The sequence below is a fragment of the Sturnus vulgaris genome, chromosome 5 (genome assembly GCF_052056855.1).
Source record: "Sturnus vulgaris isolate bStuVul1 chromosome 5, bStuVul1.hap1, whole genome shotgun sequence".
Taxonomy (NCBI): Eukaryota; Metazoa; Chordata; class Aves; order Passeriformes; family Sturnidae; genus Sturnus; species Sturnus vulgaris.
The window spans coordinates 15,916,215-16,060,393 of NC_142247.1; the positions used below are offsets into that span (position 1 = coordinate 15,916,215).

General features: G+C 37.4%; 4 protein-coding genes and 1 long non-coding RNA gene across 15 annotated transcripts; 3 read left to right on the forward strand and 2 right to left on the reverse strand.

Moving 5' to 3' along the window:
- Positions 1-711: 711 nt before the first annotated feature.
- Positions 712-40,991, reverse strand: ZFC3H1 (zinc finger C3H1-type containing). Of its 6 annotated transcripts, none has more exons than XM_014879515.2 (35): positions 40,388-40,991; positions 35,612-36,031; positions 32,481-32,539; positions 32,019-32,214; positions 31,623-31,861; positions 29,911-30,034; positions 29,503-29,600; positions 28,352-28,555; positions 27,553-27,717; positions 25,825-25,962; positions 25,322-25,440; positions 24,853-24,999; positions 23,762-23,936; positions 23,469-23,600; positions 22,243-22,791; positions 22,054-22,163; positions 20,689-20,820; positions 19,741-19,862; positions 19,100-19,201; positions 18,631-18,747; positions 17,565-17,748; positions 15,656-15,842; positions 15,049-15,240; positions 12,950-13,187; positions 11,694-11,799; positions 11,405-11,603; positions 10,411-10,505; positions 9,399-9,509; positions 7,042-7,146; positions 6,783-6,948; positions 6,010-6,110; positions 4,782-4,883; positions 4,147-4,186; positions 1,685-1,747; positions 712-1,559 (listed from the first exon to the last, which is right to left on the reverse strand). In XM_014879515.2, the coding sequence occupies exons 1-35, from the start codon at positions 40,974-40,976 to the stop codon at positions 1,422-1,424; spliced, it is 5,964 nt and encodes a 1,987-aa protein (XP_014735001.2). In that variant the 5' UTR covers positions 40,977-40,991; the 3' UTR covers positions 712-1,421. The 6 variants fall into 6 exon arrangements, with proteins under 6 accessions (XP_014735001.2, XP_014734991.2, XP_014734982.2 ...); XM_014879505.2 differs by having other exon boundaries at positions 32,019-32,217; XM_014879496.2 differs by having other exon boundaries at positions 32,481-32,545.
- A 9,969-nt stretch (positions 40,992-50,960) lies between these two features.
- On the forward strand, positions 50,961-71,683 carry TMEM19 (transmembrane protein 19). Of its 5 annotated transcripts, XM_014879438.2 has the most exons (8): positions 50,961-51,219; positions 57,789-57,833; positions 60,950-61,100; positions 63,807-63,920; positions 65,335-65,472; positions 65,778-66,032; positions 67,090-67,299; positions 69,912-71,683. In XM_014879438.2, the coding sequence occupies exons 3-8, from the start codon at positions 60,971-60,973 to the stop codon at positions 70,073-70,075; spliced, it is 1,011 nt and encodes a 336-aa protein (XP_014734924.1). In that variant the 5' UTR covers positions 50,961-51,219; positions 57,789-57,833; positions 60,950-60,970; the 3' UTR covers positions 70,076-71,683. The 5 variants fall into 5 exon arrangements, with proteins under 5 accessions (XP_014734924.1, XP_014734933.1, XP_014734916.2 ...); XM_014879447.2 differs by lacking the exons at positions 50,961-51,219; positions 57,789-57,833 and adding an exon at positions 60,645-60,697; XM_014879430.2 differs by lacking the exons at positions 50,961-51,219; positions 57,789-57,833 and having other exon boundaries at positions 60,782-61,100.
- LOC148223571 (uncharacterized) lies at positions 55,914-60,547 on the reverse strand. The gene is made up of 2 exons (XR_015803782.1): positions 58,866-60,547; positions 55,914-56,203 (listed from the first exon to the last, which is right to left on the reverse strand). It is a non-coding gene; the product is annotated as an uncharacterized LOC148223571 (long non-coding RNA).
- A 10,658-nt stretch (positions 71,684-82,341) lies between the features above and the next one.
- Positions 82,342-95,220, forward strand: RAB21 (RAB21, member RAS oncogene family). Its single transcript, XM_014879416.2, has 7 exons — positions 82,342-82,716; positions 89,296-89,355; positions 89,543-89,650; positions 91,251-91,314; positions 92,054-92,108; positions 92,535-92,623; positions 93,541-95,220. Exons 1-7 carry the CDS (start codon positions 82,570-82,572, stop codon positions 93,678-93,680), a joined length of 663 nt encoding a protein of 220 aa, XP_014734902.1. The 5' UTR covers positions 82,342-82,569; the 3' UTR covers positions 93,681-95,220.
- Positions 95,221-106,865: 11,645 nt separating this feature from the next.
- On the forward strand, positions 106,866-139,862 carry TBC1D15 (TBC1 domain family member 15). Of its 2 annotated transcripts, none has more exons than XM_014879382.2 (17): positions 106,866-106,955; positions 115,394-115,492; positions 115,734-115,808; positions 116,539-116,677; positions 118,449-118,659; positions 122,511-122,610; positions 123,665-123,862; positions 125,358-125,486; positions 126,958-127,061; positions 127,334-127,428; positions 128,691-128,807; positions 131,577-131,677; positions 132,379-132,478; positions 132,809-132,906; positions 136,989-137,105; positions 137,744-137,830; positions 138,497-139,862. In XM_014879382.2, exons 1-17 carry the CDS (start codon positions 106,932-106,934, stop codon positions 138,701-138,703), a joined length of 2,001 nt encoding a protein of 666 aa, XP_014734868.1. In that variant the 5' UTR covers positions 106,866-106,931; the 3' UTR covers positions 138,704-139,862. The 2 variants fall into 2 exon arrangements, with proteins under 2 accessions (XP_014734868.1, XP_088021071.1); XM_088164945.1 differs by lacking the exon at positions 106,866-106,955 and adding an exon at positions 107,830-107,868.
- The last annotated feature ends 4,317 nt before the right edge of the window (positions 139,863-144,179 follow it).

A 144,179-nucleotide genomic window follows, 5' to 3' on the forward strand; every position in this document is an offset into this window, starting at 1 on the left:
AAATCAGGATACCACCCTACTCCAGTAAAGAATGGGTTTAAGTCAGTTTTCCAATATTGATTGTGTAGTCTGCAGGAAAACTTGTCCATTAAAGTGAGTACCTAAAGTTTTATATTTAAGCATGAATTCTAAAACGAAGTATGAGTTGTTTAAAAGGACTTAAGGGGCAGAAATTTAAGAGAGCTGCTTCATGTTTAGCTTCAGATAAAGTAAGGGGTTTGAAAGTTACTGAAAACAATGTCACAAACTACTTAGCCTCACTCTCTACCATAGAGATGACTCATTTACTGGCATTTACATCTTAATGAAACACCTATGCAACATGTACTACAGCCACTTTTTGATATGACTTGGCACATATTTAATCTCCCTCTACAATGTACATGTAGCAACTTGGGAAAGTGGGCCTCATTTCAATTAGGGCAAAAAGGACAATATAAAATGCATTTTCCTTTACTGAAGTAGTATTATTGATAACAATAGTTGTTAAAGGAGAAACAACTGTGTACCTGAGGCAAGGGGATGAAAAAAAACCCAAGGGGATAGTTATTCTATAATCACAATAGGCAGCTCAACCACATTTGTGTATCTCTTGATCAAAATAACAAAAGACAACAGATTTTTTTTTAAAGGTCAGCTTGTATTGAAGGTATCTCTGTAAAAACACCTGTAATAGTGCAAAGTAGTACCAAAACAAAACAGATAAATATCTTTCTTTAAACTGTTAAACTTTATTATAAATTAAAATTTCTTTACAAAAAATTGCACATAATTGACCACTCTTAGGTTCTGATGCACTGGCATTTGCAAAAGTTTCTTTAATCTTCAAGTTTAATAGTCTCTGCCATGAGTCCAATGCAGAAAAGGGCAGTAAGCAACCCTCTTAGAGCCTTCAAGTGCAAGAAGCATACTTGTGGCCACGGCAGTTACACTTTCCTTAAGAGCGGCTGCTTTTGTTTTAAATCCTGTAATGAAAAAGTCTCAAAAAAGGTTTAAAAAAGGAAAAACCCAAAATGGACTAGTTGCTTTTTACTGTAAACACAGCCCAGTAAATTAATCCCAAACACATATCTCTCAGGCATCAGCGAGAGTGTCAAGTGAATCAGGAACAGCAAAACAAAGAAAACAGTAAATAAAAAGAAAACATAAAAAAATAAAGTCTGTCATTTTGATTAACTATACTTACGTAGATGACGTTATGAGAATCTGGCAGGGCCCAGAAGCAAGGCCAGACAGGGAGTTCATGTTTCCAGAGGAAGGTCATGTTAATTGTTTCCAGGTTCAAGGAAAGCAGACTGGAGACTTGATATGCTCAGCAATACTCATCTGCCTTACATAGATCTTAGGGCATGGATCAGCCTGAAGAATCATTCAACTGATTTTGGCATTTTATAGGACTTATGGCTGACCATACCCAGCGTTCAGTGATTCTTGTTTTCTGTTCTGTAAGTGTTTAAATTTAAAAGCTCATCTAGGCTGACTCCAACCTCTTGGCACTTGGAAACTAGTTTTCTCAGGTTATCAGTTTTACCTCCTCCTGATGCTTCAAACAAGAGTTGCTGAAAGAGATGGGGAAGCAGATATAAGATTTAGCCAGAGCCTGAGCATCACCACATCTATGGATATGGGATATGCAGAGAATTTATATGAAACCTCAAACTTAATCATAAGGAGAAAACATTACATCTTTCCACAGTGTTGCACATAGAGGTAACTTCTGAAGGGCTCTCTGATATAAATGATGGACCTGTAAAATAAAGGCAAGTATTAAGTGTCAGCAGAATTTCATGAACTCAAAATGAATTATCTGAAGCACAAAAATCTCTTGCAATAATTTAAAAAATAGTTTTGAAATCAAGCATTAAATTGATACTAAAAGCAAAGGCAAGTTTATGTCTGACCTTAATTCTGACCCTTGTATGAACATGATTAGTTACATGAGGACCTGCTATTTTTCTTCACAAGATTCTTGCCTCATTCATTGCACAGGATGGAACACATTCAGGGAATGAAGCAGCTTACTGAGTATTTCTTTCACCACTCAATATGTAGTCTCAAGTCTTGTTTATTGCATATCATCACAATCCTGCAATGAAAATAACTGTTTCATGGGCTTTTTTCCTTCAGCATCTATCTATGCCTTAACAATCAGTATGAGTCTTTGCCACTCTCAAAAAAAAAAAGGTTTTATCATTTTATGGTTCAAAATAGAGGACCAAAATATTTAATACTAGTACTTACTCAAGTGTCCTTCAACTACTGGTATCTTAAGTCCTAACTTCAATCAGAATCACTAGGGGAGGTATTTGGTGGCATTTTAAATACTTGTACCCATTTTCATATTCTTTTAACAAACCTTTACATGACCTCTGAAGGAAATAAATGACAGGTTCTCCAGGAACAGGAAATCCAGAATCTGAATCACAATTCAACTTTAAACCAATATCCTACTTGTTTACTAGAAAATCCAGTTATCTGGAACAATCACTGATTTGTGTAAACAGTTTTAAGTGCTCACTACATCCCAGACCAAAACCCTGACAAAAGCCCAACTGCACTGTATGTGACTACTTAAATGATTTTACCACATACCATATAATTAGTGAGGTGGTTGCAGAAGAAAACCACAAGATTTCTTCTGGGTGTAATCCAGCTACAACGTTTCACATACGCCTTGATTTTAATTGGCTCGTTTTCTTTAAGGGCCCTCTTTTTTATGCATTTGACATACAGTTTTCTAGCCAAATACAGTTCTTTTCAGTCACCAGCCTTACTATAGGCAGTGTCTTAAGATGTAGTCCATCTAATACAATGACTGAAGCAGGGATCTGTGACTAATTACAGATTACACCAAACCATCAACACAGAGACAGAATTAAGGTTGAATAGGCAATCCAGCCTTTGATATCTCCTGACTTTAAGCTATTTCATCTAACAAACCAAGTTTTTCTGCTCAGGGGGTGTTCTTTTTAAACATTCTAGGAGACCATAAAAAAAGGAAAGAAAACATTTCATATGTGAGTCTAACAACAGCCATGCTACCCTTTATGGATCAGTTAAGGCTTTAATACTGATTCAGAAGCCTGCTGACAAAAAAGAAGGATGCTAAAAGTAAGTCACTACAAGATGACAGAAAATCAGATATAGCAGAGAAGTAGCTCAAATACCACAAGCAAGTGATGAGTCACAAATCCAGGGCCTCATGACAGCCCCCATCCTCAAATACACAGCATCTTTTCACAGGTGGATGAGTATTTTGAAGGTGACAGCAACAATATCAGGAAGATCATTCTGCTTGAAAAGTGATGTAGTTGCTGTGCCAAAAAACCTCTTCTGTGTTTGTAAATAGAATGATATTTCCCTATCCTAAGTACTAATAAGAAAGCCTATTATTTTTGGAAAAAAGGAACTGGGGTATCTTGTGTGGTGAGGAACTAAGGAAACTCTTTCCATACACTAGTTTGGCAGACCCACCCTTCCAACTACTTCACAGAGTCAAAGAGTAATTTCAGTTGGAAGGGACCTTATAGATCATCTAGATAACAAAACCCATGTCATGGGCAGAGACATCTTGCACTAAACTAGACCAGGCTCCTCAAAACCCCACTCAGTCTGGCCTAGAAACCTCATCCCTGGAAGCAATCCACAACTTCTCAGGGCAACCTGTTTGTGTCTCACCACCTCACAGGGAAGTTGTTTTTCCTAATATCCAATCTAAACCTCTGCTCAGTTTGAAGCTCTTCCCTCTTGTCCTAGCATGACATGTTCTTGCAAAAAGTTTATCTCCAGCTCTCTTGTCCACTTCTAAAGATAGTCATTAGCATCTTCCAGCATGAGTCTTGCTTCCCTCTTCTAGAACTTCAAATACTACAATCTCCTCCAGGTAAAAAAAAATTAAATGGGAGAAGAATACAGCCTTCCCAATATGGGAAAGCTACACAGAAAGAGCATGCACTCATTATAACCTCAACTGTCAAAAACATTTCTCACACTTGAGGCACATGTTTTGGTGTTTATAATAAAGAACATTTCAACTAACTAGAAATCTTGGATATACAAGATTACCACTGCTTTGGATAAAGCCAAAGTATGAGAAGTTTTATAGAATTTCATAATTATTCATTTTAGTACACTGCGTTGACTTACTTCTCTTTGTCCCTTTAGAAAGCATTCGGCAGCAATGGCTCTGAGGAAAAGAAATATATAAAAACATTTATTCTTGAATTATTTTAAATGCCATTAATGGCATAATACTGACTGTGGAATGGAATTACTAATTCCTTGAGAAGAAACTAACTTCCAATGAGGTTAATCTATTGTGAAAATATAAAAACAGCCATTTTTTAAAAACAACCTTACATGAGCAAGACATTTCAGTGGTTCCCCATTATGAACAAACACTGAAGAAAAAGATCAGTTCAGCATCACTGGATAATGGAGAATACTGCTATTGTGATATATAAAGGGGAGGGGTAGAGAGGGGGAGACAGAAGTCAATAGTTGAATTTAAAAAGGCAACTTGTAAACACATCATTCATATTTATCTGCATAATATCAATTCACTTAAGTTTTCCCAAGAGGGAAATTTCATTTCTTATTTTAAAGAAGTGACAGTACCTCTGTCTGCTATAATGAACAGTTACTCTCTAAATAATAAGCTAATGAAAGAGAAGCTTCCAGTGCAAGCCCAATTGGAAGGACATTTCAGATTTACCTTTGTGAAGTAAACCTTACAAACAAAAGCAATAGCTATGAAAACAGATGTATGACTGTTGCATTACATTTTCCAGATGGCCAGGCATGTTGGGATATTATATGTAAACATCTTGGCTTGTAGTTTCAGAATCTGAACGTTGCTCTCCTCCCAGTATCGCAGAAGCAGTCTGTAAAAGGCATTCATGAGAAAGGAACACTGCTCTAATCGCTTGGAACAGTAAAGCTATCCAAAGATACAAACACATAACACAAAATATATCTAATCTGAGTCAAGAGCTGCATGTAAGAAAAAGCCCAAGCCACCATATACAACATTGATTTGATCATGCTCTCAGAACAAAACAAGTAAAGATACACTTTCAGAGAATAACTAAGAAGTGTGAAATCAGAGAGAAAACATGGTCTTGGTGTATTACAAGATTACAAGTGGATTCACTTTTAGCATACACAAGGTAATTGCATATTTGAAAAGTTAGTTTTCAAATTAGTTTTATAGTATTGGAGCTAGGGAACTGTTCAGTCAGTTCTCACCCATTTCATGCAGTATCAACATGGTCTAAGGGAGCAGCAAGTTCGGTCTAGACCAAATCACAACTTGGTTTAAAATGAAGCCATTCAACTTCATGTGCCAAAGGCAGGGGTGTCACACTGTCCCCATGCCCACAACCACACATGAGGCTTGCTTTGAGTTCTTTGGGGGTCACTGTTGATGATGAGCAGTGTTTCGGGACTTTTTAGTATTATTCAATTATTCATGCTTTCAGTGCACCTGAACACAGTAAAATATGGACACTAATCCTGGCAGAGCACATTTTGAAATACTGTTTCAGTAAGAGCCAGTGCAACATTTACATTAACTGACTGTTTGCCATCAGATTTCCTTTAAATTATGATTTTTCATTGCTAAATAAATGTTAAGTTAAGCCACTGTTATAGACTGATATATCCATTTTTCTCTCTTCTGGAAACTATGCTTGTAATAGATCATCAAGTAACAAAAAGATTTTAATATATATCTGACGTTTCTCTACCCACTTGAAATTTTGACCATTTGTAGTCATCACATACAATGCAGAATTAACTTCTGTATAATTATAACCTGTCTGTAGCTAGAACAGAACATTGCCAAATCTAAGATGGAGATGATGTCAGAAGTAACAATACGCCTTGAGCAACATGCATTAATAGAGGAACAGTTTTACTTCTGCAGTAGAAAGTAAATCATGCATATCTTGCACAAAAAACAATAGTCATGTTAACTGCCTTGACTTAATTAAATGTATTTTTACATACCTCAGTGCAAGTCCAGGATTAGTAGGCATGGTAGAACAAAACCGTTCCAAGGTTTTGGAATGCTGAGATTTTGGAATGCAGCTCAAATAAAAAAGAATTACCTGTAGAATTCGAATTATAAACATTAATCCACTCTATAGGCATTATTTTGCTAAGAATAATGGTATGACAAACTATGAACACTATGACTAACATGAGTTGCCACCTTCAAACCTTATCCCTCAAGGGTACAGAAATCAATTTGTATAACATGAATTTAGTGTCAAATTGCTAGCACCATCTATTTTAGTCCTATCTAGCCTGCATTTGGTACATAAAGATAAATGCACTGCTTGTTAGCAAAATGGAATCCAAGATTTCTATAAGCTTTATTCTATCTGTAAAAGTGCTCAATCTTTTTCTCCTACTTTATTTCTTCTGTTTCTCAACCATTATCATTTCTATGATCAAATCTGTTTCCATCTGCCAGTGGTACAGGTCGGCAGCTCTTGTGTAATCATATCTTCCTTCCCTTACCTATTTTCTCTAGAAAAAAAAAAACATTTTTCATTACCATGCTGTAAAGTCTCTCTTTGCATTACAGGACCTTTATTTGCAAAGGTCACTGCTAATACTCTTCTGCTCAAAAGACTACTATATTCAGACACCTCCTTCTTTTTCTAGCTTTCAGTGTTCATACACTGGTGCTATACTCAAACAAATAGATTATAGATACCTGCTAACAGGTCATCAGCCTCTTTGTTAACTGAAACTGTCCACAGACACGTTTTTACCTTATTATGAAACTCATAATTGGTCCAATAATCAGCAGTACTAAATGGAATTGGGTATCGTGTGGGGACTGTCACCAGACATCTATTCACTAGATCAGTAAAAAGCTTGAATTCTTGAACTTTGTTGGTGGATTCAACAACTTTGCTATTGAGAAAAACAAGGTAACTGGAAGAAAAAAAAAGAAAAGAAAAAAAGATGGTTCTGGTAGCGTTCACTTAATAGTTAAGATTAATTAACTTTCTTCCCTTAGTAACTTACTCCAACCAAATGCTCTGAACAGTTTCCTGCTGCATCACTGCCCCCAGAGCTGCTTCATAAGCATCCAGTGCTTCACCAACACTTGCGTGAAGAGACTGGCACAAACTGTTTATATAAAAAGAAAAACTGTTGTATGTCATAAACAATACGTGTAATTTCAGATTAAGAGTAAGACAGTTAAGAATTTCCCATTCTCAGATCCAGTAAAAAAACAGTATTTTCAATTTAACAGTATCATGGACTAATTTATCACTCATTTTATAAGAATGGGTTAAGTCTCAAAAGCAGGTTATAAGGAATAATAACCATGAAGTTTGAAATGCAATCCTTAGTTTGTAATATTTATGTCTTCTACTCTTGTAAAGTACCCTTTACTAATCCTTCTAATAGAAATGCTCCAATTGCTACAGAATGGAGACAAGTCTTCAGTTTCCATTTGGAAAGCTTCAGAACAATACATTTTGCAGTCCAATTAAAGCCACTTGAGAAATAGTATCAGTCTCTAGCAACACAGTTAGTATTTTGAAACAAACATTACCAGGATCTGGTGTAGAAACATACTGATTGTGTCAGAGGAAGAAAAATCCTAACAAGAGGGGTCAAAACTCCCCCCCCTTCATTTTGTTTAACAGCTTCACAAAGAAACATACAGTTAGACCAACACACAAGACCTCACCAGAGACAGGAGCAGACACATTCTCAGACCAAGACACAATGAAAACTCCATATTTCATGTAACAATGAAGAAAAGACTTTCAGTAAGTAACGAGGGGGGGAATCTAACAACCTCATTAAGGAGGAGTATACAGAAACATAAAAAGTAAGATAGGGTTGACCTTGGTACCTTGCTACAGAAATCTCTTGACTAAAGTCACATAATCAGTGGCTGATTCTACTCCTGCTTTCCCCAGGAATTCTAAATCACCCATTTGCTACTCTTTCTAAAATAGTGCGCATATACATTTGTGTGCAAAGACACACTTGCATGCACACACAAATGATCTTTCCAAGTAAAACACTGTTACAAGACCTTTTAAGGCTTCACTGATTTCAATCTATTTTCAGCTGGTAAAAGTGATCTTTTATGTTTTTTGTCCTCCATACCTGAAGAAAGGAAATATACATACGTAGGCCCAGGTACCTAGACACTTACTGCAGCAAAACTCAAACAGAAAAACACTCAATTATTAGCTCTGAAAGTAATTTAGGTACTTATTTCAAGAACACTTACTTTCCCTCTTAGAAGCAGGTGCTAAAATACAGGAGAATCTGAGCTTAAGTCAGGGTACCTTATGACTAAATAGTGACCTCAAGTGTCTTAGTAACAATACTTCTACTGTGTAAGTGACAAACCCAATGCGTAGCTTGTCAAGAGGTATTTTGTTAAAAAAAAAAAAAAAACTTAAAGGTATTTAAGTTGGTAGTAACAGACAATGCAAAAAAAAAAAAACAACCAAAACCAAAGATCATCTTGATATAAGGTTTAGATCAAATTTTCTTGAAAACCATACATTTTACCTGTAAGTTGTCCACCAATTAAAAACAATAAGCAACAGTGTTGAAGAAGTTCTGAGGAGTCCTCACTCAGTATGTGAAGCAGTATCATCCTTGCCCTTTTACTTATCTGAAAAGCCAAATAGCTACTTGTGAAGACTGACAAACCCAGACTATGAAATGGTAAACTTCTTAAACAGTCTAAGCCAGCACCTCAGTAACCACAGTTAGCTAGTGTAAGTTACAGGCAGCTAATAATGTGGTGTCTGGCAGTCCTGTATACTGATGCTATCAAAAGGAATGATGGTAGAAAAAACAAAAAAAAAAGATTGCGTCTACATGACAAAAACATGTTCCTTTACAACCTCTTGCAGAGGAATAGGTCACCCTCTTGCATTACTTTGCTGTGAAGCTTCTCCATGAACAGCTGAAACAATGAGTCAAGGAACTGGGGAGACCAGGACTAAACAGAATGGAAACTTCTGTAAAGTAAAACTATTGTAAAATAAAAAGAGGACAACTGAAAGCCAAGAGAAAGAAAAACACTACTAGTAGCAGCAACCTAAAACAGAAGTAAAACAAACAAAAAAATAATTTACAGATGAACACACCTATTACCATTCCTATAGGTCAGAATTTCTGAAAGATTTCTCAAGTGGAAAATTTAAGTTGACGTGCAACTTAATTTCAAAAATTATCTCCATTGTGCAGCAGGCCAGCAGGTTCTCTAAGGACTGGCCAATATTTTATTCAGAGAATCCAAAGTGATACACCCTTAGGCAAGTAATGAATACTGTGCTTTTGAAAATACAATTTACTCAGACACAATAGCTGTTTCTCAGAAATTCCTGGGAAAATCTCACCAGTAGATCTGCCACAGATAAGGGATTTGCTGGTTAACAACATCATCTGTAAGATGTTCTTTATAGAGAGGAGATGTAAATTCAATTGGCATTGGAAAATTCAAGAGATATCTACAAGAGAAAAAAGTAGTAAACAAGAATAGAATTCTACATGGAAGAATCCTATATAAGTGTAACTTACATGTACTCAGTTACAAAGTCCAGTTCATGAAAAATACTAATGTGCTCTTCCTAGATTTCAGTTTTACTCTACTCAGACAAAATCTGTACAGAAAGCATTACACAGAAATGTAGAAGTAATAAATATAGATGGCATTTACCCTCTCATTATGTACAAAGTTAAATGTTGACTCTCCCCTTCCTTCATAAAATATATCAAGTACATAAACAAACGTAAGCAAGAATAAAATCTAACACCTAACTTAGAGATAAAAACATTTCAAAAGCTCATCTGAATGAGCTTTAGCATGGAAGCCTTTTGCTTAGAAGATCTTCAGAGGCATCTGTTTTGACCATAGGGAAACTTGCAGATTTCAAAACTTCTGTCTTTCAACTAGGTGCTAAAATTCAAGGGGAAAATCATCAGGCTATATATGAAATCTGTATCTTTTCATCAAAAATAATCTAATTAATAACATGCTGGACCTCTTGATGGAGGTCTTTTTCAAGTCCCTAAATAGTGTCTTTTAGATATGCAATTTTAGGCTCCTAGCTTCAGGGGGAAAGAATAAACAAAACCTAATTTGGCATATATATGATTGATTTTCATTGCCCAAATCCAGACATTCGATTTGCTTGCTGCTTTATTTTGAGATGCTTATGGCTTTATAAATTAGTGTCTATGCAAATAAAAGTGTAAACGTTATACCAAATGATCATTCACTAAAGTTTTGGCAAAACATGCCACGCTAAAACAAAGAGTTTAAATTATCACTTAATCACAGATCATCATGCGATTCAAGAAAATGCCAATATTGCCAAAATTTAAATTAAAAAATTATTCTAAACATACCTTAAGAGATCCATGGGACCATGCTGTTGGCATGTATTCTCAAAGAAAGCTGCCACGAAATCTTGTAACAGTGGAAGAATACTGCTCGACTTTTCCTGTTTTGTTGTTTGAGGGGGTTTTTTTTAAATGAAAAAAATTAAAATCAAATGTCAACCTGAATGTGATGCCTTAAGTTTTAGCTTTTGTATTTTCCAGATTCTGAGCTGCATTAGTATATAACTCTGAACTTCATATAAAGCATTAGCAAGTTATCATCACAGTTTGGTTTGACAAAACAATCCTTTTCCAGTCTGAGAACCAAGGACACCATTGCAGCTTTGGACCCAAAAAGTATAAACAACAGTGAACTGAGGAGAGCAATCTGGGAGGATAAGACTTCATAACATGAAGCTGTAATTGGACAATTAACCCCCAAATCAAAATTTATAGAAGTGTGAAAACTCATGACTCGGGAATCTACCTTGGCTGGAGCCATGGTCAGGCTCTTGTACTGCCCAGGGTGCATCCTGTGAAGGCCTTTTTAATAAATACCTACTTTATTCCTTTAACACTGTCCAGCCTCTGTTCTAGGGCAGCCTCTCAAGGCATCAGTGGTAAGGCTAATTTAAGCAAAATAAATAAGTGGTGAGTCTATCTCTGCAATGCTTTGTCTTCATTCTCTCACAAATGAAGTTTAAATGGGGCAGTGAGCAGTAGAAAGAAGCTGAAAAAATATTACAGGTGCACTTTTCCTTTCTGTTATTCTTGCTTAAGGATATTATTTAACAATTAATTAGAACAACCCAAATTGCAAATCTGTGATTTTATGTAATTGCTAAGATTATCATGTCACTTGTCTTGCCAATTATCCTTTTCCTATTTATAGGAAGGTGTACTAGAACATTACAAAATATCACTATGTTGAATCAATTTAATAGGATTTTTAAACAACACACTAACCCCAAACTTTGCAGAGCTAGCCAACCAGCAAAGAAGTTTTCAAGTGAAATATTACCTGTGAAACAAGAAATTTACACAATTGATAAAAAATTTCTGCATTCTGAGGATTCTTCTCAAAAGCTCCAATCCACACATTGTGGGCGTTTTGGCTCTGCTCCATCTGCAAATACAAGGTGGCCAAACTCTCCAAGAGCTGACAGTTGTTAGGGCAGAGCTCCAATAAAGATCTACAAAGTTCTGCAGCAGACTCCCACCTTAAAGAAAAGTAAAGGTTAAGTTTAACAAAAAAGAAAGGAAAAGAAAGAGTCAAGTACTCCAGTTAAGAATGTCTTGAAACAACTTACCTTTCAAGAAGTTTCAGCAAAGCTATCATGTTTCTATAGAGAGGAAAGCATATAGCTATTCTTTTGTCAGCCTGAAGGCTTTCATCAGTACATGTTTTGACTGCATCTTCAAAACAAAAGTAAAAAACGAATCCTTTACACCTCAGTGTCAAAGTTATGTGAAGCCTTAGCATAATAATATGTCTCCTTGAATATAAGGAAAATACATAAGCATGGATAAGGTATTTCTGAGAGTGCTGTTATTGCAAATTATTAGATATAGATGAACGTCTTTGGAAAAGCTCTCTTTACTTATCACCACAATACAAAGACAAATCTTTCCGTTTCATCTCTTACTCATTTTAAAAACAGGAAACAACCTACCAATGAAACAAAGCAATGTTACAGACTGAAGCATATCCCTGGATTTTAAATCATATTCCAGGATTTTCAGCGTAGCTGCTGAAAGCTATTGAAGCAAAAACTAATATAGGATCTTTTTCTCCTCAGCATAATAAAATGTCATCCAACAATGAACACCCCATTGCCATAGATAGACAGCCTTCACTTACACTGCTGGGCTACTCCATTGACCCTTGAGTATTTCAACACTGCATTACCATCAGTAGCACAGATATTCTCAGTGGCAATTCAATACTGCTGCTGGCTAACCAGTAAATACTGACATTTGTAAATACTATATAACAGCATTTGTCTGCTACTATGAAGTCTACCTCTGGCAGCACCACCATAAGCTAAAAACTCAATTTCTTCTAATATCTTAATTTTACATTTTAAAATATTTATTCAATTTACTTTAACTGTGAATTAAGATAAACACATGCATTGTTCTGCCTCTTTTAAGGAAATACACTAATATTCCAGGAAAGTAACTTTCCAATAAACATATTCTAATGAGGGGTGAAAGGGTAAGAAAGAATGACAGCTGAAGCTTGGCTTTATGCTTGCCTAAGCCCAGAAAAACTAGCAATATCATATAATCACAAGCCACCGACTGATCTTTCTCTGAACTATCATATTCTACCAAGATGAAACTGTGGGTTGAAACCACAGATGAAAAACTCAGTGTGCTGGTTAAGTACCCGAGAACATGGATTTTCCTCACTATTCTGTTAAAAAAAAAATGCAATATTCACTGGATTAATTCAATAGCTTAACATAGTCATCAGCACTGCCTTGAAATTCCAAAGTTGAATAATACTCCTTGAATTACCACATGTGATGAATGTATTAAGTATCTACCACCATAATCTTACCTTCAAACATAGCTAAAAGTGTATCAGGATCAGTCTTCACATCTTGAACTGTCTGCCATGGTATTAAAAATGGCTCTTTGTGCACAATCCTTGAAGGACTGACATTAGCTGGGTCATAGAACTTAACTGGGAGATCACCAAATTCAAGCAGATGTATGTAAGCCAGCCAAGCCAAGCAGCGGTCACTTGCAGTAAGGTGTTCTGATATTACCTTTTCATTTGCTGATTTTAAAGCATTCTGTAAAGGTTAAAAGAAATATATTACATTTCAACCACAAAGTCTTTAAGACTTAAGAACAGGAAAAGAGAACAGGAAGAATAGGTTTTAATATTCTCAAAACCTTTCCAGAGAGAAGAACTAATTCTTAAATGCAAATCAGGATCATATTCAGCTTATGTGAATACATCACTATTCAAATTATGCACAATTTCTAGTAAAAAGTTCAGAAAAACTGCAGAAGATTGTTATTGCAAAAAGTGAAGAGAATGACACTTTGAAAACATCTATCTCCCAACATGTGTTTGCTCCATTTTCCTGCTTAATTCTCCTATTACTTCCAGTTCCATAGAAGTAACACAGTAGCTCTAGATACAACTCATCTACAACCTAGATTCAGCTTACTATATCCTACTAGGTTTTGTTTGTTTGGCTTGGGGTTTGTATTTATTAAATTCTAGTTTTAAAACTACTAAGTTCTAATCTACTGAAAGGGCCACAATCTCTAGGTATGTTTTTAAAAATGTTTTGGAAACCTTACTGAGAACAAGGATACTATTCCGAATTTTTCTACTACTCATATTCAAAGACAGAATAGTCCAGTTAAATTAGCAGATCACAAATAAAATTAGAGCATGCAATTAAATAAAGTCTAAATACAAATTCCTTCTAGAACACAACAGAATCTCATGACTAGTTATGTGCCAACATTTTTCTGGACAAACGCAGTATGATCAAAGAATGCATTTTTCAAGAGAATAAATATACTTGCAAATTTATGCAAAATTCAGCAGGACACATGCCCTGAAATTGGGGAAAATTGATGTTTCAAAAGCATTTCCCTTATTCACTCCACAAAATACTATTAAAAATTGCTTTTAAGTTTTCCAATACACACCGCTATTTACTCTGAAGCAGCAGTTACTCTGAAATATGATTAAATAATCTCTTGCCAAGCCATTCTTTTGAACTACACATTTCAGATTAATTTGCAAAGAAAAAGTTTGGCTTTGTGAGGACAATTTGCAGAAAGGTAAGGATAACCAACCAGTGCTATTCTCCCTGGATTCTCTCATTGGATTTCCATCTTGATTTGACACAAACAGTTTTTTCTCCCTGCTCATTTTATTCATTTGGAGTTAGATTTCGCATGTTATTTGGAGAAAGCCAGCACAGCTTTGTGCTTTCCCATTCCAACTGGTGCCAGACAAAAGCCAGACTCCAGCAAGCAACAGGTGGCACCTGCTGGCAGGAATGAAACAACCTGCAACTGAAAGGACGGAGCTCTCACTTTGGGAGAGAGAGTTACGTCCATTTCTCACCCTCAGCCAACACTTTTATCATCTACACAACAGTTAACAGCCACTGAAATTACATCTACAGTCACAGCTCTGGCCTGAGGTAACTCAGTGACTTCGGAGTTTGATAGAAACAACAAAATCTAATTTAACAGTCTCCAGGTTTGAGAGCAGGGCAATACTAGAGAACTAGTTAGATAACTACGTGTTCGTTCCAAGAACTACTGGTTTGATGATTCCTGTAGTAATTTTGAATACCTGAGGCAATACTCACAGGCCTTTCACTGCAAAAACCTGATCTATGGTTTACAAGAAACCAAACAATAAAATATCTAGATTACTATGTCTCCAAATAATTCCCAGGGAGGCTATTAGCTACACAAACAGGAAAGGTAGGCAACAAAACCCCCAAATATATATCCAGCTTTTACAATGGCATCATGGCTCAAAGCAAAAGCCTCTGTTTGTTGAAGAAATTCTCCTAAAGGAAGGCACAGTTCCACTAAAGTTCAAACTACCACAGCCACACACATTAAAAAGGTGAAGCTATGAAAACACTCCTGGGGTGGTAACTTGGAAGTTACCTGCAGCAGAGTAAGAGCATTCTGATGTCTTCCTGTAAACAGGCTTAAATGAACCCTGTAGAGGAGAGTCTCCAGCAGCTGAAAGGACACAAGATTCGGGTTTTCTCCTCCTCCTGTCACTTCCATTAGGAACTGTAGCATCCTCCCACATACATAGTCTTTTCCATCAAAGGAATTCTCCAAATTCAAAAACTGGATAAATAAATAATAGTAACAACAATCACAATACAAGAAAAGCTTCTAGGTTAGTTTAAAAATCACACAGATCACAAACTTCAAATGTTTGCTATCTTATGAGCTGTTTCCCTCCAAATCACACCAAATTTTAATATTAAACCTCAAAAGATACCACTTTTAATAATTACAAGAACACCCAAATTTTGCAATCAATGTAACATATTGACTTTAAATAACTTTTACTACCTGAGGAAAACTAATGATTTCTACAAATTACCAGCAAAAACTTGAATAGTTTCATTTTCAACTTTTGAGTTTTCAAAATGCTACAGTGCTTTTCATTTGACACTTGCCCTGTCACACATGCTGACTTTATACAATAGAAAACACACACTTACAGGAACATATATACTTTGAAATTTTTACTTACTGTCCACCAGATTTGGTAAGAGGGAGCATATTCCACTGCTGTTTCACACATTTCCTGTATTTCCTCCTTGGTTCCTCTTTTTGAGAAAAGTCTGAGGTAATGACACCAAATTTCAGGATTTTCTTTGTTGTTCTCAAGGGCTCGAGCCAAAACATTTAAAGTAGAATCTAAACACTCAGATGATGAGCTGTAAAAATAAAATATTGAAAAAAGCACTCACATTGATTATGTTGGTATTATGACTTACACAGTATCAAATATGAAAATAGATGCCATCTTTTTTTACACATCCTTTACTACTAAGGTTTCAAAGCTTCAGTAAGTTTTCAACTTTCACAGGTTATCTGAACAGTAAGATACAGTTATCATAGTGCACAGAAATAAGTTTTCTATGAAGACTTCCAATTCAAACAAAAGCATCCAAATTAATTGAAAATGGGAAAGATTGATCTATCAGCAAAGTTCTCAAGCTGCAAGGATATAAAGGCATTTACATCATACAGGTTTAAGAACTTAAGTAGATATTTTAAAGGTGTACTAAAGCGAGTTATATTTTTGTTAAATATTTAATTTATTTTCTGCAGTCATTAAATAAGCTTTTATTTCAGCATATCATACAGGTTCTGTATCTAAGACATTAAAAAAAAAAGAAATTTTCTTCTTTGAAATAACAAATTGTGAGATGATACCCACCAAGTAATATAAGAGTAGCTGAAATAACTGACTATATTGCAAACCACAGAGCCGAGCTTTAATTCATAAATATATCTTCCATAAAACCACAGAATGCTTCTGAGGTCCCACTTATTCTGAAAATATCTTCAGAAATTATTTTTGCATGGACATTTATGAGAAGAAATACACAAGTCTCAAAAACAATTATCACAGTTAACCATGCATAAGTCTGAAGCTTTCCCAAGCCCACTACTTTCACCTACTACAGCAATCAAATTTCACAGGAGTACTGAGAAAGGGGGAATGGGAGAGGTGGCTGTTTTAAGAAAAGGATTCATATCTTCCACTAGGTCTTCTCCCTTTTTTTGGTTGTTCCCCAAGGACACTTATATTTAGAAGGCAAGCTCTTCTCATGCTGCCACTTGCTGGTAATACTTTGATTATTGGCCTTTCCAGTTCTACCCCTTCTCTTGTTCACGCACTGACAACAGTCAAATTTATTTTTTCCTGTATTTTCCATTATCCACAGTTTAAACAAGGCTTTTAAAGTAAAGCTGCTCCTCTTCATTCCCCTTACTTCCTGCTACAGTTGCTCAAACTGTACCTCACTATTTAAATTGAAGTCATAATGGATGAAACCATCATGACAGAATTCCCCTTGAAATGATCTGATTGCCAACAGAAACAGAGTACCCTGCAGCATAATTTTAAGGAAGAGAAGCTAGAGAAACTTAAGAAATCAAAGTTTAAAAAAATCAGAAAATAAGAAACCAAGTACTCAATTGGATGACTTCTACAGGGATAAAAATCAACTAGCAGAACTGTACTTATAAGAAAGCTGGCTTCATGAAAGTAATTTCAAACATTATTCCAACCATTCACTCTGTAGAGGAGAATGACTTGAGTTCATTGGTATACTTTTACTGCTGAAGTACAACATTCCACTGTAATCTTACACAGAGCACTTTTCAAACATGAACAATTCCTCCTCCCACACTACCTTCCATCAACTTCCGTTCTGAATCAGAATCTACCCAAAGCTAAGCCCCCATTGTAATTAATTACTCATACCGTACTAAATACAGTAGGAAACATAATTTAACCTATTTTTTAACCTGCTTTAAAGTAATGCATTATCTGTGGCACTGCAGAATAAAGTTCTTTAACATCATACAGGAACTTGACCATAGCAGCAAGGGCATATGTAGCAAGGTATCAAATGTAGCAGACATACCCTTCATTTTGATTCAAGTATTTATATGCAAGCTTAATCCAAAGCTGTACATCACAGGGGTTTTCTTGGACGCTTGCTTCCAAGTTGGAAATGTCATCAGTCTCACTTGTGAAATACCGGACATCATCTGGAGTCACCACAGTATCAAGCACTGGAACTCTTTTTTTATGTTCTGCGGGATGGGCTGTAAATAGCATACAAATTTTTTTTTAAAGAAAATTTCCTTTTTAAGACAATAGTGACCTGAAATTCTCACAAGTGGTGTCATTTATATATTTCAAGCATATCCATTGATCAGAACTAAATAGCATTATCTCAGTACCCTTCAAACTATATTGCCTGTGGAGAACTGATTATATTTCAAACATGAAGGAATGAAAGAATTAGCAGTAAAGGCTGCCTTGATCAACAGACACCAACTAAGGTAGTTCATCAGGCAACATTAGGAACTAGACGTATTTGACAAAAAAGTTTCTCAATTCTGAGTCTCAAAAAATCCTTTTTAGAGATTTGCTAACAAATCCTAAAGCTCCTGCTTGCCAGAGTCACAAGTGAAATGCTGTCAGGTTACTGATGCTCTAGCAGCTTCCAAGTCTCAAATGCTGCTTAGCCACAGCTTTTTTCAACTCCTGACCTCACAGCAAATACTAACTCTGTACAAACTTAAGGTAACTGAACAATGATGTTTTACTATTTAAAGTTCAAGAAGGTGGAAGCAGGGCTGTTGAAGGAAAATAATTTTTTTTAAAATCCTAATGGTGTATGGGCAAGCCTGAAACATTCTAGGGAAACAGTTCCTTATGCTCCTTTTAAGAATAGGTAATCAGAAATTCCACCCTAATTTCCAGTAACATTAAAGAAAAAACTCTGATAGAATTACAAGTGTAGGTCAACCATTAGCCAAAAATTTAAGCAAAATAAAGTTTGCATACAGGAAGTATAAAGTAAAAAAAATTATTAAAAGCACTAGTTTTCTCAAGAAGCACTTTAAAAATCAAGTGTTAGAAAGAGGTGGGTGAGTTTTCTCCTCCAGTATTTATTAAAGGATGCCACACATCCAGATTACCATATCTAATAGGTCCAACAAACTGTTCCTCTTCACTGCTGCTACTATCTAACAGAGGTTTTCTCCAGTACTTTGGCCTCCATTTCCTTTTCTCTTTCCAAGTTGTATGGGGAGGTGCTGTAAACAAACCAAGTAGTAAAAATTATTTAACTTTTCTGTATTCAAGAGTAAAATATTTTTCCTAATAAAGATTTTAGATAAAAAGACTGAGTTCAACAGAAGTGTATACATTTCAATACTACTTATTTAAAATTTATTGTGCTTAAGCACATAAATAAATTCTACAAATGGAACTCCAAAACTATTGTATTATTGCCTTAAACGCCATTGACTTTATTTTACCATAATCAGAATTTATAATGCTGAGATAAATGATATAAAATACATCCTTGGTTTACAAAATCATCGAAGTATTTATATAACTCTCAAAAGTTTATACATACTGTATTTAATCTACTAAGTTACTTACTGTGACTTTTACTCTCATTGACGTTGCTGGCCAGAAGAACAGCCATCTGATCCACTGACATACGATCTCTGTTTATACCAAAAAGTTTTTCAACATATTTTTCTGAAACAAGAATATGTGCAGCTTAGGTAAGCATATAGATTAAAATAGTTCAGTAACTTAATAGCAATTTAACACAATCTATGGTAAATTTATGAAATATGACTGCTTTAAGAGGTATGGCAATTTAACACACTAGCACAACTAAATGAAAAAGAAGGAAGTTCTCTTTGGCAACTTGCCTATATGGCAAAGGCATTGTTATAAAATTTCAGCTTCACTGAAGCAGGTCAGTCCAGTAGTTACAGCAAGAACAGAGGAAGGAGAGAGGTAAAGATTCCATGCTCACTGCTCCCCTACACCCTGAATTCCAGCAATACTTTTTTTGAGTGAAATGTTCCTCAGATCAGTGACTGTTTTCTTTAAGACACCAAGATAAATACCCATTACAAAGGGTTGAAATGGACAGCCAAAGAAACTTCATATAGCTGTGTCTTACATACTGCTTCACATCCAAGGCCTTGCACCTAGAGCCTTTAATGAAACCCATTCCCTTCAGAAATTAATTTTCAGATAAAAGAGAACAAAAGACTCATAATAACCTGTGGCAGCGCTGATTTCCTCATCAGTGCTTTTTTCTGAACAGCCAATCAGTTCTAAATTGTAAGACAGAATATCCTGAAAGAGCTGCTTACGGCTAAGAGTGCAATCTTTCATGTGTTGCCTAAAACAAATAAACAAGCAATTAATACATTTATCATAGCAACAAAATATTAAGGAAGTTTTACTGCATGCTCAAGTGAAGCAAAAAGAAAACAGTGCCCACAGAAATACTATTGTTTGCTTTGAAATTTGGTTAAATATATCTGGGCTTTTTCTAAACTTAAGTCTACATCACAGTATTTAGAACTTTACAGTTCAAATAAGGTAATTATAAGAATTAGATATCACTTTGTATCTTAAAGAGTCAAACAATGGTCTGATGACAACAGCTAAAAGCTGATCCAGAATAAAGTTCACTCCTGTTTTACCAGTAGTTAGGTTTCCATATTGACTTCATTCCTAATCAATTCATATCCACTTTGAAGTATACTCCACAACATTGGTAAACAAATTATTTTTTAATACAATTTAACACCAGCCTTTAAACAAACAAACTTAGCCAGTACTTTTCCAGGAAACTAGAATTATACTATACAATATTACTATTTTTTTACTTAATCATTTATTGGGTATACATTTTTCATAGAAGTGTGCTTAACAGCATCAACTACTATGTGAGGTTCTACAATGAGTTGAAGTCATATGTAACCAGTTCCATTTGTATGACTAGAAAAATGTGAAGTATTCTCAATCAGGCCATTCTATTTTTCTAAATCTACATCTAAAGAGCCTCTCCTTTTTTCATGACTTAGACAAAAGGGGATTTTCTTCCAACAAAATATCTGTAATAAAGCATTAAAAATAACCTTGTCTAGAACTTGTGCATAGGATCACATATCCAGATCCTTCAAAGAAAAGAAAACCATACTTATTTCAGGCCAACTTACCACTGACAGTCATCATCATTACACGTGCCTGTTAAATCAAAGCGGCAGAAACACTGTTTTGGCTCAATCATATTGCTATACGTTATTGAACTGAGGTACAGCTTTTCCTTGGTACGAAAATAAGGACTAAACCTAAAATGGAACAGCAAGTTATTGTCAAAGTACACAAGGCAAGACATCAGTTTTCTAAAAAAAGTAATTAAAAATCATGCTCTGTATTAAATCTCATTATTACCAAAGCCCTGCTACTAATCAAAAGCATCATTAACCTACAGGGTAAGGCCAAGGTAAAAAACAAGAGATTTTACTCTTGGAAAACAAAGGAATACTTCTCAACCTAATTAAGTTTTTCTCTAGCATTCTCTTCTCCTTTAGGTGCAGAACTTCATTAATATGAAAACAGGCCGTGTAGTTAGAACCCAGTATGGAAAACAAACTACTGAAAATGCATTCCAGTAATTTATAGAAAATCTCAGGCTCTAGTCAGCATTAACCAATATCAAGTAGAAGTGTAAAAAGAGCTGTTAAAGATTAACTTGAAGAAGCAGCGGAAAAAAAAAATGTATCAGCCTTAGAATGAATAAACAAACAAAACCAGTCTTAGTATAGCAGACTAACACTTGTTTTAAATCTTTAGCTGAAGTTTGACTACATCAGTTTTGGTATTTCTAGCTCCTTCAGGAATTGATGTCATAACCTACAAGTTAAAATAAATACCCCTGTAAATATGGCATCCTCCATCTTCTACTACTTAAGACCATAGCAATAAAAAACCTGAATCATATGGTAAGATACAACTTTTCCAGTTTAAATTCCAGACTTTTGTTTTCTAAAATTTGATGTGTACGAACCAAGTTCTCTTTAGTCCAAAGACAGATGTGCCAAATTGATTACACTTGCAGATGTTACTGTCAAGTCAAGATGAATCACTGTGATTATGCCTCTTTCCATGGAGGAAGAATCCAAAAATAGATGATTGAGAATTTTGACTCAGATAATGTAAATCCTAGCCAAGCTGAAACACTGCATAATTGAAAAATGCTTCTTGGATTTACATTGCTTCATACTAGATATAAAAATCCTGTTTTCAACCACTTAACCACTTTTTTAGTTTAGTTGTATCAAACAACATGCAATACAAGGTAAAAGCAGCATATTGCACAAAACCACGGGACATGTGCATAGCAGAAAAAAAATACTGAGTAAAATCATTAGATTCCCTGAACCTGACAATATTATTTAGGGATAGTCAAGTTTCTCACTAGGACTTGTCTTTCTGTATATGCCTGGGTATCACAGAAGAGAACTGAAGAACCTTTGAACAAGAACACAAGTCTAAGTAAAGAGTTGCTACAGTCTTCATACCTGTAGGATTTAAATAATAGAAGAGGACTACGATAGGGTCCAAATGGAAATGGTTTCAGTTCAGCTTGTTTACTTTGTGATGCACAAACATCCATGTCCACTGAAATTTCCTAGGAAACAGACAGATATACAACAGTTGGGATACCATCTAGTAAAGACAAGCTTCACGTTTAGTTGTAAAACATTTACCTGACCACACAAGAGATCTTCCTTAGGCACAGTAAAGGCAGTACTTTTCATTAGTAGTTCTTTCAAGCTGTCAGCTTTAGCATGAAGTTTTTTCAGTTCATCAATATTCAATCCAAGGAACAGCTCAGGCTCCTCTGAAGTCTTTTTAGAAAGTTTGTTTATAGTTTCTTGTTTTGGAGTGTCCATGTGTTTAAGATTTGGCTTAGTAAAAGAATTTGATTCTCTGAAAGACCTCCTTCGTTCTCTGTTCGAATTAGATGAAACTTCATCATCAAAATAATTTTCTTCACTGTCCAAAGTCAATTTGTCCTGTGTGAGATCATGAAGTGATGGCTGAGGTAAAGCAAATTCAGATTCCTCTTCTACATGAGGTGTAGTATTTGATTGTTCCTTGGTTTGAAGTGCGCGGGCCTCCTTCAACTTCTGAATCTTCAGAGCATATTCATACTCCAGTTGCTGCAGTCGTTTTTTCTCTAGTGCAATCAATTCTGCTGAAGGCTTTTTTGGACTTGAGGCAGGGGAGGTCTCCAATTTCAACATTTTGCTTGGCTGAAAAGAAAAATATTCTCTTTATTTCTATTTTCTCATCTACTGATCTCTCAACATAGGAGGGAAAAGCATAGGAAAAATATTTAATTCAGAGTTTATAAAAAATATATTTTAAACTCTTGCCCAAAATTTCAACAAACAGCAGAAAAACAACAAACGTTTGCCACAAATTAGGTGGCATACTCGCAGCTTTTGAGATCAAAATTATCCTACATGTTCATCTTCAAGAGAAGTTCTGGCCCCAATTAAAAGTTGAGCTATAAAACAAGTACACACAATGACATTGGGAGTAGGAGCACTAAAATTTAGAAAAGTATTTTAGCCTTGTTTTGGTATATTTTGCTTTTCAAAACAGATCCCCTCCTGCAGCAACTTAGTTTGATAGTTTAACAAAGTCATTGGTGCCTACAGACAGTATTTTCTTCTTTCACAGCCATATGGCTCCTCTTATTACTTATGAACACCATTCCTCTATTATAGAAACGTAGGTTTTGAAGAGTTTTCTTCCTCAAATCATTAATGTCTTTTTTTTTTTTTAATTCTCAAAAATGAACAAAACCAATAGGAATACTCCCTGCCTTGTTTCAGAAACGTTTGCCTGAAATTCCATTTGAACTTTGTTAATCAAAATTGATACTCTTCTCCAAGTAGTTTGGTTTAAAAGCATGCTGACTTACACCAAGATGATCTTGCTCTAGCTTTCGTTTCCCAATTTCCTTACTTGCTACTGCTTTTGCTCGAGCAAGTTCTTCTCCGTATTTTAATGCTAGAGCTTTTTTTACTGTAACTCGTTGTTGAACTTTATGTATCTGAAAAAATAAAATTTAAATAAAAATAAACATTAAATAATACAGCAGGTTCAAATTTACAGATATAAGTAATTCAAAGAAAGCCTACAGCCTCCAAAACTCAGGAAACCCATTTAAAGATTTCCAGCTCTAGGAAAGAAACATTTCAGAGTGCCAGTTACATGTTCCTGAAGCCTCTTGAGAAACGCCTTGTTAGCATTCAAGATCTTCTCTGTTGCTTGTAGCTGTTCAGCCAGTTTGTTAATTTTATTTTCAGCAATTCGAACATTCTCTCTCTTCTTGGCCTGTTGTTGCAATAAATTTTTCAAGACAGACTCATCCTTCATCAACAGCATTCTGAAACAGAACAGGAATGTACAGTTTTTCCAAAGATAAGTCGCTTAGAGCTGCTGCTGCTCCAAAACCACAGTTACTTAAGAACACAATGCTTCTCACACTTACAAAGAGACTATAAATTAAGCCTCTCCAGATAGTCCTAACTTCTTAAGACAGTAAATACTGTCAATATATACAGCATGTTTCAGCATCCCATGTTCAGCATTTAAGTATAATGCAGATGAAAACATCCTAGTTACAAACACAGGGGAAGTTAAGCAAATGCTCTAAGACATTAATTAATTAAGACAATGACAATCAAAACACAAACCTTCTTGCCTTCAGTTAAGGAACAATCTAGTTCCATCTTAGGGCACATAAACACACTACCATATTACAAGCCAAAATATTATGGCACAACAATAGAGAAGACAAATTACAAAAAGCTATGCATCAAAGAAAGATAAGCACTTAGGTAGATGGGTGTGGATAAAGAGAGGAGGGAAGACTGTTCTTCAGTTGATGACTGACCACAAACCAGTCTGGTCACAAGACCATACAGAAATAATCAAATGGCAAAAGAAGCTGAGAAGAGGATGCAAAATACTTCCAACCATAACTTGAAATTAGGGTGAGAAACATGGAAGAGGCATGCCACAAGAGAAAAGCCACAGTAGGTGGCACAAATCATATTCTAGTCACTGAACATGAACAGCTGAAAACATTTAGTATGACAAATCACACTTAAAATTTATCAAACACCACATTGATGCTACAACACAATTCCTTTTGCACAGCAATAGAAATTAAAGGCTGAATAGTTCAAGACAACAGGAAAAAAATCATTTGTTGTTCTTTAAATGCTACACATTTAAAAATATTTACTCTTTTCATCCTGTTAAGCAAAAGGTAGGACTTATGACAGTGAAATGCATACCTGTTTTTCTTCAGCTTTGCTTCTGCTTCTGTAACTTGTTTGGTCACTACTGCTATTCTCCCAAGTCCATCAACTTCACCATCAGAATTTGCAGGGGACGAATTGTTCTTCACTGGATCAGACTTAATTAAGCGCTGTTTCTCACGACTGAAATGTTAAAAACAAAGATGCTCAGTACCTTCAACATTCATTTTCATGTGTACTCCCAAGTTTTCACATCTTTGAAAAGAGTAGCAGGACAAGATCTCAAGTTAGAAGTACTGTCCACAACTGCAATCAGTTACTCTAAGTCAGTTCAAATCCAAGGATTTTAGACCTCTATGTTGTCTTACCAAAAATGCATGGGAGGGGGAAGCCTGAAAGTAATGGCAAGCTTTTTAAACTCAGATCTTCCTTCAAGTTACAAAAGTAGACCAGTAAAGGGCTACAAATAAAACACATTTTACATTAACAGTTAAACTAAGGTTACCTGGCAATCTCTTCTTTTAGAAGTCTGTATTCTATTTTCTTATCTTCTGGCAGAGCCTCTGGAGTTCTCATTGGATCATTCTCTTTTTCTGATTTTGGAGGGGCTTTGATTTTTGATGCCTATTACAATTAGATTCAAGTCAGTACCAGTCACACTAGTTTAAAATACAGCTATCAAGTAGTATTTACAAGAGGAATTTCAGCACTAACTTAAAGCTGTTCAAGGCAACTAAGACCTTTTAAGCCACTACTTTTTTGCTTCACGATGCATTGAATTTTAGTTGAAAAAAATCAAATCAAATTATATTTTAAGTTCTATCTTCAGGATGCCATCTTCAACAAAAAAAATTTATTACCTTTTGCAATCCAAATTACAATGTAGCTGTCTAGACAGGAATAATGTACTCACTCTTACCCCTTTCTGATGCAATTCAGTATTTCTTGACCAATTTTTCCGTATATAAAAAAAATCATTAAAATTATTAAAGTTTTGACAGCATTTACCTCAACATTTCTCCTTGCTTCTTTTATCATAGATTCTAGTCCTCCAAATACACTGCTAGTTGAATTAGAGGGCTCTCCATCAGACTCACTGTCATCTGAGTCATTTAATGTAACCACAACAGACTTGTGTTTTGGGAGCTGGGGTGAAAATGTAAAAAGTTTTACATTAAGAAGACAAAGTTAGAGGCACAGGTGTAACAGATGACATACATACAAGAAGAGAAAAAGAAGGTTAACTCCTTTTGTTATCACACACCAATCTCACGTTGTAAGAAAAAAACCAAGCATTTGTACATCTCTACAAGACAGTAATATTACATATAGTCTCGACACTGTACATGAAAGGTTACAACCTTTCATGTTTTGAATCTACTCCCATGTATCTGGACCATTTATTGGTCCATGGTCATAGCATACAAATCTCAAACATCTAGCACCTACTCTTGATTAATTACTTGAAATGCAATTAAAATTATCATTTGTCATTTGCAAGGAATTTTTTTAAGTAACTGAGATGTATCAGTCAATCAAATCTGCATTAGAATTGGTGTGGCAGACATACCAAAACTCCCTCATCTTTCTGTTACACAGTCACAATGTCTCTAGTCCCACAGTTGTATTTAGCTGATCTTACTGCTCAGGCAGTTTAATTGGTAGAGCACCAACAGAATGCAATGAATAGATGAAATCATGATTAATCATCTTTTGCCAACACAAATTTAAAAAGCACACTGAAGATTAGGTGACTGCCAATTCCAGCACAAAGAAAAATGCAGAAACAAAGAAAAAGCAGACAATCTAGATTAACCTCAAATGCTCTGGAGTTACATCTTGGAAAAAAAGCAACTTATTTCACATTTCCAGGACTGCTCTTCTGAACTCCCATTGTAGATCTGGACAACTCTACTGTCTATATATATGTTATATATTACCCTTTATCTCAGAAGAGAACCTTGTCAAGGCTCTAAGTGTCTTTTCAAGCATTAACCCCACTAAGAAAACACCATTTTTTAAAATGAAAAATACCCAAGTTTCAATAATCAACTGATTTTGATACTCTGGGCAATTCTCAAGATATGGGTTGTATCTACTACTTCTGAATGTACTCCAGCTGCATCATTTTTTCACCACAATAGGATAGGCAGGTGAAATTCCAGTTTATGTTGGTGGAAGGCACTGGTCCTCTCCTTAAAAATACTCTCTTCCAGACGCACTCAGACATGCTAACTCTGACATACACATTATTCACTGAAAAAACTCAACTCCTCCTAGTAGGAAAATTACTTTTTCCTCCACAAAAAATACTTTTCTAACCAATTTAGCATGTTAAGTTCAGCAATGGGACTGATGCTCCAGACACATCTTTAAAGGAACGGAGACACCAACCGGCCAGGTGCAGGAGGAAGAGCAAGAGTGCCTCAGTTTTGGCAATGGTGTCTGTACTAGTCTGGATAAGAAAATAATTGAACTATATTTACAATCTCTTAGTTCACTGTATGCTGCCATATATTGATGCTCTCTTCAGCTATAAACTCTTGCTTCAGTGTCAAATTCTTTCTATAAGAGCACACGGACTGTCAAAGTGATTAATAATTCAAATGCTTAACTTAAGTTTCACTCTTCTGTGCTGCATCACTAGAAAACTTAAGTCTAAGTCTGCTCTTCACTTAAACTGAGCTCAGTTTCAACTCATAGTCTTATTAATAGGAAGCACCAGTATTTCCTTACTGTGATCACTGCTCGTGGAAGCCTTGGTACTCTAACAAACTTTGTATTTTGCACCCGTGGCTGAGACACGGTATTAATACTGACAGCAGACAGATTACTTCTTGGCACAGGCTGCAAGTTGTCTGGAACAGGAGGGGAAGGTGGACCACTGTTACTTGATGTTTCCTAAAAAATAGAATGAAAATATGGTCTTAAAAATACACACCATACATAGCTATTTTAAAAAGCAACAGCATAAATGAGACTTTCATACATATCTTGGAACTTGAAAATGTGATTCAGGTAGACTATTGAAATGTATTAGACAAATGTTGCATTTCTGCATTAATATCAAAAAGGCACGCAAGAGCAGGCCAGTTATTCACAGGTCAACTGCAAAAGACCATTTAAGTAAGGTCAAAACCAATATATTCTTTCAAAACCTCAAGCTTAGCTTCTTATTCCAACAGAAACCCTCAAAACAACAACAAAAAAACTAGTTAACCTCTTACAACTCCTTTTCCTAGAAAGCTGAAACAAAGTTACTTGTCTTTCTTACTGAAAGTTCAAAAACAAACATTTTCTGGCAGCAAACTCCCATTCCTTTGACTTACTCCATTTTCAGTACCTTGAAGTTTCATAGTTATTTCAGAAATAACAGGAAAGGTGCAATTTACAATTCCAGAGTGGCTCTTGTTGATTTTTTAAGTCTCCAGAAATGCAACACAAAACCCCTGTAAGTCTCACTTTTAGCAAGTTGCATTGAAATTTTGGTCAAGATTGCCATCTAGAGGCTTACATTCAAAAAGCAATACAGTACCTCAGCTCTGAAAGCACGCTTGTTAGCTAGAGACTTGAGTAATTCTTCTCTTAAGAGCATCTCCTCCTCCTCTTCCTCATCAGCAAACGGAGGTTTTGGTGGCTGTTCAGGCTCTTCAGGGGGAAGAGGGGGAAGAGGTGGAGGTGGCTCAAGAGAAACACGAGGAATACCCTCCATGTAAAGATGGCTCAAAGACTGTACAGGCTGAGAAAAAGAAGTAAAACAAAGAATTGAAATGTGAAAATTACTACTCCTTCATGATTACCTAGCAGAGATTGAGACCTAGATTATTCCATGGTTTAAAATAACAAACTGTGTCAGTTTAATTAATATTCAAACTACATTTACATGCCTGCCAAAGGCTGTCACTGAACAGTTATTTATTTCTCACAGATGTTAATGGAAGCAATTAAGTTAGATTTGGATAGTGGAAGCTGTGGAGACATACCAACTAAATCTAAATGAGAATCTAAACCAGAGGTAGTCTAGTCAGAGAAATACAGTTGACCAGCAGCCTTTAAACAGTTTTATGAAACTGTCTTAACTAACAAAATTACAATTTCCCTTCGTCAAAAGTTCAGAAGCTGTCATGAGAGAAGATAGTACCTTTCTATTACTTTTCTGAGTAACAATCATTCAGTGAAAAAAATTGGTAGTGAAAAAAACTCCACATTAATTCAATTTCCATGTAGACTATTAGGTGAGAAGACAGAAAACACTGTCAAAAGACACAAACTTTGAATGACTGATAAGCTATATATCTTGACTTTTACTTCTCTAGGTAACAAGTCAGACATCAAGCCTATCTACCTATATATGTGGCCTAGAGATGAGAGGCAAAGTTGCCCTGTGCTGACAATTCCAATTCATTCTTTTTCCTGATGTGCTTCAGACAATTCTTTTCTGTATGAAAAAACACAGCTCTAACAATGAAGAGAATTTCAATTCAAAATGGAAAACCTCTGTCAACCAACAATTGCATCAGTCAAGAGACAGCTAAAGTAAAGAGTTTTTAAAAAGTAACCACAAGTCTAACAGGTATTTCAAAGGAATCATTAAACAGACTATAGTACCAAAACCAGAATCTAAATTTAATACTAGCTTCAGCATTAGAAATCAGATACAAAATTAGACTTATCATGGTTACTTACTGGAATTGGAGGAGGTAGTGGCAAGGAAATTGGTGGTACTGGAGGTGGAAAATATCCTACTGGACACTCAAAGAAAGGAGGCTGCACTGGGGAAGAAGCTGTAATTTAAATACTGAATGTAAGATATTTGACAGGTATTTGTTAACAACTCATGCTTTACGCTGCAACTGATTCAATGTGGCAGAAAGAGACAAATGTTTTTATGATTCACTAATTTCAAAGGTAACACCAGACACAGCACAGTGCCTTTTTTTTACATGTATGTATATTTTTAAAAAGAATAGTTACATTTTCTTTTTCTGTTTTAAATAAAAAAGACTTGCCTTTCTTTCTAGAACAGTGGCTTATTTCCTACATTTTACCTATTTTTACCAATCACCACATAAGAAAACCATAACTAAGTCTTACCTGGTGAGTTAGTTTCACTGTCCGTATCCATAGCAACTTCATCGTAATTATCATACTGATATATACCTCCTGCACTCTCTGTAGACGGCTTATCCAAAGACCATCTCAAGTCTGTATCTGATGACTGAACACACAAAGAAGTATTTTATTTAGCTGGTCTTACATCGTTATTTCATAGTAAACCACTAAGAAATAAATTTTGGAAGAAGTGCCTTAGAATTTTTACTTCTAATTTTGAGTTATAAATGCAATTTACTTCTCTTGTACAAGAAGAAACTCAATATTACCTTTTAATCAAACCCACTGCAGGTAGCAACTAGACAAATGGACAGGCAGTTTTAAAGCTGTATCTCTTCCAGGATGATGGGGTGGGTATGTTACAATACATGGAAACAATTTTTAAATACCTTTTAGGTCACTATATACTGGGCAAATGGGCATGGTTATGTATTTCTGAAAGACTGCAAGTGAATTAAATGCTTTATTATTACTGGTAAACTGCCACGGCAACTACCAAGAACGCTTGAACTACCTTTGCTAGAAACAACTCTCAGGTGAAGAATCTTTTTTCTGTCCCAGAAGGAGCCATAAGCCATGCTGAGACAAACCTGGAGACTGTCAACTCATAAATCAGATTGTTTAAAGAGCTCCTAACAGTGTATGGATGCCAATCAATGTTCAGGACTGAAAATATGTGGAACACCCAAGTATGACTTCTCAGACTCCTTAACTTGTATCTTTCAGAGGCATACGAAGACATTTTGGTAGCTTCTAGAATATTTACTATTTACAGTCAAACATTTTTAGTCTCCATTTTCCACTCAGTATTAACTATAAATATTATTAACTATATATAATTAACTATAAATATGATTCTTCTACAACATGACCTGAAATAGGGAGCCTCAATTCCCTTAGATGCTGTTTCTTCTTACAGCATTAGTAGCTGCAAACACTTGAAGCACCCAGCTGCAGTGGCTCTATTGCTTCCAAGCTGAAAGAATTAATGCTATAGAAAGAGTCATTTTCTTCTGTAGTGTACCAGTGTTTTAGAGACAGGCTTTAGTTACTCAAGCGCCTTTTGCTAATCTCAGTATAAGAGAACAAGAACAGCCCACAAGGATAGCATGTACTGCAGTAACTCTATTACTTCATCAATTTGACACTAGGTGAGGTTAAACTAATTATCTTTTGTCTGGCTGTATCTTATATCTCAACAAAATAGATTAGGTACTACATTGAAAAAATACTACAAAGCAACCAAGCCCTCCAATGACATTTTGAAAGAAGCAAGCCACTGAAGCTGTATATACAGAAAAAGTTTGAAAATGTGGAGAAGAAAACCTTGAAATCCAAAAGAAGAAAGCCAAAGAAGTTTCACTGATTGGTTAGTGTTAAATTACAGGCTGCTCTTTGATCACAGTGTTCAAAATGTCTTTTGGAGAAAAATGCTTTACCATTGACTTGCAAATGTAGGACTCATACAAAACTGATTTTGCACATCAAGAGGAATGCTTGTCTAAGAATGGGATTAAAACACTGTAAACACTGAAGTATATTGAGCTTTTCTTGCATTGCTATATTTTGATTATCCTAGGGGTGAGGAAAGGGCAGAGAAGAACAGAGGAATTCAGAGGATGGTGACACAAACCAGATGAGGCAAGACAGAAATCATTCATGAATCCTAAATGTAATGCCAGAACACCACGTACGAAATTTGTTACCCTGCTTCTTGATCTCCTCTTTCCTCCAACTAGCTTCATAAATCGATTGTACTGCTCTTCTTGATTTGAGAGGTCTCTAATTTTTCTTATTTCTTCTTCTCTCTTTCTTCTCTCCTCCTCTTCTTCTTGCTTCCTCTGGTCTTCCTCTTTCTGCCTCCTGTCTAGGTCCTTTTGCTGCTGAATCTTCTTTGATGTCTTTGTCTGTTGTTTCCTCAAAGTTTGCTTCCCTTTAAATAAAGAAAGTATGCGATTAACTCCATCTTATCTAATTGGTTCCATCTATTCTTCAAGAGCTTTGAGTAAATGTGAAAGAGTTTAGAATGACTAAAAGCTCATTATATGCTCACATAACTTTTTTTTTTCCAGTAACATCAAACTTATTACCTGTAGTACTAGGTTTTTTGGTTGAATGTGCTTTTGTACTGGCTTTGATTTTCTGTGTTACACTTTTCGTTTTTGTTAATTTTTCCTTGCTTTCCTTCATCACCTGTTGTTCTTTTTGCTGCCATTTTTTACTAGCAGACTGAAGCGCAAGAAGTCTAAGTTGCAATTCAGACATCTCTTCCTCATCATCAAGCAGCTTCTTGAGAAAAAAACAGAAGAAAGGACAAGACACAAAGTCAAGAAATGTAGATTTCAAAAGACCTTGTAAAGAAAAAGTTGTTATATTTTCTCCAATATTTTTACTAAAAAGAAAGCTCAAATTCCTACTTTACTGGTAAGTGTCATTTATAAAAAAATTGACAGTTCCATTGACATTACCAGAATGTTTCTGGACTGCCATTTGAAAAAAGTCAGTGTATTGTAATGCAATATAGCCTCATCTATGGAGAAATGTTTTCTTACCTTTTCAGATGCAACATCTGAACTGCTAACCTTTCGCACTGATGTTTGCTCTTTGTCTTCTGTACCTTCCAAGAGAAAAAATACCGCATTTTTGAACAAGCTGTTTCTCATGAGACAGAGCTATATTAAAATGATACATGAATTTTAATCTATACAATCACATTTCATCAGTATCACTGATACACAACGTGAAACAATAGCAGGGATACATGCAACATCACATGAACAAACATTAATATACATTTAGCATATCTGATAAAACCATCATGACTACCTAAGCCTAAAGCAAGGCTTGTCATTTCTTAGTAACTCTGTCTTATTGTTATATGCACTTTCTCAAGAAACAAAGCAAAACAGATTTGTAGACAAGGGGAGAAGGCAGCTTCTTGTCATGTGTTTTATACTACCATCCAATATCAGATGCTGTCCTGAGCATCTCATATTTCACTGGCAGCTATTTTGAGTAACTGGCCATTCTTTTGCAGAAGTAAATATAAACTCCCAAAGCTGCAGTAAGAACATACTTGCTCCAATTCACACCAAAGGAAAACAGAAAAAAGTTCTCATGGAAATTAATAGTACTGTTTTCCCACTTAACATTTAGATGTTAAAATATTAATTTCTTAGACTTCACAAAATATAGCCAATTCTCATAATGTAGATATAGACACATATTAACATATTATATTTTAAACATGGTACGCATATTGCTGTACATATTGCAGTATTATATAATTACAGCAAATAATTAGTCATATAATTGGCTGCCAAAAATTACTAGATATTTTTTATATAACCATACATTTATATGTTTATATGCATCAGACAAAGGAAGGAAACATTTAGAGAAGCTTGGAGCTGTTTTGCTATATTAGCCTTTCTTCAAAGAAAGATTCCTTCTCACAATTCAAACTGGTGGAAAATAAATTCAGATTCTGTACAACTGTAACTCTTCTTTAGCATGTCATAAAAATTACATCCAGAAAGGCACTGTTTCAAGTACACCAAGACCTTATATGTAAACAAAAATTAAACTTAAAAAATTAAGGTCTTCCTCCTTGCACACACATGGATTTTTTTTTAAATGCACATAATAAAAAAAGAAGAGTAATATCTAATACCCATATGAACGATAGAAAAAAATTCCAAAAAGTTAGTACACTATGTAAAGTTCCTAACCATCCAGTTCGCAGGATGAAAAGAGGAAGTCAGATGGTACAGTAGGGGTTTTTTGATGCAGGCATATGAAGGCATATTCTATTCAAGTACAAATACTCTTTCAAACCAGAAGGGGACAACATGAAGACAACAAGCTAATGCACAACATGGGAAGTAAAGTAGGGAATACTGTCAAGCCTGTCAGAGCAGCTGAGCCACAGAGAATTAATTTGAGAGACTGAAATTTTCCCGAGTTTTAAGACAAGCTCCTCAACTTTTACAGGTCTGCAAAAACATCCAGTATACCATTTAAAAACAAATAAAATGGGAAAATCAAATTCTGCTGATTTCCCAATACATGCAGTATGTATTGTGAAAGTAAGGGGATTAATGTAGTTTATAGTCACTTAACACACATGAATCTGTAATAACTCCAATTAACTGAATTTTTCTTTGGGAGCTTGCCTTACATTGAATAAATGTTTATGACATACATAATCTGTCTGCTTTCAGATCATTTATATCATAGATCTGAGTATCATGCAAAAATAAAATACTCTTAATATGCATATTATGGCATCTATTTTTCACTATCATATGAACTGTATTATCAACTTCAGTGCTTTTAAGTTTGGAAGCTGGACTTTTTAAACTACTTTGCTTTTTAAAAAACTGCTTTACTCCTGTCCTGCTATGTTCTCTTCCCATAGACTACTAGTTTTTCTTTTATCACCAAAACTTATTTGTTTTCTTCACGTCTGTCAATAAAACCTGTATGACCTCTTAAAGAACACAAAAAAACTATATTATTAATGGGAAACGCACAAGGGTGAGAAATTAGAATGAGGTGGTTTAACTACTAATTATCAGTTTTTTTCTTTTGTCTTCTTTACAAGATCTGTCTTGTTCTGAAGTCACACATAAATCATTCTGACTTTCAGTGCTCTAGTCCTATCTTTCTTCATATTCCTGCCAATTACTCACCTGCATTCTGATTCAATCCATTAACTACTTTGTCTCTTCCCACTCAAATTGACAGTTTACACACACTGGCAAATTAGGGAACATCAGATGACAAGTGATAACCTCAAGCACCACCCTCAACCACAGCAATCACTTACTAGAGCGACAAGAAGCCTTGGAGTAGGAAGCTTAAGTCAGCTGCCTTGTTTTGCTGCAGACTTAGAACTAAGTTCAAGTGCTTTTCCCACAGGCCAGGTGGACATGATCACTTGCTTTCAGAAACTGGCTAATGCATCTCAGCAATTGCCCTCTCTAGTCAGCAGTCCTGAACTATCTTTGACAAGACACTTATTATACCCTTCCGCTGAATTTCATCTACAAGTTCTTTCCATTTCTGGCCTATGATTTCTTGACTATTCGTGAATATTAACAATGATCAAAATAATACCCGTGAAAATATCTTACGGTGTTAATAATGCCAAGGTCCAAGGTTTGAACCCTGTACGAGACATTAACTTTTAAGAGTTAGACTTGATGATCCTTGTGAGTGCCTTCCAACTCAGAGTATTCCATTATCCTGATCTTACACTTAAGAAAGATGAAATGCAGAAAAAGCGGTCTCCAAATGTTCTCTTTGCAGCTAAAAAACCCCCACATTTTGCTTCTGCAGAACAAGTCAAAAGCAGAAGTAAAACTTCCGGTAAAAAGTCAATGATTTCTGCTGTGAACAGCAACTAAAACACTCAAGTCTTGTCCTCACGCTTTCTGCCAAACAGTCTAAGAAAACACATTATTTAAAATATAAATCCAAAGCAAAAACACGCTTCCAAACATGTTCATCTAACTCAAGAAATTACAAAACACAGGAGTTAAGTACATTAAATCTTTAACTTGGAACATTTAACATTTTTATTACAGTAACGTTTTCCCCAACACCTAATAAATACAATAAATAATCGCAAGCAAATAGAACTTCACAAGCTAAGATAAGTTTACAAGTATTTCTTTACCTTGGCCAGATTCTGTCACTTCAGATTTTTGTGAGGACTGCTTTGTTCCTTCTTTGCCTTTTTTCAATCTGCTCCTCTCAGCTGGAGTAGGCAGTTTTTGTCTGAGAGGTTTCAGTTCAAATGCCTGAAAGCCCATAACTGGGTTTTTCTCCTCAGGAGGTACTTCTTTTATAGTGTCCGTTTTAATACTGTCATTTTCTACCGTTTTTTGGTCCTCAGTGTCCACTGTCTTTTCATCATCTTGTTTCTCATTTTCTTCCCTGTTGGTCAAAGCCAGTCTTTCATCTTTATTAATGTGTTCAAGTTCCAATTGTATCTGCTTATACTTCAAGAGCAGATCCTCAAAACTTTCTTCCACAGAGCTTTCATTTTTAGAAGAGTAGTTCTGCTTTCTAGATGGGGACCTTCCAAAAGTTTTAGCTGAATTACTGGTCAAGAAATTTAAGACAAGAACTTGCATAATCTTGAAACAGTGCAATATTACCACTGAAGACCGAATTAAGACAAACATAACTTATGACCATTCTCATATACTAGGCTTGTTTGAAAAATATCCTTAATAAATACAAGCAGCAGCAAAAGCTGTAGCCATTATTACATATTGACAAACATTTTCTCAAATCAACAATTTCAAATATCCTACTTATGACAAGAAGGTCATGAGTTGCTGAGAAGTCTCATCTCTTACTCACACCATTCACCTGGAAACAAGAGCTATAACGCTGAGATGGTTCTGTATCATGGAAAGTCAGACTTCCAGAGTTCATAACTCCAGTACTGCCTCCTCATCTGACATTCTGAAAGAGGTTAAATTCTTTCTCACTCATTTCAGCCTTTCATAAAATGCCACATCTAGCCAATATTAAGTCTGGCCACAGCACAACTACACACTGCAGTAAATGCAGTTCAGCAAATGAGGAACGGCACAGAAGAATCAATGAACAACTAAAGGAAACAAAAAAAAGTAACAAAGATTGCAATCAAAACATTCAGAAATGCTGAAGACAACTGGGAATTACCAAATACTCAGAAAAGGTTGCTTATGAATGTCCAAGGGAAGCAGTGGAAATATTCTTAGGCACCTCTATCCAGAACAAAAGTTGTCACTATTAGTTTCAACTCTTCTTATCTTAACCTGACCCTTGAAACGATCCTGTAAAATAATCATGCTCAAGGTGAAATCTTTCAGGATACCAAGTCAGGTTTCACTCATTTGACTCACAGTATCCACCTCACTGTGATAACAGCTGAGTCACACATCCAGTTATACAAAGTGTTTTTTCAACCAAATCATCTCTTAAAACAATAAACAAAGTAAAACCAAAAGTTAAAATATAGGTATCCTCTGAATGCAGACATACTGAATCCAGAGGAAAACATATTTGTCTTCTGCTCACAGCAAGCATCAACTACTTGGATGTTTTGCTATATTAAGTTCTAACATTAGTATGAATAATCTCAATATGTATCCTGCAAAAACTACTTCCATAACACCAGGAAATGTTTTGCTATACAGTGCTTTCTCAAGTGTCAGCACAAAAAGCAGAAACTAGCAAAGATAAACTACATAAAACCCAAAAAGCAATCAAACAGTCTACAAATATGCTGAAAACATGACAAGCTGAATGCAGTGTGACACCAAATTATTCAACAAGCATATTTGCAAAATTCCCTTCCAACACATTTCTACTTCCAAAGAGCCAGCTATGTTCGTAATTTCATAAGTCACAGGGAACTCTGAAGCTAACTGACTTATCATTATTTAAAGAAGTAAGTCTAACTGCTATTTGCTATTAGAATACTTCAATAGCTTCTGAAGTCACCTGGAGATGGATAACAAGACAGTTTTGAGATGCTTTTGTGCTCAAGATAATACAATCCCTAGAAGCTACCACAATGGAGTTAACAGAAATTCTGTGGTTCACATTTGCACACTTTTTTTTAATGTGGTTCTACATATAGAATGCAAGACTCCATGAAGTGTTGTGAAAGGCAGACATGCATGTACGTACTAAAACAACTGTGCTTCAACCAACTCAAGAGAAACTTCATCCAAGAACCAAAAAGAAGACACTGGGAGTTAGAAATGAAGAAAAAATGTATGCCGTGAAGAGTTCAGAATTCAATGGAAACAAAGTCCTATAATGGTTCTGTATTTCAGACTCAAATTCCACAATTCTCTATGCAAGAATTCCTGGGGAATTACTATAGAACAGCTTCACATTACAGTTGCCAAGAACTGAAAGAGGAAAGCCTATAAAAAGCTAACCCCCTCAAAAAACCAAATAGAATTATTTAAGTGTTCCACCATGTCTTTTAATCCACTTACATATATATTCCTACAAAACATGGTGCAAAACACAAGTACCAAGGATAGTCAAGTAAACAATCTCTGTCTTACCAGACTGTCATGGTTTATCCCTGGTCAGCAACTTATTACCCCGAACTATCACTCCTCCCTCCCATGGTGGGATGGAGAAAGAACTAAGAAAAAGGTAATGTGGGTTGAGGGAAACTGGGTTGAAAAAAGAACAGTTTAATAATGGAAATCAAGTAAAATAGTAATAATAGTGAAAAGGGAGATAACAAAAACAGAGAGTAGAATAATGCCCAAGGAAGGAAGGTGATAACAATACAATTGCTCACTACCCACTGAGAGATGCCCAGCCCAGCCCCAAGCAGCACTCAGTGGCTCTCAGCCAACTCCCCACAGCTGATACACTGGGCACGTCATTCTGTGGCATGCAGCACCACTTTGGCCAAGTTTGGGTCTCAGTTGTGCACACTACCAGCTTCTTGTGCACCTCCTCACTAGCAGAGCACGGGATGCTGGAAGTCCATGACTTATTGTAGGAACTTCTCAACAACAACTAAAACATCAGTGTGTTATCAACACTATTCTCAAACTAAATCCAAAACACAGCACTGTACCGGCTACTAAGGAAGAAGCCAAAATCAGGACCTAAAACACTTAAAAGATTTTATTTTCCAGGGGAACATCAAATACCATTCCATGCCACAAATCAATCTCCTTGTACCAGTTGATATGAAAGTCTCCTCTGAAGTTACATGCCAATGAACTGCACCGGTACTGCACACTAATGTTAACAACATAGAGGTACCTTATCATTTCTCTAATATTGACTGTATTAGGCGGCAAGGATGCAAAATGACCAGAAAATAACTCATAATGGGGGAAAATCATAGACCTTCCTTAACTATATGATCCATAAATAACTGAATGTTCACTTATTAAAGAGCAAGAGTAATAGAACATTCTCCATCTACCATGTTTCAACAGATGAGTGAATCTTAAGTGCCAGGAATAAAAACACTTTCAACATCCCAATTTTCTACTTTTGGTTTCAAAATTGAATTATTTGTTTCTGAATACTCTTTTAATTAAAAGGGAGAAGGAGACTGCATCTGCCTCATTAAGAAACACTGCAAGGTCTGTTTAGGACAATCTCTACATCTGCCCTGCAGATTACTCACACAGAAAGTAACCACTTTCAGGTACTCAGAACAACACTGCAAAGTAATAGACTCGAAAACTATTTTCAGCATTAGAATTGTTTTACTGTGAAACCCTGGGCAAATTACATCTTCACTTGCTGCCTCTCAAGATAAAACCCTTGAATGAAGGGCTCCAATGAAGCCTTCAATAATGCTTTAACTTTACTGTATATGAATAAACAAAAGCACCTCTGTTGCTAATTTATATATTCCATCCACATTTAAACAAATAAAAAATATTAATGACATAAATAATAATCCTGTATCAAAAACAAGATCCAAAAGTTCCAAGAAATCAACGTGCACAGTCTAGCAAAAACATATCCTTTGACTATTGATACAAAGGACAACAAAACTGTAAAATTCTGGAGAATAGGATTTAACCACCATCTCTCTTGCTCAGGGATTTTTACACTCATCTACATTTTCAGTTAGGCAACAATGCAGTTACACCAAGTAACCAAGCTGCCCCAAGCTACACTCAGCATCAATTTTATGTTACTCCCTATGGCAAACAAGAAAAATTAGGGAAGCTTTTCCTACCACTTTCACAATTTCTGCTCCTAAAAGGACGAAATATCAGAACTCTTGTAACGAGTCACCTAAACAACCCTTAAGAGCAATCTGTGGCGAACATCCTGCAAGAAATGGTGGGTATGGCTTTCATCTGAATGCCCACATAAACTCTAATTTGTGTGTGCAGACCTACTCCAGCTTAACTATAACTGACTAAAGCTAAACCTATGTGTAATAGCCTCTGAAGGAATGAAAGTGAAAATGAAAAAAACAGTAGATCATTCATTGCCCAATACAGTAAATTAACGAGCTTAGCGTTTAAGCTTTACAATTGTGACACTAATTACACATATTAAAACTGCCGCACCAAAGACTGACCCCACTTCACCATATTCGCACTTGGGGCTAGAAAAGCAGCCGCCCGGAATCCAACCGACAAAAGCTTCCTTTCAGGCTATGCTTTTCCTTTTTCGCTACACCCGACGGATCAGCCAAGCCTCAAGCCAGGTCACAGCAGTAATCCGACTTCCCAGCAGCCTCTCCTTAAGCAGGGCCGGCTGTCCCGGCCAACCCCCAGGATTAGCTTGGGAGCCTCCCTGTCCGTTACCGCTACAGGAATCCCACTGCCAGAGGCAGGGAAACGTGTCCCTTCCCAGAGCTTTCGGCCACGTAGCGCAGCACAGCCACACCCAGGCCCACCGCAGCAGCACGGGCCGCCCGTCCCCGCTCACGTCTCAAGGATACATTTTCGAGGCGAGGGCTCCCTCCAGCCCTGGCTGCTACTGAACCCGGCGCCACCTCCGCCCCCGGGCGGCCTCCCCGGAGGGTTGCCTGGCCGATCGCTGCAGCCTCGGCTCCGGCCCCAGCGCCCACCGCCCCGGTAGGGCCGGCCTCGGAAGCGAAACCGGTCCAGGGCGTTGTGGCTGCGCTCCCAGAAGGAGAGCCGGGGACCCGTGTCGGAGTGCGAGCCCGGCGGCATCCGCGGCGCCGGCGGGTGGGAGCGGAACGAGTCCTTAGGCCGATACCCGCCGTGGCCGTGCACGTGTCCCGTGTCGGGCGGGGGCTGGTGCCGCGAGCGCGGGAAGGGCCGCCCGGGGGAGGACATGGAGCCGCTCCCGTGGAGCCCGGGGGGCGGCCGGCGCCTCGAGTACGGCCTGCTACTGCTGCTGCTGCTACTGCTGCTACCGAAGCCGCCGGCAGGCCCGGAGCCGCCGCCACAGGGCCCAAAACCGTTGTTGTCATCGTCGCTGATCTCGCCATCCTCCAACTCCCCTTCCTCCTTCGGGGAAAGCCCGCTGGGGTCGGGCGCAGCCGCCGCCTCCGCGGCCGCCATGGGCCCACGACAACGGTCTCGGCGCGCCCTGCGCCCCCTCCACCGGCCCGCGCGGACTCTCGCGAGACCACGCCCCGTGCCTCCTGTAAAGGAGACGACGGATCCGCGATGCGTAAGAAAAGAAAAGGCGCATGGCAACGCCCCTAATGCGGGGTGTGCTGGGTAATGTAGTTTTCCTCTCAGGGCGATGCCGCGCCAAATACGGCCGGGGAAAGCCGGCCCCTCAGCCTATCAGGCGGCGGCGGCCGGCAGCGGGCACCAATGGGCGCGTGGCCCTCCATGTTGGTCCAGGGACTGGGGGAGGAAGCCGCCATCTTATCGAAGGGCATAGCGCTTTGTGGGTAGGGGGCAGTGAGGTGGTGGCGGGTTGCCTTGCCTTGCCTTGCCTTGCCTTGCCTTGCCCTGCCCTGCCCTGCCCTGCCCTGCCGTCCGTCGCGGGACGATCAGTGCCCGGTCCTTTTAGCGCCGTCCAGGCTGCGGGGGCTTGGACCTCCTGGGTGCTCGTTGTAGGTGCTGGCTACCATTTCTCTGTTGGTGGGGCCCGTGCCCTGCTGCGCTCCCCCAACAGTACGAAGGCTGCTAAAAAAGGAGTGGGTGTTCAGGCATTAACCCGTAGAACCTTCCTAGTAGCTAAACTAACGTTAAAGTCTTTAAGAAGGAGATTTCTGCAAAGCTTTCCAGACTTGAAATTGCCTAGAAGTTTATATTGGCCCTAATGCCTTCAGTGATATAAGTGACAAGTGAGTTTCAGAGAGTATAAATCAACTGCATAAATGAAATAGAGGAATAGAGAATTAAGAATCAAGAAATGCTTTGACTAAAAGGGGGACTGGCAAAACTGTATTGTTTGCTATAATTTACGGTGTTTACAAGAACAGGAGCAGAGCAAGGCTACCAGGTGGGGTCAAGGGCTAGAATGCGCTAACAGCATGCAAGGACAAAGACACCACAGGATAAGGGGGTCCTCAAACCCCTGAAACCAGAAAAACTGGTATCAAAGTCCGGAAAATGACCAAAGGACTAAAAAGAGAGCATGCGCAAGGAGGCAGAGTAAAAAGTAAAGTTCAAACCGAGAGGAAGACTATGTACATCATCCCAAAGACCCCCAGACGACCACCGGAGCAACCTAAAAGGAACAATGCGCAGCCGCAAAGAGGCGTGAAACTAATTTCAATATGAAACGGGGATAGATAATGAATATGTATTAAGCAAATTGTGTATTCCTAGTTTGTCGAAAATAAAAGGAAAAGCGCAGGTCCAGGTCGCCAAAGGTGTGCATGTTTTTGGAAGAGCTAACCCCCATGCACGTCAGCGCTGAATAAATACATACCTACTCTTATAACTTATTTTTGTGGGTTATAGAGTGTTTTTCCGCGTTTCATTAGCACCTTCAATAATTTATTTTCATATCTCTAAGTAGCATTCTGTTGCTACCTCGTTGGTTGTTAAGGGATGCAACATCCTACCAAGACTGCTGGCTGGAGAGCAGTGATGACTTGCTTGTACAGAAAAAACATAATTTTAAATAAAGCCTTTCTATGTCAGGTAGGTGTTTCTTGTAAAACTCACCAACCCTGACTTTTAAAACAGAAACTGGAGAGATTCTTTCCAATTATGCATGCTAAATCTCTTTGCAGATTTGCCATGATTTTCAAACTTGGAGAAAGATGGCTGCGTCTTCATGCTTTTCCTGAGAGTGAATTATTAAGATGTTTTGTTGGGTATTTTTTAGTGAGTAACGTGCTATGAAATCACAAGTACCAAAATAAAACTCGGTATCATGTTACTATTTATTCTCCCTTGCCTTCCCCTCTAGACTTTGTTCAAATCCAACAGGAATAGAGAGTGGACAATGCTTTGTAAAGTCCAAAATATTGTGCCAAACAAGCTTACTTTTCTTTGCTCAAAAAACTTTTCACCCTATTTTTTTGATCTAACGGGACAAACTATATGATTCAAAATAGATGCCATTACAGTGACTTCATACAAAACAGGGTAGAGTAAGGGAAGTTGTATACCATATGCTAAATTTCTCTAATTTTTTCCTGTTTAAAACAGTGTGCATTTTTCGAAGATGTTTACAGGGAAGCAAGTTAAAGGTTTGCTTTTTCACTCCCCCTCCCCACCCCACATATACATAATGATGTATTACATCATTAGTGTAGTACTACATTAGTGTGTTATTTGTGTCAGTACTTCTATCCAAATTGTTCATATCTCTAGGAATCAGGTTTACATTATTTTACATATTCCAAGTACTAAAAATATACAAATATGACATCGGACATACTGAAGACTTTCTCAAGTAGCAGCTGGAAGTCAAGCAGGTTTCTTAAACATTGCTAGGTGCCTATGTTCATGTCTGAAATTTAATCCCCTGTAGTTACAAAGCAGTTTCAGTATCACTACATGTAAGCTGTAAAATTTTCCCTCCCAGCACACATCCCTATTTGGGCATCCCAGAGCTTTGCATATATCTGATTCCAGTTGCCTTTGTACAGTTACCTTTATTTCTAATTGTTTTCACACACCAGTAGGGAATTACTATCTTTTAGATGGGAAAGGAAAATATTTGTAGAACGGTAAGGTGTTGGCAAAACACCAGCTTTTTTATAGGAAATTACCCTGACATGGGTATTCCCAGTCCATTGATTGCTATTGTATGTTTGCTTACTGTTCATCCAACAAGTGTGCTGAATTTATTAAAAAATGCTATATGATTTGTACTATAAATTTCTATCTAAGAGAAAACTTAACTATCTGTAAAAGAATACCCTGAGAATCTTCCAGTGGTTTTTTATATCCTATGGTATCACATGTCCCTTCTTTCATTTGTCATCTGATATTCCTAGCTTTTTGCTATCATCTAGGATTATCATTTGAGTAATTTTAAATTTTCAGAAAGAAGCAGATTCACCACAGTTAATAAATAGCGAAATTAATAGTGTTAAATCCTTTTCTGAAAAGGGAATAAAAAGGCATGTGTAAAAATAATGTGGTTTTTGGATGGTTTTGCTACTTACACATTTGAACAAAGGCCATAAACATTTGAAAACTGCAAGGGAGCCACCATTCAAATAGAAAACATGAGGAAACTTCCTTGCTTATGAGTAATAGATAAAGACATTTTCGTGAAGTTTCATTGCAATGAATGAACTTAAGAGAAAAAAATTTATTTTAGCTGTATTTGACTTCATGCATTTGAAACAGATTATATTGCTGCTGGAGAAAAAAATTGCTTTAAATAGTGAATATATTTTCAGTAAAGGACAAATAGAATAATTTAAAATACAGAAGACCATATGTTTTAGTACAGGAGCACAGAATTTGACTTGTTTCATAGTTTGAGGCAGGAAATTAGTAACATGTTTACCATGTAAATTAAATTCAATGATAAAAAGTAAAGTGAGTTTTGTTTTTACAGAAGCACAGTCTGAGTTACAAGGACTTGGCCAGATTTCAGAATATAAAAGACATCCGTATTTTTTGTATAATATATTGTATTTTATTGTATTTTATAATATTTGGCTCAGGCTAAAATTATTTTTGCTCTTCTTGCTTTGCAAATGTCAATTACTATCATAGGTTCAGGGTGGATCAGGAGGTTGTTGAGGTAACAAAAATAAATGTGTTCTTTGCATTTCTTCTGCAGTTTTGTGGTTTTTCTGCCTGTGCCAGCTGACAATGTCCACTTAATCCATAATTTGACACTGTTGCACAATTTCATATAATTTTCTTGTCTGTTCCTTCACTCATTTCTTCTGGATTTTTTAATTTGTTTTTTAACAGAAAGCTGTGTGAAACCTTCCAAGGAAGAAAGCAGTTTCTATCCAAGAAGGAGCATCCAACTTCAAAATAAACATTAAGTGTAGGTAAGTTCTTACTGAACATAGTCTGAACACAATGTCTTGAACATAATGTCTTCAAAATACATATGAAGGTAAAAAAGAAGTAAAAATTAGGGGACACCATAAGTTTGAAAAAAAGATCACAGAATCTCATTCAAATAGCAGGCAGAGCTGCATAATGATAGAATTAAATACTTGCCTTGTTACGTGCTTAAAATCAAGTAATATTTCACCAAGAAATATATCTGAGCAAATGATACTAAATAACTAAAGGAATCTTCCTTGGATGAGGTAAAAGTATGAGATACTTATATGAGATATTTTGCAGAAGACCATTTATAAAATTTTTTTAATAAAAGGGCGGTCTAATTTTTATTTTGGTATTTATGGTGAGTTAATGCTAAAATACAAACCAGTCACATTATTATGTTCTCAGACACACTTGGTCATGAGAAAAATCTCTTTTTTATGACTGTGCAATTATTTAGTACCTATCAGTTACTAAATAAGACATTTTTAAAATCTGGAAGATATCAAAATGTGATTTTAGTTTTCCACCTCAGGTATTAATAGTTTGATGGAAGAGCTGATTCTAAGAGTTCTGTCTTTCCAAAAGACAGAACTCCTGCATACAAGAAGCTTTTTTTTTTTTTTTTTTTACAAGAGACTTTATTTTCAGAAACATAAAATAATCACTGCAGATAACTTCAGATGGAACACACTCAAGTAGCAGTTAACTCCCTCCTGATAGATGTTGCTAAAAAGAAAGGCAATTTTCTCTCAGGAACCTCAGTACTCTTTACTGTATCCCCAGAGGTTTTCAGCTGAGGGTCCTGCATTGGTACTTGAGACCCTACACAAGCCTTTGAGCAAGGACTCCTAGAACTAAGCAACATGTTGAAGAGAAGTAAGCAAGCAAGGTCAGAAACTGAACCATAGACCTCTTGCCCTCTTTAGGGCAAAGAAGATTGTGGGCTCTTTCTTTTGAGTTTGTATTTGTATTGGATACCTAGCCCATGGTTAATCCCAAAGACTGTGGTGAGTGTGTAATGCTTTTTTTTTTCTTTTGCCCTTTGGTGGCATGTTTTGTATTCCTTCATTCTTCAGATTCTGGGTTGATTATAGCTATTTATAGAATGCAGATGCTACAGCCACGTTAGAGATATTTAACAGATCAAGTGTCAGTGCTAATTTTCTATGCTTGGATAGATATGCCAGTACATATATAGTAGATTAAGTGCAGCACTTTGCACTACTTTGGTATTTTCCTCAGTGCTTTTTAAATACTTCAGATATCCCTCGAAACATGAAATCTGAAACTAAAAGCTCAATTTAGCATGATTTAAAATAATATAAGCAATTGTAACTTTTCTGTTTGACAGGTAAATAATGCAATGGATTTGGCTCCACACAGAATGCTGGAAGGAGAAAGAACGGAAAAAATAAGCCTCACATTAATTTCCTGAGACTTTTTTTTCTTATGAGGAGCATGAAATTATACTGTAGCATTGTCATCTATGTATGGAAGGTACAGTAACTTTCTTTTTGTTGAAAACACTGTAGAAACATACAGAAGCAATATCCTATCATATCCTGCAGTTTTGAGAATTACTCTGTCCCATGCGACATGTTGCATTTGCTTTCAAATAACAAGCATTCCCAGGTGCAACTAATCCCAGGTGATGGGTAGGTGTTGGAGCTTCATGCATATCTCTATTGGATCAACTTGGATCAGTTCCCATCTGTGACCTTGGACAAGGAATTTCTGCCTTCAGGGTTTTCCAGATGTTGTTTTACTGACAAATTACATGCTATGGGAAGCATGATGACACCTTCACTAGAGTGAAGAGGGATATTGGAACACACCCAACGTTTTGAAACATTTAAGTCTTTAGCATAATGGTAGGCCAACTGAAGAAAGGTATTTTAATAGTTTGCAAAGATACAAACGCAAAGATAGAAAACTTTTCAACTGTTTGAGGACAGAGTGTGTTTATAGATCTGATGCTTTTGAGTCATGTGTGTGTCACTTTGACATAGACTCAGGTCTACATCATTAGTCCCCAATGGTGGTGCATTCAAAGGCAAGTTCTGGAAGGATTTTTGTTTCAACCTGTGAGTGAATAGTCTTGCCACTATTAGAGCTCACCTGTGGCTTGGATTTGTGTGGTGGATTAGGTGGGCTACGCAGTAACCTTACTGGTTTACCCATTGCAATTTCATGTGGACATAGTGTGTGTTTTTATTCACAATCATCTTGGTGTATATTAGGGCCAAAGGGAAAGCATTTATCCCTTTCAAGCCGATTTACTCACAAACTTTGGCTAGTATAATTCTTACTTCTTAGATTTCTTTCTTTCAGCAGCTTCAAAATATAAATGCTGTCAGGCTCCTAGGGCTTTACAGATCCCCTGGACAACCTGTCCTGTGAAATGAGTCCCCTGGTCACTATGTGGTACAATCAGTATTCCAAAATGATGCATTGTCTGAAAATTTTCATAGTGACATGCTTAGATCAGCATTTCTACATGGACAGACCTCTACTCATCCTGAGAAAAAGTTTACAATTAAGTAAGTGTATTTGTGGTTACATTGTTTGGACATCTGCATAAAATCCTCTTGCAAATTTACAAAGGAAACCCATGTGTCTAGGTGTGCTGCCTCTCTGGTTTTGACCCTTCATCTGATGTTATGGACCAAACAAATTGGACAAGTGCTGCAGTATTGCTGTGCTCTTACAGAAAATTTGGGACCAACCAAGCTTGTTGTACTGATGCAATCACACCCCCTTGCCAGGGTAAGCTACCAGGTGAGTCACACAGCAAAGTAAGTGAGGAGAAGCTGAGGTGCGACAAGGTAGTCATCTGGGGACAGCCATGAGGAATCAAGGTGTAACTGGCATTTCTGGCACAGCCAGGCAATGTTTTCATCTCCCAGGGCTGAGTCCTGCAAAACAATTCTGAAAGAGAAGCAACTGGTGACTGCTCTGTAGACAGGCTGATGAGATCCTTTACAGGAGTGTGCCAGCCAGAAAGACCCACTGTCCTTGCTGATTGATCAATTAACGCATTTTCTTGTTTGGTATCATCATAAGGAAAAACATGAGTGTAGTCTTTTACTATTGCTAAGAGCAGGCAGAGCAGGCATATTGCTAATACTTGCCAGAAGAGCTTCAGCATAGCAGCAAGGTACTTGCATAAGAGTGCCAGGGGATGTTAAGAAGCTGAGTTGCTTTCAAAGTTATCCACAACTGTGCATAGCCCCAAAGGCATATCAGGAATTGGTGTAACACAGATGGCTAAGGAAAGCCAATGGCTCTTGTGCAAGTAAAGAAGTGCTGATCAGGACAGCAAGTCCTGCAATTGCTACTGGAGAGCTTCCACTCCTTTGGTGGAAGTACAGACATGACACCCTGAAGCTGGATCAGAGGGCTGGAGCATCTCTCCTATGAAGACAGGCTGAGAAGAGTCGTGATGGTTCAGCCGGAGAAGATACAGGGAGACCTTTTAGCACCTCCCAGTACCTAAAGAGAGCTGGAAAGGGACTTTTTACAAGGGCATGTAGTGATAGGACAAGGGGGTTTGTCTTTAAAACTGAAAGAGGGTAGGTTTACATGCGATACTAGGAAGAAATTTTTTACTGTGAGGGTGGAGGGGCATTGTAACAGGTTGCCCAGGGAATTCATGGATGCCCTGTCACTAGAAGTGTTCAAGGCCGGGTTGGACAGGGCTCTGGGCAACCTGATGTAATGAAAAGTGTCTCTTCCCATCTGGATTGGTTGGAAGTAGATGATCTTTAAGGTTGCTTCCAACACGAACCATTCTATGATTCTATGGATGGCCTGTGGAACCACAGGGAATGACCCATATGTAAGAAGGATTATGTCTGGCTTCTGTAAGAGAAAATCTTTGATGTCATGGAAGGATGCTAATGGTTGTTCTATGACAGCAGGGCAGTCATGGCAATCTCCACAGGCAGGGCCACAATGTAATACTACAGGGTTAAGGACAGAACAGCAAGAGTACTGGCTGTTGACAGGAGATTTTGTTGGAAAATGTGTCTGTGCTAGATGGAAATATGCAGTTTTGTCTTTTAAAAAGAGGGATGCAACAGGGTGGGGAACAGCAACAGTTAGGGGATATTCTGGAACCAGAGTATCAAGATGAGGGTTTTTTTTCAATTAAAAAAACAACTGCAATGACCTTTTTGTTTAGGTTTTATTTTGGTTTTTTTCCATTCAGTGTCTTTTCATACTAGCTGGAAAAGACATCCCATTGGACTGTGCCACCAGGTTGCCTGATTATTTATACTATTAAACATTCCAACAAGGGAGCCAGACTTTAAAAAATGAATGCCTTATGAAAGTGATATTACGAAAAAGGAGTATGCATATTATGTCTCAGCTGATAGCTGTGAAGTGTTGGGACTGCAGGCCCAGAGAATTAAACTGATATGTAAAGAGATGTGACATGATCCTCAGTGCCAGAACAATTTCTCAGCTTTTCTTGCAGTACTTCACTGTTATTTTTAAATGTAATCTGAACTATGAATATGTAGCAAAATTAAAGAATTTTAAATGTTTTGTCCGGCTCCAAACAACTTTTCTTTACCCTATTTTTAGGAAAGCTCAGGAACCTTATCTTGGCAAGGAAACAAGTTGAAGGGGATGGTAGTCACAAAGGCACAGAGAGTTGATATTTTACTTTGCCTGTTCTGCTAAATAGATTGGCTTAGATTCAATCCCTCAAGACCAGCTGGTACTTAGGACTAGCCTGCTCTCTAGGGACTTCCTGGAATCATCTCATCAGAGCAGTCCAAATACATCTGGAGAGTAGCTTTACAGTTAAGCAGCATCAATTACCAAGAGGTCAGTGTTTCAGCTGCACCCAGCTGCTATTTATTTTTTTTATTTAGCAGTATAAATATATACTCAAAGTCTTCTCTCTTAGTTAATGCAGAAGGAAAAGTTTCTTTACTGGTTGTTTCAGTTCCTCTGACGTAAAGTGACTTCAGAGGGGAGATACATTGCAGGAATCTTCTTCTGTTGATCAGTAGGACAGTGACACCCATAGGCTCAAATTGACTGTGTATATGCAAATGTCTGAAGACAATTCTTGAACATCATGCCATGAGTCATTTCTGCCAAAGTTTCAGTACCTTATGTCAGCCAGCAGCTATTAGTGGCCTGATCACTGTACAGAAAACTTTTCATTACTAGTTATATTTGCATGTGAACCTTTTCTAGTAAAACTGTAAGATCAGTTTTCAGCAAAAAAACAAATTCAGAAACTCTCCGTGTGGCAGTTCTGACTCTGGAAGGGTTCTTGAGTTTCTCGCTTTCACAGCCTTTGACAAATGTTCTTTTGGGTTTGAAATTTTAGGGAAGGAAAAAGAAAGACCAGTTCCAGCATGTCTAAGGCTTACATGTAAATCAGTGTCTGACATAGGAGAACTTAAACATATAAGATGAATTCCAGACAGTTGGACATATTTACAGGTGGAAGTCTCAAATAAGTAACATAAAAGCAGGCTGGTAAAGCCTCGAGACAAAAGGCTGCAAAATACATTTTTAAAAACTCATGAGCCATTCTACTAAAATAATCATGGATGTTAAAAATGATCACTTTTTATTTATTTATTAAGATTTCTTCTGAGAAGATTTTGTTTGAATCTTAGTCATTCTCATTTCTGCATCCATATTACCAAATGTCAATGTCATAAAAAAAAAGTAAATTACTTGCAAGACTTGGCAGATGGGAGATAGCCTCCTATTTTTATAGTGATGTCCTAGACTTCACAAAACTGAAGAATTTCATATCTTGAAAAGCAGACTACCAAGTTTTGTTTATGTTTGTTATGAGAAAGGCATAAATAAGGCATAAATGCAGATTTCTTTCACAGATGAAGAAGATCCTTCCACTCCACACCCCCCAGCTTGTCAAAACTTTTTTTTTTCAAAGATTTAAAACTGTAGTGTTATCTCAGAGTGTTATGTAAAGTGACAGAATGTTCTGGGACTTCAATACCAGTTTCTGACACTGGGTGGATCTCTGAAGTCAGGAGAACAAGAAAATAAATCTTTAATTGACAGTGTTTTGGCATGAGAAGATTGGGCTCCACCCTGTTTGTTAACGTCTTGATTTCTCCATTTTAAATCTGCTTCAGGACAGAATGATTTCCTGTGGCATCACTTTACTGTTGTTGACTGAAAGAATGGGAATAAATTATCACGGCAAAGCAGCAGAATAGGCAGTGCAATAGTCTTTCTGATGAGAAACTTCAGTTGCTGAAAACATTGGGAATCTGCAATTCTTTGTCATAGGACTTAAACTCATCTTACTTTTGAAATACTTTTTCTGCACCAGTTCTGCAGAATCTGGACTGAAGAGAAAAAGGTAAGGGGTATTTCTGCTTCATTCTTGAACACATGTTGTTATAAGCCACCTCTTTTCAGTAAAACTTTCCTTCCTTATTCTGTAGTTTTAGTTTTCCAGGATATTTTCACATTTCATACTTAATTATCCAGTTTCTAAACTGAAAAAGTCTTCAGTTCTGTAGCAGCATTTGAAGTTGGATGTGTGGGTATTTGCCCTGGGAGAGCCAGGACCAAAACTCTTTACTGCCAAAGTCAAAATACTGTATTTGCATAACTTAACTTTTTGATTTAATAAGTATTCAATGATACAAAACTCGTTCTTTATTAAAAAATAGATTTCCCAAAATCTAGTTTGTTTATCACAGAGTACTTGCTGCTTTTGTGTATCTGCAAAATACAGCTAAATCTGTAGTGCACTTGGCAAGTGTGTTATCCTCTAATATTTATCTCTCAGAGGAAATAATATTTATCTGGTTTAACAAAAAACTAAATATTTGGCCAGGTAAGGCACAATATATAACTTTTTAGATACAATCCTGCAAACACAAATCTACAATCTACAGTAAATTTAAGAATTATGAGTTTTAATTTATATTATAAACTTCATCATAATTGCTGTAGTGTATGTAAGAAAAATAATTCTCTCCAAAAACGTAAGACACCACTGCTGTTCATAGTAGTTTTTAATAGGCTACTACTAAAGTGTAGGATCTTCTGTGGCACATGACCAAATCAATACAAGATTTCTACATTGTATTAAATGTGGAAGGTCCCATTGTGCTGTGGATTTGAATTTGTGTTCAACCCATAGCTGGATATTTCCCTTATGAACTTTCCTTATAACTTCTTTGGTAGTTATATGGGTAACAATTGAAGAATCATTTTATAATTTATCTAATTACCGGATCCAGAGACTCTGATAAGGGATCAAGGCAACTTTTACAAAAGTTTAATAAAATGTTTAATAAAATGTTTCACTGTGTATAAAAGAAAAAAAAGCAGATAATCTGGTTTTATGTTGTTACATTTTTCATGTGATCTAGAACAATGCGTTGACCAATATTACTTCCCTTCCTTAAACTTTGCCCATTTATGAAGTTTTTTTAACTTCCTATGATAAACTGCTATAGAAACATAAAGCATTTGTTGCTAATTCAGAGAGATAAAATATCCTCAGTATTTAAGCTTTGTCTTCCTAAGCCCACGCTTGTGCTTCTCATCTGTATATAACACCCAGCCATAATGTAACCATTATGTATGCCAAAGGCATAATAGTGGCTTTATTCAGTTCTTATATTAATGTTGATACTTCACTTTCAACTATTCCATGCTTTTAGTAACATAAAAAAATTAAATAAAGTTGAAGGTGGTTTAAGAGGCATTTTACATGCTTTAGTAGATTATATATAATGGATTATAAATGTAAACTAAGAAATATAACTACAAAAAAGAGATGTGACAACTTTTTTCTATACTTCCCTAGTCAGAACTGAATTAAGTACATATGCAGTAACCTCTACTGTGCCTCCAGTCTTAATCAACTGAAACAGACATAAATGAGGACTACATTCAATAGTGGACGAAGTGAAGAGATGGTTATTGTATTTCTCCAATCAGAACTACCAGGAGCCCATCAGTATTCATCATATGGTTTCATATATCCATTGATGGTGTTGATATCATCTCCCTGGAGTTTTGGGGTCAATGTTCACATTGTATCACCACATCTCCCCTGACTTGCATGGCATTGCAGCATCCCACAGCCACAAAGGGTTCACACCAGAATGCATGAAGTCAGTTCTGTTACAAAAGCATCCCACTCTCTTCACATGGAAAAGGCAGAGAACTGGAATCACTATAGAGTAGAGCAACTGAAAACAATGTTGGCAAAAGGCAGTGGGGAAGATACAAAGTCATATCCTGACTGGAAAGAGATAAAACACTATCACCCAATGGTTACACTGACAGAGTTTAACCTTCAAATAGCCATTGTGTAGTTTAGTGCCCTTTTATTTCCGATGCAGATAAAGACATCATGAGCAACTGCTTGAAAAGTCTCAGTCAAAAACTATTTACATAGAGACAGCATTTTGGTACTTGAGCCATTGTTCAAAGAAAGCATAATTTACCATGCCATTAAGGAGATTATTTTTTTAAATGAGCCACATGTTTCCATTGCTCTTCATCTTCCAGTGACTCACAGTGTGGTCTACGTTTTGAACCTCTACAATGAAACATAAATTCAAAAATAGTTGGACTTGATAGCCTATTTGTGTGGTTTCTCTATTAGGAAGAAATGTTTAGGAATGCTGCAATTTTTTTTTTCCTTTTGCTAAGTGCTGTTGGGCTAATAACAAAACATGTCAGTTGTAACTGTTTTGGGGGGGTTGTTTGTTTGTTTTTTGTTCATTAGGGTTTTATTTGTTTCAGTCTTCTTTTGTGGGAAAGCTTCAAAAGTCAGTACAGAATGCAAACACAGCTCTTGTAATACAGACATCCCCTAGAAAATCCATCAGTCTGCTGGTTGGAATAGTCAGTTAAAAATAGTAAATCAAATTTCCATCCCTGTTCTGCTTAATTCTGGCAAGCCAAGCCTAGTAAGCACTGGTGTTCTACATGCCCAGTGATTTCCAAGTCATTGATAAAACTGTCATGTCTGCAGTCAGATATCTGTTTTTGAGCTCATTACATTCAATCTTGATAACAAGAAGACACAAAAAAAATTTTAAAATGCTTGGCAAGCTTGTAAAAATTCAAGCCTGGTCACTAACAGCCTGGAGGTAATGTTTTTTAATTAAGATTTTATTCCATATCTAGATGTAGTTTTGGTTGACCCCTCATCTCCCAGTATCTCTTACAAATTATTTTAAGCACAGTGAAAGTTAGTCATCTTAAATCTTCAGCAGTATTTACCAGAATTGTCTGCTAAACAACCTAAAGGTAAATGTGACAGAGTTCTTGAGCCAAAGATCTGTCCTGGTTTAGGCTGAGATAATTTCTTCTTGGTAGCTGCTACATTGCTGTGGTTTGCATTCGTTATGAGAATAATGTTGATAACACCCTGGTGTTTTGGTTGTTGCTAAGTTGTATTTATCCAAGAACTTTCTTGGTCTCATACTCTGACAGGTGGTACACAACCAAAACAAAAAACAAACAAAAACACCCAACCAAGCAAAAAAAAAACAACCCACAAACAAACAAAACCAAACAAAAATTACAACAAAAAACCTCCCACCAAAACAAAAAACAAAACTCAAACAAACAAAAACCCCAATAAAAAAAAAAACAACAACAAACCAACAACAACAACAACAAGAAAACCCAAAACAACTGTGAGGGACCATAGCTTGGACAGCTTACCTGAACTGCAAAAGGGATATTCCACACTACAGACCATCCTGCCCTGTTGCATAAACACAGGGAGTTACCTGTTTACCCTAAGTGGGGCTAACCCCCACAACATCCCTCTGGGGATGGTGTCTGGCATTGGTCAGCAGACGGTGAGCAAATGCTGCTTTGTTCATCACTTATTTTTCCTTTCTATTGTCATAATTTACTTCTTCTTCATTACTTCTGTTTTTTTTTTTCCTTTATTTCAATTATGAAACTGTTTTTATCTCAACCTATAGGTTTTGCTTTTGATTCTCCTCCCCACTCCACCAGAGTAAGGAGGAAGTAAGTGAGCAACTAGTGGGGTTCTTAGTTACCAGCTGGGTTTAAACCCCAACAAAACCCTAAAATCTAACTACAACCAGTGTGGAAAAAATATATGTGCATAGTTCCATCACTACTTCTCAATCTGCCTAAACAAGTTAAATGGCTGATTTGAATCATTATGTATGTCAAGTTACACCTACTTGCTGTGGCAGATGTGGAGGACGTGAGTTTTCACAGGAAAAGAATGTATGTAACTTAATAATTCTGAATCATTAAAAAATTATCTCAATCTAAAAGCCAGACAATCCTGTTCCCTGCATAGCTATAATTCTGCATAGACTATGCTCTACATCATACAGCAGAGATGCAGTTCTGATGTCAGTCAGTGCTACTCTACCAAGCAGACCCTTGAAGAGACCAGTCTCCTCTCCTGAAGTCCAGGGCAGTGAGCTTGCTGTGCACCCTCCTCACTGCCCTAAGTATCTTGAAAGCCACCATTCCATGGTCACTCGCAGCCAAAGCTGCTCTTGAGCATCACAGCAGCAGCCCCTCCTTATTGGTCAGAAGAAGGCCCAGCAAAGAACTTCTCCTTGTTGGCTTCTGTGTCACTTGGAGAAGGAAGTTAACATCAACACAATTCAGGAACCTCCTGTATTGCTTATGGCCTGCTGTGTTGTCCTTCCAATAGATATTGTTCTGGTTGAAGTCCCTTGGGAAGGTGAGAGCTTGTGAATGTGAGGGCACTCACTGAAGGGATGCATCCTTCTGGTATGTCTGAGAGTCCATATCCTTCCATTCTAACACCAGCCACAGAAACCATCCAACCATGTCTCCATGGTTCCAGTAAGAGTGTGGCCCTGCAGGCATGTGCACATCTCTAACTCTAGTTGTTTATTCCCCATGCTCTGTGTGTTTGCACAGAGCCATTTAAGTTGGACCTCCCTACGAAGCCAACTCACTGGCTGGAGTGGCTGGAATTCCTTTGTGCTGCTCTTCAGGTGCTCTCCTGCCAACCTTTTGTTGCGTAAAATAGGAAGAAAAACTTTCCAAACAATATTAGAATGGATAACATAAAGAGAAGTCTTTTAATGAAAGCTTTCAGGTGCACAGATTATCCCTATATGCACACGCAGCATCGAATTTTCCCAATTTTTATAAGTTTAACAAATTAGGATATCTAGCTAGTACCATCCAATGGATGACTGGTTGCCCTGGTAACCCACCCTTGGACTTGCCCCACTGGAGGTATGGGTGGTGTCCAAGGGGTTCTTAGCCATGTATCTTGTTATGTCAAGATACATAAGGTGCTGGTGCAAAACAAGATGTCCTTGTTGGAAATTCTTTTCCTTGAAAATAAGAGCAAACAGCATTTCAAGAATGTGACATAACATTATGTATGAGAAAGGGTAACTACTGTTCTAAAGTGTAAGAAAGTGCTAGAAACTATACAGCTATATATTAAAATCTACAGAGCTGCAAATATATAAAGAAGCAAAAAATCTTTAGGCATCACTATGATCCTTCTCCAGGTTCTGGGCATCTCTTGTGGGAGCACTGGCATCAAACCAGTGGGACAGGGATGGAAGGAGGTTCTCCTTCCCTGGCAAGTTAAGTTTAAAGCCCCTTTACCATCTTGGCAAGTCTATGACTGAAGATGGTCATTCCTTGTGCATAGTCCTTTTAGATCTTTACCTGCCTTGCTTAATGTTACCTTTCCCCCTTACTGAATTGCCCACTGCCGAACTTATTTTTTTTATTAACTTATTTTTGCCCTCTAGTTTAATTCTGTAACTTCCTCCTCTGTAAAATGCAAATATACTAGAGATATCACAATCTTGAACACGTGCTACTTTCAGTATGTTGGTTCTTTTCTGAACTGAATTACTTGATGAAGTAGAAAAGCACAGCATAAACACATATTGGACACATATTCGTCATTTGGAATAAGTGATCAAACAAAGAACAATTAGGCTACTACAAATAAATTTAACTGGTGTCATTGTCCTTGGATAAATTAATTTAACACAAGTGAAAGCCTATCCACATATACTTAATAAATTTAATACTTAAAAGATTCATTCTAGATTCTGCTCTTTTTTGGTAAGCAATGTGGATATTTATTCTTCATTTGCTGCTCTACAGCCCACAACCCAAATCCTGGTATAAATAGTTTTGCTATAGTGTTAAGCACTGACATTTTTAACTGCCTCAAAAATGTTAGGAATTGTGTAGCAACTCCTTGGGTATGAAAATTACTGTTTGCAATTTGGTTGGTATTTTCACAGGCAACTACTAATTAGGAATGCTCTGCTTAAGGTGAATATTTATCTGCAGTATTAGTTTTTCCCTTCCTGCCATATAACTTTTCCCCTTCTGTTTTCTGTAACTATCTAAATACATTATCAGCATAAAATTTTACAGTCTTACAATGTTGTCTTTTCTAAGAGTGTGAATATTATTCAAGGCCCTTGTGAACAGTTATACTTAATACAATGTTAACAATGTTCACAGATTTTTAATTTCATTTATTGAACAGTAGTCTTCAATCAGTTTTTGGTTATAGAGAAAACAAGATTAACAGTGGAGAATAAAAGATGTTTAAATTCAATTTCAAGCTCTATTATTCATAATGCATTCTATCAAGCATAAATATGAATAATGTTTTAAGCAGTGAAGAGAAATGGAAAGTTTTATCTCAGAGATACAAAAAATAACTTCTAAATAACTTCTACTTCTAAAATCATCCTAAATTTTAGAAATGTTATGCTGTATTATGGCAAATCTACTAAATTCTTAGGAAAAGAAAGAGTGTAAAAGAGTTATTAGCATGCTGTGTACAGTAACATTTTATTATGTTCTTTCTGTTTTGCTGCTTTTAATCATCTCACATTCTTGCCTCTTATTAAATCATACTGGGGTTTTTTTTCCTAGACTCTTCACTGGCCGTGCTTTGCATCCTATACATTTACATAAAAGGTAAACTCTTCTTCTAAATATTGGGTGGCTTATAATTCCAATTTTTTTTAATTTAAACTTCTCATATTTTTCTCATTCCACATTTGGATGGGAGTTTGGATGGGAAGATGTGAGGAAAAGCTTTCAGGTCTATTTGTTGTAAGCAACTGTTATTGCTGTTTTTTTAATTCTCAGGTTTATCACTACTATTAGGTGTGAATAAGAAATGGGGAGAGGGTTATAAGTAAAAACTGATTATTAAATGAATGTATTTCATGTATTAAATATACCTAATGCTTTTATGACTGATTTAGGATGACTTTTTTAATACATTTTTTCTGTATTCACAATATTGTAAGCATCTAGATGGCAATTTAAGTTTTTTAAAACCCAGCTTTTACTAATTAAAAGTGGTGTTGGTGGTGTTATTATTATTATTATCATCATTATTACAGGACCTAGTGAAAAAAGAGTAACATCTAGAAAAGAGGAGTTTAAACACAATATATGGGCCAATTACAGGACTGTTGTAGACATTACTTGCAAAATTGTAGCTACTTCTTTCAGCTTTCATGTAGAAAGAAGTCTAATTTTGTGTGCCTTTCTTTCTTGTTTTCTATTTTTTCTATTTAATGTGTATAATGCTGGAAAATGTACGTTTAATGCTGGAAAATTTGTTGGCAATCAGAAACAGTGGAAGAGGGATGTATGAAGGCACATTTAACAAAAGACTCAGAGTTTAAAAAGGAGCCAAAGCCAATATTATTCATGCCCTGGTTGTCATACATTTCCTGACCAGAACTATCTTTCTCACACCAGGGGTGGAGAGCTGTGCTCCCTTTTGCTGTTCTTGCTTAGGTAAACTCCAGCAGCAGCAGCACCTTTGGCTTTAAGCCAAGATGCAAGGCCTGTAGATAAACCAGTGCCATAGTCTAGTATGTCCCTAAGTCAGTGCCAAGTGCTCCTTCACATGGGTATGGGATCTGTGAAGGAAGCTGGAGTCCTTTAGAGCTCCACAAACCTGCCTCCTTTTCAGACCAGCTTGTGTCTTACCATTAGTCCCATGGTTTTACAGAACCACAGATAATAGCCAGGGCTCTAGGATTCCTGCAGGAACATTTGTTTCTCCACCAGAAATTCCTGTATCAGCCTGTTACAGTTTAGAAGACAAAAAATAAGCAATAAATTAAATAAAACAATTTATTACAGTTAAGGATGTATTTGAATGACTAAGTTTATGGGAGTTGGTTATATCAGAACAAGCAGCTGCTTGTTCAGCCACCAGTTTGAGTTGATCTTGTTCTGATTGAAAATCTCGGCTAGTTAAATTTTGGCAGAAGAGCCTAAGCAATGTCATGTCAGTGCTATTCTTGAAAGCAGCCCAGCTACTGAGTCTCTGATTCTTAGATCTCAAATTCAGACCTCAGATGGATGTTTAATGGAGGTAAGAAGGAAGACTAGATATACCAAAATCAGTACTCTAGATTAGTATTACTGTTTCAGGTATCTCTACTTGAGATAGATCTTGGGTGCTACTAGTATTTGTTACCAATAAATATAGCAGAAAATAAGATAAAGCCTTGTCTAAGATACTTGTTCCAAGTTTTGTGAGAAAATACATTGCAAACACCCAAGTATTAACTTTAGCCTCTGGAATAGGCCTATTTTCTTCAGCTAAAACCTGGTATCTGCAAATCTTTAAGGAGTAAGTTTCCCAGCTTAGACAGCATCTGAAGAAGAAGCTCTCAGTCATAATTGAGTATTTCTTTCACAGCAACACGAAAATATATCCAAATTTATGAGAGACAAGAATCATGTTCTTTTTTGAGCAAAAAAGAACACATGGACGGTGTTCACACCTTGATCAAAACCTACTCCAGATGCTGAATGAAAAATAAGAGAACATGCCTGAAAAGTAAATGGGTGCCACAAGCCAGAAATATTCCTAAATTTAGTAAGGAAATTATCATCTCTTAAATTAAGATTGCTCACTTGAATTTTCTAGCTTTAAAACTACTTCTGTTGTATATCAAAGATCTTTTACTGGCCTTTCTTGTATTACTCTGTCTCTCACTGAATACTTAAAATAAACATTCTGTTCTGCTGCTGCTACAAGTCCACGAGAGAAAAGCACTTGAGGTTATTGATGTTCATGAGGTCACTCATCTGTACCAACTTCAAGGCTTTTGGTCTACGTTCCATTGAACAAGTGCTGAAGACATAAATGCTTCTTCAGTATTATCTCCTGGGATGCCTAAAGTCTTATTTATTTCGTTTTTTCAAGTTTATTTTGAGGCTGCTGCCTCAAAACAGTGGGTTTTTGAAAAGTTGTGAAGTTTCACCTCTTTCTGTGCTTTGCTGACAAAAGTGTCTTATGTGTGGAAGTGGGAGCTGCGCAGTCAGTCCCGTAGCTAATGTCAGCTTATTTACAACTCGAGTTTTTCGGGAGTCATTCTGACATGCCCCGAGAAAAGCCACCAGGCAGGTTTGGCATGTTTTCATCCCAAGTCAGCTTTAGGAAATATTTCAAGTCTCTTTCTTCTGCTGTTAATGAACTTCTAAGCGTTCCAACAAGTTTCAAACCTCATCCAGGTACTCACTGGTCTCGCTAATTATCCACAGACTTCATGCCTTTCACAGGCGTGTCGTTCTTGGTTTTGTTTCGCAAACTGGATCTCCATCGGCACCCTCTGCCGGAGGGACGCCACTCCACGAGGGCCCGGCCCGGGCCACTGAGCGGAGCCCGGGCCCGGCCGCAGCCGCAGCGCCCCCTGGCCGCGGCGCAGGCTCAGGCGCAGGCGCGGGCGGGCGCGCGCGGCTGCCGGCGGAGCATGCGCGGCGGGGCGGGGCGCGATGGTGGCGGCGCCCGTGGCCGCAGGGAGCAGGTCGGTGACGGGGCCGGGCGGTGCGAGCGCGTGCCGCCGCCCAGCGCCGCGCCGCGCAGCCCAGGGAGGGCCGGCCGGGCTGGCCGCTGCAGCCTCTTCATGAGCGCCTCCGTCCCTCCCGGCAGCACCCCGGGGGCGGTGCGGGCCGGGCCCGGCCGCGGCTCCGGCCGGGCGGGGGGAGAAAGAGAAAGAGAAAGGGAAGGAGGTGGTGGCGGTATTGGTGATGCGCTGCGCCTTGTGTTTTCCCATCAGGTGCTGTCCTTCTTGCTTCCCATGTCCTATTACGAGGAGGATTTCTTCAGAGAATACCTCAAGATGATGGCGAATATGGTCATCCTGAACTTGCTCATTTGTATTTCGCTAGCGTTCTGGATTGTGTCCATGACTGCAAGTACGTACTACGGTGAGTCCAAAGGCCGGGGAGAGGCTGACATGGCACGGCCACGGGCGAACCGTCCCCGCCGGCCACTCCAGGCAGGAGACAGAAAATGAGGAGTGTGCGCAGCCCCTTCTTCCGTCAGAGCTGATAACCTCACCTCTTACAGTAGGTGATAGTGGTTTAGAAGATGCTGACAGCCGCTTACTTGCAGCTCCGCCCAGGGATAACGAACAATTTCATTAAAATGTTCGTGTCTTTTGTGATTTCTTTCTCCGAAAGAACGCAAATAAAAAAATAGAAGTGAAAAGAAAGACCGAGCTGACGGAGGTCTTTCTATATCAGGGAAAATACGGACAGCACCGGAGGAATGTGCCAGCTTTCAAAATGTTTTAGGAATCAGCAACATCTGCAACGTGCAGAACAGGGCTTGCAGGAAGACTTCCGTAGTCAAGGAACAGAGAAACGGGAAATGGTATAAGAAGATAGGGATGTATGCATGGAATGGCTGACTTAGGTGTGTAGTCAGCTCAGCATTCTGCTCAGTCAGCTCAGGCTGGCTCTGAGTTAGTTGCAGTGACACAAGTGTCACCGTGTGTGTGGTTGCAGTGACACAAGCCCTCTCTGTAGTCTTTTCGCCTCTAGGACCATTCTTACAGCACTGTGCAAAAGCAGCTAATACTGGCTGCAGTATCAGTTTAAGCCTAGAAGAATTTAACTGCTTTTCCAAGACACGTAAAGACTTAGCATTCATACCCTGGCCGGTTTGATGCAGGAAAAGCTCCAATGTCATTGCAGGATTGTTGAAAGAGCCTAGGGATGCAGTATAAACATTTTCAACTGCCTAGTGTCACCCTGAAGAAGCTGTAATAGATATCCTACCAGTATAAGTTGACTTTTGTAGAGGTAGTTGCATGTCTCTTCTCAGTGTTTTTCAGTGCTTCAGGTTTTAAGATGGGGTATTAGTTCTGGTACAGCATTAAATCTGGATACTTCTACTTTGTCTTTTATTAGGATGGCAGACGTGTAGAAGGTATGCAGAAACAGGCTTCACAAGCAGCTTTTTTTGTATCGTTTGTAGCTACCCAAGTTGGATTTAAACATGCAACTTCATTTACGTGTCTGCTCTCTGAAGGCAGAGCTTTTCTGACAATTAGGATATTCTAGTCCCTGTTCTCTTATGTGAGTAGGAATTTGCAGTATAGCGTGGAGAGACCAGGTATGAATCAGGATAGGGCCTGATAGAAAGGAGAAGACTGCGGACAAATTCTCCTTTCTGTAGGGAATGGTTATGGAGCAACAAGGACATAAAACTTCTGTTGTTCATTTGCCTGAGACTGTGGAAAGACCTTGGCTTTTCAAGGAGGTGAATGAAGCATACAGTAATTAATGGGCTTTGAATCCCATACAAGTGGTGAAATTCACAGTCCTTAATATAAATATAAAAATACTACAAACATGCTTTTATTAATGTACAGTTTATAACAATTCATAAACACCAGTGGGCCAGATGTTAGTGAAGCCAGAGTGTCAAAGAACACATTCATTGTTCTTTTTGTAGAACTTACCTTAGTCTTAACTGCTTACATTTAGTAGTAATTTAATGTAAATACTTTTCTCTCCTACAAGGAAATCCAAAAAGGTTCGTTTAAAAACGACCTTGAAGAGATGAAAATTATTTGTTAGCCAAGTGTTCCAGTACTTCTTATACTTAAGTTTGCACCAAGAGCTGTCTTGGTTTGTGATAAGCAATACCAGGCTACAGCACTGGAGGGCTCTTCATACACAGATGGTGCTTCTGAATTTCTGACTCAGCCCTGGCCTGCAAGACCCCCTTGCTCACCTACTATGGCTTTGGGGCTTTTCAGTACACAGAACAGAATTTTTTTCTTGTGAATCTTTGCAGTGAGTGTTTTACTGTGATTTCACATGTTTGCCCTGCTTTGCACGAGGGAGGCAATGTTTGTGCAAAGGTTGGGGTACTGATGACACAGAAGATCTTATTGAAAACCATCACGTGTATCTTTCCAGCAAGACAAGCCTCTGTGCCTGTGTGAAATCTTTATTTTACAACATTGAGACATATTTTAATGCAAGATTTGTGATGTCTTGTATTTGTATAGAAGATGTAATAAATAACTTCTCAAGATTTTAATTTTTTTATTATTTCAAAACCAACATTAACTATTGGCTTTAGGTTTTAGAAGTTTGTGGATTTTTCATACTAAAACTTTCACTTCAAATCTTGCTGAGATAGTCATCAGCTCAAAGTATATTTTAAAGAGCCTTACATCAAAGTCAGAAGAACTGAAAGGGCTGATGTTTCATAAGGTGGTCACACTACTTTCACCTAGCAGTCTGTATTGCTTGGCTTTTTTTGCTAGTGGAATTTTGTCACAGTGAATTCGAATGTTAGTTTTTCAAGTTCATACGTCCCTTTTAGAATGGAAAATATCACCATATTTATTTCTTGTCGCATCTTGCTATTTTTTGGTAATTAATTTTAGTTCATGAAATATGTTTTCTTTTGACAGTTGAATGGGAAAATTGAGTAGATAATTGCAGATATATTGTCCTTCTCTCCATATGAATATCTTTCTTCTGAAAGATAAAAAGTTTTAATCTCTTTTAAGATCAGAATTTAAGTATATACCAGGAAATACTGACTTAGACATGAAGGCATAAAAAAGGCTTTATGAGGATTATCTGTAACCCTGTTATTTGATTTATCAGGTACTTTACGACCCATTTCTCCATGGCGCTGGCTTTTTTCAGTCTTGGTTCCACTAATTATTGCTACACAGGGTTTTAAGAAGAAGAGTCTTGATCACAGTGGTGCATTGGGAGGTATGTTTTTTCTGAGACTTAAGCTAAACATTTAGTAAACTAAAGGTACTTTTTGTTGTTTGCAGTTTAAGACTTTACCTAGTTCTGTTATAATAAAGTATAAATGTAAGCATACATACTCCAAATTCATACTTTTTTTTTTCTTATGCCTGTTTAAACAGTAAAGTTAATCCTGTGCTACTGTTTGTAATTGATTTGATTAATGTTATTATATTTATATAAACCTAGAAGATTCTTTTAAACTTTAGTACAGTATGCAGTTAAATCACATGGTTTGGTTTAACATATAGAAGGATTTACAGAGAAACAAAGTGGTAGAAGTAGTGGTAAAGAAAGACCCTAAACTGATCGTGTCAGCAGTCTTCCTTGATGGGAAATCAGTTCTCCTTTCTGTATGGTTCTCCTTTCTGTAATTGAAGCAGTTCTACATATTTTTGTCATGGCAAAAGTAAGAAAATTAAATCTGTACTTCACTAAGAGCAAATGACTGTTTCTGAAGTTTTTCTAGACCACATGATAAAAAGCTCAGCATAGTGTACAATAGTGTTTATTGAAATCTAATGCAAGGTTTCTGGGTGAGGTGATTCACCCTTGTCTTGTGACATTGTCTGAATTGATGTTCAGTGGAGTAAAACAGGGCTTCAAATCCTTCCTTCCCATGTCACCAATTTTGCAAATCTTCTGTCTTTGAGAGTTAAGGGAAGCATTTTCTACACTGACAAAAATATTTTTGACTTTTATGTTCTGACCTCTTAACAGCTCTGCTAGCCAATTTATACTGGCATTTGCTTTTAAATGCAACCATTTTTCTTTCAGTCCTTTAGAATTGTAATCTCATGGTGAGGAGTGAAATTAAGCTTCCCCTGTGAAAGGGGACAGAAAAATGAATCACATCAAGGAGATCAAATACTTTAAAAATTACAGAAATACAGAGGTGGAATAAAAACCAGGAACTAAAAAAAAAAAAAAAAAGAAGTAGCATCTGCTGAGATATGGAGGAGGGTTTTACGGGTTATCTTCTAGACCTTGGATGTGGGATTTGATACCCAAACTGATGATAAGCTTGCTGATAGAGGCACAGCCACAGCTATATATCTTGTCCTTATAAAAATAATAATATTTGTCAGGCAGAGTACTTGAATTTCAATTATATACTCTTTGGATTCTGAAGTTTTATTGCTTCTCATTTATTTTTGCACAGTATTACTGATTTGTGACAAAAGGTCTTAAAAATCACATGCTTCAGCAGTTACAATAAAATTAGCAATTTGGCAATAGAAACTCTTATTGCTTGATTGTATTAGGTTTATCAGGAAGATATTCTTCATATTCAGAAAATTTGAAATGCTTAATTGCTTTGCAAAGCAACCATTGTTACATGAAGGAACTTTATATACTTCTCTTTTCTTCATAGGACTGGTGGTTGGATTTATCCTTACAGTCGCAAATTACAGTTTCTTCTCTTCTTTGTTTGTATTTTTTGTTACTTCTTCAAAACTGACTAAGTGGAGAAAAGATATAAAGAAGCAAATAGATTCAGAATACAAAGAAGGTAAGCCAAAGTACTTTAATTCTTTCAGATCCCTTGTGGAGAATAAATACTACATGTTCTTTTTCCCTTCAAAGGGTTAGATGAGATGTAACATCTGGAACAGGGAACGCTGTTGAGACTCCCCTTGACCCTATCCCTGTGAATATTAGCAAACCACTTTGCTTTTGCTTCTGTTCTGTTTAATAAATTGCCATATCGTTTCTGTTTTGAATGTGTGTCTTTTTAAATTTAATTATATATGTGTTATTTTGCTTTTGTCTCATGCTGTTGTCTGAAATTACTAAAATTCAATTTTTATACTTCAGGTGGACAGAGGAATTGGGTTCAGGTATTCTGTAATGGTGGTGTTCCTACTGAGCTGGCTCTCTTATATATGATAGAAAATGGACCCGGTGAAATTCCTATTGACTTTTCAAAGGAATACACAGCATCATGGATGTGCTTATCCCTTTTGGGAGCTTTGGCATGCTCTGCTGGTGATACATGGGCTTCAGAGATTGGTAGTGTTATGAGTAAAAGCAAACCAAGATTGATAACAACCTGGGAGCAGGTTCCAGTAGGTAAGGTGTTACCTCTTCTACATGTTCTTAGTATTTTGTTAATTTGTTTTGAATTATGCATCCAACTTGAAAAGTTCCAAGAAAGACATAGAAAAGCCAATATCAGAAATCTGGGGTTAGAAAAGGTTAGCAGGAATGCATTCTCTGAAATGGAATATAGTCCATTGTGTTTCTTCTCTGTCTTGCTGATGAGATGCATGAGCACAGCAACCACGGAGCTAAAATCGTTCTGAATGCTGTCACGTCTAATATCTGGCAATAGTAAAAGAGTTTATGTTGCTAATATGAAGAATACAAGTTATCGACTGATGTTTTTCAGGCATTATTTTAATCCAAAGAATACATATATATTCCACAGAGACACTACAGAAAATTCTCTTCTTAACCAAATCACTCATTTCCTTTAATATCCTACCAAGGGTGAATAAAGTGAACTTTCTGTCTGTCAAACGTTGTCTCCATGGTGGATGTCATTGCAGCTTTAAAGCAGTATGCCTTTGAGTCTTGCTGGCCAATTGATCAGAGGTCCAGATCTTGTTGGATAGGAGTTAAATACATAGGAATTTTTTTCTTTATATGTATTCTTCAGATTTTTCTTCAATGAGCTATCAAACATCTCTGTCTATGGATTTGGTTCTTTTATTTTTAGATGTGTAGGTGAAACATGTCTTAGTATACTACTTCTGAAAGAGGGCATTGCTTTAATGTGCACATTTCAAAGTCTGGGGGTTTTTTTATTTTTAGCCCACCACCACCTACAGCAGACAGATACCAAGTGACATTGAGAGGTGTGCTGTCTAGTTTTATTTAATGTAATGCTGGTGAATATTTCTAGAGAACTTGCCCAAGAGACAGGAAAGGAGTAGTAACAGGCAGTAATGGTACAGGTTAAGCAGCTCAACAGCTTAATGGGAATTGTAAAAAGCTGCAGTAGTGGAGCCTTGTGGATGTAAGGGGAGAAGATGACTATGGACAGTTTTGATTTCATGTAAAACATTTCAGTTAATACAAGTCTTTTTAAAAAGTTTGTAAATCAGCTACATTTTATTTGGTGTAGGTACTAATGGAGCAGTTACTTTAGTGGGCCTGATCTCAAGTTTGCTTGGAGGCATGACAGTAGGTATAGCCTACTTTATAACTCAACTCATTTTTGTGACTGATCTGGAAATATCTGCTCCACAATGGCCCATTATTGTGTTTGGTGCAGCAGCTGGCCTACTGGGATCAATTGTTGATTCTTATTTGGGAGCTACGATGCAATACAGTGGTAAGAGTTTTCTTTTTTTTTTTCCCCTTTCTCCCAGTGTACCTAAAATTGGACTTAAACGTCAAAAAGGGCTGAGTATATGATTTTTAATTGAAAGGATATAGAAAAAGCATCATAAAGGACAAGGGAGCAAAAGTAATGGACATAGTAATGAAAAGAAGCAAGGGTGATTGGTCCTTTTCCTTATTGTAGCTTATTGTCTTGTTGATGACTGAAAGACACAGAGATATCGAACAAGTTACCTTGGAAAAAGCAATTGCTGCCCTCTCCTTTTTGATATGTCTAATTATAGTGACATTTTATAAGATAAAAAGTTAGCTTAATTTTATCCATTTACTTGGATGAAGTTGTCACTGCAGAAGTTCCATTCCTAACTCTGAAGTCTTAGCAATAGGCTCGAATTTAAGAATTAAATAAGAAAATGTCAACAATAGTTTACCTTCTGTTTTTTTTTCGCTGTTTCCTGTAGAACCTCTATAATACAGTGCACTGTTTCCTAAAAGTTACCACAAACTAGCTGTGACTTTAAATAAAAAGATAATATACATTATTCTAAAAAATTGTTGACTGCCTGGTCAATTATTTCATTATTTGATCATTGCCTGTGAATAAACACTACAGACAACCTTTAGGCTAAGCTGCAAACTTATCCTACATTTCAAAATTGTTTAGAAACTATATCTTACACTGTTGTGTTTACAGCTGCAAACTGCTGTTGATGCTCTGGATTTGGCTATACAGCATATTTTATGTTCCATTCCTTGTAATTCCATGAAAGTTCAAAATACAATGGAGTGTTTAACTATAGGATGAATTTTTAGGTATTTCTGTCTTAAACAAGAAACACATAAGCACTCAGACAATGTTTCAAACTCCTAATGAGGCAGATGCATTAAGAGAATGGAATAAACCTAGCTAATGCATGCCTGCATTTATCAGCATCTATTTATTTTTCATTTAATGTATTTTTTCCATGCTCAGCAACTTACCTTTTTAGCTGCAGCAGGGACAGTATGCAAGTTCCACTTTCTTTTACAAATTCATAAGCATTGGTGGAGTATGTATACTATGTTGTACATGTAGATAGTGTGGTATATATGTGATGTGAAACAGGCAAGACTGTGCTGCTCATTTGTGTCTCTCCTTCAGCCCTTTTTTATTCCCTTTTCAGTGTAGACTTAGAAGGAATAGTCTCTTCAGCATCTTGAAAAACAATAAATATGGCAGTGAGAATAAAGAATTGTGTTTCTTTTTTTGAAAACAGTATCCTGCTAATCCTTTCTCTGTCAGTGTTTTTCCTTTTGGTAATATTCCTAGATGTGGTATATCTAATATCTTGTGATACCCATTGTTTCTGAAAGAAAATCCACCCCTGCCTGCACAGTTATTAATTAAAACTTTGAAAAGCTGTGCAGAATAAGATTCAAATTTGCCCGTGTTATCAGTCTATACCTATTCTGTAAACAAAAAAGCTAAGGGAAGGACTGTTTCTTTACTTGCTTGTTCATGCTTGGATTGTACTCTTTATGTACAATTGAGGGATATATTTAGAAAAAATTATTTCCAGTTTTTCCTCAGAAAAAGTACTATCTAAAACATAGCAAGTGCTGAGAGTTAAACTATTAGGCTCTGAAGTTTGATTTTTCTGTAGCTCTTTTGCATTATTTAAATGTATGTTTCAAAGCAGTATTGTCAACTATATACCTGCCAAGGTTTGTAGTGGGGGCTTTTTAAAGTTTTGTCTGAGGTGCAGAATTTTTTTAATAAAGCTGCAGCTTTCTTTGAAATTTCCAGGTTGTGAATGTTGACAGATCGTCAAATCTAAGAAGAAAAAAACTTAATATAAAATATACTGATTTAGTTTGGAATCTTCCAACCTTAAATGCATGCATGTGCATGTACCCAGTTATACTTCACTACAGTGTGAGTTCAAATCTAGTGTTCTAGATTGGTGTGCTTTTATCAGCATACAGAATGGTGCAGCTGGACAAAACATAGGATAATGGTGTCTATACAGTAACAGCTAACGAAGCACAATATTAAACTATTGATAATACAGAGGCAGAGCAAGAAATTACCTAAGTACTACAGAAAAACCTTCAACTGCTAGTAGTATAAAATCGCTGTGTAAATAGAATTTATAAATTCAGCGTTTGTAATGTGCTTATTTTCTGTCAGATTAAGTAATAATGTTGTTTCCATAATTTTCCTTTTAAAACAAATGCATCTTCTTGCCAAAAAACATGTTGCTAATAAATTGTTTCTTTTCAAAACAGCATTCTTTGCTTTAGAATGACTCTTGGAACAGCTTTTTCCTCTTCTGATTTAGCTTGTTTCATTCCTTTCTTTACTGTGAAACTACATAAAGAGATTCGACAGAAGTGTAACTTCTCAAAAGAAGTAACTTTTAATGCAAAGTATTGCATTTATACCCCATTCTTAGAAGGTACCAAATTAAACTGACTGTAATTTAGTTAAGTCTGATGATGTCTTCTTACAGAGATTTAGCAGTGTTAGAGTAAAATAAATTTAGGAAGGTGTATATACTTGGTTACTAAGTTTCTCTTCATCTTGGTTGGCTTTGTAAAATGAAGTTTTTTATCTCCTTCCAGGTTTTGACCAGACAATTGGCATGGTTGTTAACCACGAAACAAAAGACTCCAAGCACATATCTGGAAAGCCTATATTAGACAACAATGCCGTAAATCTTTTTTCTTCTGTAATCATTGCTCTTGTGCTTCCAGGCACGGCATGGTTTTTCTGGCCAAGGGGTTGAAATGGTTTAAGGTTTTCTGCATGTGATTCATTTATGTTCAGTCTTGCTCAGAGACTCCAGAGTTCCTTAAGAACTCTCCTTAAGAAAAGGATGTGAAACATTCAGAGAGCCGAAGGACTTTCCATCTCAACTTGTTAAGGCTATAAACCTCATGTGGCAATCAGTATCTCTCAGGAAGGTGCTTTGTGAATAATGCTCTTGCTGCTCCTCAGGTGGATGTAGGTCATTGCCAAGTGAGGTGAAGCACTTAATTAATTTATTCTCCGTTTATGGAGCTGAAGTGTTGGTGTCTATTCTCTCCAGTTTCCAGCATCTGGAAGGGCAAGAAGCTGGAAATAGAAATCTAATCCACATCAATCAGTGCAATGGAGCCTTGTGCCTATTGTCCAAGCTAGACACAAAATACACTGCAGCTTTATATAGGCAATGGTAACATGGGTGAAGTGGGTGAATTCTGGTATTTCCCATTATCTGCAGTTTGTGAGGTCTATTGGAAGAATTTGAGCGGGGAGGAGAGAATTCAGCCTTGTCGCCTGTTCTCTATCCTGATACTATCACCACTTCCCTGAGAATAGGTTTGATAAAAATGATGATCCATACATTACATTGGGAGCAAAAATCTAAATTTAAAGTAGAAACTCACTAGCTGTTCCAGTAAGAATAATAATTTTTCTATGTTTTTTTGACATCTTTATTTCAAAACTAATGATATTTATGAAGATTTGGCAATACTGTGAATACTTATCAAATAATTCAAAATTAAAGATGACAGTTGTGAATTCACATTCATCTCTTTAGAAAGAGAATGCTTTTTTCTATAAGCATAGAATTGCTCCATAGTGTTTGGCATTCTAACCAAACTATACTTCTTGGTTATTTCTCAACAGTGGAAATGTTTCTCATTTTGAGATGATGGCCTCAGCCAAAGAAGCTACAGATGTTATCCTTGTAGCAAATGAGGGAAGTTACACTTACAAAACATTTAAAAATATAAATTTAATTTCTGATGCTCAGGCTCCTGTGTTAGGTAATTCTGTCTTCCGTCATTCATTTATAAAAGTTGTGGAAGTAATGCAGCCAGTACAGATTGTATTTAAACTTTAGAGAGACCCTCATAATAACCTCTCAGTGTTGATATTCAGAAGCGTGGGCCCATACTTTTAACTTATGAAAAGCTTTTTCTTTTCTTGTTAGAGATAGATGGATATTTTGCATTGAACATCTGTTTTTTTTACAAGTTTCTGGTGTATATTTCCTGTCTTAATTCAATTGATTTTTAAAATTTTGTCACCTTTTATGGGAATATTAAAAAACTTTAAAACCTTCCGTACTGAGTTTACTCTTTTGAAATCTAGTCTATATAAATCTGGAATTCATCACTGGAACTACTTCACTGTATTAGCCAATCATAAAGATGAGATTTCAAAGTAGTAAAAGCTTTCTGAAAAGAAAAAGTTTTGTAGCTTGTCTATGTCTGTTCCTGTGGAAGGGCACAAAATTATGGAAGTAATATATGCACTTAAACTGTATCAATAAGCACTTGGGAATTTTATGCACTGTTTGGATTTATGCTGCTTCTAAATAAACACTGTATTAGTTGTCTTCTAATATTTTATTAATACTGTTGTGGTTTCTAGAATTGAGCAAGATAAAATTTTTGTAAGGTGCTTTTTTTTTTTTTTTTTCCCAATTAAATGCCTTATTCTTACATTCTTTTGTTTCCTGAACTGTACTTTTAGCCACTGAAGTGAACATGGTCAGTTTTTTCACTATTTTCATTTGGAAACCAGCTTACCGTAGTGAGAAGACATCTAATTTCATATTCATACCACCATTAAATGCTTTGATCTGTGATCATATGAACGAATATGATCTGACTGAACTCCTGTAGTTAGCATTTTCAAAGGCCATTATTTTGGACTTTTTTATTTTGGTCATGTCTTAGTGATGACACTTGAGTTGCTTTTGAAATTTCCACTCATGAGTTTCCTGTATACAGAAGGCTCTGAGCGTACTTAAACTCTGAAAAGAACAGCGTTAAGTTCGGGTATATAGAGTATAGCTTAGGCAAATACTGTTACATATGACTACTTAGTAGCTGTAAACTGACAAGTTTGGGGAGAAGGTGGAGGTGGGAGTAAGGGATACAGGGAGGAAGTTACAGAATGTGATAAACAGTTTCTAAATGGGTGTGGGTCACTAAGAGCAGTTCCTGGGCTCACAAGAGCTACCACCTGTCCAAGTGCTGCTTGGAGAAACAGAAAATGCAGGAAGTAAAAAGAAGAAAGAGTTAAGAGAAAACCAGGAAGTTGATAGCTTTGAAATTGCAAAATAGGTTACTGCAGTTAACAAATTTAATTCCATTCTTTATACACTTGAATTATTCTTTAGCTCCAGAACCATCAGTACCCCTAGCATATACCTCTGTCACTGATTTTGCATTCATTATTAAGTGGCATCAGTATTTCCACAGCATTAAGGCAATACACTCAAAAGCTTTTTAATTAAAGTGGTTACAATTGTGAGTTACAGATCCTCATGCTTGGCTTGATTGGTAGATGTGATAGATGTTTAAGCAGAATTTTGACATAATTAGATGCGAGAAATCTTTAGCCAGATCTCATCCAGACTTGGTGCTGTGATTGTTGAAGTATGCTGGTATCAGAGTCATCAGTATCTGTTTTTTAATTTCTATTTTATTGTTATAGCTGCAGATTGTCTTAAGCCTGCAGCATTTGAGTGACCCATCATTACACAGTTTCCTGGGACAGCAAAATAAATTGGTGTAAAAAACAAAGGGGGTATACCACCTCTTTTGGGTACTAAGGACAAGCTGATTTTGCAGACTGACGTTTTCTTACAATAAAGGGCTGAAAGGTCATGAAATACTGTTGGTATTTTACAGAAGCAACTTGGGCACTATTCACATTACAATCTGTTAGGACTGGTTATCTCAGATTTGCAAGTAGGATTTGTCTTTCCTGCATTTCTTTCAGCAGTACTTTGGTCCCCATGCAGCATTTTCTTTACATTTCATTATCTAGCATTTTAAATTCCCATTAAGTTGCTTTTCTTCAAGCAGGAGTTAACCTGTTTTACAGGAAATTTATTCCCTGAAAGCTTTGTAGGTATGTTACAGTCTCTGCTTCTGGCTATTGCTATAACTGGATAATAATTTTCAATTTAAATACTGCTTCTGCTGAGGGATAAGGTGCAGCTCTGGGATACAATTATGGGCCTGTTGTAAGGCATAAATCAGAGAAGGTACATGAATTCACTGAAACTATGTGGATCCCTGCAGCACTCCCAAGCCTGCAGCCACCCTCAGTAAATATTAATGCCAATACCAAATAAGGATGAATATAGAAATGTTGAAACAAAGCTTCTAAGCAAATGGCAACTTGTACATGGGTGCTCCGAAGTCTGTAAAACTTGATTCCAAGTGAAGAAATTCCACCAGGAGTATTCAGTAGCTTTTCTTCAACATTCATCCCACAAAGTAAATTTTAATATCTTCCCACTACAACCACTAATTAAATCATAGAATCACAGAACAGCCCAGGTTGGAAGGGACTTTGAAGAGATCATCTGGTCCAACCTTTTGTGGGAAAGGGATCTTTGGTGAGATTATCTAGCAATAATCAATCTGTCCAATCACATTTTGAAAACCTTTGATGACGGGCACTCTACCCCATCCTTATATGTCAGAGTTTTCCTCGAAACACAATAAGGTGGATGCACAGTAGAGTAGATGACCACCATTATGATTTCTGATCAGGAAACATTTTGTGACTGACTGATGGTATGAAGCAAGTGCCATACACTTCTTCATTTTGAATATCTTCCTAATAAATGTATCCTATAGCAGACTACCCAGCAGCTTTGCTTGCTCTATACTGTTTTGGGATTTGCTGTTTTAGAGCAAGGACAAGTGTTTGCTAATCCAGGCAAGATTCAAGAAGTGAAGACTGGATTAACTGAAATGTGGAAGAACCAGCCTGACCCATGCTGAGGAAAGGAGAATACCACTAGTATGGAAACTGCCTGTTTGCAGGGAGCTACCTGGCTGGACCTGCTGAGTCACCTGTAAAGCCTTGCATAACTTGTTTGCACCTCTCTCGACTGGTGGCTGCTTTTTTGTGGCTTTGTTCAAACAAGCATAAAGCAGAATTAAATACTGCAATGTGATCACTGTCCAAATTGCTCTTGGAGGTTCCAACCCACACCATTAGTAAGGATGACAGTAGTTTAAAAAAACCAGAATACATCCTGCAATTAGAGGAAACATCAGTAGAAAGCAGTAAGAAGTCTTATGGTGCTCATTTATTAATACCCTTTAGTATCTTCAGTAACTATTTTTGTAAGGTCTTTGCAGCTGCAGCCCTAGCTGCAAAGCTGGGAAGATAGAAGGACATAATAAAATCATGCAACTGTGCTTTGATGTTTCTTGGTAAAGGGTTCTTACTGTGCTGGTTTATGCAGAGTTCAGCCCAGTGCTAGAAAAGCAATGACTTCTATCATCCTACTCTTCTTGTCACTACTACTTGTTTTCCTGATATTTCATTATTTCACTTGCTGACTTCCTGAGTCTTGAAATGATTCCACTGCCAAAAGCTGCTACTGTCAAATGCTCCCCCAAAGCAGCAGCACTTTCAGTCTGCCTTAAACAGCCAAAAAGGAAATGTAATATAATTTATTGTTCTTTAGAGTTTGCAAGTTAAATGAACAAAAATATTCTCACATTGTTTGCCTGTAGATTTGAGTAATACACGACTTACATTCAAATAGGTTTGTTTGGAGTAGATAAACAAATATTTCACTTGTGTTCAGAACTCGCCTGAAATAAGAATGTAATCTAGATGTTAAACTGATATGCCTTACCTTATGTTTTCTTTACTATCTCTAATGAAGACAGGTTTTTATCATATATTTTGAGCTTTCTCCCCTGTGGCAAAAAATTGGATGCATATGTATCAGTCTGTGCCCATGTCATGGAGTCTTCAAGTCCAAAAATAACTCCTACACATATGCCATTTTCGGATTTTTCTCCTTAGTTTTTTGCAATTGTAATCATTAAGGTCTTTTACAATTGATAAATGTCCTGTCATGTTTGTTTTCTGCCAGTATTTTAAGAAAACAGGTTGGGTTTAATTCCAGTTTCCTTTCTCTCTTTCTCTGTTTTACCACCCCAACTCCTGATCTGGAGTCTGCAGCTCACCTCTGATCCTGACTGTGAGCAAGAGGAACCCCAGAACAACAACTCTTCTCATAGCAGCAGATACCAAGTCAGTGTCTACTGTCCTGGCCATGACACAGGACTGATCTGTTTTGTGCAATTGTTTTTCTTTGCTAGTGCAAATGGTCATATAAAAGTACTGTTTGATGACTTCTGGGACCTATGATGTCTCCCTTCCCATCCAGGTTTAGGGGAAAGTGAAACATAAACCCACAAAAACTGGCTGCTAGGGCTGAAAGTTGCAGAAATCTGAGCTCTACTTTCGCATTAAGGATTCTGAGGAGTGCTAAGGTACCCTCATATATATATGAGAGTTTAATGCAGAATTTAGGTTAGAAGGCAGTTCTAAAAAAATCAGCGTCTTCCCCAGAATCACAGCACCGGTCCTGTGTGAGGCCATATCAGGACATGACAGACACAGGTGCACACCAGGATTATTTTATTACTCTACCCAAGAGTACCTAGAATTGGTTTCTTCATAATTTTTTTCAGATGGGAAGGCTGAAAAGCAGAAAAGTAACCCCGTGCTGGCAGGCAGCCCATTCAGGGGTACAGTGCAATTTGGTATAGTGCTCTCACTCACAGGTGGAGCTTTAGCCAGAAACACATCACTGCTGCTGCTTGTCACAGCATGGTTCTCAAAAATGTAATCCTAATCTAATCAGGCAATGTGGGACCCCATGGGACCACTGATGTTCAGAATCTCTTGTCAGCGCAGAAGATTTCTTTTTTCCTGCAGAATTGAAAAGACAGATGTAACCCCTCAGCCCTGCATAATGCCCTGGAGCATCACATGCTTCAGGTGTGGGGGCAGGAGTCATACATACTTAAACATTTTTATAGAAAGTGATACCAATATTTCAATCACTACAACTCTCCACTTCTTACAACAACATGCAAACATTTTAATAGAAAATATTTCATTGATCAAAGCAGCAAGAAGATGTTGGTTTTAGGTGAAGCATTCTGCTGAAAGTAATATGCACTTGACCTTGATAAACTCTTCTTTGCATTTTGTCTATGTGACCTCCTTGAAACTGGGTTACTTAGTGTAATTAAAAGAAGCACAGGCTTTAATTAGAAATTTCTAAGGGAAGAAATTACAAAGGAAAGGAATAGGCTAACTGATTCAATTCCATTTGTTCAGTCACAGAAAGGAAATCACTTGCTTTAAGAGTTTACATGATCATCCTGGTGTCCAGTCACTTATCCTTTACATAATATATTAAAATTTATTGCAGGACTGAGCAAGGGTGGTAATTGATAATGTAATTGTTGTTGCTGATTTGTTTACCTGCTCATCACTAGTATCTGCTGAGCAAAACACTTTAAGGAACCCTCCACAAAGGAAAGTGTCTGCAAAATTTATGTATTTTAAGAGCACAGCAATAAATTTTATATCAATGGTAGGAGTTGAATGATAATGTTAGAAATGGTTTATTAAGTCTTTTTCCTTGTTTTAAAGGCTACTTTAGGATAAATTGCTTCCATTTTAACCATACAATGTAGTCTTGGGATTTCTCTGCTTATTCCCATGAAGTATATGTTAAGAATACAAGTTTTCCTTTAAATTTTAGAAATCTTAGTTGAAGGCCTTACATTTTAGTGAGATGTGGTTCTCATTTGGGCCATTAATAATTCTGACTGTCTTTTTTCAGCAGTGAATATGATGAATACAATATCGAAAAAATAAATTAAATTTTAAAAATTATTGTTAGATGTGAGAGCTGGTAGAGATACTCGATCTCCTGTGAACTGGACACGGGGACTGCCTGAAATCTGTGCAATCTGTGCCTGGCCAAACTCATGTCACCAGGCTACCCGACACCCCTCATGCAAAGCTGTCAGAAAACATGGAATTTTTTGCTTCACTTGGTAGTTGGTCATGGTTTTAAAAACTTGTATTTCATTTTGAATCTGAATGTGTCTGGCTTTAGATTCCTGCTATTAGTTCTTTCCTAGTGTCTGTTCCTGCTACAGCACTGATGAGCTGACCAAAGTGAGCTCTTTCCTGCTCTCTGCCGTATTTTCAAATTCCAATACAAGTTTTATCAGTGCCATGCACCAGGATAAAAAACTTCTGCATTACTTCCTTATTTCATATCCAGAAATTACGTCTGCCCTTTTGCTGCAGTCATATACTTAGACACCTGCTTGGTTTTGACTCTCTAATTTGTTACATTGACTAAGATGTAACACTTTTGTATTCCTTATAATGATTCTACTTTTCATTTCTTGATGACAGCTTTTTAAACAGTTTTTGCTGGATACCCCATTCTTGTCACCGTTTATCACACTGACAGTGCCATATCACTTCAAGTTTGATTAGCATTGATTTTATATTCACTTTACAGGTATTTAGGAAACTCAAAAGGCCCTAAAGGAAACATCAGTTTTCAAAGACAACTGTGTCAACAATAACTGCTATGAACTGCTCATCCAGTTCTTGATGGAATGAATTTGTCCTTCATTGCATCAAAAAGTAATTTTTTTTCTGATTGTTAGCATGCGGGTACTAAGTCAAGCTCCTGAAAAAATTAGTCCAGCTATGACGTTACCTTTGAACAGTCAAAGACTGTAATGTCATCTTAGGTTTCTCTGATGAGACCTATTTTTCCAGTAGATTTTGTTGACTGGCACACATAACATTTGAATTCTTCATTTAATTATTAGTCTTTCTTCTGTGTCATTACTTTTCTTTGTGTCATCATCTGTTCCTCCCCACAGCTGAAGCTGTGACTGCCATGGTGAAGATGGGTGTATCAGGGCTTGTGTGTGTACAGAAGGCTGTGCAAGCCTGTGTGCAACAGGCAATTACCATTGCCAAAGAGTAGGTCTGTGGACAGGATGGTTGCTGTTATCCAGATGATTTGGATGAAGATGTATAGGTGATTAAATCTTCCATGATCCAAAACAGGCCCGTTGTGCTCACAGCAGCTCATTTCTATCTTCTCCTCACTGCTTAGCTGAAGCTCAGTAGCGCTGAAACTGGTAGGCTTTAGGATGCCCCTGAGGAACCTTTTTGGCACCCACGCTTCCTTTTTATGTTCCCATTCCTTTATAGAAGCTCCTGGAAAATCTACTGGCTTATCAGCTGGTAAATGAAAACTTCTCTTTTAGTATTACTGCTGCGGCCCACAGTCAGCACACTGCAAGATCTCGTCAGGGATCCACTTGCACATCTCTCTCACTCTGAGCAGAGTCTGAGGAAGCCGACAGTGCCATCTCCTGCTGTACCACACAGCAGCAATATTCTGGTACAAAGTTCCACTCTTTATCCACCCCATTAAGTGAATACAGCCCTGTGGGTCTGTTCTTGAACTTGCCTGCTTCTGTATTTGAAAACATTGGCATGATTGTTTAAACAAGCTTTGCTAATGACTGATATTATTCTAGGTAGTTTATGATTGCATGGGTTCCACTTTTGCTTTTTAAATTTGGACCAGTTCTGCCTTCCTCTGGAATTTCCCTGGTCTGCCAGCATGTGTTTAAAATGAGCATTTCTGTGCCTTTTTTTTCTCTTTTTAAAAAAATGTTTTCATTCTTAATACTATTACAGCATACATCTAGTAAACAGACTTCTGCAGAAGGGGAGTTTTTGTCTTTTGTAACTCTGACATTTTAAAACTATTACCTTTATAAACCATTGGTTTACCCTCTCTTAGAGGGTTAGGGCATCTCAATTGGAGTTGGAACATTGCCTTTGCTCCTGAAAGTTGAGACACTTAAGAGCAAAGGGTCAGTTACCGGTAGAGCAGCACGCTTGCTGTTCTCATCATGCATCCAGGATGCTACTTGTCAGGAAGGGGATCTGTCATGATTGCATGGGGATGGTATTCAGCACAGCAATATGTTGACATAGGTGTATGAAAACCATAACACAAAGTGGAAAGAATTCAGAATGCTTGTCCTGGGGGGAGTGACATTTGCAACAAGGAGAATTGAACTTTTAGAAAATAATACTATTTTTCTATAAAAGAAAAATAGTATTGTCCCTTACTGGCATTGTTTCTTAAGTAGAAATCAGATTCTATGTTTTACTTTTTTCTATGAATCAGAAAAAAATGTCATGCTGCACAAAGCCTCCAAGGACATTACTGAACCTGTCAAGTACATCCCCATGGGTACATGGAGTCTTTCAGCAGTGACTGAGTGGGTGAGACGGCAAAACACATTCAGAAAAGTCCCTCCAGGTCAAGATCCTGTATAAATTATTTGTTTCTTTTCTCTTTTCTTTTCTTTTCTTTTCTTTTCTTTTCTTTTTTCTTTTCATATGCTTTGCTCTTCACCTTTATTCTTTATTCTTCTGAACCTGAATCTTTCTTTTTGACAATATTATAAACTTCATTTTAAGTGGGTTTTTGTTGCTATTATTGTGTTGGGGTTTTTCCCCATTCTGTTTTCTTGCTTTTTTGGACATCTTGTACTCTAATAGACATTGATCTTATACAACTGTATATTATGTGGCTGAGATTTTGATACTTTTCCAAGCAAATCCAATAAAATCAGAGCATTTTGCTGCTAGTATGTCAAATTATGCTCAGAAATATTCTCCAAAGGAAAAAATGGAAGTATATGACTGACATTATCTGCAATTCAACTGCTACCCTTATAATACTCAATACATAATTGTCCCAGAAATGAGTTGTGTCTTGTCCACAGCTTGGGAGGTGCTGTTGATGTTATTGTAATCTTGACCAACCAGAGTATCTCCACTGACAGCTACTGCATACACTTAAGTTCACAGTAGAATTAACACATTTAATATTTTCATAAGGAGATCTAATAATGCAAGCTTAAAGAAGCACATTATTTTTGCTTTTAGAGATGACACCACCTGTGAAATAAAACATTTGAGTAAAGTCTAACCAGAAACAATCAAAGATCATGGTGATGGATACAGTAGTACAATTTGTTTTGGTTTAGTAAGCTACAGAGTACTGTGGTATCCTCATGAAATGCAAATATATATCTTGAAAGGCATTTCTCATGCAGATGTAATCAGCCACACAGATAACACAGAAGGTCTGCACAAATGTTTTTAGGAAGCTATGTAAAAGGGGGAAGCAAAATATATTGAAGGAAAAAGAGCCTTTCTCTTCTCAAATTCTCTGAAATGAAATAAACACTTCCCAAATGAAATTAACACCATTAAAATAACTTGGTAACAGTCACAGATAGTTAAACCTACAGATTTTATGAAGTCTATGAGATTACAGTGAAACGTGACACTTCAGGTAGCTCTGACGGAATTTTCTGTTCTCAGCCAGGTCGGCCTTTAAAATTTTATTTAATACAGGTGGCTGAAGTTTTGGTACAGGACTTCCCATACACCAAAATCAGTAATCACAGAGAGGAGAACAGAAATTATGGAATACTGTAGTTACTTGCAGCAGTCTGCTATCAGTGGGAAATGCATCATTTGACTGTGCACCATGGCAGAGGACTCTGAGAAATAACCAACCAGAACTGAGCTTCAGTCAGTGTCTTGTTTTGGTGTGCCCTCTGTTAGAAAAACCGTGCTCACAGTTGTTCTGCCAGGTGCATTCAGCACATGGACTTCATACCAGGTGTTTCTCGTGCAGACCTTTCCAAAGCTTCTGCTCTTTCTCACTAGAAAAGTGAGAAAGTCTCATTTCCACTACAGTGTTTACTGTAACGGTACATTTAGGATTGTTGAAAAATCACCTATGCAGAAAGTACCTTTTTAACAAATCAGATGTATGGTATATGGATCATTTCCATGCAAAGAAGAACTGAAAAGTACAAATCAGGCACATTCTTCAGTACAATCCTGTGTGTTTATAAAGAATGCACGTGGAACCTGTTTTTGTTGAAAAACAGTAAAAGGCTGTAAGAACAAGAAGGTTTTTGAAGACAATCCTCCACACAGCCATGTGTCTCAGCAGATGTATTTGCCAGCAGATACCCAGGAAAGCCTCAACCTGCTGGACTCTGCAGATTGTGTTCCTAAGCACTGATTTCCATTGGCTTTGGCAAACTTAATCCAAACTCCATTCTGCCTCCTTCTTCTATTCAGCCTGAAAGAATACCTAACATGTCAGTCAGTTTTATTGCCTATCCATAGAAAGCATGACTAAGAGAAGCCAGCACCACTTTCCAGCAAGACAGTATTTTTATAGCAACTTGCAGAAAGTACTTATGTGCTAATAAAACTAGAAAATTATTTAAAGAAAAGATATGCCTGAAGACTGTCTGCATTGATTTTTTCCCCTTCTCTCATTTCCTTTATTTATGAAAAAGGTTCACTTTACTTACCTCTGGAGGAAATAAAAACAATCCATTCTGTGTGTGAATGTAGTACTGTTTAGTGATGAGACTTCTTACTTTGGGAAATCCAATCCTTGTTCTCCTGGATGCATTCTTCGTTCTTTCCTCTTTATTTCCTCATACAACAGAGCATTAATACTATCTGACAGAGAAAAAGGAACTTGCACAATGAAGCCTTTTCACTGGCATTATTTTTCTTAGCGCCAAATGATGACTAGAGAGAGGTTGCGCTGCCGTCGTTGGGATGGGTTTGTGAGGATTGCTTTTAGTTAAGGAATGATACTCAGTTTTACAAGGCAGTTATCCAGTTCTTGCGTATGCAACTCTACTGGACCCCTGCAATCAAAGAACTCGACAGGAGAACGTTTTTCTTGTGCTTTTCTCCTCACCTGCTCCCATATCCCTGTTTTAAAGTGCTTCACTACGGACTTTTCTTTTGCAAACATTTAGAGACTAGTGTAACTTAGTTCACGGGAACGAAAATCACACAAAATCCATGCCGGTGTTTATTAAGTGCTTTCGGTTTCCCCGGAGAAAGGCCCGGCAGGTGCATACAGTGCAGGAGCAGGGATTTAGGGATAAATCCTTACGGACAGCACGGCCCGCGCGGGATCCCAGCTCTGGCCCCGCCCCTATCAAGCCCCGCCCCTCGCCCCGCCCATCAGCCGCGGAGGGGGCGGGGCCTCCCGCTGCTCCCGCTTCCCCCCCCTCCCATTGGCGGCGGGGGCTGCGCGTGACCGGGCGGTGCGTGACGTAGGAGGAAGAAGCCGCCATTAGGGGCAGTGGGGCCGCGGCCGCGGGGCAGGTTCGGTTGCCGTGTCCCTCCTCAGCCTCTGTCTCCGCGGCCTCGCCGGTGCCTCCTCTTCCCCGCCAGCCTCGCTCTCCAGCGGGTCCCCGTCCCGGTGGGCGGCGGCGGCGCCGCGGTGCGGCCCGTTGATGTGAGGCGCGGCTCGGCGGCGGGGCGCGGATGGCGACGGGGGCCGGCGCGGCGGCCGGGGGCCGCAGCTTCTCTTTCAAGGTGGTGCTGCTCGGGGAGGGCTGCGTGGGGAAAACCTCGCTGGTGCTGCGCTACTGCGAGAACAAGTTCAACGATAAGCACATCACCACCCTGCAGGTGCGGGCCGGGCCGGGGCGGTGTTGGAGTGGGGGTTCTCCCACTGTTGTGGGCTCTCCGCTGTTGTTCTCCCCTCACCTTGCGCACCTCGTCGCACTGCTGGCAGTGCCTTGTTTGCGGCTTAGTGGCAGCCAGTCTCCGTCGCCGCTCGCTAATTGTGGCTATCCCCTACCGAGTTTGCTGGAAACAGATTTTCTCGTTCTTTTCAAGCCTCACATCTAAGCTTTTAGTATGTCTAGGCCTCGTTTCTGTTCTGCATACTAACTGCTCCGTTTTTTCCAGTTACGTATATGAATGTCTTCATTTGACTCTTGGATAAGTATGATGCAAAAGTAATGTTGTTATTGTAATCATTGTTAGTGGACTGATGACTAAGTGTTTCATACGTGCTGCGTTTCTGTTAATCGCAGTCTTCCTCATGTTCTTAAATTCTAACAATAACACTATCTTAACGTTTCTGTTTAAGGAGAACGGCTTTCACAAAATGGTTTATGAGATTAAGGCTTATGATTTAATAATGGGAAAGATTCTTAAAGCTTAGCTGCTTGTCACGACAGCTCCTTGAATTTTGGCTGCGTTCTCAGAGCACTGTCTGCTGTTATAAAGAACTACAAAGTGATGCTCTGCTAATAAAATGTGACAGGGTGCCTGCTTGAAAGTAATGGGTTTTTTTCATGGCCTACTAGTTAGTGATGGATGGCGTGGATGCCATGGTACAGAATAAACTGCTTGTACTGTACATGGTCTCAGAAAACGTGTTTTGAAGTTTGTGTTGTGAGTGGTGTGTTGTCTTTCAGGATGTCCGCTTGTGTCGGTGGGAGTGTAGATTCACTGTATACCACTCTTAATTTTTTTTTTCTTTCAAATGAAGAAACAAGCTCTGTCACTTGGTGGACCTGTAGTGGGTTTTGAACTAAATCTGAGTTTCTTGAAGTACAGAAGAAATAGTAGGCGATCTTAAGAAGGAAAGGGTTTTAAGGTAGTTATGTGCCATTCCCATGCATTTAGGGGAAACTTCTTGAATTGTGTATCTCAGAAGTAATTAATAGTGAAATTTTCCCTTAAAACCAAAGCAGCATTATAGCTACACTAGAAGCAATACAGAGAATGTTTCATAAACAGATAACGTAGCTTCATTTGTACTGTGAAGAGGTGAAAATAATATGTTTTAGACTTTGTTATTCTGTGTTAATACTCAGGTTTTTGGGTTAATCTATCGTAGGTTTACTAGGTAGGGTGTTTATAGGAAGGTAGTTGTAGCTGTCATGCCACAGAGATGCCTGGTACCTTGTAGGTGTCAGAGGTGCAGCAGAATTGTAGCATGAGCAAGCAATCAGTTAAAGTGCATCAAAATGATGACGAATAGCTGAATTCTCATATCCCATGTTTTAAGAGTAGGTCCGAGTAGATTGTTGTGCGATTAAGCTTGTTTGTTGTTTGGGGTTTTTTTATTCTTGGAAAAATAGTGGAAAACCTAAAATTAGAAGCAAAAAGTGGGTTGGAATACAGACTTGGGCCACAAATATCATAAAGCACACTTTTAACTTGCTCTAAAATGCTGATAGCAAATTGTCTGTAGATAGCGTGGCTCCAGAGCTCTTGGTTTTGACTGTCTGGAGAGGGGCGTGTTGAGGAGTGGAAGCACGTGCTTGCAGTTTCTACTGAGATTTTGTTTCTCCACTGTAACCAGGTTTGTGGTTGCCACCTGTGTCTTTTAACTGACTGCACATTGTTTATCAAGTTGTTTGCTTTTCTGTTCTGAGCCTCCTTGGCCACATATGCATCTTGCTGGTTGTAAAATACAATGTCAGTTGCTGTTGAGTCTTACTGTGCATCATGTGCACTTGTAAAGTATTATCTTTATTATTTTTATTTCTCTGCATCTTACAGTTCTATGAAAAAAGATGAAGTAAGTTCTTCCACTATTAAATTAAAAGATAATTTAAGAATAAGATGAAGAGAAACTAGGGTATCTGATTAAGTAATGAAGTAACATGTTTGCAAAGCATCCTTTGGTTTTTTTTAAGATAAAAGGCTTAATTTGATAAGGTTGCTTTGTTTCATGGCAACAGTTCAAAGTGTTGCACCAAATTCCTTTTGTTCCAATAAAGCCAAAATTAGATAAATACTTTGCTCCTGGTCCAGCAAAGGAAGGAGTGACAACGATGAATCATATGACAAGATCACTAGATATTGAGACAGGACGCTCTCTATCCACAATATTCTCTAACTTAAACGAAAGAAAGTATTGCATAGTGTTTTATTCCAGTATGTTTGCAACAAAAAGGGTGATGAGACTGTAGCCTTCTAGAAACTTCATCTAGTGATGTTGTTCTACTGTGAAGTTACTCTTTGTATATCCAAATAGGTAAGTTTCTTTGGTGCTAGTAACAGAAGATTTTGATTAAAGGGATCAGTTTCTCCTGCCTCCCCACTCCCCGTCTGTCAGTGCTAACTGGAGTGCACTGAACCTCCTCCGATTTAGGAGGCTGCTGGGATGTGTTGCTGTAGTTGTGTTAGTATCAAGTCATGTACTTAAGGTATTGATGACCTGCATGTGAAGTTAAGGTAGCTACTGATTCACAGAAGAAAGCATTTAGTTAGAACACTGTGGAAAAGCTGTGGATGTAGGAAGAGTAGGGGTTTTGCACACAATTAATATAATTAATAACCTGTTGGCAGACCTGGCAGGGCAGTTAGAATTTGTTCCCATTGTTTGAAATACTGAAGTGCCCTCATATTGATACAATAATTAGAATACATAAATTGATACCAAGTGAACTGTGCTGGAATTTCTCCAGTAATAAGCCTACTGTCAAACTATTGGTTTTTTTTAATTGGGTAAATACTTTTTATTATGTAATTACTCAGGATAAATACAGCTTCTGAATACTGCTCTCATAAATGTATGGAGTATTGCAGAATATCCAACCTGAGAGAGCTGTTGATGTGGTAATTTTAAAGTTCCTGATTGCTTTGATGGACTTGGAAAAGATATGTTGGTTATCAAGACAGCTGGGGATGGGTGGAAGACAAATGTAAGGAAGCTATATGCAGTGTTTGTACGCCTGACCTGCTTCTGTTGAGCATGAAGCACTCAAGGGCAGGTGCCACACACCTGCTTTTGTTCAGTGACTTTCAGGATACTCTCTTCCAGCTATGTTATCTTTCTTGTGTTCCACTCAAGCCCCTTTATCAGCTCCTAGCAGGTCCTGGTGGGCATACAAAACTGAACTCGCAGAAGAAGGAATTTAAAGGAAGAAAGTATTTCCTACAGCCACATCAAAAGATAGGAATTTTAGCGCTTATAATTGCATTATTCTTTTCTAAGTGCCTAAGTATTCTTCAAACCAGTCATAAGACAGTGTCAAAATATGAAAATTAGAAGCTTCAAAGAGTTGTTTGAAATTACTTATCTTTAAAGTAATCATAGCCCTGTGAGTTTTTGAAAGTCCTAGCAAAAATCAGCTGTTGTAGTAATTAAAATAATATGGAAAAGAGCTACTGAGTGTAAATGGAGTCGCAGCTCAGACTTGTAGTACTCAATTCAGTAATTTTTTGGAGATTAGAGAAAACGTTGAAGCTTTTTCTATGTGTAATTACCTAACGTCCTGTAGGTAGTCAAAGGCTTTGATTTTGAAACTTGACAAACATTAAACTTGGCAACTGACTTTTTCTCTAACCTGTCTGAAAACAGAAGTTAAGACTTTCTCTTATGTGTTGGGTTTTCCCAAATTTCTAAAGACTGCTTAGCCTTGCTATTCCCTTGTTTGTTTTTTTCTCTCTCACTAACCTCAGAATGGTTGGGGAGGGGTATGTGTGTGTTGAAAGGTTTAAAGATATTAGTTGATTTGTCTTTGTCATGTTTGCCACTGTGGATGTAAAATATGTTTTATTGATACTAAATGCACCAAACTTAGCCATACCTACTAATTCATGAGCAGAGTCTGTTAACTGTATTCTTCAAGTATTTGAACAAAATAAAGAAGAATGAAGCATTAAATCTGTAGTATAGTATTGATAGTTTCCTCCAACGTGTTCACAAAGCTTTCTGCTCATTGCTAACCATGACTGCTTCAAATACCAGGTTCCAATCTTATTATCAGACAAACCTGCTTGTACTCAGGGTACTGTCTCTCCTTTTTTGATTATGACTTTAGGTAGACTAAAACATAATCATTACAAATTCATCAAGTTTTAATACAGACAGCAAGTAGGATAGTCCAGTGCTAAATACCCTTGCCACAGTCTCCTGTGATTATGGATGATTTTGCAATACTAAGAAGCCTTACCTGCATGTAGGAGTATATAAAAAATGGAAATCTATATCTGAGTGACAAAAGATAGTATTTCTATCAAAAACTATAGTACCTGAAGGACAGGTTTAACTGAAACAAAACTTACCTGTGTAGATAAACCTACTTTAGTTTTTGCTCTGTCAGATAGATACACTTGTGCTGTTAACTGTGTCATTGGCTAAAACTATAATGATAGGACTTTATGGGTACTGAATTCTGTGTTTTTAAATATAAATCCCCTTTGTGTGAAGGATTTTTCTGTTCAGAAATTGATTCTCAAAAACTTGTGTGGATTTCACATCAGCTAAGCAGGTTTGGATTGTTGGTGTTATGAGAAAAGCAAACATTGCTCAGAAGAGCTTTTCCTTTGAGATTCATGGTAGAATGTTGAGTACTGTAGTACAGCAGGTCAATGAAATATTGTCAAGTAAGCTTGATTCATTGTGCCTAACAATAGCTTCTCTCCCTGTAGCCCAAGTGTTGGTGAATTAGAAGTTCTGAAGTTGCCTCCAAGCTTCTGGCTTTTAAACTATGGTGTAATACAACAAATGATGACTTCTGATGAGTTAATCCTCAGGGACAGCTGTTTGAAAGCCATCAACTACTTTCTCTCGAGTTTTTAATTAAAGAATGAAAAGTTTTCTGATGCTGAAGATTTGTTACTCTTCTGTTAAGCTATTTGTTACAAGTTGGCTAGAGGGTCATATCTCCATTTAACATGCTGTCTGGAAGTTTTTCCAGACTCTTGACACTACAGTGAGTCCCTTCACTGTCGACTGAGAGGGGTATTGTAGTGTTAATGCTTTAGTTATGGGTTGTAGTGATCAGTTCTTTGCAATCTGCTCTTGGAAAGTGTTTTTCTTCTGGTCTGTTCTCTCTCTCTGTTCTTATCATCAGACTTTGTGGAAAGGTTTGGGGGAAGGTACAACTTGAAAGATGAAAAGGTTTTTTTTTTAATCATCTCATCTTGGGTCATACAGAAGTGTGGAAGTAGAGAGGTAGCTGAAGCAGGAGCTGCTGTAGCAACTGAATGTTGAATGATTTTAACTGTAATACAGGCAGCACTCCAGAAAGGCACTTTGACAGTAATTTAGGCTGGTGTTCTTTGAAACTGTTGTGGTCTTCTGTGTGCATTCTGGTTGCTTGTGTAGTTAAGCAGCAAGCTGGTTCCAGTAGCTCGTCTGACCCCTGACACTTTGCACATGTGACTTGGTTCTGTGGCTGGTCAGTACTTGTAGAAAGAGCTCTTCTTGAGCTGCTGCAATCCAGCCTAAAATTATCTGTGATGAATGTCTAATAAAATACCACAGAGTACTTGTTTGAACCCAAATGTAAACGGAGGTAAAACTGAAAGCAAAACTGACTGTAATTAAGGCCGAAGACAAAAGTTAGCGCTTGTTAACTGAATTGTTTGATATATGTTACTGCTAGTCTTTAGAATGGGGGAGCAGGTTCCTAATGCATCAGCACCTTGAGACCCTGTTCTGGTCCATTAAACCTGTATTAAATTATATTCCCTTTTTAGCCATCGAATTACAGACTTAGTAACAGAGGTGGTGTCTGAAAATGTGAATCATGCAAGTTTGGAGGAAACCAGACCTACTCAAGTTACTAAAATTAGATTAACCTTGCAATGTGCTCTGGTCCTGTAAAACATTACCAGAGGTTAAAGTAATGGAATTCTAAAGCAGCTTGTATGCTTATTCTGAGGCTTCTCAGCTCAAACAAAAACACAGAACCAAAAAACAGATGAGGGTGAGTTGTGGGCTCACTTCAGCAAAAAAAAGGAAAAAGTTAGAGACAAGGAAGCTTGTGAAATACTAATGTTCCAAGATATTTCGTGATAAGTTAAAACAATTCTTTATGGTTTTAGTAACTTACTAATAGTGAACTACTTTGCCTAATTCCTGCAGATTAAAAATCTTGTTTGACTGGTTCCTACCTCAACTTCATGTACTCTTGTGAAATGCTTTAAGTTCAGATTAGATATACCAGTGTTGTGAATTCAGACTCTTTCCACACAACTCATCCTTCCCAAATAATTCAAAACAACAGCAAAAAGATGTAGTAAATGATTTCTTAACCCAAATTTATTTAGACTAGACTGCTGGCAAACTGTAGTGAAATGACTAACTAGCTTAGTATTGGCTTAGTCTTCTTGCTTAGTCTTTTGATCTGGAAATTTGTTTCATTGATTCTGATGCTTTATTAATAAATTAATTTGAAGTCAAATTATGTGTCTGGTGTGTAAAATTTAACTAAAATCTGTTTTGCTTTCCAGGCATCTTTTCTTACGAAGAAGCTAAATATTGGTGGGAAAAGAGTAAATCTTGCAATATGGGTATGTTTACATTTCTGTTTTTTCCTCCTTAGCTAATCAGAATGTTTTTCTGAAAAAAAAGTTACTTAGGCTTTCTATATCTCAAGTATTGATAGTTCTTAATAAAGTAAAATTTCCTAAGTATTTGGAATTCCTTGAAGTATTGTTTGCTTTGTCTTAAATACTAACAAATATATTTTAAATGCAGGATACAGCTGGTCAAGAAAGATTTCATGCATTGGGGCCTATCTACTACAGAGACTCTAATGGCGCTATTCTAGTATATGATATAACAGATGAAGACTCTTTTCAAAAGGTACTGGGAAGCTTTTATGTCTAAACTGGTTGAAAGATAATTGTGATGTGTGTAAACAGAAGTCTTCTGTTTTCAGCAATATGTATTATATTTGCAAATGTAGATCATGTAATGGAGTTATACAGCTTATTAGTATTCTTTTGAAGAACTGACTTCACTGCTATCAGATTATTCAAAGAACACCAGAGAATTAAATTGCTCAGTTTCTTAAAGCACAGTCCTAATAAGGCCAAAGTTGTGGGTTTGATTCCTGTATGTGCCATTCATTTAAGAATTGCACTTCATGATCCTTGTGAGTCCCTTCCAGCCCAGAATAATCTGTGATGTAGCTGTGCAAGTCACCTGTGGCAGGCTATTAACATAAACCTGGACTGGTGTCATGGTGTGCCATACTGATCTTTACTATATAAACCAAGTTAAGAAAAGATACTAAGTGGCATGACCTTTTACAGCTCTGAGAACTCTTAAATTGTAATACATGATAATGGAGACATTACAGTCTCTGATCAGTTATTTGTTCTTCAAATCCTCATCAAAATATCTTATTTTATGACTAGTTATTTTATGGCTGTATTAGTTGATTAGATTGATCAGTGAGGTTTTTCTACCCTGTGTCAATTTATGCTCCCACTCTATAGAATGTCTCAGCTGAAAACTGGTGACACTGGACAAGTTTGTGTCTGATTAGCTTTTGGCAAAACCAGTTGGACTTCTGTGTAGAGAGAAGTAAGAAATTGTGGTTGTATGGGCAAGGTTTTGGTTAGAAGTAATAGAGTAAGGGTACAGATTCATAGCACCTTAATTTAAACAGTTGGTGTAGGGCAAGTAAAGAACTTGTGCTAGCAGTTAAACACTTGCCACCACCTGCAGAATGGTGATGACTTGTGGATACTACTTCAATGTGTGCCTTTTCATGTTGAACCCTACGTGGTAAAACCCTGTGGTACCAAAACATTTAAATGTGCAGGAAACAAGGAAGGTTGATTTGCAGAAGTTACTGCAGAAGTATTACTACTGTATCGTGTAGCCTAATTTATTTTTAGATTCTTGAAGTGATTGCCTCTCTTCACAATTGTTCCCTTAAAACAATTCCTAAGTCAGTGCAGTGATCATACAACTTTCAAAGCATGACAACAGATTTGATAACAGATACATTACCCTCAGCTGATTTGACATGCTTTTCCCATCTATTCTCTTGTGAAATAAACATCTGTTATAATCTAACCTGAAAAACTCAGTTCAGGTGCCTTTACCTTTAAAGTACTATTTGTGTTCTGTCAGTAAGTGCCTGTTGATAAAGGATGTCATGTCTGACCTGAAGTAGCCCATGCAGTGAACTTGCTATATTGAGTGTGGTGAGTTATATTTCTGGAGTAATTTAATGATTTTATCTAAGTAATTTGCTCTTAATTTCACCTGTGAAATAAAACCTGCTGAATAAGGGCCATGTGTAGCTATCCATTTCTAAAAAATATTTTCCCATCTGTTGCTCTAAACACTTTTGCTTTAAGTTTAGAGTAGATGGTTAATGAAGGAAATGGGATTGTTCCACATTGCCTAAGTTAATAGTATATCAAACTCACCTCTGTTCTTTTTGCAGGTAAAAAACTGGGTTAAGGAATTAAGAAAAATGTTGGGAAATGAAATCTGTTTATGTATAGTAGGTAAGTATTTTTCAACATGACTGAATTGGAAACATCTCTTTTGATTAATAGTGTCTTCCAAATGCTGCTTTGACAGCTTGTACATGTGAAGGGTTAAAGCTTATGTTAGATATTTAAAATTAAACTGGAGCTAGACGTTTCAGTAAATCACATGGAGGAAAATAAGAGTTTGATTGAAAAAATGAGCTTTTTAATTGTACACTTTCAGAAGTGCATGGTACAGACACCTGCAGACTGTAGTTTAACAAAACAATTTATATTATCCTTTCAACTGCTGGCTTTTCTTGGTGGCATAGACTAGGTGCTTGTCTGTTTTGATAATTATGTGCTTGCAGGTAGGAGTGAATCTTAAAGCTTGGCTATTTCAATGCAAATGGAATGCAACAGAAATGATCTAATTATTAAAACAGTTTCATGAGGTTAGATATGTGGACATGCTACAAAAATTACCTCTGCAGCACATAGAAAGTGCTAACAAATCACAAAGAAAAGGGCAAAAGGCTAAATTATGTGGAGGCATTTAGCTGTCCTGATGTCTCTACAGAAGTAGCACTTCATTGCCTGTAAATACTTGTGTGAAAGGAGACTCTTAAATCATATTATCCTTGAAAGTGAGACCTGTGTAAGAGCGTTTTTACTGGGATGGCTTGAGAAAATGGAGTACCATGCTTACATGTCTGCTTTCTTTTTGGGTCATTTTAGAGTACAAAGACTTAAAAGATTAACTTGTCTTCAACAGGTAACAAAATAGACTTGGAAAAAGAGAGACATGTTTCAGTGCAAGAAGCAGAAATGTAAGTCACACCTATTACTAATAGAAACAGTCATTGCAGAATTATGCTGGAGTAATAAACTCGTGATGTTGTTAACATAGCAGCCAGCTAGGCACTGCTGGTTTATGCCTGCCAGTTGTTGAGTGTTCTGTTAGTATCTGAGTCACACGGTGTCCTGGCTGACCAAACTGTGGCTTGAGAGTAGTTTGTGATTAAAATCAACATTTGCAGTTTAAATCCATTTCTAGACATGAAGTTTCATCTAGTGTGTTGCATGAATTCTGGCAGTTTTAAACACAACTCTGTTTTTTAAATTAAATAAGTGTGTGTAGATTAACTCCTGAAGAGAGAATAAACCTCTTTTTGTCATCTTACTCCTTTGTGTAAAGTGATTTAGAAATACTGAGTCCTTTACTACAATGAGGCTCCATATCTGCATTTCTACAGGTATGCTGAATCTGTTGGAGCAAAACATTATCATACGTCAGCTAAACAGAACAAAGGAATTGAAGAACTGTTTCTTGACCTTTGCAAAAGTAAGTATTATGTAGTTTGTTAGTAAAGACTCATTTATAAAATGCTTCCGGCTTCAAAAGTGCTTTTTCAGGCCATATACAAAGCTTTACTGTAAAGTACTACTTAGAACTGACTTCATTTCAGTCTACTTCAAGCCAGTTGTGTTCTGTAACAGCTCTGGAAGTTTGATGTATGGATGCTTACAATATTGAAAATTCATTCTGTACTCCAAAAATATCATGGTCATTTGTTGGAGCATTGACTGCTGTTCCACTTACCATGCATAAGTAATAACCAAAGTCAAACTTCCTGTTACTGGTCTCACCAATGCTTGCTTCAAACCCTCTGTTTCAACCTCTTTCAAAAATCTTCTCAACTGATGTCAATTACAAATCACAAACTCCAAGCTTTAATGATGCAAATTTTACACAGAAATCTTAAATGGTAAAGATCATGGTATGTGGGATGAAAATCCAGCACAAGCAAATTATCCTATTAGTTGTATTTCTGTGATAAAAGAATTTCAGGATAAGGTCTTCTGTATTTATGAAGAAGTAGTTGTTGGGGTTTTTGAGGGCAGAGTATTTGGGAAGGTGGAGTTTCTTGTTGTTTGGGGTTTTTTAACAGTGTTAATAATATGGGTGGGTAAAACTAGCTTTTGAAGTTGCTAACTCCAGGACGCCTGGGGGTCTCTGTGGTCTCCCTTAGCTACCAGGAGCTGCTATATGTTGGGTGCTTTAAAAAAGGATTTAATGTTCTTGTAGCTTTGCTATGTGATACCCGAGTACTTAGTTCTGCATGACAAATAGAACCACTCTTGCTGAACTTTTGTCTCAGTGCATATAGTTCAGATAGATTAAGATAGCAGAGTCTTAATGTAAAAATGTGGTGAAATTAATGCCGTGGAATGTAATCTAATACATTTATTTCTTTACAGGAATGATAGAAACTGCTCAAGTGGAAGAAAGAGCAAGAGGCAATGGCTCCAGTCAGTCAGGAATAGCAAGGCGAGGTGTACAGATCATTGATGATGAGCCACAAGTACAGAGCAGTGGAGGGTGCTGTTCTTCTGGATAATTATAAAACTGTGCATCACTGCCCTCTCAATATGAAGACTGCCATATTCCAAGTCACACATTCTTTACCAATGGAGTAATAGAATTAACAGTATTTAAAAATAATCACATGTAACACTGCAGAGACCTTAAGTGCTAAACTAGTGGCGTCTGTGACCAGAGAATTGGCATTTTCTACAGTGGTTAACAAAGCAATTACCAATGGCCTTTTTACATATTTTTCTTTAATGAGGAATAATATGCATGTAGAAAAGACCTACTTAAAGGCTTCATTTATATTCTTTTAAATCAGATCATTATTTAATAACTTATATACATTGTTGTTGGAATGGTATACGTTTTTGCAGCTCTTTGTATTTTGTGGTAGATGGAATTGTATCACTTCTAAAATGCAAATTGATTTTTTTTAAAATTAGCAGATATCTGAATTAATATTTTTGCAGGGCCTCCACAAGCCTATAACTCAACTACTTTGATATATTCTGTTCATCTGTATGCCAAGCTGATAAAATACATTGTAAATTACATATTAAATATTTTATCTGCTTTTACAGTTGCAGGTGCAGAAATATGTACATCAGTCTTGTCAGTGATTGTGAAGTGAACAAGTCAGTGAAAGATGCAAGCTTTTCATGTGCACTGTTAAATTGCTCATTTTATCCCCCTACCTGAGAACAGCTTTGTTTTGGGTACATCCATAGCTACAGCAATTTCTAAGTCCATTTCTGGCAAGCAGCAGTATTTAGAGCATCCCCTTACTGGAAGAGAATGCTTCTGTAAACTGCTGTTTAACACTGAGGTGTCTGACTTGCAGCTAAAACAGTTGGTGCATGCACATACCTTGCCTCTGCAGTTACTTTGTCCTCTCAGAAGATCCCCAGAAAGTCAAAGCACCTTTAGCCCTCATCTGTCTGGTAGCTAGTAAACCAGATGCATGGGAAACTCTTTAGCTGCTTTAATACATTTGTTTCCAAAGACAGCATTATAAACTATTCATGAGCATATTTATTTTCCCCTGCAGGGCTTGAGTGAGCAATTAATTGGCATTAACTAGAACTTCTAATTTGGAGTGATTAAATTGAAGATGTGAAATTTGCCAGATATAGCTGTAACTTTGGGGATTCTAAGCAGAATTGAACTTATTCCCAGCTTGCTCTTTCTCCTGTAAAATGTTTTGAAAAAGCCCATTTAAGTTTCAGGAGGAGGGTTTTCAGAAAAAAAATGTGTAAACTACTATCACGAAAGAACACAAATGGTGGTAGCTGAAACTTCAAAATGTTTTGTGCTCTGACTTTTTTTACTTAAGTTGTCATGCTTGGAAAAACAGTAAAGGTGATGTCTATGACAAAGTAGAATATCCTGGGCCTTCCTTTTTCTGAAAGGTAGATATAGTATTGCATATGAATGCACTGAATGGTGTGGGTATGTTCTGATACACAAAAAAAGTAGTAGTAATGAGTTAGTCTGTGTAAGAGAAGTGTGCTGTCTTCAATCTGGTTTTTATTTTCTCTGAAATAATAGATGGCTTTGATACAGACTGATCCCGGTGCATTTTCTCCTTTTTTGCCTTAACTGTGGTATAGATACTTTTTCTTAGACTACCATTGCTGTGCTCTTCTGATGTGTTTGCATGCATGATGGAGAAAGGTGGTCTGTTCATGCTAGTGAAGATAAAGTTTCTTGGCTGTGCAGAGCTTTGGTGTGAATCTAAAATCTATGATTGTGTGTCAACATGTAGCAACACCGTTAACTTTCACATATCTAACAACAGTGAGCTCTGACGAAGTTGAAAACCAGATTGGTTTGATCTAGCACTGCTGTCTGACAATCAGCCTTGTAAGTGATACAACACGTGAAGATATGAAGAGTGAAATTGTCAAGTCTTGATGTTCAAGAATGGAATTGCCTCAGAATAGGAGTTTCAGGTTTTTTGATTCAAATTTAATTTTTTTCCATATCTGCCAATAAAACCCCAAATAGCCCAACTTCAACTAGACTTAGTATTCTACACACTGCTTCAACTATCTTTCTGCCTGCAGCCAAAATGTCTTTAGTGTATTGTGTGGTAAGGGCATCCCACGTGAATTTCTGCCAATTACAAAACTAACAAAGGCATGTTGATACTAGCTCTTAAGTCTTACAGAATTAAAACTATTACTACTGAAAACTTGGGTGGGGAGTCTACAATTTGGTAATACTAAAATGGCTCTGGGTGCTATTAGTGTATTTTTTTTAATAAATTCTCAAGTTACTTTTCTTACTTAAGCTACAACATAAAAAATACTCACTGGAACCTTCTTGTCCAAGCTGTGGTTTGGTTGGACTTTATGAAATGTAAAGCCTGTGTTTGCAAGGTATCATTATATAACTGGACAAAAGACTTTGTGAAGTCAGGAAAGCTGGCTGACCACTAGACAGAGGTGAAAACATGAAATTTTTTTTAGACTGATTAACTTAAGGCTTCAACTGCTCATTGTTAGCAGACAAAATACAACAATTCCAAGAAAAAGCATCTTTGTCAAAGATACTGAATGTTCTTTGTTTGATATAGAGAAAAGCACAAATAGCTTGGTTTTCTATATCTGAGCAGGATCTTACTCAACCTGGTGTTACTGTTATGTGGCTTGCTTTTCAAGAGTCTTGAATCTTGCATTTGATCTAGATTGCCTGGTTTGTATGTCTGAAGGAGAACTGTTTTCTTGTTGCTGGCTTCTGTGGTTGTAAACAAGTAAGTTATTTTTCATTCTTCTGAGAAGTGAAAGAGAACAAGGCTGTCTTTAGAAAGTACCTCTGTTGTGGGGGCAGATAGCCAGACACCCACTATAGCTTGTGTAAATCAACATTGAGCACACTTCCTCAGGGTATTTCTTGACAGAGATTACTCACATACATACTAAAATAAAATGGTCTGACTTTGTACAATACCTTTCTAAAACAACTTTTAAGTGCTTGCTCACAGTCTTGGTGCTGCTACTATGAATACATGAGCTACCTATGAAACTTTTTATCACTCACTGACATAAAAGCCAACAAGCCAAAGTCCAACTGCTTTAATGCAGCAGTATGTCTCTCTGCTAGGAGTTATTTATGGACACTGTATATGGCACTTAAACTTTACTTCAGAAGCTATAAAAGATAGGATAAACTGATTCAGACAAGGGCACACAAATTCAGATGTGTAGTACTTGGAGATTACTATTTGCAAAGACTGGGAGAGATGGCTTCATCTGGTTAGCAGTGATCTTGCACATGATTCTAAAATGGGAGTATCCAATGTTCAGATGAACTGTATGGGATGGTCTCTGGAAGCAGTTAAGTAATTTTTACCTTGATTATATTGCATGCTTTTCTTCAATGTTCACACATTGTGAGCAGGTATTTTAGCATCCTTCCACATTGAAAACTGCCTGCAGTTCTTAAAGAACTTAGCAATTAAATTTCTACTTTAGTTTACAAACCAGATGAAAAAAGCTTTGCAGAAGGGTGTGAAATTATGGGAAGTGGTTAGATCTCAAATGGAGTTCTCCAAAAGATGTTGGATGCTGTCAGGAAAAAAAAAAGAGTTTAAATGCTGGTTGAGAATCTCCATAAGCTGAAAGCAGTTAAGTATATGAATGGTAGAGTATGGGAATAAGAGTTGGAGCCAGTCACCTCCCATTTTTCTGATTTTAGTGGAATGAAAAGTAGGAAAAAAAGGAATGTCAGAAAAACAGAGTGCTGGTGGTAGGCTGCTGAGTTAACCTTTGAGTTGCTAGAGAGCCTCAGCAATGGCAATACCTTATTCTGATATCACTTCTTGGGTTGCTCTTACTTCTGTGAAATACTATTTTGCTTCATTAAAGAGAATGCAACTAACTTTGAGCAGCCTTTCAGGCACAATACTAACCTTAAAACTTTTCATTAGGATGTGCTACTTTATTACCTATTTACATTTCATGGACTATTAATCTTCGTCTGCATCAAATCTGAAGATTTTTTTTTTCTTGAGAAGTCAGGAAGTATATCATGATATGAGGATAACTTTTGCTACAGTTGTGTCAAGGAGTTGCAGATGATGACCAAGATCCTTAGCATTACTTGCTGTGCAAGTTCCACACGGTCCCCAAATTAGCTCACTAGCTCTTAACAATGCTGGGCACTTGATCCTGCTATTCTTTGGAGGATTCTGCTGAACACCAGGATTTTCCTTCTGTACAGGCTTGCCTGTACATCTCAATGATGTAGCTGTCTAATAAATGTAGAGTTTTTCTATCAAATAACAAAGTATACTCTTTGCTCCTGTATTTTTTGGAGCTGTCATTGGCCTCTGTATTGAGCAGAATGAGATGGAGAAAATTTTGAGAGTTGTGGAGACTATGGAATGTCTCTTGTCTCGAGATCACTTGAAAAGTGAGAGTCCGTGAAACAGTCAACATTATGACAAAGTATTATTCTGCCCAAGATAACAGAAAATAGTTTGACTTGGAGAAGTTTTTACTGTAATACAGTTAAAATGATAAATTGCTCTACTTCTAAAATGAAAACTTACTTTAAGATGTTCTTTCTCATCTTTAATTTTTTTTTAAGACTTAGGTTTGCTTAACTTGGCCAAAGTCTTAAGTTGATTGTCATGTTGTACAGCCATAAACTAAACTTTGATTGTTGGGAGGAACAGCATACTCATTCATATTCCACTGGCCAGTTTAGATCTTAGATTGTGTTTATTCAATACCAGAACGTTGAAAGATAGACTGCAAAAGTAGTTGTTTTAGTCTGTTTTCACTGCTTTGTGCACTCAGGCAAGTAACACGAATGTGATGCAGCTGCAGGGTCACTGTGAAAAGAAGGCTTCTCTTTCTTTTCCTGCTTCTTGGCTGTATTGATCTTGTTGCTGAATTACTGCTACAGGAAACTGGATGCTGTGCAAGTAAGGAAGTGCACGTTCTCTCCTTGCTTCTCTAGCTCTTCTAGACAGTGGTAGGCACTGTAGCAGTAATACCCAGCTCATCTCAATTTGGTAACATTTTTTTCCTCAAGAGGAGCTTTTCTTACATCCTGACAATTTTTTTTCAGTGTATCTAGTCTCACTGATCCCTTAAAGGGCTTTTAATTCTTTATTGTAGGTTACCCAAAAGATGTTTAATTTGAAAAGTATGAAGTTTGAAAAGGAAGGATAATGAGTAGCAATTTTACAGCAGTCTTCCCTAACAGTTGGCCATATCCCATCTCCAAAACAGTGAAGAGAGAACATTTAAAGTTTAATGGTGAGTCCTTGCTAGCTCTGTATCTGACTCCTGATTCTTGGATATTGGACATAACTTACAAGAAATCTCAGTTGAGAGGATTAGAGAGAGCAAGGAGTACTTCCTCATCAGATACAAATAGTTGCTTTTCTGTGAGAGATCCAAACTCATGTTTTTGAACAGTTGAAACTGTTAAATTGCAGTGCCTTTTGCAAGTTAAGGATTACTCCATTCTGAAAAGTCAACAAATTTTGGACTTGCAGTGGAAGAGAACAAGTAGTTTCTTTTTCAGAACAGGAAACTTAAAACTGCCTAATCAGGCTTGTTTTAGTAAAAAGAGAAGAGAAAAAGCATGATACCCAAGTCTTTCAGTGCTGTCTGTGCTATTTGATCATACAGGCGTCATAATTGTCTTACTCGATTTTTCTCATTAGAGGAGCTCATTAAGCTTATCAGCCTCACTCAAACAGAAAACATTAACAGGGCAAATCCAATGCTGAAAAGCATTTTTAATGTCAGGTAACTTAACACTGTAAAATGTTGTAGGAATATTCTATTTGGCATTCGTGGATAAAAGAAATTTTGTAAAATCATAGTAAAAAATATCTGGCGGAGGCTTCATGAATATTAACTTTCCCAATGCATTTCTACAGCTGGAGTTCTTAAATACGTGTTGATATATTTTATATATCAGTGCAATTACAGGAAGATAGTCCAGTAATAAATTAGTGCCAAATGGTCAATCGACTGAAAAAACAAGGGTTCTTTTGTCATGACTGATTGTTTATCAGCGCCTAATATTAAAAGTGAAAATGCATGGAAAAGGATCAATAGGGGGAAAAAAGGTGTACTGAAAATCAATACAGAAAGAAAACATTGTCATTTCTTACATTTACAGAATGTTACAGAATTTGGAACTTGACAGTCTATAATAAAGTGGCCTTGAAAGTTACTGGAGATTCGGGGCAGTGATCAAGACTACAGTTTTATGTTACACATATATTTCTGAATCCACCTGAGCATGATGTGCCAAAAGATAGCTTTAAAATGTCAAACTAGGCTCACTGAGGTTGTTGTAAATTATGCTAGCATATACCCCAGAGACTGTAGTATGAGCATATCCCCAGTAAAATATAGCTTTGATCCTCAACACTTGTCTGTGGCATCTCAGAACAGAGGAAGGAGCAATTGCTGTTGAACCACACTTATGTTTATAGTAGCCTCAGGGATGCTGCCTGTAATGCAGCAAAACAAAATCAAACATGCAACCAAGGCTAAGGTAGGAGTTTTCCACCAACTATGTGCCTGTAACTACTGCTGTCTTGTCTCCACCATGAGTGCTTGTTCATGCTTCCCTCGAGAAAACTGCTGCTCAGCTGATGCTGTGGATTTGAATTGGATGGTCATTGTGAGTGGAAACTTAGCCCTTTCACTTGCAATTCAAAAATATCCTACTATCTCCTTGTCAGAATCACTGAATGTGTCAGGTTGGAAGGGACCACAGTGGGTCATCTGGTCCGGGCTCCCTGCTCAAGCAGGGTCATCCTAGAGCACATTACATGGAATTGTCCAGGCAGTTCTTTAGTATCTCCAGTCAGGGAGACTCCACAACCTCTCTTTAAAAAGGTGTATTTTCTAGTTAGTGAGATTTTTGTTGTTGTTGTTCAAGAAACTAAAATCCAGCAATTTTTAGAGTAAATGTAGTTCCTTCAGAGATTTATTCTTTCCAAAATCTGTCATCATTTGACTAAAGGGGCTGTATTAAGTGGTGAAGAGCAAATGTACTACTTGTAGTTAACACCCTGCAATCAGAGTCCTAGGGGTAATATTTGAAATAGCAAGAGGCAGCAGAGTATCTGATACACCTCTGAAATCCATCCACTCTCCCACTGTTTTGTGACATAGAATAATTGCAAAACAATCCTCAGCTGCAAGCTGTGCCTGTCCAGTTGGATTGAGGCTTAAAATCAATCAGTTGCCTCCTAGAAATCCTTTCAGTATGTGAATACTGCAGTGCTCAGTACCATGTCCGCCTATTCTTTTTGGAAGACTTAGGGCTTTCAGCCTGTATGGGAAATGGAGTGAGCTCTGAAGATGATTATGGTGGCAAATTAAGATCAAGAAGTAAACACTGACTGCCCTCACACTAAAACAATTGTTCTGTTACTTTTCTACTCTTTCCAGGAAATGTTGTTTGTTGCTATTATGATGTATATGTAGAAGTGGTAGGATTACAGTTCTTTGTCTTCCTGCTGCATTCCTAGCTCTGGCAATACTGGTGTGCCAATGCCAAACAACAGATCAGTTTCTGTTTAGTCATCGTGCTCGGATAGCTTCCAGCCTCTGTGGAGGCTGATGCAATCATGAATTTCTCCTTGCATGACAAATGCAGAGCATTCATGTTAGTATCTACTCTGCTTCTTTTGTATTTAAAAACTCCACAATTTTACTCCCCACTGGGAGAAAAAAGCTATTGTAAAGTGATGGGCAGTTACAACCACCATTATGTTTTCTTATGTGACAACTCCTATATGGTTTGGGTTGATTCATATTCTGGAATCGTATTGGTACACAGATGAAAAAAATCAAGTTCACAAACATCAACTTAGTGCTGTGCTTAAGGATGTACAAAATGTGACAGTGCAAATGCTTCAAGAAATCTTGTCATCCAGCATACATGCCTTCGTGTCTTGTTATATCTCCACGCCTTCACACTGTAAAGACAAATAAATGCTGCTGGGGTATGGCATTTCCTTCCTTTTAATTTTGGTTTATGTATTCTTACTTTGTCCCCATTCTTATCTATCCTTGAAGCAGAAGACAGCTAAGCATGGAACAGTACTCTATCTGCATGCTCTACTTGTGCAGATTAGGGATTTTTATGTTTTCTTTGAGAAACAGCTTAGAAAGGCTGTCATATCTTCATCTCTCAGTTTCTGCTTTGAGGTAGAAACAATTGGTAAGTAGAGAAGATCCTAACTGGTCCCAGAGGCTATGTTTTTACTAGCAAATAAATTAGGCCAGAGTGCGTAAGGAGCTCTGGCCTCGAGAGCAGATGGCACAGTGCAGCTTTAATCCAGGTGCTTTAGTCCTTTTCTACCCTTTAAATCATATTTATGTGCTTGCAGTGGCTGTGCTGTCCCCAACCCTTTCTCTATGTATTAGTCTGACAAACCTTAAATGGTGTGGTCCATAATCACATAAAAGAGCAAACTAATGATAAAATGCAAATGCCAACTGTACCCCAGGGACTTTCTTGGTTGACCTGTATGGATGTAGCCAGGGCCTGACCTCCCTCCTGCTCTCCTAATTGTGGAATAGGATGGGAGGACTTTTTAAAAATCTTTTCCTCTTGTATAGGGAAAATAAGAGCATTTCACAGCTAAATCCTCTGATATTTCCTTTATTGTCTACAACACAATTCGTGCTGAGGACTGGTACCTCTTAAAATATAAGGAACTTGAAAAACCTAGTCTGCAGTTATCTCCTGGGTGTCTTGCTGCACTCAGAGTCCAGGATAGCACCCCATTTACTACCTCATTGTGGTCTGTGACAAACTGGAGTAGCCTAGAAAAATTGTGGGTTGCATCTGTCCATGCAAGGCTTGGAATACATCCACTTCCTATGAGGAGAAATAAAGATCAAAGGGAAAGATATTTTTGGCACTGTTTTTCTTTGTTCCTCTGCTGTGGGGTTGTTTGTACAAATTAAGCCTGTGATGGAAGGACTTGACAGAATGTGCACTTGTCTTGAGTGGGCCAGGTTTTCATGTGGTTGAGCATGTGGGCAGCTGACACTTCTGAATACAGGAAAGTATCTTGGAACTCTGCTGAAACAGCCGTGTGAACAACAACAATAGCAGCTGCTGCAGCTTTTGGCACAGCAGTAATAGCTACGCTTGCAGCTGTGACAGCAGCAGAAGCCACGGGAAAGCCAGGAACACTCTGGCTGCATGCTCAGTGCTGGCTGGTGTGCTGTGACTACCTTTTATGTGACACAAGATTCCTTATTGGAGCAGATGGTTAATTAAAATCCAACGAAGAGTGAGCCCCCAGGCTAAAGATACCCTCCTCCTTAGATTCCCATCTGTGTAGTGTGTGAAAGGTTGGACTTCAGCATAGAGCTGCAGACTGTCCCATTGTTTTATTAAGGGGCTTATGGAGAAGGGAGAGGGACTTGCTAGCATTATGTCAGCCTATGGAACTGCTGTTGTGTATCATTCAGGTTTGTAAAGTGCAATAATGTAATGCACCAAAAATGTAGGCTGGTAAGCACCTTTGCACAAAGGCATCCAAGTGTCAAAAACAGTGCACAACAAGCCAGTTTTGGGCTAGAAAATAAAGCCATCCCAGGCTCCATCAGGAAGAGCACTGCCAGCAGGCTGAGGGGTGATGATACTTCCTCAGCCCTGGTGAGAGAGTCCTGGAATGCTGGGTCTAGTGCTGGATTCCCTGGTAAAATTGGATACACTGACATCCTGGAGTGAGACCTGTGAAGGGCAATCAAAGGCAATTAGGAGACTGGACCATCTGTCATACAAAGAAACGCTGGCAGATGTGAGACTGCTCAGTCTCTAGAGGGCTCAGAGGATATTTTCAATGTCTAATAATAGATTATGAGAGGGAGTAAAGAAGTCAGAGCCGGTCTCTTCAGTGGTATTCAATGAAAGAACATGACAAAATGGGCCCAAACTGAAATACAAGAAATTCCATTTAAGCGTAAGAAAAACCTTTGGCATTCCAAAAGCAACCAAACACTGACTGAGGAGGTTGTGGTGTGTATATTCTTGAAGATTCTCAAACTTTATAAATCCCTGAGCAATCACTTATGATCTGCTCTGGGCAGGAGGGTTGGATTAGATGATCTCTAAAGATTCCTGGCAACTTCAACCTTTCAGCAGTCCTTTGATAGAGCAATCTGATAACAAAGAGTAATTAAACTCCTCATCTTGAGTAACAACATACACATTGTTATGCAATGATTATTTGCTAAAGAACAAGGGAGAAGGCCTAAGATGGATATCTAGAAGATTGGGTAAGTAGCCAGAAAATGGTCATATATATCTCATGGAGTAAATTGGTCTGTGGGACTGAGAGTTCTCTGAAACATACCAGCCTTCTTGACACCGAGGTAGGTGGTGACTGGCACACTGAGAGCAGCACAAATGGGATTTATCTTTTAATTCTTTACTTAGTTGACAGCTCCACGAAGGTCAGCTTGAGGAAAAAGCCTTTCATACAACTTCTGTGCAAATTTTACAAATAGTAGGCAAAGTCTAGCACTGAGCTGACTTGATAGAAGCAGGACCTTTGGCAGTGGGTGAGAGTGGGCGGTAATTAATTGTCCTCAAAATGAGTAATGGCATTTTATCTTGGGCCCTGTAGAAGGGTGAGAGTGGGTAGATGAACAGGAGGAATTAGATGAAATGTTAAAATAGTATGGGCTGGATGAATGACAAAAACATTTGGCAGAAGTCTGGACATATCAAAATGGTATCGGTCGCTGTCAGCAAACAGCATGTTACAAGAAAAAATATTTATCTGTGTGGATCGATGGGGAAAGCTATGATTTAGTGCTGTTGTACTAGAAAATGTCAGCAAGGGAGTCAGGTAAAACATAAAAGACAGAGTCCAGAGAGTTCTCTAAGACTAAGGCATTAACCAATCTGTGGGCCCTGGAGACATATGGCTATTGATATTGCAGAGAGAGACATAAGCGCCGAGAGAATCTGGAAGAAATTAAAACCATTTTGTCTGTTAGCTGCCTCCAATGATAAAAAGAGATTTTAATTTGGATCAGAATTAATGGCTATAGTAGAAATATGTCAATGAGTCATGAGACAAATATGTATTTGTTGACACAATTTCCTACAAAGAAACAGAGGCTTTAATTCAATATACTAATGATCAAGTCCAAGAGACAGGAGAACAAGAAGCTGGCAATCATGCTAGTAAAGAGAGCAGACCTCAAGGAGTCCATTGTAGATTGTGGCTTGGCTAACAAAGTTGAGATGTGAATCTCAATTTTGAGTTTCTTCTAGGAAAGAAACCTTGACAAAGCAGTTTCATCGAAGGGCCAGAATGAGGGGATGCAATGGAACTAATCAAAGGAAGTTCCCAGTGTTCATTGCAAACTTCAGAGAAGTTAGAGATAAAAAGGAAGTGGAGAGGGAACAGGATTACAGATGGGTGTGAAACGAATGTGTGGTTATATTGCAAGGAGTAAGAAACAAAGAAAAGGGTAGGAAAAGGAAAGGATGAACACATGGAAGACCAAATGAGATGAAATTTATATGGATGTGGAAGATGGCTAAAACAATTGCATCCCTCAATGCAATTAATTTATGGTGATGCATTTTTAATGTGTAGCCTTCTCCCTTGTATCCATCATGACACTAAGTTGTGTTCTTATTAAATTTAAATAAAGGACCACCAAAGTTAAGGTGTCCATTTTTGCTACACTGATAGCACTGATTGCTTTCCAGTCCTAGATACTACTACAAGAACTTGTGATCAGTGTTTTTATGTAATTTTCTTGTCTTTATGCATGTTTATATATGGAGAGTCACAACAGGATTTCCCCACTTTGGAGCAGATCAGTATTTGTCTTGAAAACTGCAAATCTGGTTTTCCATGGTAAGTATGGTATGGGTATTAATCTAACTAAATGGGATTTTAATTTGAAAAGAATTATAATGCCACTCTATGACAAAAATGAAAACTTCAAACCAACCCATCCCAAAACCCAACAAATTAACTTTGCTCCTTCAGAGAAGCAAATCACTTCCCTGAAAGCATCTCATTTGTCTGTTTCAAATAAACAGTACTTGGGGATATACTGTTTGCTCAAAATATATAATGGTATTGTTGGAACATAACTGATGTCTTAAAAAAGATCTTTTTTATGTTTCAGTCATTAGGTGAAAGCCAATTAAAAAAAAGTAATACCCCATATTATATACTTTTCCAGATAAAGAAGGTCAATCAAAATCCATTGACTTTTGCAGAATTCTTTCAGATTTTATAAATCTGTACACATATGAAAGCTGAATATTTGCTAACATGGATGAGACTGTAATTAAGATTTACCTTTGTCCCTTGCTATGTTGAATGCATTATGTGTTGAAAACTACCATCTTGAAAGTGGTGTATTTTTCACTAACATTAAAGATCTGGTATATGAGTATTGGGGCAGCTTAGTAGTGTCTATGAGTACTGTGATATTGAGATCTTACAGCACCTTCCAATACCTACAGGGGATCTACAAGATAGCTGGAGGGAGACTTTTTACAAGGGCATGGAATAATAAGATAAGGGGGACTGGCTTCAAACAGGCAGAGGGTAGGTTTGGAACTGATATTAGGGAGAAATTATTTTCTCTGTGGGGGGTGAGGCACTGGGAGGGCTTGCAAAGACGAGTTCTGGATGTCCATCCCTGGCAGTGTTCAAGGCCAGGTTGGATGGGGCTTCGAGCAACCTGGCCCAGTGGAAGGTGCCCGTGCCCATGGCAGGGCGGTGGAACGAGATCGTCTTTAAGGCCTCTTCCAACCCAAACCGTTCTGTGATTCTATGACTGGACGACAGCGGAAAGAGAAAGAAAATAACTCGAGAGAGTATGATGTGTGTTTTATATCAACTATATAACATTGCTCAAATTGTAATTGCAATGTCAGGGAGCTCTTGAAAAAGCAGGATCTCCTTCCCTCCTCGCCGCCGTGTTCGCACGCTGCCGTGGAGCGGTCACCGCTGCTCCGGCCGCCGCGGGGCCCTCGGCTGGGCACTCGCCAACCTTCTGGAGGGCTGTGTGCGTGCCAGGGGTTCAAAATGAGCGGCAGGACCAGGGAGGCCGAAGGCAACCCCAGGAACTCAGCCCCAGGAACGCAACCCCTAAAGGAACCCAACCCCTGCTCCTCCGCCCCGGCCCCGCCCCGCGCAGCGCGCATGCGCGGCCCGCCGCTGTGACGCCGTTGTTGTGGCGCGGCGGGGAAGCACGTGAGGAGTGCGACGTCACCATAAACACTCGTGGGCAACATGGCGGCGCCGCCGAGCGGCAAGGTAACGGGGGCGGCGGCGGTAGCGGTAGGGTCGGTCTCGCCTGCCTCTCGTCTCCCGTCTCTCCACCGCGGGACGCGCCGTGTCCGGCGCTGGGTCGTCCTGGCTGGCGGGAGTCGCGGGGAGGAGAGGCCGCTGAGTGGCCGAGCGGGTGCCCTTTCCCCCGCCATGCGGGTGTCGCCTTGCGGGGCCGCCTCTCTGGGCACTGCCGTCTTGGCCTCGAGCGGGCCGGGCGCCGGCAGCGGCCGCGGGCCCTCTGCGCCGGAGGCGGTGGCGACCGGCGGGCGGGACTCCGGCCTTTGCCGCACCTGCCGCGGCAGCTGGGCTCCGGCCCCGGGGTAGCAGAAGGCCGCTCTCCGCCGGGGGCGGGCAGCCCCGCGGCCGCGCTGGCTCTCGGCCTGAGGCGGAGGAACGCGCCTTGCCCCGTCTACGTGGCCGAGTGTCCCAGAGGTGCTCATGGACGGTAGTGGCCTGTCCCCTGGCCTGCGCGCTGGTAGTGTGCGGGAATCTGGTCCCGGCGCGAGTATAAAGCCTTGTCAGTCCTACAGTTTGGTAATGTAAAACTTTTTGTGTGCCGTGGATTCTTGCCGAGCGTTCCGGAACGAAACATTATTGCTTGACAGGGACTGAGCTCGCAGGGGAGGTACAGGCAACACCCACTGCTTCCCTTCTCCCTCGTCAACTGATACGAGTTGTGTCCGTATTGTTTTATTGTAGAAATATTTTCAGAAGACTCTGTCTTCTGAAAGCGTTGCTTTGCAATGCGGTGTTTTCGAGCACGTGGATCCTTTATTTAGGATTTTAAATCTCAGTGTGGTGTCCGATTGTATGTAGTAGCCATGGTGTGTGATTGTCTCTGGTTTCACTTTTCCAGCATAGGGCAGAAGATGATTGTTTCAGCTCGTGCTGATCTCGGGTAAGAGAACACACCTACTTAGCCACGTCTGCGTTTCTCCGAGGGTGCTGAGGAATGCACTTAGCTATAGCATGAAAATAATGTAGAGATCTTGCTTTGTACCACCTTACCATATCCGTTGGAGCAGGCAATTTGTGTAGCTCGGGTTTTTGCGATTTTATTTTTATGTGCTTTACTGCTGTTAGGTGTGTGAATATAAAGATAGCCATACTGTCCTCCCAGCTATGAGCTCCCATATGTCCTCCCATAGCTGTTTCTAGCTATGCACATCTAATTTTTATATATACAGAGAAGTTCCTCTTCTGGTTTTGTCCATTTTAATATCAATCCAGAAGTCTACTGGATGAAGGGAAATAGTTGAATTTTTAGATAAACATTTTAATAATGAATTTTTTTTAATTTTCAGGTTTTTTGTTTTCCACTTAGGCTTTTATCAAGCTCTTCTTCACTCGTGAAAGCAGCTGTATTATGATGGTTTATATGAGACACTGAAACAGTTGTGGATTAGTTGTTAGTAAATTTGCTGTTTATTCATTGTTCCTTTCAAAGAAGCCTGTTTTCCCCAGATTAAATCTCTAAGATGTTGCAAAACTGTTTCAGTTATGCCATGTGCACAATACTAGTACAACTTGTTAACGCAACTTCTAATTCAGTAACATGTCCCTTTTAATACAGAGGAAAAATGACGGATGTGTTTTCTCAAACTTCTTGAAGTGGCTGGGTTGGTTTGACGTTTCACTGCTCTCAGGAGCAGTTCCATCCTTCTCTCTATGTCCCCACATGTGTGTTGCACTGTTGCTTTCTTGGATACTGTACTCATTTGATCTGTCAGTGATTAGATCTAGCAAGCTGAAGCAATACATACAACTGTACTTACTTTTGTCTGGGTTAGTTTTCTGTTGGGAGCACATTGGTTGGACTATAAATTGCTCCTTTGAGTGGCAGCAGGATTTTGGAAGGGCTCACAAACTAATTAAATTTCACTTCAGGTGAAATAAATGCAATGTAGGTTGGTGCAGACCCAGCATTCTCACTTCAGGCCTTTTGCACTTCAGTGTCTTTGCCAGCTGTGGATGTCCTAAGTTAGCTGCAGTCTTATAATGAAAGAAGAGTAGGTATTAGTTTGTGGGGTGTTTTAGTCTCACGTGGCAGATCTTACCACATTACTCTATGTGCTCTTTTCTGCAAAATATTGCACAAAGTGGTTCCCATGGAAAATATGTGGCAGTATATTAAGAAGCTGGGATAACCTGCGAACCATATAAGATTGTGGTTTCTATTACATTTTTACCCTGTTTGCCTTTCTCTACTCTATTGCAGGTTTTTGGGGTTTGGGAGGGGATTTTGTTTGTTTGGTTTTATTTTTAATTTTATTTCCCAGATACTATTAATATCAGTAGATTCAGAAACCTGCTATTTCATATAGTGGCTGGTTTCTGCTCCATACATTAATGGCATATAAGCTATAAATTTGGTTATCTCATGTACTACTTTACTTGGACTTTTTTTTGGTGCTGTTTGTTTTTTTTTCTTGCTGGAACTTCTCACAAGGTTCTTATCAGTGTTTTTTCCTCTATATGGATGGTTAACTCGGTTCAGGAAAAGTTAATGCAGTTGAATTCTGGAGTCGTGACTCATTCTTTATTAATGGCCATCTGCCCTAGAACAGTGTAAGCCTCAGTTTTTTGCCCTTTCTTAGAATTGCCAGTTTTTTCTGGCAGTAACTTGGTAATAAGGTCTTTTGTTTTCAGAGCTTTTGACTTTATGCAAACAGGTATATTTATATATTATACATATGTTATACTTTATGAAAACAGATACATTTTCTCTCTTTTTGTTACTTGGCAAATGCCAGTTTGTTTACTGTATTCGGAGAACCTACTGTGGATTCACCCTCAAAACAGAAAACCACGTTAGAAAATGAGCTAAAAAGTTATTTACAGGGAGAAGTACAAACTTCAGTTTCAGCCTGTCAGTATATAGGTGATTATTGCAGCTGATCTAAAGACAGTAAAGATACTCTGAACTCCAAGAACATTAAAAAAGTATCTTCAGCACATGGGCTGTTAGATCTTTCTCAAGTTACCAATTGACACATGGGCTCTTAGGTAAGTTATTTTTCGTTTGCTTGTGCTCTTGCTCTTGGAGTTAAAGTTTCAGGATGTTAACTGGCCAAACATCTGAGCTGTATCTCTAAGCTCAGATGTCTGGCCAGTTCAGCAACTAGAAGTGTTCAAGGAACACTGTAGCTATTACTAAATAGTAGTGGTGTTAGTGCTGTATTTTTTGGGAAGGGGGTTTGTGTTGGCAGTGGAAGGTTTGAAAGTTTGTTGGTTTTTTTTTTATTTTTTTTTTATTTTGTTTGTTTGTTTGTTTTTCTTGTAGCTAAGAACAAGCTAAGAGATTTTAAATATGGTATGTTAAAATTGGCTTTGCATCCTTCAGCTAGTTTGTTGGCATAGATACAGTGAATTATTTTACGTGTAATCTATTCTGTGGGATAGGCAGTGTCTTGCTCCACCTTCTGCTAGTTAAACTTGAGTGCACAGAGGCTCCTGTACTATGCATTGTTGTGCCATTTTATTGAGCATTTGTTATTAAATATTTGTTACAACTTTTTCAGCCTGTTCTGTGGTAGCCCCAGACCTTAGCTCTCCTTTTATTTGTTGTCTACACTTCATTGTCTCAGGGTGCAATGTTGTCATCTCTCACTAGCTGGTAGCACAGGGTTGTAAATTGCTATCAAATAGCAAGCATTAAATCACAAGGCTTTGCTTGTATTCTGGCATATATTGTTGTTGGTGGTGTGGCATCCCACAGGCCTTCTGCTCAAATATGTCTGGCAATAAAAATGCTACAAACATTGCCCGTTTGCTGCTTACTGTAAGCAGGGCAGTAGAAGTGTGGAGATATGCATTGTCCATGCTATGTCCTTATGGTATTAAGGATGATACAATTTATTTCTCAGAAAATGTTACTGGGGCAATGGTGGGACTTCAGAAACCTATTTTTTACTGGACACAGACTATAAATACTTGAAGAGTTTTCCAGAACCTTAACTAGCATATGCCATGGCATGTAAACTGAGCCTACATCCTGCTGCTTCTGTCTGTTTTTTTTATAGTAGGTGTGTAGACAGCTATTGCTTTGTGGAGCTTTCCTGAATTTTCTGCTGTGGTTCCCTGTTTTTACAGGCCTTCAGTTAGGCTAGGAGGTGGAATAGCTGTTGTCTCTGTATGGTACAGTGCTTTAAAGGAGTGATCAAAATGAATTGTGAATTTGCCTTTGACCTCTTTAGCACCCATGGAAAAAGAGAAACAGGGTCAAAGTGGCTCACTAGCATTTGGAAACTTGCATTAATTTTTAGCTTTTGATGGGATTCTGACAGACTGGCAATGCGTCTAGTTTTCATTCAATAAAACTGGACAAATAAATATGTTGTGAATTGTGGTTGTAGGCTGCCATCATGGACTCCTTAACAAGCAGGAAAGACTTATGAGCATAAGCTTCTCGGGTATATCTTATTTCAAACTTGAATCTTTAGGATTATTAAAAAGTAATACTTAGATAATACATGCTTTTTCCTACTGTCTCCATAATTTCTTAGAGAAAAAAGTTGCCAACTGAATACTTATAAGTTGCCTTAAAGTAATGCTTATGATTTGAAGTTGTCTAGGAACTTAAGGATACCACGGTTGGATAAATCTGTTCTGCACAGAACTAGCTTTAAGCTAGTAGAATGTCTGAAAATCTTCCAGTAATTCCAATGTACAGCCACAAGATATAATTGAAATTTATTTGAAATCAAGTAATTTTTAAAGTTGTTCAGCTCCTCTCACATTACATATTCATTTGCTTTGTTTGGGTTGGTGTGTGCTTTTGATAAACACGCTTCTATTTTCATTTGTGTTTTTGCTGTGGAACCAGCAGAGTCTGGCTTTCATGTAGGTAATAATAACTAAACCTGTGAAATATGCATCTCTGTGGGCAGTTAGTAGATGTTTGCAAACAGGTACAGAAGAAAAGAGAACAGTGGCTATTTAAATCTGTAGTGAGGCCTGTCATTGCTGGACAGTTGTTTAGGCCTCGAGCATCTGAGCAACACAAACGGCTTTTCTTCCCTGAGGTTCTGTTTCAGGGACTGGTGGGTGGACTGTGCAGAACACGGAACTCTGGTTAGCTGGATGTGTGGAAGGGCTGTAATACTGGGGTGAGGGATACTTTCAGGATTTTATTAAAATCAGAGGGACATGTCAACTTATCTAGTGACCTGTGGTGTGCATTTATTAACATTAACTTGTCTTTTTTTCATGGTGAGCTTATTGATTTTGTGTAGATTTAGGGGAGGAGTGATGTCTCTAATCACATGAAAAGAAAATGAAAGATTGAGCTTGGCTCTACCTACTTCTCACCTTTGTAAATGAGCCTATAATGAATATGTAAAATAATGAATAGTACAGAACCAAGGTGAGCCAGTAGTGTGTTTTCGTGTCTTGTAATACAAAAAGTATAATGGACTAACTGAACAGATAATATTCTTTAAAACTCTTGAATTCTTTCACACAGTGCGTAATGAGGCCTTCCTAGTTCACTAAAGGCTAAAGGTTATCAAGATGTAAAGGAGGTTAGGTTGTTTTCCTGTGCTGAGGGTGTTGACAGGTAATACAGAATCAGATTTGGGTTGAGTTTGGAGGGATTATAGTTACTTCAACAGCTCAAGAGGGTGCACCAGTCACATTATCTTGCCCTGCGTGTATCTAATTCCTTCTGTCTCCAGATGTAGCAGGATCTTACTACATAGATGTTGCATGCAGACTTTACACAAATCCTTGGTATTTTACTGATTCTTCAGGTCATCCTCCAACATTTGCTGCCTTTTTGCATGTTCTGTAGTAACCTACTGCTTAGGCAAGAGGCAGTGTGTGGTGCTATTACTTAGTTTTGAAATCTGTTTTCTTGAATGCTTAAGAGGTCCAAGTGTGCTGACTGACGAGGTGTTTCCCTGAGTGTTGGGCTGCAGAGGCACGGAGCAAAAACCTTTGTAGGCCACGTGGTGTGTGAGATTGAGCTACTAAGTGTGGTAGCAGTTGTCTACTGATGGATGGGATTTTATTAAAATCTAACTATCGGTATACTGTCTTTCAATTTGAAACTTTCCTTAGTACTAATTACTTGTACATATAATTTAACATTACTTTTCATCTTTGAATTGACTTTGAATCGCTTGCCACTGTTGCAGTACCAGCAAACAAAAATCTATAACTAGCTATGTTTTATTGTTTGGTACTATAAGAGTACCTAATAGCGTTTTTGAATTTTCAGTTTGCTAAAATGATTGTGTGAAATATAGCCACCCAGTGTAGCTAATTTTCAGGTGCTACCACTATAGAATTACATTTCCAAACTCAGTTTGTTCAAATGTATTTATGGAGTTATCCTACAAAGTACTGCTGAATAGAGTGGCTTAGTATTTTGAAGAATTCAAGATGATAACTTCCAAAATGTTTTGCAGAGGGATTAACTGTGAAAAAAAATCTAGATTTTTTTTTTTGTATGATCAATGTTATCTCTTTCTTCAAATTAGTTACAGTTCCAGTTAACAGTTGGAAAAAGTAAATGAATTGGAAAAGAAAAATCTCAGCAGCTTGGCCTTCTGGCCTTTCAAATTTGGAGAAGATTTTCTCTTAAATAACAGTATGAAGGCAATAAGGTGCTTTGTGACAAGTCCTCTGTTTTACAAACATCCTTTGAAGTTCTGAACACGTGCTTTGGTTTTGTCACCTGTTTTGGTGGAGCTTGGCACGGGGAGCTCAAGATGTTAGAGCAGAGTAGGATTTTTCGGTTACAAGACAACTATGGCATTGGAAGCACATTTTCGTTTCTTATGAAAGGAAACATTTGTCCTTCTGAGAGATTAATGGACAGAAAACAATAAGAACAGTAGATGGCATATCTTCAGGCCTGAGAAGGTATAATGTATGATACTAATATTTTTGGCAGAAGTGCACTTCTACCAGTATAACTCTGATACAAATAGATTTTTTTTTCTGAAGCAGTTGTCCCAGTGGTTGATAACTGGTTCATGTTTCTGACTAGTTTTCATGATAGGTCAGGTCAAAATAACTAGAAGGTAGAATTTAAATAAATTGTAAGGTTGCCTTGTTTGAACAGAGACTGAATTTGAAAACAGATAATTGGTAGAAATAGAGGGAGTATATTTTTGGATAAAAAAGAGAAAAAAAACTGTAACGGAGAACAGGAAAGACTTCCAATATTTGAAAGGCAATGATGTTAATAATCCTTCAAGAGAGAGATATACTAAGTGACCTTTAGAGATTTCTTCCAAGTGGTATTTCTGTTTAAACAGGACACTCCTGAAATTTGCTTGTGTAAGAGGTAGAGAAATTGAAGTAAAACTAAAACAGAAAGGATGAATTAAGTGAATTGTATTGCTCTTTTTAAGCCATGTTTTCTCATCTATCTAGTTAAGCTTACACACCTAACCTTTTAGTTTACTGGCCTGACTGCAGGTGTAATGATTTTAAAAAGCTGACAAATGAGAAAAATAGCTCCTGATACTTTAGAATCAAAGAAATACAATATCTGTCGCTGGTTAGTTAAAAATTTCTAGGCTTTGCCTTTAAAAATACGTTTCTAAAGGCGGTGTTCACAGCTTGGTATGAAAATGGTTCTGAAACAATTACTGTTACTATTTGATTTATTTAACTTCCACAAAATCTAAGGGACTTTTCACTCTTAGAGCTGTGTAAAATAGGACCCATTTACAGTATTTATAGAGCTTTTAAGAGTATGTGTATGTAGCTTTGAAAAGTGCTAAATTTTGACAGCCAAGAGTTCTCTGATTTGCTTTTTATTTTTTTTAGGGGCATGATCAGAATACTGTGAAGAGTTTTGCAAATGCCTAAATGCAAAAGTTATGTGGGCTGTGTGTACTCCTACAAGCTTTTCTTATCCAACTGTTACATATTCTGCCTTTCAAAAGGAATCTTTGCCACTGGCCCTGAATGTAGGATTAGGCATTTAATTTCGGGGTGTAGTTTTTTTATATCTCTGGAGTTCATCTATTTACTATTTGGTCCATTTTTAATTTAAATCAGTTTTATAATTTCAACATGCTTAATGGCAGGTGGCAGAAAGGCAGACTATATAAGAAAGTTTTAATGTTTTAAAAGCTGTATAGGACTTCCACTGAGCCTGTGTCTGCTGATTTAAAAAGAACTAGGTATTGAATGCATTTCCTTGTTCTGTTCTGACAAAGTAGTAGTAGTGAGTATTTGCTTAGAGGGTAAGTTTGACAAGTTCCATTTTCTATTGTTTCTTGATTTAGGGAAGTGAAAGATCTTGGATCTTGGTCTCTTTGTAATAGAATCCCTAACAAGACAGGGGTGTTTACTTCAACTTTTGTAGGCAAGTCAAGATGATAATGAGTACCATAGGGGGATAAACAGTTTTAATGATTTTTGAAACCTTGGTTTTTAAAATTTCATTATTCATTTTGTTATAGGTTGTATATGAGCAAGAAGGAGTTTTCATTCACTCCTCCTGTGGAAAAAATGATGACCATGACAGCTTAATAGCAGGAATACTACGTGTCATAGAAAAGGTATTTTCATAATACAGTTGCAGAAATTTTGTGTATTTGTTGGCAAAGCACATAACAAGTTTGGCAAATCTTAAATGCCTTTTTAAAGTGAAGGATTTTGTAAATGAACAAACATCACATTGTGTTTGACATTGTCATAATTTATATGTATATGTAAGTTTTAACATAATCACATCATGACTATATGTGGTAATAGGTACTTTGTTGTGTAGTGTTGAATTTTTTGTGATTTGTATTGTAGGAAAATGAAGTGGTAGTAGACTGGAGACCACTGGATGAGACTTTGGATACTTCTAATATCCTCTGTGCTGGAAAGGTTTGTCAGTTGTCACTGTTCTTCATTATGTTTCTCTGGAGATTTTATTTTGTGTTAACTAGTGCATAGGTGATCTCATAACTGGAAGCAAAACTTATTTGTTATTGGTATTGATAGCTGTATGTGGGAATCTTATTTACAGACTGCAGCCCAGTTCAGGTTATTAGAATACATGTGTAGGTTGACTGTATTTAGTTTTTACTTGGTTCACAAATAAAATAGTAGGGAACTAACTATGAATAGGGAGGACCAAATGAGTGTAAATATATCACAGTCATCAGTCCTTCTGCATCTACTGTGTTGTAGTTTGGTGTTTCACTCTTCAATGTTAGACACGAAAGTGAGAGGTGCTGTTCTAATGCAAAACAAAAATAGAAGTCTGTGAGGGTTCCAAGATGCAGTGATTTGTGGTATTTAAGCAGTATTAAGAGGATGTGACTAAATAAAAAAGATTCAAGTTTTACACTTAAATGAATAGTTTGTTATGTTCATAGAGTCTGGAAGAGAGGCAAGGGTATTTGGGGATGTTGGAATTTACTCAGTAAAACCACAGAGTCTTAGTCATAAGTCCAAATTTCCTGTATTGAACTGTATCATGTTTCTGGGGATTTCAATACATTTACTTTTAATCTGCGAAATAAAGATGCTGATTCTTCATGTTGAATCTGAGAAACCAGGTCAATTTTCATGCCTTGTGTTTTTTGATAGCTGCTTTTGTTTTTTTTCTCAGGATTCCAGTTCTGTTGTGGAGTGGACTCAAACTCCGAAAGAAAAATGTTCCCGAGGAGCAGACCGTCCAAGTAGTTATGAAGCAGAATGGGACATGGTCTCCACAGTCTCTTTTAAAAAGAAACCTCATTCAAATGGAGGTACTTACAAAAAAGCCTTCCACATTTTTTTTAATGTAAGATGTTTCAGTCTTTTTCCATGATGGTAACTGAAGAATTGTCTTTTAGATACAGTAAAATGAATTTATTAGGACTTGTAAGGCTGGGATTCATTTGTGGTAAGAGATGAATCTCTGGGTGTGGAAAAAAAATCACAAATGGTGTAGCTTTCATCTGCCTCTATTTTTTTTCTTTAAATTGGTAGAGAATTGTATTGAAAATGAATATTAGATCTAACTTCTTGCTTCATCATTAGATGTAGTAGCAGTTTTATCTGCACTGGGCTTGCATTCTTTAAAACAAATGGAATTCAAACTAGGTGTCATGTTAGAAATGAAAATGGAAAAATAAGTGGTTTACTACTCAAATGCCTTTCCATACTGCAGCAGCAGGGGGAGATGGAATGTACAGTTACGACATACATGGGTCTTTTATGTGGTCTTTTTTACTTGGGCAAAATAATTCTATAGTTACACCATTTTTGTTATAGTGTCTCAGTAGAGATGTTGAAAAATGAGTTGTGGCAAAAGAACAGTGATTCTCACGTGATTTTTTTTCTCTGATTCTCAGATAGTGTTTTTTCTTTAATAATACTTGTTTTCCATGTATTATTTCACAGCCTGTAACTGGGGACTGTTGTGCTTGTTTTACAATCTTTATAATGGTTTTAAATGTCATGTCTATCATATATGAATACAGGGTTTGGATGTCAGATTAGGAATATTTTTGAGTAAAGCACAGTCCTTGGCTTTTATATATATACACACACACAGAGCATCTCTGATTAGTAAATATGGTTTATTACATCACTAGCTTGTATTGAATTTTCATCTTCAGTCAGCAGAGCATGTCTTCATCCAAAGTGAATGTCACTGACCACTACAGACTTGGGTTAATGCTCTTTGCCACTTGCTTATTTCCAATTGCTGTGATTTGATGGCAGCAGGCCAGGGAGGGTGTCCCAAATTCCTTCTAGATCTGCTAGCAGTGTCCTCTGGTAAAGTACACTTTAATCCCTTCTCCTTGAAGATACACAGTCTTGCACAGTGTGTATACAAGCTTGCACACCTCAGGAGGAAGAGGTGAGGGGGAGATTTCCAATTCTTTTGCCTTTGCTTTGGTAGCAGCCTTACACAACACATGGCTAATGACTGTAGGCAATATAGAGGTTACAGGATTGTAGTGCATAGTTTAGTTTGAGTAAGTAGCACTACCTGGTCTAGGTTTGGATTTGGCTTGCTGCTGGAATTTGATGCAGCAGATGTACATTTAACTGCTAGGTCACTTCTCTTGTAGGATCAAAGAGTATCTTGAGTTGCAGGTGACCCACAGGGATCATCAAAGTCCAACTCTTGGCCCTGCACACGACAACCCCAAGAATCACACGCTGTACCTGGGAGTGTTGTCCAAATGCTTCTTGAACTCTTGTTAAACTTAATGCCATGACCCTGGGAACCTGTTCCAGTGCCCAACCATCCTCTGGGTGAAAAACATTTTCCTATGAACTGTAGGTACTGTAGGTTTTAGAGAGGTAGCCTGAATGGACTTGTTGATTGTTTTCCAAGTCCATAGAATACAAGGAGGCTCAAAGATAAATCCAGAAATAGCAGTTACAATGCACATTTTATTATTATAACCAATGCTGGTGTTTATGTTTTGAATTTGTTTTTTAGGAACAGCGACAGATATAATGTATTTACAATTGCTAACACTGAAAGTAAAACTGAAATCATGTGTTAATTTTGTTTTTAAGATGCTACAACTCATGCAAATGGAGAAAGCGAGTGGTCATTCCTGTTCAGTTTGACAGATCTGAAATCAATCAAACAAAACAAAGAAGGCATGGGATGGTCTTATTTGGTGTTCTGTCTGAAGGATGATGTGAAGCTTCCAGCTCTTCACTTTCATCGTGGAGATAGCAAACCATTGATTAAATGTCTTGAAAAGCACGTTGCACTGATTGAGTGAGTATTGGATAATTCTTAGTTCTGTAAAATACAGATTATTGGTTTACTTAAATCACATGATGAATTTCAAATTAGTACTTCCTGATTGTTATTCCCTTCCTTGTTTTATTAGTAGAAGTAGTTTCCAAGATGACTGAAACTGTGGTTTTACATATGCATTTGAGATGTAAGCTGAAGTGTAAAAATTGTTGGATTGATTTACGAGGTATGTTAGTCTGAAGTGTTACTAGCTCCGAATGCCTCAGTTGCTCCCTCTAGTGGGTGCAGTGCAGGTGCAGTGTAAAAGTTAAATCCTTCATGAGCTACTTCTATAAAATGGGATAATTTGTGTTGCAATTTGAGATGGTGCAAAATATCCATGAGTATTTACATGAGTGTGCAAGGTAACTTACAGTACTGTCAACTGAATCAGCTGGTATATAAATGTTTTCCCCCATAGTTCTGTTCTGCTGTAATTTCTTGCCTCGTCAGTGTTTCACTCTTGACATTTACTGCACAAATCAACTTTCTGAGTATAAATATAGTTAGGACCCTATCATTCTGTTACTTTGGGGTTGTTGTGTAGTTATATTGTGTTACCTCCAAGATTTTTACCAGGATAGAAGCCTTTTTGATCAGTATGGCATAATTGCAGAATAAAATAAAATTTTCTGCTTTCACTATGTAGACATAAATATAATTAAGAAGCCAACAGGTAAATAAGGTTAGATAGAATATGAAGAAATAAATGCAATGTGACTTGTATACCTGTAACAGCAGTAATATCAGTGTAACATGTAATCTGTTTTCAAAAGTGTTTTGCTGTTGTCACTTGCAACATAATAGTCCAATGACAGATTTGAAGGTGGACAGTGAAATGGCTGTGGGAATGTTTACAGAAGGGAGGGCTCTTCTCACATTGGTAGATCACTGAGGTCAGAGATGCCCTCAACAAATAGGGCAGACTAATGCTGAGTAATACTGAGGAAAATTTTGCTGGAGAGCGAGTCAGTAGGGTGTGAGTGGTGTATATTTATTGAACTGATTTGTGAAAGGCTTTGAGAGTTTCAAGACATGGTGTTGGGGTTGGTGATAATCAGAAGTTTTCAGCTGCTTGGAGAAGGCAGCAAGGTCAGTATGTCCAGTTGGTGGAATGGTACTGGCTGTAGCATTGTATGTGAGCTTTGTAAGGGGAAAAGTCAGGAAGACCAAAGGAGAGGCTAACAGGGGGACAAGATAAACTTGTAAATAGGAATATTGTCTGTACAATTGTAGATTAGAAAATCCTGAATGACAACTTCATCTTAAATCCTGAGGGTTTTTTTTTTCTCTAGGCTCCCTTCTTTAAACATCTTTTCATTTCGTTTTGTAATTTCCCAGCCTCTGCAGGCATAGGGAGATGTTGTCCTGCCATCCCCTCCCTTCCTTTTTCCCCAAGGAAGCTGCACCTTTTTGAGCATACTGCTGTGATAACTTATTTGTGGATACCTTCTAGCTAGCTGCTGGTAAGCTGAGGCACGTTTTGGGAGCAACTGGTGTATCAACACTGGAAAAAGACCTGTGTTACATGGTGGGTCACAGAAAGCTTTTTATCAGATCTGGTAATCTGTTGGTCTATGAACTGCAGCAACATATTTGAAATTTTCTAACTAATTTCTAGGATAAGACAGTAAAACTTGAGGTGATGTTCAAGCTTGCAGGATGTGCTGTGCCGCTTGGTATTGCCACCTTGAACAGTTGTAAACATTAATGAATGCAAGAGCAGATACTTGAGGAACTTTAAAGCAAAAAGCAATGACAGCTACAGAAATTAAATTTGGATGACCTTAAGCATTAACCTGAGCAGGAACTTCCAGTTTTAGTTTTCTCATTCAGTTAAGGTCTCTTCTGTCATCAAATTCCCTTCTGTTGTCTAGTCATGAATTATGACAATTATTTTTTTCTAAGGATAGAGAAAAGAACAAATAGGCCATCCAAGTTATGGAAATGACAGAGTCAATCTGTATGTTTCTGTTGATTCCTAATGGTTATTCATTCTTTAGTACATAATGTATTTCAGCTCACAACCTCATTTAGAAAAAGATGTTTGCTCAGCTGTCTGGATGCCACAAGCCAATATTTGTCAGTGTAATTACTTGTTATCTCAATTTGTATTTTATAAAACATGAGATATTGACATTAAGGCAGAAATTTTAGCTTATCTATGTATTATCTTTATGTTCTAGGTGTTTTCTTATGCTCCTATTACCTCAAAAGATTTTGTCCTTCTCTAACCATACTTTTTAAGAGATCATGTCATTGCTGAAATCAGCATGAAGCAGCTAAACTCATATAAAATAGTTGTAATTTGTTGCCCTAAGGATTCTGTCCTCTAGTTGGATTGCACCAGTCTAATATTGAGAAAATACCATGTGCACAGATGACACTTTCTAAGTTGCAGGGCTATGAGGAAGTTGAAGAAAGTGTATAGCTCACAAATTTTTGAACATTGCCTAAGTAGGTGTTGATGCCTGCCTGACTGTCTAGAAAGTGTGTGTAATTAAAAGGGAGATATGGTACAAAGTTTTAATTATTTTAGTTAAGGGAAACATAATACATGACTCAGCCTTTGCCCCTGTGCTGCTCTTTAGAAAAAGCCAGCTGAGCTTCATTAACTGTTGCTGCCTCAGAACTATGACTGTGATGTCTGGCTGTCTCAAAAGAAGATCTCTTGTTGCATTTCATATCCGTCAGTGTTTACAGTGTCCTGTCCTGTTGGAATGGGAAAGAGATAAGGCTTATTAAAGTTCTTATCTTCAACTTTAATAACATGGTAGATGATGCAGGTGCAAATAAAAAGAAAAGTAATTTTTCTTTCAAAGACTAGAAATAGTGGATTTAAACTTTGTGAGAGAGCAATAGAGAGGTATTTTATAAGTCTGTGCAATGGATTAGGGTCAGATGGCAAAGTGTTTGGTTTTTCCTGCCCGGATACAAACTCTGAGGCTTGAATGTCAGCCTGCTTTCGGAGCTGTTCTCTCTTCTGTCACCTACTGAGCAGTAAATTGGTGATTCAGTAGCTGCTTATGGAAGTAATGGGGTGTCTGTGCTGGAGAAGGGGACAAAATGGGATGTTGCAGGGGGAGTAGGTGTGTGAGCAAATGAACAGATTAATTACTAGGAGCAGCATGGTTTTTTACTGCCTTTGTCAGTATTTTAATCTGCCTATGAAACTCTGTTGAGTAGCAAATGTATTGAGCAGGAGTGTACAAATACAGCGGGTTAGGTCAAATCGGGTTTGTGTCCGTTAAGCTTTTGCAGTCTACACAGAAATACATTTGTAGGGCCATCCTGAGATGCTTCTGGTTAACAGTACAGTGGCTCTGGTGTCTTTTAAGCTCCTATCTGTATGAATCTTAGAATTATTCTAGTAGTACTATTGGTTAGATCTCTTGATATGCTTTCATACACTGAAAAGCAGTTTGTATTCCTTAATGGAATGTTTTACAGAGTGCCATAACATAAGATTTACTAATTGATAGAAAGAATTCCTTAACTGTATGGGTGACAGAGGCTCTTTTCACTTCCTCTATTATGTTAAGGAAATTTCAGCATGTACTGTGTTGAGGCTGTCTCACTATACTTCCTGTGTCACTTTTTATTGTCGATTGTCAAAACCAGAAAACTGTACTTGAAGATAATTTTGTCACCTATATGTAAATGGAGTTATCTTCCAGATTAATAATAGACTAAGAATGATCTTGCATCAATCTTTTATTTTTTACATAAACCCTGAAATGTGACTTCAAAAAACCAGTAAATGTTCTGAAAACTTTACAGAAAAAAACAGTTGCACCTAGACAGTTGCACCTTTTTAAAATTTATTGCAGATCTCCACATGATGAACGGGTTCTTCTTGTGAAGACTCAGAAGTCACTGTCTCAGTCTTTTGAAAATCTCTTTGATGAATCATCATATGGCTTATTACAAGTATGTATTATCTTCGATTTTTTTATTCTGAAGACATGTATTAAAAAAATGCACCCTACCATGTCACAGGAATATTCTGAGTAAATATTTAATGCCATTGTAGAAGCAATAATGCCATTTATGATATTGTTGTTAATTATTGCCAAGCATGCCATTGTAGAAGCAGTGACTATATCCTAAACCAAATGCTTACTATAGAAAGTACACTTAATTGTTTTCTATGATGTGATGACTTCTTAACTTTCCTATGGTATTATTTCAAACCTATTCAAGTTCATGTTCTCTGTGATTCATACATTTGGGTACAGAAAATCTTAGCGGAGAATGGAAAAATTTTAGGAGTTACCAAAACATATTGATTATAACTTTCTAAGTTTTTCTTGACTAAGTATTCTTTTAATTGATATTTTCTAACACTTTTGAAGGGATAATGGAAATATAGCAGCAAAGAGGATAGTATGGGCTAAAAATATATGGGCTTTTAAAATGTTACAACTGGTTATCATTTGATGGGGCTTATGGACTTGTGAAAGTCGGCAGCAAAACTTAAGTGACTTAAACTTAAAAAGAGGTAGACCCACTTATGTGTTTAATTAAAGGAAATATTAATGAATTAAATACATTAGTTTCTGGATTTAGTTGTCAAATCAAGATCTGTGTGAAATTCCTTGCAGAGTACATGATGGCTCAGACTGTTTTCTCTGTGAAGGTAGGGAAGCTGGGTGTAAAGTTTCTGTTTTGTGCCATGAATCACTGACAGCAAACAGTGGATCTGGTACACTTCTGTATATAGGCCAGGCTTACTGAGAACACTGCTATCTAGTGTTTCAAATCACTTAGCATTATTATCTTAATACTTAAGGTATGTTTTTTAATCATGTGATGATTGTTCTGTATTACTACCAATACATGAAACTTAAATAATTTTGAGATCTACAGTTCTTTTCCTGATGCTTTGCTCTGAGTACAGGAATTACAGATACTGATATATATATATATAAATATATCATAATCACAAATATTTGTGTTTTGCTTGTTTTCCATGTTATAACAGAAATGGAAGAGAGATCCATACATAGTAACAATGGGAAAATTTTCCAAAGTCACAAACTATATTGTTGGTAGTTTACGTTCAAGTGATACATCAAATCAGAGGCGACCACCATCAGAAATGGCAGACTTTCTCAATGATACCATTCCAGGGCTGAAGATAAATCAGCAGGAAGAACCAGGATTTGAAGTTATTACACGAGTGAGTCTATAAATTAATGATATGCATGCATTGATTGTTTTTATGCACAGTGGTAGGACTTGGAACATGATGAGTTCTACAGTTTATGCAATTGTGATGTATTAAAATTTATTCTCAGGAGTTGAGATCATCATGAGTTACTTTTGAATATGTCATTTTTATGCATGCAAATGCGACTTTTCTTTGAAAGGAAGTTTGTAATTAATGAAATGGTGGCAGTAGTTGACGAATTTTATGTTATGACATAAAATTTGTATTTATGACAAAAGGTGACAAATTTTATGTTCAATGTTTCCTCTGAGGTCAATTAGAGCTATGTTAAGTAAAATTGGAGAATGCAGGCTAATAGCCAACTTTCTTGGCTAATCACTCCTAACATTTCAGTTCCTTTTAAGATTAAAACAAAATACTTAATTGGATGATTAATGTCTAGGGTGTATAAATTACAGATTTATGTATGATTTGAACCAGAGCTAAAATGAACTTATAATTAGGCCGTGAATCATTGTGGACACCTGTTAGAGTCTTTTACAGATATGTGGAAAAGGTTTATTTTTAAATGCTTGTGATTATTATTTAAACAGCTTACGTATTTTTAAAACATTAACTTTTTTGTATGGGGGATTTGAGTTCAAGCTAGTGTTAATATCTTTGCAGTGGCTGCATGAGCTACGTAATTCTAAGAAGTTGCTGCCTTGCACTTAGTTAATTTATCAATGAAAAAAGTATATAAAATAAAAAGTATAGTAAATGCTATATATGGAAAATAACATTGACCTATATATCTTAATCTGACAAATGCCTTGGACTTCTAAAGAGTTGAAATAGAAACTGATTTGGGGGTTGCTATTATAAAAATATTTTTAGGAAGTAAGAATTTACTTTCTGCTGAATTCTTCTGTTCTTAGACATTCAATTTAGGAACTGAGAGAGTAAGCACAAACTGAAACTTTTGATGGGTGTTATAAATTCTGAAAGTACATACATCCTTGAGTTTTTTGAGCTGTGTACCAAAACCCATCTTTTCCAGTCACACTGTGCAGTCTGTGTAGGGATAGCAGCTCCAAACCCAAGTTGGTTTTCAGTTCCCTTGTAAGATACACTCGTGTGTCAGGAGTGTGTTTTTGAAGTGAAGCTCCTTGTTGTCCTTGCTTGCTGTGTTGCATTCATTTATGGGAAACCAGCTCAGAGGCGTTTGTGGAGTTAGAAGATTATTTAAAACACACATGCATTCTCCAAAATCTGAAATATTGACATGTATAGCCAGGTCCTCAGCACCAAGCATCTTACTCTAAAGATCTGCTTGTGTTGGCCCACACTACTTGCTCATGTGGGTGCAACCTTAGATCCTTAAAGTTTCTAATTGAGGTATGTGCATGTGGAAATGTAATTGCACTGAATATAAGAAACTGGCAAGCTTAGTACTATTTATGCAGCTGTTTGCAACTAATGAAGAGCTTCATGGAGATTCATATAACGCCTTTGTGTGTTTCAGATCGACCTGGGGAAACAGCCTGAAGTTAGTAGAAGAGAGCCTGTGTCAGCTGAAGAATGGGCTAAGAATATGGACTCTGAAGGAAGAATTTTAGATGTTGACTACATAAAGCGATTGATATTCAAAGGGGTAACTAGGCTTTCTAAATTCAGCAAGACCTATGGCTTTTATTTTCCTTCCCAAACTGTGGATACGTGCTTTCATTACACTTGTAATGCAGACCTTTGAGCATGACCCAGTCAGTCATTATTGAGAGAGTTCATAAAGCATGGTTTCATGGCAATCAAATACCTCAGCAGTCTTGCAGCTATATAAAATGCTCTACAAAGGGAGAGATCTTGTTGTGGCTGGGTAAAGGAAATGAGTTGGAAATACAGAAGTTTAAGTGATAAAAACAACTGAAAGTGGCTTTCAGGAAAAGACCAATATTTCAGTGTTAGGATACTTGATTTATTCATTTCTCTTATTGTGTTTTTTCTTACCCTTCTCTGGCAAAAGCTTCTGGTTCTGCCCAGCAGTTTGCTGGGATTTGACCCTCATCAGAGCAGTGCTAAAAACTTTTGCTGATATTTTTAATTGAACTGAGGGGTTTTGCAATATGAATGTGAATTTAGTCTCAGTGATAGAAATTTTTAAAACTTACTGTGTCCTATAGCTTTTCTACCTAATGTTACTTACAGTATTTCTATATTTTGGTGGTAATCCAGCTGCCTTAATGCATTCATTGTGTGCCTGCTGATGCATGTTTGCAGGCAGAAGTAGAAAATGGTAACACTGCTCCTTAATATTCATGTACCTGATATGCCCAATTAAGGACCCTTCTGCAATCATGAGAATTACTACAGAACTTTTCTTCCTGTAGCCCACTTTCCTGTCATCTCTGCCCATGGCCAGGAGAGTGAGTGCTCTCTTTTATTTATAACTCAAGATCTCCAAAGTGGAGATGGCAAGAAATCCTCATTCTTATGACTGTAGTGCAGGAGATGCAAGCTCTCTTGATGAGAGCAGGATATGTTTCAGCTCCATGCATTTGTGTCGTCTAAAAATGTTGAGCATTACTTGGAAAGATTTCTGACAAGCAGGCTTCTTGAGTGGACGCTAGTATTTTTGACTGAAAGATTCATTGAAGGTTGGACATGTCTTGTGAGATGAAAATATTGGTTTAAAAAAAAAATAAATGGAAGACTAATCCTGAAGGTCACTTTATGGGCAAGACCAAAAGTTTGGCAACTGTAATCAGAGGCAGCCTTATCTTTTTATACATTTAGAAAGGTACTCTTTTATACTTCTTAAAGTTTCTGATGCTTGTAAGCTTTTTATTTTTAGCAATGAAGCAAAAATATAGGAAGAAAATTATTTACTAAGGTTTCTTTATTTACCTAAGTGTGGATCCAGTGTTTCTGCAGTTTTCTGTTTAATCGTACTCTTTTCCTCCTGTTTCCTCCCAGTGTGATGCCTACTTAGCAGGTGGAGAGTTGGCTACAATGTAAAAAGAAACTGACTTGAAGTTGCTACTTTGGGAAGTGTTGTATCAATCTAGGAATGTTTCCTCATGGTATGGTAATACTTCTGTTGATGCTTCATACCCATTTTTCCCTAGGGTCTCTGCCATACTTTAAGAAAAGAAGCATGGAAATTTCTTTTGGGATATTTTCCTTGGAATAGCACTAAAGAAGAGAGAGCAAATCTGCAAAAAACAAAAACGTGAGTACAGTGACTTTTGTCTTATAAAATAAATTTAAAAGCTGCATATTTTTTTAAGACATTGTAGATTAGAAAGCCTTTTGAAAGACAGCTGCTAAAATTGTTGAAATAAAGAACATGTGATATTTTCTTAAAAATTGTTATATTAGAAACATTACATAAACAGGGTGTTGTTATTCAGTTTATCTCAAAGAATCAATTGAATGAATGAGTGCTTGAATTCAAAAAGGGAAATGTGAATGTCTGGTTTCAAAATTCTCTTTCGTCTTCAGGGATGAATATTTCAGGATGAAACTACAGTGGAAATCTGTCAGTGAGGAACAGGAAAAGCGAAATTCAAGGTTAAGAGATTACCGGAGTCTTATAGGTAAATTCATGTTTAGAGACATACCTAACACACATGCTTTTTAAAGTTAATATGAAATTGAAAAAAGTACCCTTTTGAAGAGCCTGCATGAAGAGGCACTAAAAACAAAGTGTTGCTCCTTTTCTCTTCATTTTGTGTTATGTCATAATGTGCTTTTACTGGAAATATTGTTAAAATAATGACGTACAATAAGAATGTTAAAATGTATCTTCATATTTTATAATTTCTTACAGGGATTTGTGTATGTACATTCTGACTTCTGGGGTTTTACAACTACTTCTAAAAATTATGCTGAGTATTAGCAGTTTATATTCTCAGTTCTCTTTGGTAGTGAGATTTAGACACCAGTGTTTAGGATTACTGTTTTTTTAGGAGACAGGCCAAGATTTTGGTGTTATTCTGAGAGAAAGACTAAACTTATTTCAGGCAATTATTCAACAGGCAAGCTGAAAGGATCAAAGCAGTCTAGTCTTGGTAGATTAATAAACTACATTTTCAGAGAAGGATAACAGAAAAAAATTCTGAGTTAAAAAAGACCAGGTGTTTGTTTCTGTTGAGACAATTAATTTTTAAGCATTGGAAATGTATATGGCAGTATTGGGGGTTATGTAGTAAAATAGATCTAAATCTACAAAACACTCCTTTTAACAAACTGCATTCAAAATTTTGCAAAATTTCAAAATATGTTGGTCTTGAATTTCAACTTATTAAAGAGTATGCTGTGTTCTTGATGTATTTCAGGCATCAAAACTGCCTGATGAAAGAGGCCATTTCATCTGCTATGAGTTACAGGAGCCTGTTACACAGTATCTATAAAATACTGTTATGAACTGTCATAGTGTCTTTGAGCTGATCATGTGGGAATTTTCCAACTGTGGCTTATGCTGCGTCGCATCAGTATTCATAAATGGCATTGTAGAGTTAACTTGCATAAAATTGTTTTTAATCCTCTTAAGTGTAACACATTTTTACTGAATTATAATTGGGATTTTTTCCATAAAATGTATTATCAAAGAAAAGGCTGAATGCTGTAAAATATGTTTGTAAGCAAATCCTTTCACTGCAGATAGGAAGGATTTTCTTTATTTTAAAACATTCTTTATTTTGAAATGACATTCAGTTATGCAGTTGTCTCAAACACTTCAAAGCTTTGCAACAGTGTTTGAGGAAGAAATTGTCAGTTTAGGCATTCTGAATTAGTTTGATACTGACTTTGTAGGACTGGTTTTGAAAGTGTTTTTAAATCTGGACTGTTTTCTTAGAAAAAGATGTTAACAGGACAGATCGAACAAACAAGTTCTATGAAGGTGAAGATAATCCAGGACTGATTTTACTTCACGATATTTTGATGACGTATTGCATGTATGACTTTGACTTAGGTAAGTTGTGTCCCTCTTGGCTTCTGATATGCAGCGTTGCTCATGCTAAGCCCTATTAATAGAATTAAACTTGTATTGATTACAATGCTTCTTGTAAATGTTTTAAAAAAGATTTAATATTTTGTATTATTTAATAATGTAAATAACTTTGTTCAGTTTTTCTTCATCTCTTCAATTTGATGCCTGTCTTAGGCATCTGAACTCATCAATTGTGGTGGAACTGGGAATTAAGTGGTAGTTTGTCTTTACCACAGACCTGCTGTTGTGGGGTTCTTTTGTTGTTTCGGGGGTTTTTCTGTGCTTTTTGTTAAGTTTTTGTGGTTTAGGGTTTTTTTTGTGTTAATTTTTTTTATGGAATTGAAGCAAGCTTGCTTTTCAGAGTTTTAAATGGGTTTGGGTCTTTGGAACTTGAGTGTTATATGTATTTTTAAGACTGATAATATCAATAAAAATTATAAACCAGCTGCTACTGCTGTAATTAAAGCTCAGCATGCTGAACCAGCTGTTTGTAAACATGGTGTTCTTGTATTTTAAAAGCTGGTTCTTGAGAAGTTCACTTAGCAATCTGTCAAAAATTGCATTTTAGTGCGTGCATCTGCTGCAGAGGGAAGAGCATATAGCATCTTGCTTTTATCACAGTGTTGATGTGATGGCTAAGTCTTAGCTTCTTGTTAATTGTCTTGGGAAGAGAGGGAAAAGATACTTGTAGCTGTTTCCCTCTCCACCTCTGGCTGACATGACATTTGACTGTTGTATACTTGAGAGTTTTTTGGGATATTCTGTATCAGAAAAGTTTTGGGATTCTATAAACCCATTTTGTGCAAGATTTTGAAAACAAACAGTAAGATTAAATCTTTAACCACTAGTAAACATGCTGCAGAGCTATAGTTCTTGTAAGCTTTCATTCTCTCTGAGAGTCTTGATCTTTGCCTTGAAAAAAGAGAAAACTAAAACTGGTGGTTTAAACATATAGCTCTGTTTTACTTCTTTCAACATTTCAGCATTCATGATTGCACAGTGACATTATAGGTGAAAGTAAAGCAGATTCACCACCCACTCTGTTAAAAACACTGTTGAGATGGCTTAAATGTGCATAGTGGATAAGTCTTTTGTTTTATAAATGAGCAGGAATAATGGAAATATAGTAAATTTGACATAGTAACTGTCCAAGGCTTCTATGCATTGTTGTGGTGCTGCTCTTAATCTTTTGACAGCAGCTCTAGAGGGGTCTGAATAATGCCACAAACTGCAGGATAAGGGAGGGGACAGAACAGCTGTTAATAGAATATTTAATTCCTTAAGTCTGCATTAATGAAATTGGCTTTATTATTAAATAGACTTTTAAACTGTCTTGGACAGAATTTTGTCTGCATTTATTTTTAGTTAGCTGTAGTATTAAATATGTGGGGAACAAAACTTTTTTTCTTTTGATCTTTTAATTATTTGCCTGTTTGCTGTTACTTGCTCTATTTTTCTTCTCATAGTTTTCTGCTCCATAGTTTCAGTTATTGACTCTAGTCCTCTTTTCAGTTACACAGTTACAATTGCATCGTTAAGAAATAAAGTCAGCCAACTGAGAAATGTTAGGTTGAACCAATCACTGATGATAGATACACACATTGTATTCCCTTATTTAGAGAGGTCAGCAGCAATTGGGCAATAGGTAAGCTGACACTAGCCTCAGTGGTAATTGGAAGAGCTGGGTAGAAGAGGAAAAAATTACCTGTAAAAATCATTGTGCTCTACTTAAATGGACTATTAATTGCAAACAAGAAAGCTGAAACAAGCATTTAAAAACTATAAAAATTTGAAAATCTTTTTTATGCAACTAAAATTTTATAGCTGTTTGTAAAAGTGATATACTTTAGTGGGTATTTCCTTCTCCAGTTAAATGAAAGCTTTTCTTGAAAGCGTGTGACTACTTTTCAGGTGGTATGAACTTTATTCACTGGTTCTAGGCACAAAACCTAAAAGTATGTTTGTGAATCAGATCTAGATATGTGTTACTTTTGTGCTTCTTGCAAGCAATACTTTACTATTAATTCCCTTTCTCACTTTGATAGGTTCTTTGTTTTTGTCTGCTTGGTTACACAGATGGTCTTAGGCTTGGGTTTATTTAAAGAACTGTCCAAGCAGAACAGTCACAACTTGCTTGAATAAAGGAATCTTTGAAGCATATCCAGTGACAGAAAAAAAGAAGCCTAAAATGCCAAGTTTTCTTCATAAGATCAGTGCAGTGTGTTTTTCTGGAATTGCAATGCAACATCTCTTTTAATGAATTTGAGAAGAAAATCTTCATTTGGAGGTGGATGGGGGAGTGCAAAGATATTCAAAATTTCTGAACGTCTAGAAGAAAGTAACAAAGTACAAATAGAAAGGAGACTATATACAAGTTTGTGTTTGTGATGGTGCAAGATATAAACTTCATCTTAAAAATATCAATATATGCTCCTGAGTTCTAGCAACGTGTTTACTAAAAACCTATTGTGTGTAAACTCAGTTTGTACATATTTTACCAGCTACTAGAACAATGTGTTTGCTTTATGTTCTCTTTCGATTGGCAGAAATGGCTGATAAATCATCAAGTCTGCTGGATGTTGGTACCTATTAATACAAATTTGTCTTTACTGATAGTTGAATTGGAGAATTATAGTATCTGTAATGCTAACATTTGTTTCACTCCATCATTCGTCACACTTGAAAAATTGTTTAACTGCTGAGCTTAAATTCCTTTTTGTTTTTTCCCCCCTCTGTTTTTTCTCCATCAAGGTTATGTGCAGGGGATGAGCGACTTGCTGTCACCTGTCTTGTATGTTATGGAGAATGAAGTAGATGCCTTTTGGTGCTTTGTATCATACATGGAGCAAATGGTAAAATGAGGCTTTTTTAGCCCACATAAACAGATAAGCTGCAGATAGTATTTGGGGTTAATTTTACTTTATACATGTCATGTGGTTTTTTTATTTCTTTTAAAGCATTCATTTTATATTTGGAGTCAATACGCTTTTGTTGATTGAGGTTGTGGTGGGTTTGCAGTAGCATTGCTGTACAATACAGGCATATTTGGCTCCTTAAGAATTCCAAAGTAACCCTCACAGACAAATTTGTATTTATCAGGAGTCTTCAAGCAGGATTTTGTTGAGGATAATGGTTTCATTGTATACCTACCTTTTGGCTTTTGTTAAATGCAGTTTAGACTTCCCACAAACTGAAGCTTTTTATGATTTGTGCATGTGGCAAAAGACTTGTGTGACTGATATGAAAGTAAAAGCAAATTCAGGTTTTTTGTTTGAGTGCAGTCATGCTGCTTGGAAGTACAGAGCTTAGGCAGATTTAAACTATCATTTATTACATACAAAAAATATTTTCAAATAAATACAGTTCAGTGCTTTAGTTAAGCATCTCTATAAAAGGCAGACATTCCAATGGATAGAAGTACACTTAAATATCTATATGTTAACTACCTAAAGGGTGAGAACTACTGTTGCAATAACAAAACTTCTTTTAAGATAGCTGCAAATCTCAAAATTGAGTTAATAAAAATGACAGCGCTAATGTTTTATTCTTACAGCATCAGAATTTTGAAGAACAGATGCAGGGTATGAAGACACAACTAATTCAGCTGAGTCATTTGCTTCGTTTACTAGACAGTGGATTTTGCAGTTACTTAGGTAGGTGTATTATTCATGCAAAGTTACTGAAACAGCTTCCTGCATTCTGTTCCTGACCAGTCTAAATATAATTCCAATACTATATGAGTAGCTTTATAATGCCTAAAATACTTCAATAATTGCTCCATGCTTATTGAAAAAATAGGATCATCTTGTTACCAGTTTTAAAATACTCTGGAAAGTATCTTTTATTCTAAAAAAGGCCTGCCGTATTAAAAATTAGTGGTGTGAGCATGTACCTGTAAAGTGTGGAGTTTGTTTTTTGTTTTTTTTTCACCTGCTGTCTGAACCAAATTTGATGCTTCTGAAATGTCACATTCTTATTCCTAGAATCTCAAGACTCAGGCTACCTTTACTTTTGCTTCCGGTGGCTTCTTATCAGATTTAAAAGGGAATTTAGTTTTCAAGATATTCTTCGACTCTGGGAGGTAAGGAAATATTTCATCACACCAACTCCAGCAGTCTTTGGGTTTTGGAACAAAAAGCACGGATGATTTTGCAAAGTGTTTAATACTCGGATAAATTTAAAAAAAAAGGATTTAATACAATTATTTGAGGACAAGCGAGCATTTCTTGTGTCTTTTTTAGCCTAAAGAACAACTTGTGAAGTTAATGAAAAAATATTCACTAGAGCTGGTTTGATAAACTGGCATTTGCAAAAGGATTTGGACAGGAGCCTTCAACTGAGACTCTTTGGTGAAAATAATAAATGGAGAGTACCAGTCAACTGTTATGAAAAACAGCTCATGATAAAAGAAGGAGCATTTGTTTAATTCCTTAATATTGGTGATTCTTTATAGATTAAGTTGAATGAAGCACTGTCAGGGTTATTTGTGTTAGCCAAAACCATGAGGGGGATGATGTCAGAAGATTGTTAATCTTGATGACAAGGCCTTGTGATGCCCAGTAACATTATGTAAAATGTCAAAATGTTGGAGTTCTGATAATTCTGGGTTAATGAGATTTATTTTTTTTTAATTTAGGTGATCTTGGGATCAGATGGAATGATTCAGATTAACTAATATTTTTGTCTTTAATTTTTTGTTCCAAGAAGATTGAGAAGTGTGTCGACAGTACAGGTTTATTGTCTAAGATGCATTTAACAGGGGCACAGTGTTCACTGAAAACTCAGAAGAAGAGAATAAATGTTCAGATGAATGGAGGGAGTATTTTCTAGGACATAACATTGTATGTGTTGGGGAACAGAAGGGTAATGAAAAGAACAGGCCTGAGATGCATAAAGTTTGTACTATAATGAAAAATAATGTTGTTTCTGGTGTGATGAAAAATAATGTTGATAGTTTTATTCACTTTTTCCACTAATGAAAAAGGAGTCACATAAAGAGGAGGACCGGTATTTAAAACTGTCTAAAGTAAATATTTTTTAGCTTTATCATCACTTGGTGGAATTTACTATCATAGAGTATTGATGTGGTATTTTAAGCAGAGGACAAGAAAGTTTATGGATAACTTTCATAAATAAGAAAACCAATATGTACAAAACCAGTCCAAGGTATAAATGATAATGATTTGGGAGGGAAGAAGCACTCATCTCTTCCCCCAGTAATATGTTGTCTTCTTAGTATTTTTTTTAAGAGTGATTTTTCTTTTGAAGTTGATAACAACAGTATTTTTATTTACAGTTTATAGTCCCAGGCTAGCATGTTTTTATCACCTCTGCTTTAATGTGTACATACAGAAAAGAAACACACTATATTTCTCTCTCAAGTATTTTTTTCCTCTCTTAGGAAGACGATGGAAACCTGTTGATATATGATAGTCCTGTAGGTTTCTTACAGCACATCATAATCTATGTTTACTACAAGTATTCAGTTCTTTGCTAGGAGATATGGAATGGAAAAGGGACTATCTTTTTTCCTTTTTAAAACAAAATAATTAAGGCATTAAGCTGATCATTTTATGTGAAGGCCAGTGTCACCTTGATCAGACCAGCTTTACAGTGGGTTGTTTTTTCTCCTGTGCATAGCCATGCAGCTGTACTGGTATCAGTGAAGTACGTGGGATTTACAAAGGCAAGCTATTAGCACAGGAGGCCTTTTCCCTTTATTAGAGGAATTAACTACTTTTTTTTGGGTATTTGGCTGAGCAAACTTCACGTGCAGTTATGTAATAGCACATGAATTGAGGGAATCCATTGGAATACAATATTATGCTATGACATACTCACTTGCAGGGTGTACAGTGGGATGAAGCAGAGATACCATCTGGGATTCCAGTCCCAGGTTCCACGATTTCTGGGGCTTTTTCTGTCTAATCTGTGGATCTCTATTTCTGTCCTCTGACTTGCATGAACCACTAAGCTAGCATCAGACACTTTTTCCCTGTTCCCACTGGCTTCATGACTTTTGAGTGTTTATCACAAAAAAAGGAATGAGATTCTTCACTAGTTGGTTTCTCCCATCTCTGTTCAACTTGGAAATGGGAGATACCAGTTCTCATCATCTGAAGTAGAGGCTAACTCCCAGCCTTTGCACTTCCTGAGCAAGAGCTATAATCAGGTGGTGGTAGAAAATGTAAGTGGTTGTTTCATTGCCCTGTGGCAGAGTTGCATGTGATAGAGAGATGGTATTTCACCTTGTGTGGATGAGTTGAGACATGTTATGTGTGTGCAGTTATTTGTGATGTCGACATACAATGCCTTTTGTGTGGGGGTTAAACTGCTCTGGCTGTGGATGGCTTTGTATGTACTAAAATGTACTCATAGCACATTTTAGCAGTGCCTCTCAAACACAGCCCAGATAGCCTACTGACCTACTTATTAGCTGTTCCAAAATTGAGAATAGTTCAGTCCCTCCTTGGCATTGGAGAGACAGGCAATATCACTCGGTAATTCCAGCCAGTTCTTAATCTTTTGTTTGCACTGTGGGTGTCTTAGAAGAAACCCAGAAGAAAAATTCTGTAGCAAAATTACAATTAACTCACACCTAGCTCCAGTGTTATTCTAGTACCACTCGCCTAACATAAAGCCAGAATGACTTGGGAATAAGTCACTTTACATACATTGGTTACAATATTCATGGCTGCTGAGGTAGCACTAGAACAAATGAGTCCTTACTTGTTTGTATATCGGAAAGAAAAAAGAAAAAAAGAGTTATTGCTCCTTGTTTTTATATTTTTACTTTCACATTTATAATTTAAATGCTGCTTTTTCTTCTATCCTTCCAGCATGTTGTGATGCTGTTGTTAATGCATTTACATACATAATCTTAAGTCCATGCTCCACACTTCGAAAGGTTTATCAATAGTGGTAGTAAAATTTATGGATTTTTTTTTTTGCAGCAAGTTGATGTTAAACCAAATCAATGCACAACTGTCAATATGTCCTTCGTATGAAGTAGGAGTAGAAGAACACAACAACGTGTAGACAGACTGTGTTTGGTAGATTATAGGAATTTTCATTCAATTGTTATTTTTTATCAGTTTACTTGCAGTCCAGTCTTTCTCCTGAAGTGAGAGAATGCTTTAGTAGAATATTGGTTGTCTGAAAAAGATGCAACATTTAATTTCTGAACTGGATCTTAATTGAAACATTCAAGATTAATTGCACCTTATTTTGGGTGAACTTGGTTTGGATACCTTTGGGATTTTTGCAATTCTGTTTGCAGGTTACATGTATAGTGATGAAAATTCAAGTATAAGCTCTTGCTCAGCTATAAGGCTCTGTTCCATCAATAATGATAAAAAAAGTTTTTTTGCTAATGAAGTAACAAATTATCAGCAGTCTGATTTCTTACCTGCCTTTTTTGAGAGTAAATCCATTATCTTAAATCCCTTTATCTATCAGGGCAATTTGTGCAAGCAGACTTTTGCTTCTGTCTGGTTTTGTTGGCAAAATTGTTTTCCAGCTTTCTGCCCACCACATAAGTTCTTTTCAAATCCTATTTTTTTTTAAAGGATTTTCTGAATGTGCTAAAATAGGGTATTAGTACTGAGGTTGCACTTTTCAGTCCCAGTGAACTTAAGAGTGATTAATTGTGTCCTCCATGGGACTAAAAGCCAAGGTGTGTTCAGTCAGAACGGAATACCCACCCACCTCCAATACCTGCATGTATATGTCTTTGGGTTCTCATGGTGGTGGGATTGGGAACAGGTTCAGCACTTCATTTATAAAGATTAGAGCCTTTTTAACTATTACTGGGCATGACACTCTTCTGCCAAGTCACATTTAATGCAGATACTCTAAGCCACATAAATAATTTGCTAGCATCACGTGAGCTGAGGCAGAGCCTGCATTCACAAGACCACAAGCTCAAGCAGTTTACTAGCATTGTAGTGGACAACAGCTTAACCAGATAAGCATTTGGTGACTCAGACTAGCAGTTGTCTCTGAAGGGCCAAAAGTAAAATTCCAAATAATTTTACAAATACTTAGTTGCTTTCAAAAGCAGCTTATTGTTAGTTAAGTGATTTCGCTGGAGGACTTAGAAAATAAGTCTTTTCAGAGGAAAAGTATAAGGATTTCAAATATGGGGTTTTTATATTTTAACAGGTCATGTGGACAGAATTGCCTTGTCAGAATTTTCATCTTCTCCTTTGTTGTGCTATCCTAGAATCTGAAAAGCAGCAAATAATGGACAAGCACTATGGCTTTAATGAAATACTAAAGGTATCAGATTCTTATGCATTACTGTGCTGGTTTTCGCTGCAACTATCTTCCTAGTGGCTAGTACGGGGCTGTCTTTTGGGTATTAAATTAAAATATTGGTTAACTTTCTGGAGTTAATGCAATGTGATTGTGGTTTATGTTGTGGGAGGGAAAGGATGATTTAACCCATCTTCTGAAGGGTTAAATGTCTATCCTCCAGGCTTTTAGAATGGTTTATTGGATGTCTGTGTTTAATGATAAGATCATTAATAGATCAAAAATGGTTCTCCCTTCAGATGCTGCTTATTATATTTAATACTAACTTTTGCTTTATCTTCTGTGATCTAATTTATCACCTCTGAAAATGTGAGCTTCTGGGGGAAGTACATAGGAGGGCCATATAGTTTGTCATGTTTAGAAGTGCTATGGATTCTTCTTGCAGACCTTGGATGCTGGTGAAAGGCAGCTGTTCCATACTGTATCTTTGAGTAGCCATTTCTCAAAGCTTATAGACTATGTCTAGCATTTCATAGCTTAAGGGGCAGGCAGGCACCTAATAAGGTGATACTTATTAGCAGTGCAGTACAGCATTAGTGTATTTTGGGTAAAACATAGTTGTCATTTATCTCACTGTGCCTTCCTTGTGAATCTATTTTTAGCATATCAATGAACTGTCTATGAAAATCGATGTGGAGTATATACTCTGCAAAGCAGAAGCAATTTCTATGCAGATGATGAATTGCAAGGTAAAGATACCTATCTACAATCTACTGTGAATGTTTCTAGACAATAAAAGTATGTAGTTAGCTGTAAGTGTTCATGTATGACTTGTGAAATAATCGAATGCCTGGGTACGGTAAAGCATGCTGTGTAGCTATGCAGTGCCTATGTTCGAGAAGGCTGTAAGCAGGAGTGATTGATTTTATAGAGTAATACTGTTCACTGTGGGAAAGCTGAACTGTTTTTTTTGGTTGTGCTTTCTCAACTCTCACTACGTAGCCTCACTCCAAGAGATTTGATGTTTAGTGTGCTTGAGGAAAACTAGTTGAAAGGTGCATTGCATTGAAAGCCTGCCAGACTTACTAGGCAAAAACTAGTGGGCCAGTCAATAAAACTAATTTCAGTAACATGAAGTATAATTGTAATAGTTGATTAGACTTTTACTTTTGTAATGAAGATTGTGTTTTTAATCAGAAATTGATTCCTGAGTGTGTTCCCTTTGCTGTCTTTTGAGAAGCAGCTACAGAAAATGGTAACTGTAATGTAAGTATTGCTGAGAGAGATGCTTTCAGTATAGCTAAATTCAGATGAATGAGTACTGGGAATGCAGGATGGACAGAGGGGCTTTGTTGTTAACTTTTTGTGTTTAATTACAGTGATGTTTAATATTTCTCCTGCTGCCTCCTTTCTAGGAATTGCCTCAAACAGTCAGCGAGATCCTGGGGATAGAGAACAGTTCAGTAACACCGGATTCAGACACTGGAGAGGATGAAAGTGGAGCTGAGTTGAGTTGTCCGGCGTCGCTGTATCAGAGTGTCTCAGCCGCTGCCATTGCTGCCAACGGGACGAGGGACGGCGCTCGACAGGCGGCTGAGACACAGAGCCTGGCACCTGCGTAATGACACCTGGCCACGTTGGAGAGAGACTTTGGCTGAGCACGTTTTGTTCAAGCACTTGAGAGGTGGATATTTAAATTTGGTGTTGATTAAGCTTTAAGGGTGTAAAGAAAATCTGTACTGTAATGCTTTTGCATTAAAGCTTTACAACATGACTCAACTTAACTATTTTTGTAGTTTCTTCTACCAAAATAGCCTTTTGTTTTCAATAACATTCCTTAATATTTTTGTAGCCAAGTGCATTTTCTTTTTGCTGGTAAACTGGAAATGGATGGTGATTAAGAATGAAAGAAATTTCTGCATTTGCTGAGCTTTCACACATATTGATCTAAGACAGTGTGAGCTCTTTGATGAGCAGATTCACAATATGCCAGCTGAAGTTGCTGTACAAAATTTTGAAGCTGAAGTGATGCTGATGTGCTAAAGGAGGATTCTTTTGTAAATGGATTTTCCCTATCTCAAATGTTTACAAAAATACTTCTAAGTATTTGTTGCTGGTTGAATGTAGATTTGAAACGGACATTCATACTTGCACAGTTTAATGTCCAAATACTGAATTTTGTGTAATTGGGAGTGGATGAACAGTATATTTTTACATTAACATATCTTCACTTTATATATACATATATATATTTACACACATACACACTATATACACAAATTTTTGTGAATACTAAAAAGGATAGTCGTATTTTCAATATCTGAATAAACTTGGCTGTTCATTCATGTGAATCAGTTTGACCAAATTAATGCACAGTTCCAACCTGGGCTCTTTTTCAAAACTTTTCTAACTGAAGGTAACTTTCGTGTGAATACATTCAGTCCTACACTTGATGTAATTTTGCAATTGGTATCTTGCAAACTTTACTAATGTTCATATTTGCTAATATATTAACTGATCAATTAACTACTTACACTGTTTTTATGGCAACATTATCTGGAGAATTAATAAGCAGGTTATAAAAAAACCAACCAACAAACCACACACCAAAATAGTAATCACAATTAATATTAATGGATTTTTTTATATCTGCAAGAGGCAGTGAGTTTATTTCATGCCATGCTGATGTCCTTTGACGTTATGTGAAATTTAACATAACTGATTAAGTGTATTCATTATTTGGTAACTATTGTACATATATAAAATAAAAGTCAAAGCTGATTTAGTGTTTTTAATTAAATCCTATTTAGAGAAAAAAATCTAGTTGTCTGGTTGTTAATGTAAGAACGTGAGACAGAGGGGAGAGCTAGTGGTTAGTCCATGGATATGTCATATTTCGTGGGTCATGAAGGGCTGTGGGAGTTTCTGCTTGTTATTACAGAGTGGAGCACGCCTTTCCTCTCTAGGTAGTTGAAGTGTGGTATATGGCAGTTTTCTTGTGGAGCAGTTTACTTTTACAAATGTTATTTGTGCCATCTTAAGCAAATACAAGTAATACAAAAGGCTTTAATAGATAAATCAAGTTGTTACAATAATTTGGGAATCGATTCAACTTCTCTCACCAGTTGTGAGCAAACACTGGACAGCTGAATCAGTACAGATTTTGGTTTTAATATTGTCAATGTGCTATCTCTCATCAGTTAATAAGAACTTGAGTCTTATGCTGTGAAAGTCAAGGATTCACAGCTCAGCGTTATCTGTAGCCTTTCATTTCCTGCCCAGGAAATTACTGTGAAGCATCATGCCTTTGTTCCCTGGTGAGCATTGTACTTCTTGGCAGTTAATTTAATGTGACATAGAATACAGAAAGGCATTAGAACTTAGATATTCAACACTTTGGTTCAAAGATTTTAAGCAAGTTAGTTTCAGTATTTTTTGGAGCACCTAGTTCACTTTAAAGTGTACTTGCAAAATGTTTTTCATCAAAAATGATGTTCAACGAAACTATGGAAGGAGGAGGAAAATGTTTACAACAAAAATGCGGTGGTCAAGCTGTCAGTTTACTCTGCATGGTTCCTAGTTATTCAGGATGTGGAGCCACAAAAAAACGCTTATTCAAGATAGTAAGATCTCGAAGAACACCATAACTGACTGAAGATGAATATTCAAATGTTTGGGAAAGGCATATTTAAGTGGAATTCTGTAATTACAGGTATGGCTGCTAAGAAAATTTACCAGTCGTAAAGTTTGCCTTTCTTATTTGGGTACAATTGTTCATCTTGTCACTTTATATTCAGCACTTGGATATCAAGGGTGAGAAGGTTGCTTGTGAGCTAACAGTGAGCAGCTGCAGTGGAGGGCTTGGGGTAGGTAGGCTTGCTCATCTTCCCAGCAATGAGATGAAAGGCGCCTTGCAGTATTCATTATCTGTAGTTTCCTTCCTGCTGACAGGCAGCCTTGCAAAGAGTTGCAGGAGGAGTTTCATCCTCTACCAAACCAGTCCTGATTGTTAGGGATCGATTTAGTCTCGGCAAAGACTACAAAAGAAACTGTAAGAAGCGTTAATCAGGATTATGATGGCTAAAATGCCATGAAATGCTTTGGGTTGACAGTTCAGGATGTTTAAATTTCTTTTGTATTTGAATGATTTATATTGCTTAGAATTAATAAATGTGAACTAAACCAGAACTAAAACAGTTTGGTCACAGTTGTCAGGCCATAAAAGAGGCAATACTAGTTTAATTCCTTTGCAAACCTGTTTTGTTTTTTAATGCTTGACACTTGAAGATAATTATCTTCTGTGGCTGCGGTTTAAAACTTATTTTTCAGTCATAGCAGTTTTCCAGTGTTATCTGTTCCAAGGTAAAAATTACATTGATGTAGTTCTTTCAAAGACATTTTTTTCTCATTTTGCCTGTTAAGACAATTTTTTTTGTTTTGAAATTACTTTCTTGAAGTTATTCTGTTTGTGGGCAAGATGATAGCTTACAAAACAGAAATGGAAATAATTTACAAACTGGAGGTGGAAGTTTCTTGGAAATTTGGACTACTGTGAATGTTTATGAAATGGTTTTGATACTGGGAAGTTAAAAGCTATAAAAAGATGATCCTATGTTACCCACAGTCATCACTTAAAGCTTCAGTTACATTGAGTAGTGCCTGTCCTGTTCAGCTACAGTGACTGTGTTTGCACCTAGTGCATGTTGTAGCCAGTGGCCTTCAAACCTGTCTTGGGTTTGGAGGTGTTGTTTTGATTGTTGCAGGTAATCTTCATAAGGAATTTAAGGCTATATATGTTACAACAGGTCCTGATTGCTTTGAGAATCAAATGTAGAAATTCTGCGATAATTGAACTACAGATCAAAACAAAAACATTGCTAATACAATGTTTGTATTAGCAATGTTTTTGTTTTGATCTGTAGTTTAATTCAAATTAAGGTGTTAATGTTCAACAGAGCCTAGTTTTGTTGCTAACAAGATTTTTCTTAAAACCTTTATGTTTTTCTAGAGGACAGTTTTAAAATGCTGATGGTGCCTCATTAATTATTCTAGTCAGTTTTTCCTCACACATTTCCTGACAAAATTCCTTGGCCCCAGTCAACCAAACAGCAAGGAACTGGTTTCCTCATTACTTTCAAATATATTCTTGAGCACCAAATTAAAGTTCCATTGATTAACCTTTTCAGAAACCTGTAAGAAGTGTTCGTCTATCTTCAACTTTTTGAGATAATATTTTAGTTCAAAATATGTGAGGCACTTGTTCCTCACTTGTCCAAATCATTTACTAGACAGTTGCCTAACTTGAAAAAGAGATTTTTTTAAAGATAATTTAGCATTCAGAATTTGGAGTATGAACTAGTTTTGGTATCACTAGCATGATTTCTGCATATTACTGTGATACAAATGAAGCCTTACCAAATAAGTGGTTGAATTTCTGTAGGTGGCAACTATGTTTTCTCAAACCATTCCCTGTTGGATAACAGATGACAACGCTGAAGAGGTTAGCAACATTTAAAAAGCGCATGAATTGATTCATGTTACAAATAGGATTGGAAAAAAGCAATTGAGTGGTCTGAGTACAGGATTAATAATTTGCTCAAGTCTGGTCCTCAGACTTGATTTTAGTCATTGCACTGATGCAACATAAAACTGAAGTTTGGTCTGTAGGCTGCAGAAGAGTGACTGGTAAAATTTTTCCTGTGGTTGGCTAAATATCTTGAAATATATTTTTCAAATCTGTTGCGTGTTTTTGCTGAGTATTTGGTCAGTGGCTGGTGTCATCTCTGTGCAAAAGAACCGTGGTGACAGAAGTTAGTGCTTGTTCTTACAAGAAAAATTCCATGAGCTGCTCTATCGTGGCTGAGTTTAAAGCCAGAAATCGTAACCCTTGGTTATGTCTGTGCAATTATGTCGAGATCAGTAGGTGGCATGACCATGAGCATTGATAAGGTCATGAGACACAGATACATAACTGAGCACTTAACACACAGATTTCATATATATGTGATACTATATTTGATTTGAAGATGCTTTCAGATGTCTTTGGGTTTTTTAATGGTGTTAAAAGATAAGTTGTGCTTCATGTTTAATGGGATTTCAAAATGTGCTATTCAATTAAGTGATATTATTGCAGTGCAGGCCTTGTATAAAAGAAACTTGAATTTAATTTTTCATTCAAGTGAGGATTTTATTCTTAAACATTTTTTTAGAGAATGTGTGCTATTTTTTCACATTAAATCACAATATCTTTGGCACAAACTGAATTTTTCTGATAAATTGCAAACAAAAGATATATTGTAGAATGTCAATTTTTACCTCATCCATAATGAATTTCACAGTTGAATCAAATATATATTTCAGACTTTCTATGTAATTCAAAGAGATTAATTCTATTAATTCTTCTATTCCATTGTTCTAGATGGGGTTTTTTTTGAAAGAATTCAATTACAGTGTATATTTTGATTATACAGGCTCATGCCTCATACCCTACCTTAACATTATTACTGAGACTGTTTCTACAGGTATATCTTGTTATTCACCAACCACTGCAGAGCCCGGGCTACAACAGTTCAGCAAAAGGTGGTCACTTGTGTCCTCTTGGAGTGTAGTAGTTGACTGGCCAGCAGCCATGCATCCACCCAGCCCCTTGCCTATTCCACTCTTCCATGGGATGGGGAGAAAATAGAAGGAAGGCAGGAAGCTCATGGACTGAGGCAATGACAGTTTAACAGGAAAAGCAAATGCTGCTCCCCCAAGGAAAGCACAAAGAGGATTTCATGCACTACTGCCCATCAGCAGGAAGGTGTCCATGCACCTTCTGGAAAGCAAGGTCTCACCACAGGTTCCTTGGAAAGATAAATGCCATGATCATGAAATGCCGTGACCTGCTTCTTTCTTCTTTCCCTGAGCTTTTATTACAGTGCACAATGACATGTGCTGTGGAATGTGCCTTTTTTCAGTTTGGGTCAGCTGTCCTGGCTGTGACTGCTCTCAGGCTCATGCCGACCCCTGGGAAGCAGCCAGAGAACCTCAGTGCTGTTCAGCAGCAGCTGCAACCCTGCTGTGTTACTGCCCCTGACCCAGGCACACACCCAAACA

Bases quoted from the DNA above. Each gene is read 5' to 3' on its own strand.
- ZFC3H1 (XM_014879487.2), bottom strand. From the start codon at position 40,976: ATGGCGGCCGCGGAGGCGGCGGCTGCGCCCGACCCCAGCGGGCTTTCC. The intron at 32,546-35,611 runs GTAAAGAAATAC...TTCTCTTGGAAG, and splicing joins AGTGACAGAATCTGGCCAAG to GTACAGAAGACAAAGAGCAA. The intron at 22,164-22,242 runs GTAAATGTTTTA...TCTGTTTCCTAG, and splicing joins AAGATCTCTTGTGTGGTCAG to GAAATTTCAGTGGACATGGA.
- TBC1D15 (XM_014879382.2), top strand. From the start codon at position 106,932: ATGGCGGCGCCGCCGAGCGGCAAG. The intron at 131,678-132,378 runs GTAAAATGAGGC...TTATTCTTACAG, and splicing joins TATCATACATGGAGCAAATG to CATCAGAATTTTGAAGAACA. The intron at 137,831-138,496 runs GTAAAGATACCT...CCTCCTTTCTAG, and splicing joins TGCAGATGATGAATTGCAAG to GAATTGCCTCAAACAGTCAG.
- RAB21 (XM_014879416.2), top strand. From the start codon at position 82,570: ATGGCGACGGGGGCCGGCGCGGCGGCCGGGGGCCGCAGCTTCTCTTTC. The intron at 89,651-91,250 runs GTACTGGGAAGC...TTCTTTTTGCAG, and splicing joins ATGAAGACTCTTTTCAAAAG to GTAAAAAACTGGGTTAAGGA. The intron at 91,315-92,053 runs GTAAGTATTTTT...TGTCTTCAACAG, and splicing joins AATCTGTTTATGTATAGTAG to GTAACAAAATAGACTTGGAA.
- TMEM19 (XM_014879430.2), top strand. From the start codon at position 60,797: ATGAGCGCCTCCGTCCCTCCCGGCAGCACCCCGGGGGCGGTGCGGGCC. The intron at 65,473-65,777 runs GTAAGCCAAAGT...TTTATACTTCAG, and splicing joins AGATTCAGAATACAAAGAAG to GTGGACAGAGGAATTGGGTT. The intron at 66,033-67,089 runs GTAAGGTGTTAC...TATTTGGTGTAG, and splicing joins CTGGGAGCAGGTTCCAGTAG to GTACTAATGGAGCAGTTACT.